The sequence below is a fragment of the Acinonyx jubatus genome, chromosome C2 (genome assembly GCF_027475565.1).
Source record: "Acinonyx jubatus isolate Ajub_Pintada_27869175 chromosome C2, VMU_Ajub_asm_v1.0, whole genome shotgun sequence".
In the NCBI taxonomy this organism is placed as follows: domain Eukaryota; kingdom Metazoa; phylum Chordata; class Mammalia; order Carnivora; family Felidae; genus Acinonyx; species Acinonyx jubatus.
In genome coordinates this window covers 74,139,223-74,283,401 of record NC_069384.1, presented here as the reverse complement: position 1 = coordinate 74,283,401, position 144,179 = coordinate 74,139,223, and the positions used below count along the sequence as shown (strand labels likewise).

Genomic DNA, 144,179 nt, shown 5'->3' with positions numbered 1-144,179 from the left:
CTCCATGTTGTTAAATCCAGTGCTCTTATCTGGATTGAAGTATCAGGACCAGTGACCCACTTAATCATTACCTCCTTCTTTAAACAACTCTTTCACTTGGCTTCTGGAATACCATTCACTTCCTACCTCATTGGACATTTCTGTTTAACATCCTTTATGGTTCCTCCTCATCTCAACCTCTATATATTGGACTCCTCTGGGGATTCCTCTTCTGCCCTCATTGCTCTCTTCTGTATTGATATTCACTTCCATGGTGATATCATTCAGTTTCAAGGCTTTAAGTGCCATCTATGTACTGGCAATCCCAAAATGTATATCTTCAGCAGAGCCTCCTACATGAACTCAGTATTCATGCAGTCAGCTGCCTGCTCAATGTCCACTCAGATGTTTAAAAATCACCTTAGGTTAACATGTCCCAAACCAAACTCAGATCTCATCACCCCCACTGACCTGCTTCTCCTTCAGTTTTCCCTTTCATAGTACATAGCATTGCTATCTTTCTAGTTGCTGAGGTCAAAACTCATCATTAAATCTCCCTTCTTTCTTACCTTCTCACATCTAGTCAACTAGTATATCTTGTTAGTTTCACCTTCAAAATAAATCCAAAAAATTGACAGCCTTCTCACCACTACCCTGTTTTCCTTCCAACACCATAGACATGTGAGGTTATGTCACATCTAGTCTTAAAATCTTTGGATGTTTTCCCTCTCAGAGTAAAAGCCGGAGTCCTTCCAGGGGTTCACAAAGCCCCAGGTCCCACAGGGCCTGACTGCTCCCTGCCTTGTTCATCTCTCCTAGAGCTCTTCCTCACCCTCTTAGGTAGAGCCATGCCAACCTTTTAGCTATTTCCTGGACACATAAAGCAAATGTCAGCGTGAGAGGCTCTGTATTTGCTGTTTTTCTGCCAGTAATGCTTTTTTTTTATTTTTTAATTTTTTAAACATTTATTTATGTTTGAGAGACAGAGATAGATAGAGCATGAGCAGGGGAGGAGGAGAGAGAGAGAGAGAGAGAGAGAGGGAGACACAGAATCCGAAGCAGGCTCCAGGCTCTGAGATGTTTGTTAGCACAGAGCCCGACGCAGGGCTCGAAATCACAAACTGCGAGACCATGACCTGAGCCGAAGTCGGATGCTCAACCAACTGAGCCACCCAGGCGCCCCATCTTCCAGTAATGCTTCTACCTCATGGCTCGTTCTCTCACATCCTTCAGAATTCAACTCAAATATCTGCTTCTGCACGAGGCTTTCTCTGTTTGTGTTATATAAAATAGTGCATGTATACATATTCACCCACCCCCAAACATTCCTCTGAACCCTGATTTATTTTTCCTATGGCAGTCACCACTGTCTGATGCACAATATGTTCCCCTATTCAGTTACCTTTTTTTGTCCTCTTTTGCTCACTGCTGTATCTCCATTATCTAAAATGGGGCCGAGAAACAGCCGCATTCAATAAACATTTAATGAACAAATGAATGAATGGAGCTAACGTGAGTGTTAAATTAATTCATGTATGTGTACAGGAATCAGTGTGCTGTCTTAGTGTTTCTCAGCTTTTTCTGGAACTGCCCTCGCCATCCTGTAGTTAACGCTGGGAAACAGCATGCTGTGTAGAGGGGTGCGACCCCCTGGCTACCACTGATAGGACAGGGATGGACACCCTGGGCCAACTGTTTCTTCCGGGGGAATTTGGTGCTGGGAATCAGGGAGCCGGGCCATTTACTGACACTGTAACCTATCTTTCCACAGCAGCTGCAGATCTTGTTTCCAGCCAAAAGGACCAGATGCAGAGGTATCTATCAAAAAGAGAGAATAAAATGATCAGAGAGAAGCAGAAGTGACAGATGGCAAGAGGATCCGTACAGGGCTCTAGGCCCCACCAGCAGTTGTTCCTCAAATCCAAACAGATCCCTGTCCTTTCTGCTCCATTAAGGAGAAACCCAGCTCTGTGTCTGCCATGATGATAGGTGGTTAATAAACATTAATTGAATATGAAACTTGAGAGGGTGGGGATCATATCTACATCTGTTTCATCTCAAGATCTTCACAATTAATCAAACCAAATGAAGTTACAAAAATAAACATTGTGTGAACATTTGGCATCTCACCTAGTTTGACAACGAGGAGATTCTGTTGTCTTGGAAGGTGGCACAATTATGCAATGACGACCGGCCTCACAACAGGAAACCTGAGTTCTGGTCCAGCTGTGAACCTGAGTTGGTTATCAACCCTCTCCCATCCCTGTTTTCTCATCTGTAAAACAAGAGGCAGGATTAGATGGCTTGTAGTCTACTTTCTAGGTCTCAATTTTAGAAGTTTTAGTCCTTAATGACATGGAAGCACATTCTTTTCTTGTTGATAAATACTTCAGACATTTTAAACATGTCTTTTTTTGTGACTGCAACATATTGGAGCCCTTCATCTGTGGGTGGAGTTTTCCACCTCATAAATCTTGGTGGGAGACATCGAAAACCCCAACTATGCAGTCTCCTATTTCTTTTGTGCCTAGCACTAGGTTACACGAGGGAAGCTAGAGCCATGAGACCCAGCCACCAACACTGAAATGGGAACCTGTCACTAGCTGGGTTCAAGTGCAGCCAAGAATCCATTCCAGAGACAGGCGGTGGTAGTAGCCGTGGCACTTCTGGTGTTTACCATTGTGACGTCCTCTGTCAAGGGTACAGAGGTGCCAGCTTGGCATCCAGTATTCATGGAGGGAGTGTGGAGTCCTCAGGGCATGTAGATTGGTAACATGATGGCTATGGTCTTGGTTTGACTTCAGGTTCTACTTCCCTTCTGGCTTCTTCAGGCTTCTTATGATTCTGTAAGATGCTATCTTTTCAATGAGATCTTTTTTTTTTAAGTTTATTTATTTATTTTGAGAGAGAGAGCATGAGAGGGGGAAGGGCAGAGAAAGAGAGAAAGAATCCCAAGTAGGCTCTGCACGGGTAGCACAGAGCCTGACATGGGGCTTGAAATCATGAACAGTGAGATCATGACCAGAGCCAAAATCAAGAGTCAGAGGTTTAACTGATGAGCCACCCAGGTGCCTCTTGATGAGCTGCTTTTTTTAACCAAAGTCACAGGTCACAGGTCGCACATAGTATTCTCCCGCCAGCCCCAACTTCTGCAAATAAGAACGATGATTGAAAAAACAAATTAAACAAAGGCAGAAGAGTCCTAAAACCACTTCCCCAGTACAGGTAAGGTAACTAAAGAAATGAGGTCAAAGGCTTCCTATGACTCCTGACTCCGTCACTTTCACAGGAAGAATGTATGAGCTTTACATGAATAACAGAACCAGAGAGGACCTGAGACATCATTTAATCTAAGTGTTTCAATTTTTCTGAAGGGGCCAATTACTTGTTCAGAATCACACAGTGAGGTCCAGAGGTGGGATTCACGTCTCTCTAATATCATTTTCAGGATTTTCCTTACTGTCCAAACTGCATCTGGTTGGGTCGCACATTATTTCTTTTTACATTTTTTTCCCATTTCCATCTTTTTTTTTTTTTAGATTTTAAATTTTATTTTTTATTTTTTAAAATTTACATCCAAATTAGCATATAGTGCGACAATGATTTCAGGAGTAGATTCCTTAGTGCCCCTTCCCCATTTAGCCCATCCCCCCTCCTGCAACTCCTCTAGTAACCCTCAGTTTGTTCTCCATATTTATGAGTCTCTTCTGTTTTGTCTCCCTCCCTGTTTTTGTATTATTTTTGCTTCCCTTCCCTTATGTTCATCTGTTTTGTCTCTTAAAGTCCTATGAGTGAAGTCATATGATTTTTGTCTTTCTCTGACTGACTAATTTCACTTAGCTTAATACCCTCCAGGTCCGTCCACATAGTTGCAAATTGCAAGATTTCATTCTTTTTGATTGAGTAATACTCCATTGTATATATACACCACATCTTCTTTATCCATTCATCCATCGATGGACATTTGGGCTCTTTCCATACTTTGGCTATTTTGATAGTACTGCTATAAACATTGGGGTGTATGTGTCCCTTCGAAACAGCACACCTGTATCCCGTGGATAAATGCCTAGTAGTGCAATTGCTGAGTCGTAGGGTAACTCTATTTTTAATTTTTTGAGGAACCTCCATACTGTTTTCCAGAGTGGCTGCACCAGCTTGCATTCCCACGAATCTCTTTTTGCATCTACAAATCTGGGTTCTTACTGATGCCCTACCCCACCCCCAATATTCTTACCGCTGTCAGTGGCATTTTCCTAGGTGAGGCATTTAGCGTTCCATTTTCAAGAGAAAACCAGTTCCTTTCAGTAAGCCTCCATATGGCAAGGAGGTGAGTGAAGTCTCATATTCTCTCCTACACTGAGGGCTCCTCCTTCCTCAGCGTTCATTGCTAGCTTGGCCTCAGTACTATCATTTTTTAAATGCAAAGAAGATCTGCAAACCAAGCCCTTCGAGGAAAAACACAAAATCATCAGAATTCTTTAAATGTGCCTAGAGTTATGCTCCTTGACTGCTTATTTCTCTCAGAAATGCCAACTCTGCCTATTCTTCTGAGGGAAAGGGAAAAAAAAACATCCTTAATGAAAGACAGCAAGTAAAATTATTACCTGAGAAGCCAGGAGAAGACAGACCTCGGAGTTAGATCTCAGCTTGTCCAGGCAGACAGAGTACAATGCCCTTCAGCTAGTTAGACCCTGCCCCTACTCTAGAAAGCTGTCTCTGACCAGTCCAGCCCAATTTACACTGTGTTCATTAACCAATCTGCAATTAAGTACCCAATTAGTATTGAACGCTGAGCTGCATCACATTAAAAATAATAAAAACATCAATACATTTATTCCTTTCAATGGGTAGTGTTTCAGAGTGGTTTCCCTCTCTGTTTTTCTTTCTGTGAAGCAGGCTGGGTGAGAATTATCCTCCTTTTAATGTTCATTCATTAACCCAACAAATAGTGTTGAGTACCTGCCACATTCTCTTCTTGGCACTAGGGTACAGAAGAAAACTGATAAGGTTCCTGCCCTCAAAAGCTTAAATGTCATTGAGATGGTAACTTTGATGTTATGCATATTTCACCACAATTAAAAAGATGTTTTATCTAATATTCATATACCCTTTAAAAAGTGTATATGCTATAGGGAGACAGTAAGCAAATAAACCAGTAACAAGAGATAATTACAGATTGTAATTGACTGTTAGGAAAGAAAACAAAAAAACAAGGCATATGCTAGACAGTAATTAGGAGCGACTTGGGCTGGAGTGGGGAATAAATTTACCTACTAAGGTCTAGGAAGGCTTCTCTTAGGAGGCAACTTGAAAGAGAAGAAGGGGCCAGTTATGTGAAAGATAAACTGTTTGAAACAGAGGAAAGTGCATGTTCGAGGCCACTAAAGCAAGAACGAGCTTGGTGCATTGAGGGAATGGGGACAGTATGCCTGGAGAATAATGAGTGAGGTGCTTGGAGGAAAAGAAATGAGGAAATAGAGGTACAAATATGTCAGAGGACTAGCCCAAGTTCACGTGCCTCGGGGATATGATCTATTTGTCTGTTGTTTGAAGGGTATTACTGGCTTGAGCTAGCTAGATGGGAGATCCCATGGCTGACTTTTCCTTTTGCTCCCTACAGTGGTGATTAGCTTAGAATAGACTGATTGACATAGCTCAGTGATTTGACTGATTAATTGGAGATATTAATTCAGAATTCATTGAACTTAAGATGACATCAGGAAAGTTGAATGACTTCTATGGACTCCTTTATTCCAGTCTTCAAAACCAACTCACCATCCATAGACTGGCCAGGATTACAAATTAACCAGGGTACTTCTTAATCTTGTACAGACTTTTCAGCTGCTGGGCAGGACTTGCTTAAGCAGTTTCCAATCTTATTCTCAGGCAAGGATTGATGTCAATACTTGCATACAGGCAATTGTAAAACATTAGAATCTATTTCACACCCTGCTGGGAAAATTTCTCAGAAATATTTTCCTATTATTATAGTCTGTCATTACTGTAACTAAAGAGGGAGTACCATTCAGGGGTTAAATTTCCATAGTAATGAGCAACATTCACTTAAATGTTACAGATGCAAAGGGATACTTGAGGACAACCGAAACTAGTTATTTCGTTGGAGAAGCAAAATTGAAACACTGCAAGTTCTATTCTGTTTTGGCACTTACCTGTGACATTCCTGATATTTGATTGATTTATTCCATAAATCTTCAACTTTTTCTGATATTTATATATTTAGGTATGTACATATGTATGTATTTATAACAACTTTATTGGGGTAAAATTGATATACAATAAACTGCACAAATCTAAATTGGATCATGTGACAAGTATGGACGTGTGTATGCCAGTGAAACTATCACCTTAAGCAAATGAACATTCCTCACCTCCCAAATTACCTTCATGCCCGTTTGTGATTCATTACTCTTGCCCCTCCCTGTTCCCCATACCTGTTCATAAGCAACTACTGATCTGCTTTCTGTCTACAGATTCTGTCTACAGGTTGCATTTTCTAGAATTTTATGTAAATGGAATCTTGTAATATGTACTCTTTTTGTCTGGCTTTTTTTCCAGAGCATATTTTGAGATTCATGCATGGTTTTGAACAATTCAATCTTTTTTTTTAAGTTTATGTATTTATTTTGAGGGAGAGAGGGAGAGAGAGAGAGAGGAGAGAGAAAATGAATGGGTGCACAATCAGGGGAGGGGCATAAACAGAGGGAGAGAGAGAATCCTAAGCAGGCTAACTGAGCCACCCAGGTGCCCCATGTTTTTAAATTGCTGACTAATAATCCATTGTATGGATAACTCAGCTTTGGTCTAATACAAATAGAGTTACTGGGAACAGTTGTATAGAAATCTTTGTATGAACATATGTTTTCATTTACTTGGGGTAAATATCTCAGAGTGAAGTGACCAGGTCAGATGTTTAGTATAGCTTTGTTTCCAAGTTTGTTATACCATTTTACATTCTTACAGCAGTGTGGAAGTTCAAGCTACCATATGCTTGCCAGTACTTGGTAGGTTCAATTGTTAAAATTTAGCTATTTTAATAGGTGCATAGTAATATTACTGTGGCTTTAATTTGCATTTTCCTAATAACTAGTGATGTTGAGCTTTTTTGTGTGCTCATTTGCCATTCATATATCTTCCTTGGTGAAATGTCTGTTTAATTTGCCCATTAAAAAAGTTAGGTGGTTTGCTTTTTTTTTTCCTTTTCCTTTTTTTTCTTTTTTCTTTTTGTAAGTTTTGAGAGTTCTTCAATCTGGATACAGCAATCTGATATCTGATACATAGGATATCGGCAATCTGATATGTGATTTGCAAGTATTTTTTTTATTTTATTTAAATCCAAGCTAGTTAACATACAGTGTAGTAATGGTTTCAGGAGTAGAATTTAGTGATTCACCACTTATATGTAACGACCAGTGATCATCCAAACAAGTGCCCTCCTTAATGCCATCACCCACCTAGCCCCTTGTCCCATCCGCCTCCCCTACATGAACCCTCAGTTTGTTCCTGTATTTAAGAGTCTCTTATGGTTTGCCTCCTGTCTGTTTTTATCTTATTTTTCATTCCCTTCCCTGAGGTTCATCTATTTTGTTCCTTCAATTTCACATATGAGTGAAATCATTTCATACTTACCTTTCTCTGACTAAATTATTTTGCTTAGCATAATACCCTCTAGTTCCATCCACATTGTTAATTTGCAAGTATTTTTATCCTTGTCTGTGGTTTGTCTCTTCATTTTCTTTTTAAAGGCACAATTTTTTAATTTTGATAAGTTGACTTTATAAAAAAATTTATAGATCCTGTATATCATACTGTATCAAATAAATGTTTGCCTCATGGGGCGCCTGGGTGGCTTAGTCAGTTGAGCCACTGACTTCGGCTCAGGTCATGATCTCACGGTTTGTGAGTTTGAAACCCGCGTGGGGCTCTATGCTGACAGCTTGGAGTCTGGAGCCTGCTTCAGATTCTCTGTCTCCCTCTCTCTCTGACCCTCCCCAGCTCATGCTCTGTCTCAGAAATAAATAAACATTAAAAAAAATAAAAATAAATGTTTGGCTCATTCAAGGCCACAGAAATTTTCTTCTATGTTTTTCTCTAGAAGTTTAATAGTTTTAAGTTTTACTCTTAGGTCTATGTTCCACTTTGACTTCATTTTTGTATATGTTGTGAGGTATGGATCAGAGTTCACTTTTTTTTTTTGTTTTGGCCTATCAGTATTCCATTTTCCTGGACTAGTTGTCAAAGAGACTATTCTTTCTTCTATGAAAAAATCAATGTGTGGGTCTATTAATTCATATATCAATTTAGGAAGAATTAACATCTTAGCAGTATTGAGACTTTCAGTCCATGAACATAGGTGAGAACACTATTTATTTATGTCTCCTTTTATTTCTCTTAGCTATATTTTGTATTTTTCAGGGTGTACATCTTGGACATCTTTTATTACATATGTCCTTAAGTATTTCATAAAAATTAATGCTATTGCATATGGTATTATTTGTTTAAATTTTAATTTCTTATCATTTATATCTAGCGTATTGAAATGTATTTTATTTTTGCCAGTTAGGGTGGCTAAAATTAACTCAGGAAACAACAGATGCTGGCGAGGATGTGGAGAAATGGGAATCCTCTTGCACTGTTGGTGGGAATGCAAACTGGTGCAGCCGCTTTGGAAAATAGTGTGGAGGTTCCTCAAAAAATTGAAAGTCGAACTACCCTACAACCCAGCAATAGCACTACTAGAAATTTATCCAAAGGACACAGAAGTATTGATTCATAGGGACACATGTACCCCAATGTTTATAGCAGCAATTTCAACAATAGCCAAATTATGGAAAGAGCCAAAATGTTCATCAACTGATGAATGGGTAAAGTAGATGTGGTTTATTTATACAATGGGATACTACTTGGAAATGAGAAAGAATGAAATCCTGCCATTTGCAGCAACATGGATGGAACTGGAGAGTATTATGCTGAGTGAAATAAGTCAGTCAGAAAAAGAGAGATATCATATGTTTTCACTCATATGTGGAACTTTAGAAACTTAACAGGAGACCATGGAGGAAGGGAAGGGGAAAAAATAGTTACAAACAGAGAGGGAGGGAGGCAAACCATAAGAGACTCTTAAATACAGACAACAAACAGGGTGGATGGAGGGAGTGGGGGAGAGGGGAAAATGGGTGATGGGCATTGAGGAGGGCACTTGTTGGGATGAGCACTGGGTGTTGTATGTAAGCGATGAACCACGGGAATCTACCCCCAAAACCAAGAGCACACTGTAAACCAAGCTTTTTGTTTTGATGAGGTCCCAATAGCTCACTTTTGCTTTTGTTTCCCTTGCCTCTGGAAATGTGTTGAGTAAGAAGTTGCTGCGGCCAAGGTCAAAGACATTTTTGCCTGCTTTCTCCTCTAGGAATTCTGATGGCTTCCTGTCTTTTGTTTAGGTTTTTCATCCATTTTGAGTTGATCTTTGTGTATGGTGTAAGAAAGTGGTCCAGGTTCATTTTTCTGCATTTTGTTCTCCAGTTTTCCCAGCACCATTTGCTGAAGAGACTATCTTTATTCCATTGGACATTCTTTCCTGCTTTGTCAAAGATTAGTTGGACATATGTTTATGGATCCATTTCTGGCCTCTCTATTCTGTTCCATTGATCTGAGTGTCTGTTTTTGTGCCAGTACCATACTGTCTTGATGATTACAGCTTTGTAATACATCTTGAAGTCTGGATTGTGATGCCTCCAGCTTTGGTTTTCTTTTTCAGGATTTCTTCAGCTATTTGGAGTCTTTTCTGGTTCCGTACAAATTTTAGGATTGCTTGTTCTAGCTCTGTGAAGAATGCTGGTGCTATTTTGATAGAGATTATATTGAATATGTAGACTGCTTTGGGTAGTATTGACATTTTAACAATATTTGTTCTTCCAATCCATGAGAATGGAATATTTTTCCATTTTTTGGTGACTTCTTCAATTTCTTTCATTAGCTTTCTATAGTTTTCAGTGTATAGATTTTTCACCTCTTTGGTTAGGTTTATTCCCAGGTATTTTATGGTTTTTGGTGCAATTGTAAATGGGATTGATTCCTTGATTTCTCTTTCTGTTGCTTCATTATTGGTGTATAGAAATGCCACCATTTTCTGTACATTTTCTGTACAATTGATTTTATATCCTGTGACTTTGCTGAATTCATGGATGAGTTCTAGCAGTTCTTTGGTGGAATCTTTTGGGTTTTCCATGCAAGTACCATGTCATCTGTGAAGAGTGGAAGTTTGGCTTCCTCCTTGCCGATTTGGATGCCTTTTATTTCTTTGTGTTGTCTGATTGCTGAGGCTAGGACTTCCAATACTATGTTGACTAACAGTGGTGACAGTGGACATCCCTGTCATGTTCCTGACCTTACTTAGGGTGAAAGCTCTCAGTTTTTCCCCATTGAGGATGATATTAGTGGTGTGTCTTTCATATATGGCTTTTATGATCTTGAGGTATGATCCTTTTATCCCTACATTCTTGAGGGTTTTTATCAAGAAAGGGTGCTATATTTTGTCAAATGCTTTCTCTGCATCTATTGAGAGGATCATGTGGTTCCTGTCCTTTCTTTTATTGATGTGATGTATTACATTGATTGTTTTGCAGATATTGAACCAGCCCTGCATCCATCCCAGGTATAAATCTCACTTGGTTGTGGTGAATAATTCTTTTAATGTATTGTTGGATCCGGTTGGCTAGTATCTTGTTGAGGATTTTTGCATCTATGTTCATCAGGGAAATTGGTCTGTAGTTCTCCTTTTTGGTGAGGTCTTTGTCTAATTTTGGAATCAAGGTAATGCTGGTTTCATAGAATGAGTTTGGAAATATTCCTTACACTTCTATTTTTTTGGAATAGCTTCATAAGAATGAGTGTTCTTCTTTAAATATTTGGTAGAATTCTCCTGGAAAGCCATCTGGCCCTGGACTCTTGTTTTGGGGAGATTTTTGATTACATTCAATTTCTTTACTGGTTATGGGTCTGTTCAAATTTTCTATTTCTTCTTGTTTCAGTTTTGGTAATTTATATGTTTCTAGGAATTTGTCAATTTCTTCTATATTGCCCATTTTATTGGCATATAATTGCTTATAATATTGTCTTATTATTGTTTGTATTTCTGCTGTGTTGGTTGTGATCTCTCGTCTTTCATTCTTGATTTTATTTATTTGGATCCTTTCCTTTTGCTTTTTGATTAAACTGGCTAGGGGGCATATCAATTTTGTTAATTCTTTCAAAGATGGTTCTTTGAAAACTTGTGTCTTAGATCTGTTCTACTGTTTCTTTTGTTTTTGTTTTTTTAATATTTATTTCATTTTTGAGAGAGAGAGATAGAGCTTGAGCAGAGGAAGGGCAGAAAGAGAGACAGACACAGAATCTGAAGTAGGTTCCAGGCTCCAAGCTGTCAGCACAGAGCCCAATGCAGGGCTCGAACCATGAACCATGAGATCATGACCTGAGCCAAAGTCATGATCTAGTGAGTGGCCAACTAACTAAGCCACCCACTAAGCCCCTGTTCTACTGTTGTTGTTGTTGTTGTTGTTGTTTTCAAGAACAATTTCTGTTCTAATCTTTATTATTTTCTGTCTTCTGCTGATTTGGGGTTTTATTTGCTGTTCTTTTTCCAGCTCTTTAAGGTGTAAGGTTAGGTTGTGTATCTGAGACCTTTCTTCCTTCTTTAGGAAGACCTGGATCACTACATACTTCCCTCTTATGACCACCTTTGCTGCATCCCAGAGGTTTTGGGCGATGTTATCATTTTCATTGGCTTCCATGTACTTTTTTAAAAAATGTTTTTATTTATGTTTGAGAGAGAGACAGAGACAGAGACAGAGACAGAGCATGAGCTGGGGAGGGGCAGACCCAGAATCAGAAGCAGGCTCCAGGCTGTAGCCAGCAGCACCGCGCCTGACATGGGGCTCAAACCCACGGACCCGTGAGATCATGACCTGAGCCGAAGTTGGACACTTGACCAACTGAGCCACCCAGGCACACCGCCCCCCCACCATGTACTTTTTAAGTTCCTCTTTAACTTCTTGGTTAGCCCATTCTTTCTTTAATAGAATGTTCTTTAGTCTCCAAGTGTTTGTTATCTTTCCACATTTTTTCTTGTGGTTGATTTTTTTTTAACGTTTATTTATTTTTGAGACAGAGAGAGACAGAGCATGAACGGGGGAGGGTCAGAGAGAGGGAGACACAGAATCTGAAACAGTCTCCAGGCTCTGAGCTGTCAGCACAGAGCCTGACGCGGGGCTCGAACTCACGGACTGCGAGATCATGAATTGAGCCGAAGTCGGCTGCTTAACCGACTGAGCCACCCAGGCGCCCCTCTTGTGGTTGATTTTGACATTCATAGTGTGGTCTGAAAATATGCACGGTATGATCTCGATATTTTTGTATTTGGTGAGGGTTGATTTGTGTCCCAGTATGTGATCTATTCTGGAGAATGTTCCATGTACAATGGAGAAGAATATGAATTCTGCTGCTTTAGGATGAAATGTTCTGAATGTATCTGTCAAGTTCAGCTGGTCTAGTGTAACATTCAAAGCCATTGTTTCCTTATTGATTTTCTGTTTAAATGACCTGTCCATTGTTGTAAGTGGGATGTTGATGTCCCCTTCTATTATAGTATTGTTATCAATGAGTTTCTGTATGTTTATGATTAATTGATTTATATATTTGGGTGGAATACATGGAAACGTTTGGACCATAAATGTTTACAATTGTTAGATCTTCTTGGTATATATACCCCTTAATTATGATATAATGCCCCTCTTCATCTCGTTACAGTCTTTATTTTAAAATTTAGATATAAGTATGGCTACTCTGTCTTTTCTCCTCTCAGAGAGTCCCCCTTAAAATTTCTTGCAGGACTGGTTTAGTGGTCACAAACTCCTTTAGTTTTTGTTTGGGAAGATTTTTTATCTTTGTCTATTTATTCTTGCAGTTCTTTTAGGTTTTTGAGTCTGGTATATGTGCATAAACATTTGGGATTGTTGTTTTGACTTGATAAATTGGTCCATTTACCATGGTGAAATGATCCTCTTTATCCTTGGTAATATTCGTTGCCCTGAAATCTTCCTGATCTGCTATTAATTAAGCCCACTCCAGCATTCCCCCACGCCCTCATTTAATGTTAGCACTGTACACTGTATGTTAACTATACTGGAATCAAAATAAATAACAATATACTTTTAACTTGTTTACATTTCTATATTTAAACTAGTTTCTTGTATCCATATGGTTGGGCCTTGCTTTTTTAATCCAATCTGACAATTTCTGTCTTTTAATTGTGGTGTTTTGATCATTTACATTTAATATGATTATCAATGTGATGGAGTTTAAATCTTCTATCCTGCTCTTTCAGTTCTCTTTGTCCTATCTTTTGTTTGTTACTTTTCTCTTCTTTTTCTCCGTTCTTTTGGAATATGTGATTATTTTTTAAAAGATTTTATTTCATTATATTTTTTTGTTGGCAAATTAGCTATAATTCTTTGCTGTTTTATTTTAATGGCTGCTTTTTGTTTTATTGTATTTGTATGGAACTTCCTCCTGTCTATCTCCAAGTGGCATTATACCACTGCACATCAAGTATTCAGATCTTACAAGAATGTAACTTCTTTCCTCTTGGACTCTGTGCTATTATTGTCATACGTTTAATTCCTACAGGTATTACAAACCTTACAGTTTATTGTTATTATTTTTGTTTTAGAACATCCATTCTCTTTACAGGGATTTAAACATTAATAAAAATGTTTTATATTTGCCACCATTGTTACTATTTCCCCTGTTCAGAGCCCTCCCTCCTCACCACCTCCTTCAAAGCAGTCTTAAGAGGAGTACAATTTAAAAAGTATAGCTAGCACTTTCTCTTCTTGCTGCTGCCAAAGTTGGTTTATCTTATCTTGTCAGTGAAACTGGGGAGCAGCTGGCTACTAAAAGCACATTGAAGGTCGTTAATAAATCAGTATTGTGGAAGCAATAAAAGACAACATCCTCTCTGAAAATATTGAGCTCTGCACAATTTGCTGAATCCCTTTGTATCTCCTCTATTTGCTGAAATACATGATGTTTGTAAATTACAATAATACAGTTCACCTGGAAAACTTTTCAGCTTCACTTTCAGCACTAGGGTGTTGGAACCTCAAAGAGGAGGTGACAAGATAATTTGGACACTCATCAACCCCTCAGCTCTTGGCATTGCCATCATACTCTAAGAGTGCCAAGATCTTGCAACCTCTGGTTTGGGCTGTTTGAGCCGCAGGTGCTGTGGACAGACAGCTCAACAGATGCCTATTATGAAACTGGCACCGACAGATCAGCTTTTGGAGAGAAGAGAACATACAGTCACTCCCTATTTTCAAGGTAGGCCTTGATGCAAAATGTGAAGCTGGCACAGAAAGCTGATCTAAGTGGGCCAGGTGCCTGGTACCATCTTTTCCACATTTGCCAGCTGTTTTTTCTTGGCTGATATCCCCAGAAAAGCTTGCCTTGATACCATAAGATACAAGGAAGTGTGCAGACATGGTAAAGCTCTGGCACAAGTAACATACATAGGCTGGCACAGTAACATGGGTGTAGGACAGGGTGCACTTTCCTGGTCCTTCCTGAACAGTGAAAGCCATCAGACTTCCTGCTGTCAATTCTAATACCATAGTTTCCAAAGAGGGCATCTACAGTCATATAGACACAAACTAATGAGGAATATAGTTCAGGCTGGAGCTGGGGAAGAAGCTATACCAAACCCAGTGAACATTTACTGATTGGCATAAAACATCGTGCTGGGGCTAAGAGTAGTCTAAAGAAGTATGATTCATGTCCTCATCTTCAAGGTATTCAATCTGGTTAGTGAGATAAGACATAAATAGCCAAAGATGATCAAGAGATAAATGATAATAATAAAAGTCATGACTTAATGAGACAACACATTCATTGCCAAATGAGAATGATAGATGGTGAATTTACAGAGATCACAGCAAATGCAGACTAGCTATACCTCAGTGATTTTTAGAAGACAGAAGTGTGCTGATTTTTAAATGGGACAAAGATTTCAGAAGTGGCCAGTTAGTGCAGAAACAGTGAACTAATTTCAAGGAGATAAATTGATGTACTTAGGAACAGAAAGTGTTTACGGCAGAAGGAGGCCAAGAAGGAAGCTTAGCATCACCACATTGGTTCCAGTCAATTGAGATATTACTGAGATACCACAGCTATTAAAAGCATATATAAAATCTATAAAGAACTCACCAAACTCCACACCCAAAAAACAAATAATCCAGTGAAAAATGAGCAGAAGACACGAATAGACACTTTTCCAAAGAAGACATCCAGATGGCCAACAGACACATGAAAAGATGCTCAATATCACTCCTCATCAGGGAAATACAAATCAAAACTACAATGAGATATCACTTCGTGCCAGTCAGAGTAGCTAAACTGAACAAATCAGGAGACTATAGATGCTGGAGAGGATGTGGAGAAACGGGAACCCTCTTGCACTGTTGGTGGGAATGCAAACTGATGCAGCCGCTCTGGAAAACAGTGTGGAGGTTCCTCAAAAAATTAAAAATAGAACTATCCTATGACCCAGCAACTGCCCTGCTAGGAATCTACACAAAGGATACAGGAGTGCAGATGCATAAGGGCACATGTACCCCAATGTTTATAGTAGCACTTTCAACAATAGCCAAATTGTGGAAAGAGCCAAAATGTCCATCAACTGATGAATGGATAAAGAATATGTGGTTTATATATACAATGGAATACTACTTGGCAATGAGAAAGAATGAAATCTGGCCATTTGCAGCAATGTGGATGGAACTGGAGGGTATTATGCTGAGTGAAATAAGCCAGGCAGAGAAAAACAGATACCATATGTTTTCATTCATATGTGGATCTTGAGAAACTTAACAGAAGACCATGGGGGAGGGGAAGGGGAAAAAAAAGTTACAGAGAGGGAGGGAGGCAAACCATAAGAGACTCTTAAGGACTGAGAACAAACTAAAGGTAGATGGGTGCTGGGGGAGAGGGGAAAGTGGGTGATGGGCAGGGAGGAGGGCACTTGTTGGGGTGAGCACTGGGTGTTGTATGGAAACCAATTTGACAATAAATTATATTTAAAAAAAAGAACATGGGTTCTGAAGCTCTGTCATTACTGGCTGATGTAACCTTGATTGAGTTATTTCACTCTTTAAATCTCAGTTTCTTCATCTGTAAAATAGGAAAAATAATATTACTAAATTTCTTCAAAGGGTTGTTAAAAGGATTACATGAGTGTATACATAGTAATTAAACACATAACAGTGTCTGACACAGAGTAAATATTTTATAAATATTAGCTAACAGAAGTGGTTGTATCAGTAGTAGGAAAATTTGTTGAGATCATATTTTAAAATCAAGTCTGTGAACTGCAAGGTATGGGTAGAATCTTCTCTTCCCACCTGAAGCTGAGAGATTATGCAACTAGCTAGTGACAGGGTCCGTGGGCAACTCAGTTGTTCTGCTTCCTGTCTTATGCCTTCCTACCCACCACACTGCATCGTAGCCTATAATTAAAAAGCCAGGAATGGTAGATGTGGCCAATTAAGGGAGGAATTGGACAGATTTGAACTCCTTTTCACCTTAATTTGTTATCACTCTTTTGATTCTGAGTAAACTGTGATATTTTGTTGGGGGTTCTTCATGCAATCGCCTGCCAGCATCTGATAACCAGCTGGAGGGGCAGCAGCGACAGTCTGGCATTTGACAGTGCAAACTGCCTAGGATATCCCACAAGGTTCTGGCAGTCAGCCCACACCTCGGCCTGGGCCAAGCACTCCCTGGCCAGGCTTCAGGTCAGCAGAAAGTGATTCATTTTTGTTATGCATTTGAAGAAAGCAGGGGAATCACAGGGCTTTAATGAGCATATTTAATTGGGGCTTTTTCTCAGGAGAAAAGAACATGTCCTCTTGATATCTGTCATATGAAGAGGCACGATGAGAACCCTAATGACCCAAGCACAGCAGGGCTCCATTTCAACCACAGAAGACAGGGCTGTGGGGAAGCGCCAGGCTGTCAGGAAGAGACATTTCCAGTAGGAAGGTTGCCTAAGAAAGAAAGGCTCTATCCTTACAAGGAGCTGGAGCAGGAAACATGGTCAGGAGAGCTTTTCTTGGAGCCACGGTGTATTACTTGTGTTGGAGGTTTTCCATGTGACCAAAAACATAACAGAGGTCTCTTTTTTGGTCAATATCAACTTGGTTTGATATTTCTGAATCAAGAGAAATTGCAGATCTAATGCATTCAAACCCACCAATATTCATTGGAGGGTTAGTACGCACAGGGCAAAGAAGATGTTTGAAAACACTGTATAAAGATGAAATTGCCATAGTCCCTATCTTCCACAGACTCACAATCTACTTGGGGAGATACAAATGGAATGTCATACACACCTCCTGGGGAAGCTTCTTTTCTCACAATGATTCCCTGTTTTCCAGATAGGGCCTATCATGCCTAGGGGAGGGAGGTCTCTAGCTGAGCTACACAATGGGTAACCTTCTAACTTACAATAGCAAATTGGTCCATGGGTAGACAGGACCTAAGCTGTACCCATCTATTCCCTCTCTGTCTGTCTCTCTGTCCAACTCTCTGTCTCTCTCTCTCACTTAAAACTAAGAACAAAAGACACAGAGACTGGGTGCCAGTGGAGTCACATTGTATTAATGGAAGTACTCTAGGCAGAAGGTCCATGAGCCCCAGAAGTTTCTTTCCTTTCCAAAGTCAAAACTTCCTAAAGTTCTGGAAGACACTTGGCAGTCTTTCCAAATAATTTCCCTTTGCCTTAATTAGTTCAAATTTGTTTTCTGTCACCTGCATTCAAAGAGGCCAGATTCATGCAAGTGATATAATTTAAGAGGGTGATCAGTAGAAAATTTGGAAATAACTAGGGTGGGGGGAAGGGAGGGAAAGGATAGCCAATATCTCCCTAAATTCCTCTAGCACATATGAAGAAAGGCTACACATCTACTTACAGAATAGAGCTCTGAAATGCCAAAGATATCATACATTGATGGATTTCTTGGTATCTACTAACAGTATGATAGAGTAAGAGGAATTCTATCTTGGGAATCAGAAGTCATTTTTCAGTTTTAGTTCTTTTACTAAGAACCTGGATGACCTTGGCCATATTGCTCCCTCCCCCTAGGCCTAACTTTCAATATATGTAAAACACAGAGGATGCCCTTAATCTCCAAGGCCCCTTCCAACATTATGACCACTGATGGTAGAAATGATAGATTCAGATATCCATAATATAAGTAATAGTAAAAATAGGTCCAATATCCCAAAGGATGTAGAAAAGTACCAGGGACTATGTTATGCACAAGAGATTAGGAGCTGACCAGGCCAGAGTTCTTGCTATCAGTTGGAAGTTTTCTATTGTTCTCTCTCAGCAGGTTATTTTGTATGTCTCCTTTCAAGTATATGTATCCGACGGTTTTTCAATTGAGGGGAGCATTGCTAGAAATAATTGTTAACAGTAATATTAATAACAACTAAATATTTTGAGTGCTTCCTGTCAGCCATTACCCGAAGTGCTTGCCTTGCATGATCTCATTTAATCTTTTCAACACTGTAAGGTTGAAGCTATTATTTTCCACATTGAGGAAACTAAGGCTTAGAGAATGATTTGCTGAAGGTTACACCTCACCTTAGGCCTTGCCTTCCTCCAACATCCATGATTTTAATATATAATACAATGAACCGCTTCAGTCTAATACCCATGTAGTACTTATTATTTATCAACTATTTACTATCTGTGAGGAGCAGGTGGGTGAAGAGTTTATAAGTTAGTAACATTTTGGAATCTGGGTAGGAAGATTGATTTTAGAGACAAGATTCTTTAAAAAAAAAATTCTTTTTAAATGTTTATTTCTGAGACAGAGAATGGGTAGGGGAGGGGCAGAGAGAGAGAGAGGGAGACACAGAATCTGAAGCAGGCTCCAGGCTCTGAGCTGTCAGCACAGAGCCCGATGTGGGGCTCAAACTCACAAACTGTGAGATCATGACCTGAGCTGAAGTTGATCGCTCAACCGACTGAGCCACCCAGGTGCCCCTAGAGTCATGATTCTTAAGCACTTTCTAACCATTGGAGCTATCTAAAAATCAAAGGGGTTTGTGTTGGTCTTGGGTTGACTGCCACTTAGATGTGTTCCCCTAAGTTGTATGATGTTTAGAGGAGAAGTTTCCAGAAAGTGTGAATCACTGTGCTGGGGAAAGAGAGTTGATGTGCACAACCAACAAGATCTCTCGCATCCCTGAGCTCTTGCAAAAACGCTGAGGTTGGCTGTTTAAGATACGGCCTAGGGGAAAAAATAACTCTTCGACCTATCACAAAACCTGTCAAGGAACATGGAATATTACCAGGGCTAGCCATGCAATCACATGACTTTTATCTCACACAGACTATAAATCAATAAAATTAATGTAATGAGTTTGAGCCCAGCTTCTCACTGAGAAGTAAGGGTGTAATTTATCACGTGTGTGAATTGTGCAACGGGTAGGACTCCTGCAGCTCAAGTCAAGGGCTGATTTCGGCTCCTTTGTAATGCAAACCCCAGTTCTATTACTCCTCTTGCAACATGATTTTCACCGAATGTCAGATAAAACCCAGTGCTTCAGTGCATTTCTTCAGCCAAGGAAAAGATCACGGCTTAAGACAGAAATAGTTGCTTGGCTACTGAATTTCTGCCACAGGTTTGGATGTTCCACCAGGAAGAGGAAATGTTGCTCCTACTTAGTTTTTTCTCAGCCCTTGGCTTTGTCTGAGGCAGTGAACATGTGACAAGCTATTTTCTTAGCCTAAAAGGATATGAATGGGACTTTCAACATTAGTATTCCTGGGTTTATACAATTTTAAATATTTAAATTTTTAAAATATTTATTCATTTTTGAGAGTGAGAGAGACAGAGCACGAGTGGGGGAGGGGCAGAGAGAGTGGAAGACACACAATCCGAAGCAGGTTCCAGGTTCTGACCTGTAAGCACAAAGCCCGACACGGGGCTCAAACTCACACACCGCGAGATCATGACCTGAGCTGAATTCAGACGCCCAATCCACTGAGCCACTCAGGAGCCCCAGGGTTCCTACAATTTTAAATGGCATCAAGCTTTGCATGAGTGAGCATGGGCTCTGTCCGAATGATCAAATGAGACTAAACAAGGACAAACAATAATGTTTACTATTAATATTAGATAAGCTGTATGTATTCTTAGTGTGTCAGTGTGATCTCCAGGTACAACCACCTTATGTACAGGTGGGCAAAGAAAAGGGGGAGGGAACTAAGGGAGGAAGCTACTCCCATTTCCAAGATGGTTGGAACGTAGCAGCAGGTCTGGGACTAGAGTGACGGACTGTGGAGTTCACATTTACCCTGGGCTCTTTTCAATGTTCTCACCCTCCTTCATCAGATCCCACTCCACTGTGTTGATGAGCTGTGGATCCGGGCAATGACTCGCCTATGTGAGCACTGAGATGGAACTGGGAAAGACGGGTTTGTCAGCCCCAAGGCTCAGAGCTGGATGAAGTGCATGGTTAATTTGGGATGACTTCTTAGGGGCTTTGAGGCTCCATGCTGTTTCTCTGGCCAATCAGTACAGGGTAAGGCAGGGCCTGAAGCAAAGAATCCCTGATGTAGGGAGAGTTCTTATTTAAGTACTTTGGGACCCCACTAAAGTGAAAGCAGGTTTTTGGAGCATGAATTTTCATGAGGGACTATTCTTTCTTCTGAAAGAGAATGAGGAAGAGGTTTACAAGGGACTCCAGGTGAAGCTGGAGGGACTGTTTCCCTAATGTTCTCCAGGAGACAATGAACATAAGCATCCCTCCTTTGGACCCATATGATGTGATATGGGGAAGTGAGATAGTTTCCTCAGCATGCAGGAGGATCCTACTCTCCCTTTGTACCTCTGGCAGCTTGGGGAGCCCTGAGAGAAAGGGCTTTGGAGCGTTAGTCAGAGACTGAGGCAGGTGTGGCAGTGCAAGGTACCACGTAACTTTCAAGAGGCTTTTTGGGCATTGATAGGGATGTTTAGGAATTCACCAAAGATACCCATTTGGGAATGGTGATGGGGGAGAAGGACTTTGTAGGGGAGTGGGCCCCTGCATATGCTGATGGGGCATAAAAGCCTGAGAAATATAGGTTATTTTTTTAATTGTTACTTAATGTTTATTTATTTATTTTTGAGAGACAGAGAGAAAGAGAGAGAGAGAGGGAGAGAGAGAGAGAGCAGAGGAAGGGCAGAGAGAGAGGGAGACGGAATCCCAAGCAGGTTCTGTACCATCAGCGCAGAGCCTGATGAGAGTCTCGAACCCACGAACTGAGATTATGACCTAAGCCAAAACCAAGAGTTAGATGCCTAACCAACCGAGCCACCCAGGTGCCCCAAGAAATATGAATTATCAAGGCTGAGAGATAGTGAAAACCATGCACTAACATAGGACAAGAGACACCTCCCTCTTTGCACCTTCCTCAACTGCCTAAGGCTGCTCTTTAGGAAATTCTCCTGTCCTTGATGTCCATCGATTTTTAAATATGTAATTAAATGGCTGTGAAGAAGAAAAGTACATGATATGATTTGCCATCAACTTCAAGCCTTTTGGTTTATGATCTTTTTGCTTTTAAACATTTTAAAACTGAATTTCCTTGCTATCTACAAACTGCAAGTCTCTATAATAGATGCTGCAAAGCACACAGCCATGAAGAAGATAAGGTGCCTGGGCTGCAGAGCTAACAACACTAGAGATGGGAGGGAAGACATATTCAGAGATGCTGCTATGGAAGGCTGTTTGTGGTAACTGGCTTGAGTGATACAAAGGAAGCATTTTAGGAGTTGAGGCAGGAGGAAGCATATCTTGCGGGTGACAGCAAGGCAGACTGGATGGATGAGCTGGTATTTCTCTAACACTTAAGTCTTAGGCAGTAAGATTTATTTTCATGGCAATAAAAATATTTTAATTCCATTAAGTGCACACAAATCTCCAATAATAACAATATTTATTTCTACAGTGACGTGTGTTCAATAAATGTTAAAAAAATATGCTGATTTTCTTCTGATTTGAATACTTCTCAGTCGACTGGTGTCAGCCAGTGTGCCCCACAAAGTCCCAAGTCATCCGTGCCAAATCCATTTGGATGAGAGGACTGTTCCCTGCCATTCCACTGGTCATTGGTCCGGTTGGAACAGGCCCCGTAAACCGGCCCTCTTGTCCACTCGAGTTCTGAACCAAGGGGCATGTAAGACTTTAGAGTAAGGCAGGTTGGAGGCCAACATGTTATTTTTTTTTTAATTTGCATTCATATACTTCTGTGAGTTTGCATTTTTTTATATGAAATTTATTGTCAAATTGGTTTCCACACAACACCCAGGGCTCATCTCAACAGGTGCCCTCCTCAATAACCAATATGTTATTTTTATTATTCATGAAGTTGACGTTAGAGAATGTAGTTTCTATTTATGGGCTAGCGAGTTAACTAATACTAAACTTCACAAGCAGAAAGACTACATGGGCCCTGCCCCAGTTAGGAACATCTCCCTTTTTAAAACTCAAGACACAGAGAAGCAGAGCCGAACGATGCATGCTTCCTACAGAAAAGACTTCAGAGGGGAAAAGGAAAGAAGGAGCAAAGATTACGTGGGTTCATTGCTTAGGCCTAACCAGCCAAACACACCACCTCTCCTCCACAGGGAGCAGTAAGAGGTGGTGAGAGGGTGGGCTGCCATGGCAGGAGGGATCCCTCCGCTTGAAAGAACCAGTGGCCTCAGACCGGATGAAACACAACCAGGGGGTAAAAACCAACCAACCAACCAACCAAACCGAAAGCAAAGCAAACCAAAAACAAAAACCAAAAACCAACAAAAAACCAAGAGGCAAAACCACAGAGACACACTCTTGTTCTTAGCTTCTGGTCTCTTCCTCTCTCTTGCATCACACTTTGCCACTCTCATGTCCATCCAATCTTGACGACAAAAAAAATTCTGCCTCGGTTCATGGTCTGCTTCATTATGCCTTGAAATTGACATCTAATGAGTAGTATCATGCTGAGGCATCATCTCTCAGGACATGGTGGGGAGGAAAGTGGGTCTTGGCCATCAGTTATTTCCTTAGGACATGTGGCTAGTTCATCAGTTTACCTCAAACTGTGGGGTCCTCTTTCTTCTTTGCCTGTGGGTGCATGCACACAGGTGTTCACAGGTTCCAATCAGTCCTTTGGTGGTTCATGGAGTTCTCCTCTCTGGCTTATTCCAAATTCCTTGGATCCATCCTTTCTTCCTTCCACAGCTTGAGAGAAATACACATCCACTCTTTCTATAGAAAATAACTGCCTGCATTTAATCCTCAAAATCCATACAGTATAGCCAGATATATACTTAACAAATGAAATTAAACTTGCACAAATGCTAACAAAACATACTAACTTGTTGCTACGCATGAATGTTTGTGTCCCTCTAACATTTTCATGTTGAAATCCTAAACCTCCAATGTGATGGTATCAGGAGGTGGTTAGTGCATGAGGGTGGAGCCCTTATAAGTGGGATTAGTGTCCTTATAAAAGAGAGGCCAGAGAGGTCTCTTAGTCTTCCTGCCATGGGAGGGATACAACAAGAAGTTGGCAGGCTGTGGAGCGCCTGGGTGGCTCAGTCAGTTAAGCGTCCGACTTCAGCTCAGGTCATGATCTCCCAATCCATGTCGGGCTCTGTGCTGACAGCTCAGAGCCTGGAACCTGTTTCAGATTCTGTGTCTCCCTCTCCCTCGGACCCTCCCCCGTTCATGCTCTGTCTCACTCTGTCTCAAAAATAAATTAAAATGTTAAAAAAAAAAGAAGAAGTTGGCAGGCTGCCATCCAGAAAAGAGTTCTCACCAGAAACTGACCATGCTGGCACCTTGATCTTGGACTTTTAGAATTGTGAGAAACAAATACTCTTTGCTTAGAAAGCTACCCAGTCTCTTGGTACTCTGTTATAGCAGCTCGAACCAACACACAGGTCAACATCTCTGAGACCTGGGTAGCCTCACCCACCAGGAAACCTGTGTTCAGTCTCAACTAGCTGTGCGATTTTACCAAGTTACTTCAACTTCTCTGGTCTTGCTTCTCTCTTCTGTAAAATAAAAGAGGAGGATTCCATTATTTTTGGGGTCAACAGGTAGGATGTACTGGTTTAAGCATTATTTAAAATATTAAAATTATACATTATATATTTTTCTTAGAAATATTCCAACATTACTTGAGTAGAATAAAGAATCCTAGTCCTACTTCCCACCCACTCTTCTTCTCCTTTCCAGATGTAATTTTATGGAGTCACATCTTTATTGCATTTGCATATATATGTATTTGTCTTCACATAATGCCACTTGTTCCCATAAATGTGATTATATTATATGTAATTCTATAACTTGACTTTTCCTTTTTACTTAAAAACATAGCTTGTGATCTTCTCATTTCATAACACTAGAACTCTCTGTTAGCTACTGACAGAGATTTCCTGTTATGGATGTACTGCATGGTTTATATAGCACTCTCTTTTTTTGTGAATACTTAGGTGGATCTCAATTTTTTGCTATCACAAACGATGCTACAATAAATATCTTAGTACATGTGTCTTTGTACACACATGTCAATATTTTCTGGAAGAAGAGATACCTGGAGCTTATGTTCCAGAAGTATCAATATTTAAACGTACAGAGAAAACCAAATGGGTGGGATTTTGATTTCAGCAATGGGGATTGGAACTCACTCCTGCTTTATGCTTCATTCCCATCAAAACTGCTGCTTGACATCTCCACTTAGATGTGTCACAGATATTTCAATGTCCAAAATATGGCTCCCATTTTCCTCCCCAAATCTTTTTCTCCCCCAGTCTTTCTCACCTCATTAGATGGTGCCACCATCATCTCAGCGTTCAAGTCCCCAAACCACAAGTGATTCTGTATTTCACATTTCTCTTATCCTTCAAGACAAATCCTTTTAGAAGAGCTGTTGATTCTATCTTCAAAATATAACTAGAACCCATTTATTTTCTTTGATGCCTACAATTACCATCTTAGTCCAGGCCACCATTCTCTCTTATCTGGCCTGTGGCAGTAACTTCTGAGCAGATCTTGCTGCTTCTAACTGCCCCCTCCCAACACCTCCACCCCATTAAAATGCTTTCTCTGTACTACTTTCTCTGGAGAAATGTTTTTTAAATATAAATTTGATCATAATATTCTTTTGCTTTAAGTTCTTCAGTGACTTCCTATCTCACTAAGAATGCAAATTCCCTTCCATGGCCTTGTAGATCCTACCTGACCCTATGTAATCCCACCTCTCTGGCCTCACTTGGAATCACTTCTATTCTGGCCATTCTTACTTCAATTCAATTGCCCGAGTTTACCAATTCCATTCCCACTGCAGAGCCTTCACATTTTCTCTTCCTGTGTCTGGGAGCTCTTTTCCTGTTCTTTGCACAGCAGGCTTCCTTGTATTCTTCAGTTCTCATTTTAACGTCGCCTCTTCAGAGATGCCTTCCCTGATGCCCTGTTGTGAGTGGCCCTGCTTCTTGGCCCCAGCTGCTCTCTATCATGTTGCTCTATTGATTTCCTTCATAGCTCCTAGTAGACTCTAAAATTATCTTGTTTAATTATTTGCTTACTTGTTTATTGTGTGTACCCCCCACTAACAGTTAAGCTCTGTCAAGGCAGGAGCCCTGTCTAGCTTTTCCTCTGCCCTGGGCAGATAGCCGATGCTCAACAAAGAGATCTGACTAAGTGAGGAAGCCTTTCCAGCAGAGGTAATACCTGCCATGGGAGAGGCACAGAGAATGGAGATCACTGGGTGAGACATATCAGAGAATTGAGGGTAATTGAGTGAGGAGAGTTGGACAAGAGATAACAAGAGAGCGGCTGGAAGGAAAGTCTCTGCCAGGCTGCAGAGGTCTCCAGTGATAGAGTGGGTCCTCTGGGTCCTCTGAGCCTTCTGGCTTGGCTCCCCACCACATCACATCACATCACATCACATCACATCACATCACATTGCTGCCAGCAGGAGACGCGTGCATGACGGGCTGCTCCATGCATTCTGGCATCTGAAACTTGGGGCAGGGTTTCATTTTTTGAAAGTAGCTCTTGGCACACCTGCTTTATATTTCACTTCCAAGAAGGCTCAGGATCTCTTTATATTCCCACCTTGTTTTCTAGATTTTGTTGTGATTTGGCTTTATTTGAGCACTTTGAGTTGGAGGAACTTGATAGTTTTCCAATAACCTAGTGGAAAACTATCTATTTTCTCTAAGTCATCAAAGGTACAGATTACCCCAACAATTAGAAAAAAAGTCCGTAGTGACTCTAGAACCATTAAGGTATGTGATAATCTCATTAAATTTCTTAGTATAATTAGCTACTCCTTTTTCCTTAGGGGATATTCATATTCCCTTTAATTAGAAGATATTTTTAGTTCTTCTAAAGTATGTAATTTCCTTTGTAAAAGAAAAGGTTCTATTGCCTTTTCGTTGTTCAACAAACCCCATTTATCCCTTAGAATAAGTTTATATGTATGTTTCATGTTTACTTGGGAGCATGAATTATGCCATTTGAAGACCAACAAATGATTTGACAGCACTCGTATCTCACAGAAGAGGTGCTGAGGGCTCTGAGTTTGAGCATCTTCCTATTTTCTAGAATATCAGTCATTGAGGGGGAAGAGCAGGGAATACATACCTTGAGCCCTGTTCAGAATGAGGCCTGAGCCTGCTGCCAGTCGTTGGGGGAGCTTCTGACCACCCCACTTCTCACCAACAAGAACTGTTAGAGCAAACGTTTTTGTTATTAACATGGAAGTCAGCGGACAGATGTGACTTGCTCTACAGATAATTTCTCAAGAGCATTTAGCTACAACAGAGGTACCTATCCTTATTAGATACATCAGGGGGGTTAGTATAGGAATTCTCTCGATAGAGGACCACTTTATTTTTTGTTATATGAGCAAATTTTAAGCAAACCATAAAATGTCAGTCTGTAATCAAGTGTGTAAATATATGCACATTCTGACCTCTAAATTTTAGCTGCATTTTCTTTCTCATCCCCAAAGTTTATTCTTTGCTGTTAATATGTCACCATTAGATTAAAGGAGCTAAAGGAGCTGTAACTGAGATGTTATTTGGTTCTTATTTTAGCCTGAAGTTAGCATATTAATAAAATAGCATGTGAGTATCCTGCTGTGTAAATTATAAACTAAATTTTCAGAATGGGCTTGTAGCCAGTAACTACTGAGACTTATTGGAACATCACTAACTTTTCTCTATCATTTAGGGCCTTTATTGTTTTTTTTCCCTCCTTTTAATTGCCTGGAATAATCTTAAAATGTATTCTGCAAGCTGTAATTTTGGAAAAGAGATTCGGAAGAGAGGAAAACAGAAGAAAAAAGTAAGAGAAAGGAAGGAAGGGGGAAAGGAAGACAGAAAGGTAAGAAAAAGAGAAACAAGGAGAGAGTGAAAGAATAAAAGGAAACCCAAGAAATTTTGTGTCACTCTTTTTGGGGTCCTAAACTGCCTTTCGAATCCTAGTAATATAATTGTGGGGTTTCTTTTGTAACAATCTATTTTATTTTATTAGTTATTTAAAAAATTACTTTGAAATATCTATAGATTCATTGGAAGTTCCAGTGCCTCCTTCCCTCAGTTTTCCCCATGGTTACATCTTATGTAATTGTAGCACAATCTCAAAATCAGGAAATTGCCACTGGCGTGATGGGAGTGTATCAACCTCTGCCTTTTTGTTGCATGTGGAGATTGATATAACCTCTGCAATCAAGTACATAATGAATCTATCACCACTATGATCTCTCTCTTTCTAACACCACCCCCTCCTCTCCACCCTTCCCATCCTTAACCCCTGGGAATCTTAAATCTGTTCTTTAGCTCTATAATTCTGTCATTTCAAGACTGTTATATAAATGGGATCATACAGTATGTAGTGGTTTGAGATTGGCTATGTCCACACAGCACAATTCCCTTGAGATGCATCCTTCTTATGTGTTCATCAGCAGTTGGATCCCTTTAATTCTGAGTAGTATTTCAAGAATTGAGTTTAAATAGTTTGATGAGTGCTAATGTATTCTCTATTCAATAAGACATTGTGTAGACAATTCTATGGTAATTCTGAGAACATTAGTGATGCTCTATGATATGGTTAATTCCTTTCATTTTGGCTTCTGGTCCTCTGCATGTGCCCCATCATCTAGAAGTTTTCTTCTCACCACGGCCCTGGGTCAGCTCTCACCTTCGCCAAATCCCTCACTGAACTTTGAATGGTCTGCTCAGTTCCTCTTTTCCAGGCCCTGTCAAAGGAGAAATGGCATGCCTGTCTTTCTCTATATGCTCACTGCATCTTGTTCTTAGCTTTATTAACTATATGTTGCCATGTTTTTCTTTTTCACAGGATTAGGTGCCGCTTTTTGTGTGTTTTTAAACAGAGAGCATTTATTTTATTAAGTTTATTTATTTATTTTGAGAGAGAGAGAGAGTGTGTGTGTGTGCAAGTGGAAGAGGGGAAGAGAGAGGGAGAAAGAGAGAGAATCCCAAGCAGGCTCCATGCTGTCAGCACAGAGCTGGATGCGGGGCTCGAACTCACAAACCATAAGATCATGACCTGAGCCGAAATCAACAGTTGTTTACTTAACCGACTGAGCCACCCAGGCGCCCCAAGACTAGGTGCCACTTGAGGGTTAGGAAGCAACCTCTTTGCAGTTCCTGACAAGAAACGGCCTGTTCTCAATAAATGCTGGTCACACTGCTTTTGAGTTTTACTGAATTACGTTAGGAGTTCTGACTTTGTTGGCACATGGAAGTCACCTGGGAAAATTAAAAAAAAAATCGGATCCCTGGGTCTCACCCTCAGAGCTTCTAACTTACCTGATCTGAGGTGCTGTTAGGGCATTTTCAAAGCTCCTCAGCAGGTTCTAATGTGCTACTATCTAGAAATACTACTCGGGCCAGGGCGCCTGGGTGGCCAGGTTGGTTAAGCATCAGAATTCAGCTGAGGTCATGATCTCACAGTTTGTGGGTTTGAACCCCGTGTCAGGCTCTGTACTGACAGCTCAGAGCCTGGAGCCTACTTTGGTTTCTGTTTCTCCCTCTCTCTCTCTGTCCTTCCCCTGCTTTCTCTCTCTCTCTCTTTCTCTCTTTCAAAAATAAATAAAAACACTAAAGAAATTATCTTTAAAAGCACTGCCTGGGCCAAGATAGGACTTAATCTATGAAGGAAACATTATATTAGGCTGCTCTTCTTTTACCCATCCGTAATATTTAATTTGGGAGCAAAAATAAGCATTAGGTTGCACTTTGATGTTTAGATACCTCCTATACATTAACAGAATGGTTTTGTATATGAATCAGAATATGATTTTGTGAGTTTTGCCGGTCATGTTGATTCTACGGCATACCCTCTGCAAATACGAAAAGTGTGTTCTCTACTGTCCATAAAATTTAAATCAATTCAAAACACATTTCTGAGGCTTCTAAAGTCGTCATTAACCAGCGCTTCTCAACCTTGGCTGCACATTAGAGTCAGCTGGGGAGTTTTAAAAATCCCAGTGCTTGGGCTGCCCCCTACACCAATTAAATGAGAGTGTCCGGGGATGAGACCCAGGCATCAGTGCTCTGGAAAGCTCCCTGGGTGATTCCAGCGGGCAGCCAAGGTTGAAGAACCATTGCCATAAACCAGTACAGTTCCTTTTGGGCATTTTCTGATTTGTCTTTGTAAACATGTGCCTTCATATGTTTCATTTACATGAATTAACTTTTATATTAATTGGGTGAAAAGTAGGAAGTATTTCTTCTACCCTCATGCTCAAAAAAAATATCATAGCTGTCATAAATGCATGCCTAGCGTTTTACCGGTGACAGAGTGCCTTTATATAACTTTCTTACAAAAAAGGAAAGCAAAATAAAAAAAAAAAATGGGATGAAAAAGAGCAATGATTATTAACTTTATATCCCAGTTTTACAGATGAGAAAACCGAGGCATAGAAAGATAAAGGGATGAACGGCCAAGCATGAGGCAAGCAAGGGTCCCAGGGCTTGAAATTTCAGGAGGCCCTGGCTCTCAGGGCACGTGAGTACGACTGGTGCCCGAGTGTGGGTGCCGCCTTGCCTTGTGCTCCCTGAGGGTCTCATCCCCCTCCGTCCCAGCTCTGAAGATAAATTACCCTGTTACCCAGCCAGGCAGAAGAGGAGGGATGTTGGGATCGGACTCTGGGGTGCCTATGCTTTCCTCAGCCTATCATCTTTATCGCTCAGAAAAGACACACTTTATAGTAGAAAATGCACGATTGCTTCTGCTTCTTCAACTTCTGGTAGTATGCTAATGCCTCCTCCCATCCCAAGTCCACCTCCTACTCCTAGAAACTTGTGAATATGTTATCTTAATTGGAAAAAGGGACTTTGCAGATGTGGTTAAGAATCCGGAGATGAGGAGTTTGGCCTGGATTATCCCATTGGGCCTCATGTAATCATAGGAGACTTTGTAAGACGGAGTTAGGAGAGACAGAGTCAGAGAAGGAGGCCATGAGCATGTAGATGGCCTCTAGATGCTGGGAGAATCCAGGGATGCTTAGAACCTCCAGAAGGGACGCAGCCCTACTGACAAAATCATAGCCCTGCTAAAATCAAGTTGACCCTGCAAGACTCAGACTTCTGACCGTCCAAAGCTATAAGATAATAAACTTGTGTTGCTTTAAATCACTAGATGTGTTGTAATTGTTACAGCAGCAGTGGAAAACTAATACACTTAGCTTAAAATTAGTATCTGTAAAATATTAGTAGTTTCCCAAATGAAGTAGCTGGCTCATGTTCAGGTGCTATGTTATAACAATACCAAAAAAAGTCATCTTGTTATGCCCAGAATTCGTGATCCCCAAAGACCACCAGGGAGCTGAGTCCGATGCAAAAGCAAAAGAGCCTTTATTCGAGCTATCTCCAGCTCAATCTCCTACCTGCACCGACGACGCAGCGGTGAGATCCCGGAGAGGGAGAGCGAGCGAGTTTCAAAAGCACAAAGGTTTTATAGGGGTCTAGGGGCAGTTGGTGAGGTAATGGTTGTGGCCTCAGCCGATTGGCTGGGAAAGGGTCGGAGTCCTGTTACGCAGGTCGCTGGACCTGTTTTGATCAGGAAGTTGAAATGGGTGAGCAGGAGGTTACTCAAGGGGAGGAGGCGTGGTCTGAGGTTTCTGAGATTTTCCTGGAAAGGGGGCATGTCGGGGACATAGTCACTCAAGGTGGAGGACACAGAACAAGATGGAGTCGGCCGGCGTAGGTCCGTTCTTTCAATCTTAAATACTTAAAACATGCCCAGTGTAATAAGTTGCCTATATGTAGGGACACCTTGGACCTGGTCCAACAGGGAAACTAGAATCCCCTCTTATCCTGGGGTGCACAGTCACTGGGGCAAAAGATGGATAGAATCACCAGCTTAATTTAGCATGGCATTGCTCTTTTTCTTTCTTGCTGTTCTATTTCTCTCTCTCTTTTCCTTTCTCTGATAAGCACACACAACCGAATTAGAAACAAATGATAACTTTAATCTCAAGTATGATGTCACTTCTTTGGAAAACTGAATTTCCTATAGGGACCACATGAACATAGCATTAATGATATGAGATATTAGGGTTATGGCTTGGGGGGAGGTGGAATTTAGAGAGGTAGGGGAGCTGGAGAGTTGATGCGATAGACTTATGCTGTTAGCCACTAAGACTTGGAACTAGGGCCAGAGGGGGACAGTCAGAGACACTGTGTGACAGAGTTATTCTGTGTAAGACCTTTCCAAGGGCCCAAGTATTTCAAAAAGAAAAGAAAAATTGTTTGGAGATAGTGATCTCCCCAGTACCCAAAATATTCAAGCAGAGATTGGGCAACAATAATGTGGGCAAGCGATTAGGGTATAATAGAAGATGTTAGGGGTTTTAGGGCCTTTAGCACTGAAAGTCTCCACTATGAAATTCATACTGTTTCATTTCATAAGATTCAGTTCTCTCTTTCCAGAGATAAGTGGCCACAAGTAAAAGGATGCTTGTAATTCTCTCACACCTTATTTTCTTGATGACATTTGATCTCCATAGAAATTTCAAAATGCAACAGCACAATGCTTTTTCTCATGGAAGATACACTATCTTGTTAAAGAAGTTTTTCCATAGTAGGAAATATAATACCAGACTTTTCTTTGCCAGCCCATCCAATGAAGTCTTGTGTGAATTCAACCACAATCCCTTGGTTTGTGAGGTCTAAATTCAAATACACGAGATGCTAAGGAAAGTGTTACAGCGAGGTTTTTGAAGCAGTCTCTATTTCTTTCCTTTAAAGGAGGTGCCACAACATTTTCCAGCCACTGGGTTTTGTGTTTAAGAGACCGTGAAGGAGAAACCTTCTCTAGAGCCCTTCTGGGGCTGGCTGCGGTCCATGTCTGCCAGGGTCCTGCCATGTGTAAATCACACACCCAAATGCATCCAGATAGAGCCTATCCATCACATGCTGGCTGTGACATGGGCTGCGTGGTCTGTAAATCTGGTGAAAATAATGTATTTGTGCTTTGAGATGACATCCCATAATGAGATTGTGATATCCTATAGCATGTGATTTGCTATTTGTGACAAAGATGAATCTCACAGTGAGCAGAGCTGCTGAGAGTCTACGGGGCCTGGTGGACACGTGGAAGGGAAAGGTCCCTCTCAGGTCATCCGGTCAGAACTCTTCTCTACTGGAAATCATTTCTCGGGACCACCAAGAACAAATTGCCAAATTGAATTTTCTCTAAAGAGTAGCTCAGTAGTTAGGCAAAGCAAAATATCTAGAGGAAAAAAAAGGTATAGGACATTCATCAATATTCTTTGATTGCATCTATGGTTTATGGTAACAGAATCCAACAGTCCACAACGGAAGTTGTGTGACAGACTCGTATGCTCTCAGTGTGTGCAATCAGTGCAAAGTAAAAACTGCCTTTATGTCCAAAATAGAATAGACACTCTAAGATATTCTGATTCTCACCCCCAATCATATATGGAATCATTCTAGACATTCATCACTTTCAAGGGTCCTAAGTAGTTTTGAGTGGCTGCCACATAAAGGATGGTCTCTAGACCAGCGGTATTGGCATCACCTGGGATTTTATTTAAAAAAAAAAAAAAAAGCAGCCAGACTCTTGGGTCCCTTCCCAGACCTACTGAATTAGAATCTGCATTTTAACAAGTTTTCCAGGTGGTTCTTATACACATTAAGTATGCTCATCAGCACTAGCAATGATGACAATAATACAACACAAATCATTCCAAATATGTGTGTATGATTTTTTATGAAACACTTTCACATTCATTGCCAAACTTGAGCTTTCCAATAACCTTGCAAAGTAGGCAGTGGCCATTATCCTCATCTTACAGTTCATTCGAGTTCATTGTGATCAATAGTTTTGCCCAAGATATATGCAAGGAAATAGGGACCCTAAATTCAAACCCAGGTCTTTTCCCTCCAAACCCAGGATCCCTTTCTCATCACTGGTAGAGTACATGCTCTGAGTCTGCTTTCTGTCTCCAGGAGTTCTGAGAAACTCTAAGAAGTCATTCATACACTTGTACATGCCTTCCCATCATGAACAAGAATAGGCATTTGTAAATGACCACCTGAACCAAGGGTAACCGAGGGTTACTGGGAGTGGCTGAGTCCATAACAGAACTTGGCTGGTTCCAATAGGATCAAAACCTGACCTCTCTCTTATTAGTTCTAGATTCTGATCGGTCCAGCATCGGCCACTCCATGTTATGACTTAATTTAGGATTGATCACACATTTGGTGACACCCAGACCTGTGACAACCTATTAACTCTACAATTCCTTTAAGGACCCTACAGCTCCAGAAAAAATTTCCCAGGCCAGCCACTGAAACAGACAAATGTTGCAAACATTCTGGATGATACACTGCTTTCAGCAAGAGATGCTCAGAAATGCTTTTGATGATGATGGGGTGGCTTATTAGCCACTAAAGTGTGGTGTATCATGTAACATTAATCTGGGGACTTTCATACATTGACCCTGACATTCATGGGACCTTGTGACAGGATGAAGCCAGGAGTCAGGGATGCTGAGACACAGGCTGAAAGAATTGTCCAGCCTCTCTTGGAACCTGGTGCTCCAAGGAGTCTGAGGCTATTCAGAACCTCCTGGGCTTGGACCTTCAGGGGCAGTGGAATGAGGAAGAAATGTTTCCGTGAGGTGTGGGGGAGGGGGGAGGTGCGTGCAAGGACAGGCTGAGCGTATCAGATACAGGTCTTTTGTTCTAGTAGGTAAGAGTTTGACAGGAAATTTTTAACCAGGAAGGGTTTGTGTCAAAGAGAACAAACTGATGTATATATTTGGGGTATTTTGAGCAGAAAAATAAGGTCATGGAGCTTCATTTGTCTTCTCATTTAATATTCTCAGTTAATGTTTTTGAAAATTAATCAACTTATCTGTATAATGGGCTAGGTAGGCCCCTAAGGAGATTTTAAAGTTCACAAAGGAGCTGTGGACAATGGTAAACGTGCTCCTGAACTGAATGAGTGGATGTTGCAGATTGCATGTGAACCGCAATGAAAGAAAAACAAACTAATGCTAACTGAGAACTTAACTTGTGTTCTTACAGATCAGTGATTAAGATTTTAGAAGATTCAGGGGCACCTGGTGGTTCAGTTGGTTGGGTGTCCGACTTTGACTCAGGTCATGATCTCACATTTGTGAGTTTGAGCCCCGCATCGGGCTCTGTGCTGACAGCTCTGAGCCTGGAGCCTGCTTCGGATTCTGTGTCTCCTTCTCTCTCTGCCCCTCCCCCACTTGTGCTCTGTCTCTCAAAAATAAATAAACGTAATTTAAAAAATTAAAAAAAGATTTTGGAAGATTCAGTTCCAACATGCATGATTCATGTAACGTATGTTTTAAATTGTGTACAGTCTATATAGGTTTTCCTGCCCCTAAAGAATTCCCTTGGGATATTGAACACGAATTCTTATGCTCTACTGGCTCACCATTTCTTTCCTGTAATTCTGAGGTGATAAAAATCAAATTCTGACTGCATTTCTATTGCCTCCCTTCTTCCTCCTCCTAATCAGGCAAAAACTCACAGACACAACCTCTCCGGTTTGTGAAATTACATTTGGTAATGATGTTATTTATGCCTACATCCTTGTTAAAATATTAATCTTGGTTACTGACTTCTGTCTCACCTGCAGCCACGCTGGGGGAAGGTCTGCCTTCTTATCTGGAAACGATTTTTTCTTTGGAAGCTGACTTGCTTTACAAATTCTCATTTATCTTTTTCCCCATTTCCTTCACCGAGAAGAGAAAGGGCACAATCTATAGCAAATCACAAAGAAAAGAAATGCTGTGGAAGCTTCTTCATAGTGATCTTCTTTGACCAGTCCCCTGTGCATTAGAGGAATGCCCCCCCCCCCGCCCCGCTCAATGAAGTGTTTTTCTGGTGCAGATTCTAAAACGCACTTGGTCCATTAACATTTCATCACATGGCATCTCAGAGAAAGAGGTCAGCTAAAGATATTATTCATATAAAAGTAGTAGTGGTTTTCATGATAGAAAATTGGAAAACATAGTATTTTCATGTGGAATAAAAATTATCCAAAATTACAGAGTAGGCTACAAGAGTTAAGATGTTAAGAGTTAAGAGTTAAGACATCTAGTTAAGATGTCACCATAGTCAGGTATTTTTATTAGTCCATCTGTAGAGATGAGGAAACTGAAGCTCAGGGAGGTAGGGTAACTTGCCCAAGGTCACACAACTAGCTAGTGGCAGAGCTGGGATTTAAATCTGGAACTGATGCTTTTTTTTTTTGAGTTTATTTATTTATCCTGAGAGAGAGAGAGAGAGAGAGCAGGGAAGGAGCAGAGAGAGAGAAAAGAGAGACAATCCCAAGCAGGTGCCACACCGCCAACACAGAGCCTGATATGGGGCTCGATACCACAAACTGGGAGATGATGACCTGAGCTGAACTCAAGAGTAGGATACTTAACCTACTGAGCCACACAGGCGCCCCTCCTTTTTTTGTTTTTCATTTAAAATGTCTTGAAGATATTCACATGCCAACATGCATGAAACTGCCTTGTTCTTTTGTCACCCAGAACTGCTTATTTATGAGTCTTCCCTTCCAGAAGTACTGTTTATCTCCGCATTTATCCAAGTCTTTATGAATTTTCATAAATCCTATAGTTTTCACATTTATAGCAATGTTATAATATGCTATTGTGATTGCAATTTTTATTTTATACTTTCTAATTGATTTTGTTAGTATTTAGGAAAGCTATTGATATAGGAATATTAAATATTAATAAAAGAAAAGATTAAATATATCTTAATAGTTATAATTTTTTAAATGGATTCTCATGGATTTTCCAGATAGATGATCATAATATCTACAAATAATGAGACTTTTTTTTTTTTGCTTTTTCCCCCATAGTTAATAGGTTTGTTTGTTCCTTTATTTTGTCTTATGTCATGGGGTAGGATCTCTAGTATAGTGTAGGGGGAGATAACAGCTGTAAATATGGTATGCACCTGTAACTTTTCATATTTAACTAGGAATGTTTCTAACGTTATTAATGACATTTGTTTTAGGTTCCCAGCATGTGGCATCTTTCTAGTTTGGTAAGATTTTTTACGGGTATTTTCTGATAGCTTTTATTCATGAGTAGCTATGTTATCAAGTGTTTTTTCCCCTGTACTAGTTTGTGACCTGTTGAGATTTTCTTTTTGTTTAACTTATTTTCTCTATTGATGTAGTGAATTTTATGGACATTGTCTCTGCTCATGCCATTTTGTACTCTTTTCATAAACTTATCAGTATTAGTCTTTTATTACATTACTCTTTTGCATGTCTGCCACATTCTTGTTTCCCAAAAGTGATTTGAAGTGTCCTTAAAAACCATATTACTTTTTTATTGTGGATTCTCAATTAATGTTGAATGCTGTATCTTCATAAAAATTCACATCCATTATGTCACCCGGAAAACACCATAGGCAATGTAGTTAGCTGTTATTCTTGCATTTTAAATATCTGTAAACTGAAGGTCAGACCCAGGACTTATGCCAATATTAGGACCAGAGCTAGGTCTCAAATTTAAGCTCTCTTACTCTATCTAGGGCAATGTCCTTTTTGCTGACCCATAGATGAAAATTGCCCTAGCTTGGGGATATTCATCATCAGAGGCAGTGTTCATTATTTTCTATATTTGTTGGAGGATCTAGGCAGTTCTGAAATGAAGTTTTCACTACCTTCATGGTGCTTCCAAACCAGAAGGGGAAGAAGTTGATCTGGTGGCAGAGTTTTGATGTTAGGCCTCATTATTGGCCAGGGGCCAGTCAACCAGTCAATTCAGGTGGTGATACAAATACACACACTGAACAAAACTGAGTTAAAAAGACCCTCCCTATTCCTTTCAGGAAGGAGCCTGATACTGAATCCCGGTCAACTACCAAAACTTGACGTCTGTCAGAATCGCAGAAGGTCAAAGCTGGCAGAGACCACAGAGACAATCTATGCCATCTTTTTTTTACATATAGGTAACATGAGATTCAGGGAAGTAACAACTTTCACAGGTCAACCTGTGTGTTAGCAAATGTCTCCTGTAGTCTAGAATGACCTTAATATGCTTTAATTATTAGTTTAATTATTAGTTTAATCTCACGGGCAAAATAAATACCTGGCTAGATAAATCTTTGCTTCTTATTCTGTGATAGTAGACCATTTCAATTGGATCTTGGGCAAAAATCAGACAGTTTTTTTAAAATAAATTTGGAAGTAAAAATGGTGGCAGTGGTTAATTATAAATTTTATGGGCTGCAGGAAAAATTTTATAGATCTGGATATTTTCCCAGTTCCTATCACAATGATCACAGAGATTGAATCATGCATGGGGTCCTAGGCTCTTTCCTAATGAAACCGAATCTGACATACTGTCAATTTTGGATTCATAGGCACAGATTATGCACCTCATGTCACTCCGTAAATAGTTCCTAAAATTAAAAAATATCTTCTTTCATTGTCTCCATGCTTGGAAAAATCAAACAATAAGCATCAACTGGACTGTCCTTCATACTCAACTTGGGTTTCATGACAACACCAGCATATGGTACTATCATCATGGTCAAGATGGGAAGCAAAACCAAGTCAAGGGAACAGTGGTTATCCAAGTAGAGAACTGGAAAGCAATTTTTAAAAAGATGGTTAAAGAGGGGCACCTGGGTGGCTCAGTTGGTTAAGCGTCCAACTTCAGCTCAGGCCATGGTCTCATGGTAATGAGTTCAAATCCTGCGTCGGGCTCTGTGCTGGCAGCTCAGAGCCTGGAACCTCTTCGGATTCTATGTCTCCATCTCTGTCTGCCCCTTCCCCACTCAAGCTCTGTCTCTCTCTCTCTCTCTCTCTCTCTCTCTCAAAAATTTAAAAAAATTTAAAATTTAAAAAATTTTAAAAAGATGGTTAAAGCTATTCCTAAGTTTGACATATATTCCATCTCTACATTATCAATAAAACTACTTGCCACAAAGCTATTTAGTTTTACTAGACACACTACAGAGGTATTTACAGAGATACAGTCCCTGTTCTCCAAAGCCTTTGTTTTGCAATATATCCAGATTAACTGTCTTATATCATTATAAGAAATAATGGGAAGTAATATATCTTAACAAAGTCTAAAGAAAACAATAGTCTAAGGAGATACATACATATACAAATGTAGAGCACTGAGTGGAATGGTGGTGTGCAGGGTATGTTGGGTCTGTTTGGGAGGTGTGTGCAGTGGAATAGGTTATAAAACATCACACATATTTTTCTGATTTGAAGTAACAGGCGAATACATTTCCTTCAAAAAGCCTTCTTACCACCTGTCTTACTCTGACCATTTCTGTATTTGTAGGGTCCCACTATTCAGCCAGTAGCACTTTGTTTGGTCACATTGATATATTATTTTGTAACTATTTTCAAACCCTTTCATGCTCCATCTTCCCACTAAGACTGGCTGTAAGATCCTGAAGGATATGACTGGCTTTGAAATTTTCTTCAGATCATCTCTGCAGCCAGAAGCGTTCAGTTAATGCACATGGGGGTGCTGATGTGGATTAACATGTAGAAGACAAGACAATCAGATAAAAGCAGTAATCAGATCCATAAAACCATAAGTCCCTGCTTCAAACAACAGGCAACAATGAAGGCATTTTAAGAAGACTCAAACAAATGTGGGGCCTTGAATGTCACATACACAGCAGGGGTGGGGCCAGGGAAAAAATGCATTCTCTTTAATTGAACTTTTAAGAAGACTTTGCTTCCTACAACTTTTCTCTGTATTAATCCTCCTATAGTCTAAATCAAAACAAAATAAGACAGAAGAATCAGGGTCTTCCCATGAGATTTTCAGAGTTGCTTGAAGAAGTCTCCAGAAAATACCTCCTAGATTTAAGAGAGAGGATGTGCCTAGCAAACCACATGCTGCCACCTTCTGGTAAAATAGTACAGAATATTTTCTGTCATTCCCACCAAATAAAATAGAAATACAGAATTAGTATAATAATAATAACATTTGTATTACGCTTTATAGCTAATAAACACCTTCATATGTGTTATCTCATTTAATGCTTTCAAGATCTTTATGAGGTAGATAATCATTATCCACATTAGACAAAGGAGAACATTGAGGTTTAGGGAGGGTATGTAACTTTCTGAAAGTCACATCAAGATTGGCAAATGCAAGACTGACACCTTACAAATAAAGGTGCATTATGCATAAACACAAGTGAAGAGTGAACCATTTTTCCATGCCTTGACAAATATTAAACCTGTCTGCCAAGCACTTGGAAAAAAATGTGTGGATTCTTTTGTCTGATGACCTCATTTCATTGCCTTGTGTGTGTGACTGACATGTAACTCCCATTTTTCTGGCTCTGCCAAGTACAGCAGCATCCTCCTGAACTGAATTCTGGGGGGTGGGGTAGAGAGCAAATTTTTCCCCTCTGCCACTCTTGAACCAGTTGCGATATATTTTCTTCTACTTTTTATCCCTTACAGTTTTCTCAGTGATCTTTAAACACAAATCAAATAAAAAACTCTTGGTGGCTCCCTAGTTACCCCAAACCCATTTGCGGTATGTATTTGTGGCTCCCAAACCCGGGTGCATCCCGCATCACACCCCCCAGGCACTGTACCTCCCTGGCCCCAAGGCATTCCTTTCAGATGTGAGGTATTCTTAGAGGCTTTCCATCTGCCTCTGCTTAGCAATACCCTCAATGTCCCTCAATGCCATCTCCTCTATTATTGATGCCCTGATCTCTTTAATGCTTAGTCAGTACTATGCCAGCTCCCGATAGGATTATTGCCTTCAATTTTCATGAGAGTTCATTGTTTTCCTATTAGTCTATTTCACTAGCTTGTCCACCTAGAGGGTAGACACTCATCCTTATTAATTTCTGTACCTTCCAACAAAATTTGTATGCATTAGTTGCTTAGTAAATACTGGACATTAATTGAATTATCTCACTCCCCCCAAATCCCAGGAAGCACCACCCTGATTATAAGAGCCAGGGTAAATCTTCTCATAATATGGGGGACATAGGAAGACAGGTATCTACAGCCACTGCTTATACAATTAAGGAAGAGACCACCGAAGGCAGTGAGCTCACCTACACTTCTGCATTTGCTTTTCTCTGTACAGGAGCAATAATTTTTAGAAAGATACTTTCTGTGGAGCATAATTTCTTTCCCATCCCTTTTGTGCACCAAATTGTCAAATTCCTACTAATGGAAAGCATTTATGGTAAAGTCTCTGATGGATGTAATCAGAACATTGATCTCCAAGAAGGCTTGTTTGGTCTTGTACCTAAATAATCATGGCTGCAGATAATACTAGTATAAATATTGTAGAATATTCTATCCTTGTTATGGGCTGTCTCTCTCTCTCTCTTCAACTTTTATTTTAAATCATTTTTAACTCAGAAAAGATGCCAAAATAGCACAAAGAATTCCCATAGTTGAGTCCCATTAATTTATATTACAGTCCTTTTGGAGAGCATTTTGCACCCTCCCCCCCCCAAAAAAGTTTACCAATGTCTAAGGATATTGGAGCATTATTTATTATAATAAAAACTGGGAATGGCCTAAATAATCAAAATAGGGGATTAATTACATAATTCTATCAAAATAATGAATTCGTGGACATTAAAAATCAAATTCTTTAAGAATATTTAACCAGGAATGCCCAGAGTATTTGTTTGCTAGGGCTGCTATAAGAAAACACACAGAAGCGTGGCTTAAACAATAGAAATTTATTTCTCACGTTTCTGGCCTTGACTTGTAGATGGCCACCTTTTCCCTGTGTCTTCACATAGCCACTATTTTCTGTGTGCACATGTCCCAGGTATCTTATCTTCTTATAAAAGACATGAGTCATATTGGATTAAGCTCCCACCCTTATGACCTCATTTAACCTTAATTATCTCTTATGGGGCCTATCTCCAAATAGAGTCACATTGTGGATTAGGGCCTCAACATACAATTTTTAGGGAAACACACTTCAGCCCACCATACTCAAGATTTCTTAAGTGAAAAAAAGTACATCATAAAACCATGCTTATAGACTTCCGTTTTAAACACTTTCACACACTCATATGGAGAGCAAAAATAGTGTGGAAATCCACATGTCAAAATTGTAACAGGTAATACTTCTGAATTGTGAGATCATGAGTTAATATTAAATCACTTCATGGTTTATTACATTTTGCAGTTTTCCATAATAAACTACCATTATTTTTATAATAGTAAAAAATATATTACAAGTCACACTGCAAAACTTTAAAGCTGGCAGATTCTTTTGTGTACATTAATGTATTTGATCTCTGTAACTCTGCTGTGAGGCAGGAAAGGGAATTATTTTTCCAATGTATAGGTGACAAAATTGGTGCTCAGGAGGGTTCAATCACATGGCCAAATACCCAACATGATAATAAGAATGGGTCTTCCTACTATTAATCTAATGTTCTCTTCACTGCACCACAATTCTCCAAAATACCTTCCTTTCATAATACCTTTATCTGGTAAAGAAAAGTCTAATAATACTCCATGATAATCCCTAATTTATTAATGATACTTAGGAAAGTAGAAGAAATAATGAAACCACAGCAGCATTATCAGAGCCAGTGTGTCATGGGGATCATCTGAGCTGACTTAGCCTCCCCTTGAAAGATTTGGGATACAAATAAATACAAATAAATAGTAACTTGGGTTGGAAATTGTCAATGGCCTGCTTTTCTGTTGACACCCTGTTTTTACGACTGTTGTACATTCATGAAAACAAAACGTAATTGTAGGAACAGAGACTTTGTCGGGTTATTTCAACAGATACTGTTACCTTTAAGAATGCACACACGCATAAATCCACTGGGTCAGACAAAGACTCCCAATCTGTGAGAAACTTGGAGAAGGTGGAGGGAGAATTTGGGAGACTAGGATTTATGACACAAATTCCAGAGATATGTAAGTATGTAAATGTTTTGCCACCCCATGAATACTAAAAGAATGAGCACCATTACGGTTGGAGGGGTTCTTGAGTATGAGGTGTCCTTTAACTGGAAAAGTTGTGAATTATTGCTCTGGGTCAATAATATTTAAAAATCCCATTTATAATGTATTCTTTCCCACTTAAGTCTTTATCCCTATGATGGAATCAACAATCCCAATAATCATCATGCAACTCGATAAATTTTCTGAGGTGAATTCTATGCTAGATCTCTGAGTGGGTTGAACTCAACCAGAACATTGTATGATTTCAATCTGCAAAACGTACCATTATTGTTCTCAGCATCACTCTGGGAAGTGGACATGGTGGAGAAGAAAGAACTCTATGGAAATGTGACAAAGAAGTGATCACACGTGGTGAAATCTTTTTACGTGTGGCCTGTGGACAGAGCTTTGGGGCTAGACAGCCATTGCCTGTTTCAGTGGTCAGTGCCTCCCTGTTCTGTGCCAACTAAACTTCACCGAGACATCATGGATCTCATTTGAGGAATGACAGACAACTAGAGTAAAGGGGATGACAAAATGTATGTCAAAACATTCAAAAAGGTGTTGATTGTCTTGGGAAAAGTGGCTGGGCATTCCCTTCCAAGAAGACTCTGGAACAGCTGTCAGGCCTAATCTGGGTGAGAGATGAAAGAGTGACCCAGGGGTTAAAGGCTCTACAGTTTGCTGCAAATCCCCTGAGTTATCTAATCTGTCTGGCAGTACAGGCTTTCGGCAAAGGAAGCGTCATTTTATAGCTGACCCTTTAACAAAGGGGAAATAGCAACTATTAGAAAATGCAGTAAGTAATGTCCTAAGATCATGCTGCCTGGGTAAATCCTGTAGAGAATTTCTTTTTAACTTTGAAAGGGCAGATAAACATCTGGGAAGCCCACACAGACTATGCACAAGAGGCATTGCATTAGAATGTGGAGTATTGCCTGGGTTTCTAAAGGGAAACGCGTGCGCGCGCGCGCGCACACACACACACACACACACACACACACACACGGAAAGATACCACAAGCCTCAAGTTCTGCATATTGGCCAGCCGCCTCCAACCAAGATTTTGCCTGGGAGAATCTGTGTCTTTACAGTACTTGTGGAAATTTGGGTAAGTCTTTCTCTGGGCTTCAGTGTTCTCATCTGTAAAACAAAACAAAGACCTAAAAATAAAAGAGGGGATTTGGACTAGATGGTACGTCCTTGGCATACCATCGTTTTTCATCCTTGAGTTCATAACAGACATAATTAAGTGGTCATGGCATTTCCCCCAAATGCCAGGCATTTGATGCAGGCATGGGATGCTCGGTTGGTCTGAGCCAGCACATGAGATGAAGCCCATTTGATCTACTTGTAACTTAGCGATGCCTGTGGCCCTTTCATCAGCAACCTCAGTGGACTTAGTGGCTGTGACTCACGGTGACACCTCTAGCAAGCATAGGATAATTGTCATCAGCAGGACGTAGTGAGAACAATAGCACCAACATTGTTTTTGGAGGAATTCTTGTGTTTCAGAGATGACACATGTGTCACTCCAGGGCGAGGGGTGCTCATCAGAAGCAGAGCCTGAGTAGAAGAGCAGAATCCCCCTGTAACTGAAATGGGGGTTTGTGGAGCCCCAGAGATTCCCCCCATATAGGAAGGGGTAGAGTTAGAGAAAAATTCTTTACATTATTAGTGATACTCTCCCCTCTCCTCGCTTTTAAAACCTAGGGTGGTATATCATGACAAAAAGATTATAGTTATATGAGTATTTGTATTATTACTAAGATGGGAGTCACAGAACAAAATTCTCAAATTGAATTTTGAGAGCCAAAGAAGACCAAAAGGCTCATCTAGTCCATGTGATCCCAGAGGCCTCGACCTGCACCAGACCCAGGCTGGCTTCATGAGATCACTTGGGTTTGTGAATGATAGGATTCCCGAGCCCAGGTCTCAAAGATTCTGATTCAGAAGGTTTGCTATGGTTCTAACAAGTTTCTTTGGTGGTTGCAATGATTACCCAGGTTTGAGAATCAATAATTTAGTCCAACGTCATCATTTTGAAGGTGAGAACATGGAAGTGAACTTAGAAGAAACGACTTGCCCAATGTCATCTATCAAGTAACAAATAGAATCTAAGTTTTCTGACTGCCAGTCCCATATCGAGGGCAAGGTAAGTCGTGTGGAGTTTCTTGAAACAAATGACCAGTCATGTCAGCATGCCCTGTGTTTCCATAATGCCAATAATGCTGGCATGGAACAGTCTGCCTTGGAAGGTAGTGAGCTCTTTGCCCATGGGGGGTGCTTAAGCACAGGCCAAATGCTACCTGGAAGGAAACCTGTAGATAAAGGCATCAGATGGGTGGTTGATTTCACCCTCTGGTTTTCTGTAAATCTGTTATTTGCTAATTCATTTGTTGGAAAATAGTGAGGAATGGAGACTATATGTCCTTTGACACAAAAGTTTAATCTCTGATTAAATTATGAAAGGGAGGCTGAGACAGGATGGGTGCCCCTGGTGATGAATTGCACCTTAGTCTAACTGCTTGCCACCCTCCCCCCATGCATTAGCTCCACCACCCCCCCCCCGATCCACATATCCCCACAGCACATCCCATCCCTGCTGCCAGAAGAATCTTCCTACTTCACTGACCTCATCACATCTTTCTGCTACAAAACCTCCAGTTGCTCCTCATGGGCAAAGGTCAATAGCTTTGGCAGTCAAAGCCATTTTATAGTGTGGCCCTTGCCCTATGTCTCCAACTTTTCTTCTGCTATGCCGAGCCTGAGCCCTACTTGGGTCTAAATAGTTTTTCCCGTTTCTCCTTTCATTCACATTGCAATATATTTTTAAATTGCTTATCCAAATTCCATCTAGCCTAAAATGTTCACCTCATATCACTTATTCATTAAGAAACATTTCTTGTGCTCCAACTATGTGCTAGGCACTGGAGACTTCTAGGTGACTAATTCAGATATGATTTGTACTCTACAATCTGGTGGAAAAGCTTGACATTAAAAACCAATTTCTAATGATGTGAAGAGTGTTCCAAGAAGGAGAACAGGTGCCAGGGAAGCATTTAACAGAAAGAAATGACTTAAGGCCACGAGGCTTTCCCTCAGGGCAAGTGTGACCTCACCAACCTTCTGAAATCTCTTTTGCCCTCGATGTCTACATACTTCTGTATATTGATACATGCTTACCTGTTATTTAGCTATTTCCTTTGTGTTTGTGTCGTTTTTCCAGTTCGATTAAAACCTCTTGTACAACAGTGTCACACCTTAAGTGTGTTTTGTACTCCGTTAAGTACTAATGCAGACTAAATCATGAGACAAACAGATGCTCCATAAAGCAGCATTTCATTATGCTTTACGACTTTCAGATGTTTTCACTTCCATTGTTTTATTTTATTCTTCCAATAAGCCTATGAACTAGATATTATGATCGCTGATTTACAGTGAGAATGCTTGAAGCTCAGGGAATTTGAGTGACTTGTCTGAGGCCAAACAACTAATAATTGACAGAGCCCGAAGAAGAACCTAGATTCTTCTATTCTTATTTAAAACCTTTTCCAGTGTAACACAGTACCACGTGAATAAATGAATGATTCCCTTACCATTCTTTTTCCTCTTTCCTTTTTCTCTGTCCTACTTACACGCCCATCTATCTGTTTCATATTCGCTTGGCCTCTTACTATGCCTCCAGCTTGTCTGTGACAACCCATCTCGCTTGTAGGCTGTGATCGGTTGTTTTTTAAGAAGTTCAGGGAAAGAGGGACTTGCTGGCATTCTGTGCGCAGTTATCTTAGGGCACGTTCCCCAGAAGGAGACCCTGAGACCAGGACTTCTGTGCAAGTTATTAAGAAAGTGCTCCCAGGAAAACCCAGGAAGGTAGTGAGGGAAAGAAGAGTTGGACAGGAAGCAGACAAGTAATTTCTGGCAAAGCTCCAGCTCCAGCTCCAGCCTGATTCCACAGGCACACCAGAGGGTAAAGCACACATTGGATTGTCTCCACTGGAGACAACGTTACTGGCTTTCACACTTCACCAGCCTGTTGTTGACCCAGGGCCACCCCAAGAGGATGTAAACTCCAGATATTCAGCTTGCAGAGTAAGCAACGAGCCTCTGAAAAGTCACAGGTGTGAGCCTTTAGAAGCAAAAGCCCTATGGAATTGGGGGAAGCATGTGCTTGAAATAGCAAAAGAAAACTAAGGGAATCTGGCCCAAGCAGCAACAGTGTGTGCTGTAGCAGGTCTAGGATCTATAACGTGAGGGTTTTTACATTTCAGGGGGCCGCGAATCTCTTTGAGGATCTGATGCATGCATTACACTCCCGCCTCAGAAAAATGTAAATGCTTACAGTGGCCAGCATTCATAGGTCCCAAAACCTACCAGGGCTGTGTTAAAAAATAACAAGTCTAGTACCTCTGAGAGGCTTCCGTGAGGCTGTTCTACCTAAAGACTAACTTCCAAGGTTCCCAGTCCTACGATTCTACTCTCCGAGGAAATGCCATATGCTGAGCTGCATAACCTTACATTATTTCATTACTCAAGTAGTTACAGAGCAGAAGGAGAAGGCATTTTTCCAGCCTGCCTGGTTCAAAGACGGAGCAGCGCTGCCATGTGACCTCAGGGAAACCTCGGTCCTATTAGCCAGAATGACATGAGGATAATGAATACGAGCCTGCGTTAGCTGAGAAGCATCCCTTGGGAGAGAAGGCACACAGGCTCGAGACCTGCAGAATATGGATAGCAGGTCTCCTTGGAAAGTAGGGTGTAAACACAGAAAATCAAAACCACGCCTGTGAGGCCTGCTGGTACATATGTAGCAGCTTTTCACCAGTTGCCTCTTTGCGGCTCACTTATGGGCTCCCTGGGCTCACATTGATTTAATTAACAAAAGAGGCAACTTCTTCCTTCCTCACTGTGGAGAACTCCATGGAGCCCTGTCTGGATGGGTCAGGCACAAAATGACAGATGGGGCTAAAGTGCCCTTCCCCCACACCATCAGAATCCCTCCATTGCCCTTCTTCCTGACCTTGGAGGACAGAGCCCTGTTACCAGGCTGCTGCATTCAGGAACCGTGGGGCTCCACCTGTTTGGAATCTCGATGGCAATAAAGGAAAAGATTATATACCTTGTCATTTGCATTTGAACCTCTAGAATTATTTGTATTTAAATTGATTATTTATCTTTTATTGTTTGAAGATTTTATGAACTTACATTGTTTTCGCTATCAGAAACCCTATTGATATTAAAAATAAAAAAGATATAAAACAGAATGCAGAATATGGTTCTGTTTATGGAGAAATAAGTGTAGGTATGCTTATATATGCATTGAAATCTGGAAGTATTCCAGCAGTCTGTTAAAAGTCTGCTAAATTTTAGCCCTTGGGGGGTGAGATTATATAGGGATTTTTACATTTTCTGCATGGTTTGGGTTTTTAGCAACAATAAGAAAAAGTACCATGATATATTCATTAGAAAAAGAGTTTATTATTAAATCAGCTTCACAAGGAATTATATCTTTATTCCTTTTGCTTAAACAACGATTTTCATTATTCCTTGGCCTGTTTTAAATCTTCCCATGTGTAACCATTGTAGTAATTATAGAGTGTATATAATAATTTTTATTTGGCTTTTCCACTTAATGTTATTTCATTTTTACTTTCTGGAGGACATAGCCTGCACATTTTTATTAATGGATGTTTAATTGCTCATTGATGTGATGTCTATGTTGATGGCAGAGTTCCCTTTGGAAATTGTACAGTACCCTTTTGCCAATAAAATGTGAAAAGGGTGGCTGATGGGAGAGAAAGTCTCAAATCTCTAGCAAAGCCCTTGAGTTGTTATCACCAGAAAAGAAGATGCTAGATCATTTGGAAAACTGCCCTTAGCTTTGAAAGCAGCAACCAAAGTTAACAGGACTAATATTGGCAGCTGCAGCTTTTTACCCAGACCTCTTTTCCTTTGTCTTTAAATTTCTCTGACTCTCCCTCTTCCAGGAGGTGGATATGAGGCTTGTATTCCTGTCTCCTAGTTTGGCTGCCTCTCGAATAAACCCTTTCCTTGCTATATGCTCGATGTCTCATTGATTGGCTTTGCCGTGCCCTGGATAGACGAACTTAAGTTTGGTTACGGTCTGTTTCCAGCACCTCTTTCCTGACTTCCAGTAGATATTTACTGGATTTACAGTAGATATTTACTGGATTCACCTGGACAGCAGGGATTTTTCCTTTCTCCACCCCCCTCACCACCCCCCTCTCTCTCTGCCTTTAAGTACTGCCCTTAAGATGAAGTACCAAGCACTACCAAGATGAAGTGCTTGGTACTTCATCTACATTTCTTGAATTGTAGAATCATGGAAATTTCACCTAGAAATATAATGGGTGGAGGTCATCTGAGTCCAGGCAGCCTACCAACAAGCCCCCAAAAGTAGCCTGAATTCAAAGACCAGACTCTGACCCTTTTACCATGCAAGTCAAAGGAAAGGCAAAAAGTACAGTTCCCCAGAGGGTGGGGACAAGATGGACATCAAGCATCATCCTCTCATGGTTATGGGCAGCTTCTTCCCAGAACGAGGATTTCTTTGGGCTTATAGAAGAGATTCCATTTTCTCTCAGTTCAACAAAGTCCACCTTACCCTTCCTCTGCAACAGTTGCTCAAGACTATATAACGGTTCTCTCTTTCCTCCCCTAGATTGCTTCTCCCTTTGGCAACCAATCCAATCCGAATACAGAGCCATAGATTGTAGCTTGTCCTACAGGCTATCCCCTTCAATTTATAGATAAGGAGATAGGGTCAAAGAGAGAATATAAATTGCTCACAGACACACATTTGCTACCCCTGTCTATGATGAGACTGGGGGAAGCTTCTTAATTGTATGGCTGGGTGGCTTATTTGCCTGTTAGGTATCCCTTCTTCTACATTCCTATGTCTGGCTATATCTGGTCTGTATTATAAAGATCCTCTGATCTTCCTAGCTGCAAGTTAATTTTCTACCAAACAAACCTCATCTGTACTTCTTTTGTCATACTTACCACTTTTTGCTGTTACAATTACTTTTTCATTTACATAATCTCTATTCCTAGATTCCAAGTTCCTTGAGGAAAGAATCCATGTCTTACATACACATTCCCCAGACAGCCTAATAAAACAACCTATTTAGTTAGTGTTGATTGAAGGAAAATGTATAGCTTTTCTTCTTGAAAGCCTCACTTTTTTTGTAGAACAAAATAATACAAAGGTTTAGCATTAGTTAAAGCTTTGAAGTCTTTGACTTCTGTATTGGGATGACAGTTACACATGTAGTTGCTATACGATGTCAGGCCAACTACTGAACTCTACGCCTTGATGACCTAATCTGAACATTGCAGGAAGTAACACCTGCCTCAAAGGGGTTATGACTGTTTTAGATGAAGTAATATATGTAAAAGAATCAGCATAGTTGTTTACATATAGTATTTACTTATTAAATTATACTTCTTACTATTAGGGAGTGGTAGTAGGAGTAATATGGTTTACTGACAAAGAGCATTAGGCTGAAATGATTAAAAACAGAGAAAAAAGAAAAGAAAGCAAATGGCTCCTGGTCTAACTTGCCCACTCCTCCCAGTACCAGCCAATCCATTTGATTCCCATCCACTCTAGAAATTAACACCTCAATGCTAACCATAGATACCAAAATAGTGCTAGAACCAAGAGCTGGATTGGCCACTTGATAGGAGAAGCAACTGTCTCTCCTCCCCTCCTCTCCCCTCCCCTCTCCTCTCCTCTCCTCTCCTCTCCTGTCCTCTCCTGTCCTCTCCTCTCTCTCCTCTCCTCTTTGTTCTAGCACCTAAAATGAGTGCAGCCTGGTATATGCTACCATGGACAGAGGTCCAAAACGCTGGAAAACTCTCAAAAGTCAAGTTGGACAGCAGGGATTTTTCCTTTCTCCACCCCCCTCACCACCCCCCTCTCTCTCTGCCTTTCAGTGTTGGAAAACAGACTGCCTGCTTAATGATAAATGAGTATGCCCTTCTTCACTCCAATGTGAGAGAAGCATACGTTTAATCCTAAAAATACAGGCAAAATTACCAAAGTGAAAATGTATTCCCTGGAGGAATAGAGATAACAATGCTGATGCTTACTGGAGAGCTGTTGCTTGTGGGTTTGTAAGGCTGATGGAATACTGATGTTTACATTAAGAACAGCTTGCAATTGGATCGGAAACAAATGCTTACCCTTGCATTACTGAAATGAAGACATATGCAGTAAAAATGTTCTGCATAGGAACATGCAGACACATAACAATTATTATCACTGTGAGAGTTTAACTGCATGATTATGGAATTTTAAGTTTTAATAGACAATGAGACTAGGAAGCATTGTCATTATTGAAATTGCAATAAGCAATAATAATAGATATTAAAACAAGAGAGTAAAAAGGTTCCAATTTAGCTAGCATAAATGCTACAAAATCTGTTATAAAACAATTTTTTTTCAAAACAATACCGATATTTTTATACAAAATTTAAAATCATCCTAACAAATTATAATGGAAGAAAGAAAATGGGCAGAAACCCAGGATCCTCAAACCCTAACCTCCTATTGCCCTCTCCCTCATGTTTTCCATTCTCTCTGAAGAAGTTCCTCAGGGATCTGTAGGCAGAAAACAAAGTCACATGGTTTATTACCAGGAGTGTTTTATTCCAAACCCCAGTGTAATTCTTCGTGATTTCATTTATCCACACTGGAAGTAGAATGTCTTTTTCATATTAGCCTCAGGAAGATTTTTATGAGTGTCAGGGCATATGTAGCATTCTATAAACATCTTTTAAATAAGGCAAATATGAAATAAAATATTTACAAGCTAATTATTACTGTTTCGTAGCCATATAATGGACAACATATTTTTCCATCTTTCACCAAAGTGCTAGTACATGGATACCCAGTTCTATGATAAATATGCCTTAAGCTGCCAGTCATGTTTCACATCTACTTGGTTTATGTTCTCAATTGTTTTTACAAAATAAAAATAGAAAATCTTTTTTTAATGTTTATTTTTGAGAGACAGAGTGCAAGTGGGGGAGGGGCAGAGAGAGAGGGAGACACAGAATCCGAAACAGGCTCAAGGCTCTGAGCTGTCAGCACAGAGCCTGATGTGGGGCTCCAACTCACAAACCGTGAGATCATGACCTGAGCCGAAGTCAGACGCTTAACCGACTGAGTCACCCAGGTGCTCCCCAAATAGTAAATCTTAATTTACAGTTATAGATCATCAGAAATGGGAGTGTTTGGTGACTGTCAGATAAATCTGGATATTAGGATCAGTGCAGAGGCTGGTAAGATGGAAAGAGAATTCATTGAAGGTTACTCTCAAATTTCTGTCATGTACTAGCTTGGGATATCCTGTCCCAAACTGGAAAGCTAAATGTTTTAATTTGGGAAACAGCAGGAAGTAGATTAATAATCCACTTTCAGGTGCTTTAATTCTTAATGCATTTATAGTCTGTTCTGGCATTTGGATGTGTTTTTTAAAAAATTCTCAATTATATATTATTGATTTGTTTTTCTGCTGGGAGAAAAAATATATTCAAATTTTGGGAAAGATCCAAATTCCGGATGACAAAGCTGACTTCACCATAATTTAGTCTTCTTAATAAATCTGATATATTTTTGTAAACATTAAAAATTATATTTTATCTCTAGGATAATAGAGTCAAGGTATTCAGCTATTGACTCGAATGTTGAAACATTCCATTTGAGCAAGTCACTTAAAATTATAGAGGTGGTCTTTGCTGATTTGAACAGTGCTGTGAAAAAATAGTTGTATTTCATACTTTATTCACTCAGTTGTAAGCACCTTTCCTCTTGAGAGTCGGCAAATTTACTAGTAGAAAGAGTCTTGTACTTGCTGCCTCTTTCTTTGAACAGCAGGCTGAAGAGACATATCCTCAGGGTTTACAATTTAATCACAGCCACCGAATCAAGATCTGGGTGTATATTGTTGATTACCACCTGTTGTCCTGGAATAAGCTGGTGGATGGGCTGGCATCCAGGAGCAGTGTCTTCTCTCCTTATGGTAAACCCCCCTTTGTGGCCCATGTATCTGGTGCATTTTCAGTTCTGACCCCAATGCACCATTTCCAGTCCACCTCGTGACTCGCAAAAACAGGTGTTAGCTATGAGAAATCTCTCTTCTGCATGTTTTAGGAGAACACAATAAGAAATTATTGGGTAATTTTCCTCATTTAAAGTACCTTTGCTGGGGCTCCTAGGCGGCTCAGTCAGTTGAGCGTCTGGCTTTGGCTCAGGTCATGATCTCGAGGTTTGTGAGTTTGAGCCCCGCGTCAGGCTCTGTGCTGAAAGCTTGGAGCCTGGAGCCTGCTTCAGATTCTGTGTCCCCCTCTCTCTCCGCCCCACCCCTGCTTGTGCTCTGTCTCTCTCTGTCTTTCAAAAATGAATAAACATAAAAAAAAAAGTAAAGTACCTTTGCCAAAAGCTGTTCTATACTCTGCTCAAAATAATGTTTCCATCTCACTGTAAAGTGCAGCATCTCTAAGCATGCCCATGGGATGCTGACTGCTCAATCACATCATATGCCACTGACAATATGTAATATCTAAAAAGTGCTATTTAATAAGTTTGCCAAGAACTCATTCTGTTTCTTCTCCAAATAAAATATTGGTTAATGACTTTGTCTCTGGTTTTACGTTCTTGAAATAGAGGGACATACCATTTTTTGTTATATGTAATGAAAATTACTCATTTTGATGCCTGAGTAATTTAAATACATGAGTAATATTATCTCATGTCTAACTTTCATGACAAGACTAATCAGTTTGCTATTCCAAAACATTATTTTGAGCTCATTCCAAGAAAATGTGATTGGTTTACCAAAGAGGTTGCTGTTCTGTTTCAGAATGATGTGAAAATCTTATGGCTTCATGCTACTAAATGACAGTTTCATAGACAACAAAACTGGGGACAGGGAGCAAATGGGTCACTTTTCCAGTAATAACTGATTTTCAGGTGTCCACTCTTTATTTCCTATGTAGACTTTCCTTTTCCAGATGCTTGTATAAAATTAGCACACTTTCAGATCATACCTCAAGATCATAAAAGCCATATGCAAAAAGACCCACCACTAATATCATCCTCAATGGGGAAACACTGAGAGCTTTCTTCCTAAGGTTAGGAACATGACAAGGATGTCCACTCTCGCAATCCTAGCGTCAGCAATCAGACAACACAAAGAAATAAAAGGCATACAAATTGGCAAGGAGGAAGTCAAACTTTCACTCTTCGCAGATGACATGATACTGTACATGGAAAATGCAAAAGATTCTACCAAAAAACTGCTAGAACTGATCCATGAATTCAACAAAGTTGCAGGATATAAAATCAACGCACAGAAATCGGTTGCATTTCTTTACACCGATAATAAAGCAACAGAAAGAGAAATCAAGGAATTGATCCCATTTACAACTGCACCAAAAACCATAAAGTACCTAGGAATAAACCTAAGCAAAGAGGTGAAAAATCTATACACTAAAAACTATATAAAGCTTATGAAAGAAATTGAAAAAGACACCAAAAAATGGAAAAACATTCCATGTTCATGGATTGGAAGATAAAATATTGTTGAAATTTTGATACTACCCAAAGAATCAACATATTCAATGCAATCCCTATCAAAATAACATCAGCATTCTTCACAGAGCTAGAACAAATAATCCTAAAATTTGTATGGAACCAGATAGCCAAAGCAATTTTGAAAAAGAAAACCAAAGCTGGAGGCATCACAATCCCAGACTTCAAGATGTATTACAAAGCTGTAATCATCAATTTGTGCCCCTATGGTACGGGCACAAAAACAGACACTTAGATCAATGGAACAGAATAGAGAACGCAGAAATGGACCCTCAAATGTATGGCCAACTAATCTTTGACAAGGCAGGAAAGAATATCCAGTGGAATAAAGACAGTCTCTTCAGCAAATGGTATAGGGAAAATTGGATAGCAACATGCAGAAGAATGGACCTGGGCCACTTTCTTACACCATACACAAAAATAAATTCAAGATGGATGAAAGACATAAACATAAGACAGAAGCCATCAAAATCCTAGAGGAGAAAGCAGGTAAAACTTCTTTTACCTCGGCCACAGCAACTTCTTACTCAACAGGTCTCCAGAGACAAGGGAAACAAAAGCAAAAATGAACTATTGGGACCTCATTAAAATAAAATCTTCTGCACAGTGAAGGAAACAATCAGCAAAACTAAAAGGCAACTGACAGAATAGGACAAGATATTTGCAAATGACATATCAGATAAAGGGTTAGATCCCAAATCTATAAAGAACTTATCAAACTCAACACCCAAAAAAACAAATAATCCAGTGAATAAATGGGCAAATAAACACTTCTCCAAAGAAGACATCCAGATGGGTAACAGACACATGAAAAAATGCTCAATATCACTCATTATCAGGGAAATACAAATTAAAACCACATTGAGATACCAACTCACACCTATCAGAATGGCTAACATTAACAACTCAGGCAACAACAGATGTTGGCGAGGATGTGGAGAAAGAGGAACCCTTTTGTCTGCTGGTGGGAATGCAGACTGGTACAGCCACTCTGAAAACAGTATGGAATTTCCTTAAAAAATTAAAAATGGAACTACCCTAGAACCCAGCAATTGCACTACTAGTTATTTGTCCAAAGGATACAGGTATGCTGTTGCAAAGGGGCACAGCACCCCAATGTTTATAGCAGCACTATAGACAATAGCCAAAGTATGGGAAGAGCCCAAATGTCCATCGATGGAAGAATGGATAAAGAAGGTGTGGTACATATATATACTCTGGAATATTTATTTCTCTGCAATCAAAAATAATGAAATCTTGCCGTTTGTAGCAACATGGATAGAACTAGAATGTATTATGCTAAGTGAAATAAGTCAGTCAGAGAAAGACAAATATCATATGACTTCACTCGTGTGGAATTTAAGATACAAAACAGGTGAACATAATGGAAGGGAAGCAAAAATAATGTAAAAACAGGGAGGGGGACAAATTATGAGTCTCTTAAATAGATAACAAACTGAGGGCTGCTGGAGGGGTTGTGGGTGGGAGGGATGGTCAAAATAGGCAAAGAGCATTAAGGAAGACACTTGTTGGGATGAGCACTGGGTGTTATACTTAGGGGATAAATCACTGGATTCTACCCCTGAAATCATTATTGCACTATATGCTAATTCAGATGTAAATTAAAAACAATAATAAATAATAATTTTTTTAAATTAAGCCACCTTCAGATTCATTAAAGTTGCATTTGCATTACCTTTTAAATGACTACCTTAATGCCTTAATGATGTATTTTGAGCCATTTTCAAAGGATGTAATGCAACATTTAAAAATAATTAAAACTGTTAACTTTATTAAAATAAGCAACATGCAAACAATGAAAAATATTCTTTCAACAAAGTGTACACTGTGGATTGAGATGAACAACCAACTTTGCCATTTTAGAGTATGTTGTGCGGAGGCTGGGAATGTAATTTGAAGGATGTTAACAGGATTTCTGGGAAAAATAATTGCCAACATATGAAAAGTGTATTGTTTTCTCTGTTTCTCTTTGAAACTGCCAACTTGATAGAGCTAAATAACTAAAGGCCACCAGTGGTCCCAGGGTCATATTTTTCGCTGCTTTAGGTCCACTCTGCTTCTTATTCCTCCATGAGGAGAAGAGGTGAGAAAAGCCAACCAAGGGAAGGAATTTCTAAGTTCCAGAGCAGGGCTGGCTGGAGGAATACCAGCCACTGGGCCAGGCACCAGTTAAGTCTGCTCCTTCCAGATCAGGAGGAACATTTGGTATAGACATTGCTTAGAGCTGCTAGGGCATGTGGTGATAATAAACAGATTTTAAGTTGTTATTATTGCTTTTAGATTCTCTACAGAATACTTTCACCTTTATTATCTGTATGTGTGGCAGGGCACTCTCACCTCCAGCATTTGGTAAAGCCACTTAGGCTGGCCTCAGAGAGGCACACCAGATGAAGTGGGATGCGGAGAACACTAAAATAGGAGTAATCCTAGGCCTGTGTAAATGCAGAAAGAGAGAGAGGGACTAACATGAGGAAGCACACACACAATACATACAGAATGACAGAAGGAGGTAAGGATAGAGAGTATGTTCTGGTTAACACAGGGCCTAATACATGACCTTGATTTTAACCCCCTCATTTTATTACCAGAGTCACGTTCTTGGGCTGACGACGATAGAAAAGAGTCCAGACCTGAAGAACAAAGTCACAGGAAAAGCTCTATAGACACTACAACTCAAGCGGAACAGAACACCAGCACTAGCAAATAGCACTTAAAGTACCCTCTGAGAGGAGAGAGAAGGTCCTGCATATATAAAGTTCCCTCATCCTGATTGGTTGGAAGGACCTCATCGTGATTGGTGGAAGGACTTCATCCTGATTGGTTGGAAGGCAACTCAGGTAGCTCATTGGTGTTTTTGGAGGAGGAGTCCTCCATTTTAAGTCGGGCTTGCAGACAGTGTGCCTTCTGGCAGGTTCTGCTTTGGAAGAGAAGTGGTTAACAATATTATCCGACAAAAAGACCCCTGGTGCACAGTGGTTTGTTTTTATTTTTGTTTTTGTTTTGTTTTGCGTAGGGCTTGTTCCCGTAGTCCCTGGCTCATTTCTGCACTATATCTCCTTTTTGGGGAGTGGGGTGGGGCCTCAGGGCCTGAGGGGTCCAGAAGAAGAAAGGAAGCAGAGAGGATCCTGGAGATTTTCTGCGAGACAGCTGGAGGAAATCCTGTGTACTCTGCATTCAACATGATTCCCAAACAAAGTGTAAGCACTGATTCATTTTTTTCACATGATTTTAGAGATGCAGTGCCAACTTTGCTTAGGTTTATGGTGGTGAGGATGTGCTTAGACAACAGAGTACATCAAAATCCTGAGCTTAGATGAAACGGCAAGTCAGAATGCGGGTGTTCAAAAGTAGGGGAGGCTGTGTGCCTAAGGAAGCAGCCATTTTAAACAGAGTCACACAGCTACACCCCATCTGCCTTATCGTGTTACCCCTTATGCCTAACACAATAGATCTGGTCAGCGCCATCAGTGGACTGTTCACAATGCACCACAAATCCAACTCGTGAAACTCCTATTTTTAAAAAGTCTTTTACATCCAGCCATTTCCATATTCGGTTTTCCTAAAGTGAGGCACATGCATACACTCCGGAGCATTCGCCAGTAAATGAAGCTGAAGAAGCCTGCATTTTTTGTATTTTCTCGAGGAAAACTGGTGACCTGAGAAATTGGTCAATGATTAATGGGCAGGTGCTCTGCCTGCTCCGTGGAAGGACTCCAACCCTATGGCGAGCAGACATTAAATCTGAGCTTTTGAATGCCAAACATCATCTCCCCACCAGCACTCTGTTTTAGTTAAGGAGATTCAACTAATTCTATAAATAATCACTGGGCGCCAAAGAGGAGCCAGACCCTTGGCCAGGAACTGGAGTTAGGGAAATGTATTTCACAGTCTTTGTGACAGATGTATCCAGCTCAGTCTATTACAAGACAAAAATCTACCAGTGCAAGGGGAAGGGAATAAACAAAAGCTGCTAATGGGAGGGCTGGTGGGAGGCGTTGGGACACTTTCTAGCTTGGGTCACTTCCTTGAGTGCCCTGTGAGGGTGCTTGGAAATTACAGGGTTGTAATGAATTACTTTTCCTCCCTCCTCCTTCCTTCCATACTATAAACATGATTTTTTAATGTTTATTTATTTTGAGAGAGAGAAAGAGAAAGCAGGGGAGGGGCAGAGAGAGTGAGAGAATCCCAAGAAGGATCTGTGCTATCAATGCAGAGAGCTAGCTGGACACAGGGCTCGATCTCACAAACTCTGAGATCATGACCTCAATCAAAACCAAGAGTCAGACACTTAACTGACTAAGCCACCCAGGTGCTCCCATACTATAAACATAATGTAGGCAGGGAGTGAGTCTTGTGGTCACTATGTTTTACATATCTTTTCTAGTGCTTTGCTTTAATTATGTGCAATAAATATAAACGTGGATGGGCTAGTTCACTGACTGTGCCTAGGGAAGGACCTAAAATCACACACACACACACACACACACACACACACACACACACACAAAAGCTGACCTAAGCACTGTTGGCAAAAGACAAACAATCAGGTACAAAGGCCCATTGGAGGCACTTAAGCAGATGGAAAAAGATGGATTCAACGAAAGTACAAGACAACTGTAAGTTATCATTGTGAGTTAATATTATCCACTCTTCCCCTTTTGGTGCTTGGCCAGCTAGTAGTAGTAAGAGCTCACTAACAATGTGTAATCAGAAATGACATTTTCCAGCAACTCTGCAGTTTGAAGCGTGCGTTCTGCCACATTGATCAGTGATAATCCCTACTTCTCTTCATCCCTGTCTCCTTCTCTTGAGGTTCGAAGTGAGTCTCAGTCATTTAAGTGAGATTTCCTAATGTCATCAGGTTATCCAAATAGAAGAATTTGCAAAAGCTGGAAAGGGAAAGTTTTAGCCCAATAATCATTGTTATTGTTTGTTTTTGTTGTTGTTGTTTTTATCTATAATATCAAATAGTAAATCTGGCCGATTTTACCTCCAGAATAAAAGTCATTGTAGGACCAGCATCTACAGACCAGATTTTTTCAGTGTTGGCTAAGTGACAAGGGTCTTCACTGACATAGTCTAAGAGGATATCTTTCCTCTTAGCAAATATTACAACCACCTTAAGCCCACGCCAGCCTGGATTATCCACAGCAATCCTTATGAAAAAATAGTCAAAGCAACTCCAAACAGAAAGGCAGGCTATGGTTAATCTCTTTCATTAGACTAGTATCCTAATTTTTTTTGAGGCCATTTAACTCTTCCAAGTTGCATTTTTACAAAGCTATACAACCTGATAAAAAAAATTCTTACTGACAAGACCAGGGCCTGGAATCTACCCCTTTTGGGGGCAGCATTCAGCATGCTTTTGGTCTGCAATCCTGTCCCAAACTTGGGTAGACTCTCTAACACCCTGGGTCAGTGGGTTAGAATCTTGCAGTAACACCCTTACTTCCTCCCCCACACACCTTTACTCCAGTTCTGACCTTGACAGTGCTCAGTTCTTGTGGCCAACCATTCAGCACTCCCCTTTCCCAGCTGCCTTGAATTATTTATGCATTTGTATTCCTGACCAGAATGTAAGTTCTTTGGAGGGCAGAGACCATGTCTCATTCACCTTTATATTCTCTAATTGCCCTCTACACAGAGATTTTGAAATATGATAAGCATTTGCTAAATAAATATTCAAAAAAGTAGGTCAAATCATTTACTGGGAGTGAGCATCAGATTCCCAATTATACAGCCAAGTGTTTGTTGTCAACTATTTTGCCATTTGAAAATTATTCCTACTTTAAATTGGTGTTATAGTTTAAAAAACATTCAGAATAGAAACTAATCCGAGATCATATATGTATATATTCAAGGTGCCTTCAAAGAAAAAAATATTTTGAAAAGAATTGGTATTTGCAATCTGTACTAACAACATAACGTTAAATTACTATAAGCAAATTTCATTAGGTAGAAGTAAATCCCTAATTAGTTTAAAACTGTAACATGTTAAACAAATTATAATATTTATATTGCCAGATAATACCATGCTGAAGAAAAATTACCCATGTTAACCAGATAAAAGTACAGCATATTTTATTCAATTTCAGATATTCAAGATATTACAGTTAAAATATACCTTGGCATTAAAGTAGCACAGGAATTGGAAACTCACACGCCTGCAGAGCATGTGAGGCTGGAGACCTCAGTGGGTCGGTGGAGGACAGAGAAGCAGGGCTTCCTTCTCTAAAGGGAAGAGCTGTTGGCAGCCCCATCTTATGGTTGGAGATAAGGGCTCAATATTGTCCTAAAAGATGAGAAGCTGCAACTCTTCACATTTGTGGGAAACATCTTGAGTTATCAATAGCTTCAGATTTGGAAGGAGAGCAGGGGTAGAAACCAAGTGTGGGTTAAAGAAAACCTACCTTGTAGGCCAGACTTCATTCTGTAGGTCGTCAATTCCTAGGTAAAACACCAATCTTTAAGGTACCCTCTGACTCAGATTTTGATCCTGTTGCCTAGCACATCATTTAATTAACAAGAACTCTATTCTGCTAGATGCTTCCTATCTTACTCTTACTAAAATTGTCAAGTCATTATGTAAATAACACATTGTAAGCTTTTATTTAAAAAGAAAAAAAAAAAAGATATTCCCAGAGAGCCACTGATAGACTTAACTATGGAAAAAACACCAAATCTCAAATACCTTCATGGAGTCGCTCACAGATTTTCCTCTCAGCATTGTGTATCCTTTCTGTGCTAGGTCAATTCATTGCAAATGTGAAATGACATTTGAAAAGAAAAAAAAAGCTGAAATGATATGCCTTATACTATTTAGAACTCACATTTTCTTTGGCTCTTTGTCAGAGATGTCACAACTATGGGAAGAATATACCCGAAGAAGCCTTGTGGCTTTCACCCAAGAATCATTAATTTGTTGGGACTCATTTCCTTCTCCACACTTATACTGATAACGCTCTATCTAGAAGCAAATGTCAAAGAGCAGTTGATGTCTTAAAAATGCAGTTGTAGTCTAAAGCCACATTAATATCTTGCCACTTTGGATAATTGTTACTGTTTAGTAGGCATATATGTAAAATAATAGCAAGTATTTTCCCTGATGTCTTGAGAAGTTCATATGCCAGAATCCAGGAAAGAAACTCTGAGGCTTGATCTGGGAGCATGAATTAGTTTGAGTGTTATGAATGATTTGACTAGTCGCGTTAGTTTGGAAAATAGCTAGATGTCAAAAATGTCTTCCCTCTTCCTTCAAATTATTCAAATCATGCTTCTTGACATCTCTCTTACAATACAGCAGCCTCTCATAGCATTCCTATGCTTCCCATACTTCCCACTGAATCAGTGTAACTCAGGAACTGTGTAATTAAGCATCCTTTCAGTCAGCCGTCTCTGGGTACCTACTGGCAGAAGGCTCTGCAGTGGGCACTTAGGAGAATGAGGTAGATACATTTGTCCTCCAGCATCTCAGAGCCTGGTGGGAGATCTCTGGAACGGAACACAAAACCCCTGACGACTTCACCCTTCATTCAAGATGCCTACCATGTGCCTGGCTGTGGTGGAAAAGACAGTGATGCCTTTGTCTTTATAGGGTGTAAACTATCTCATAAAATTAAACCAATAATAAATTCCAGTGTACGTGAAACTAAACAATTCTCAGAGTCCTTTTCAATTCTATAAAATAGGGCTATAAGGAAATGCCTCATCTCTTGTCAGAACACCCCCTTGTTTTATGTTCTGTCAAACTGGGACCGCATGTCAGTCTCTGGACACAACCCACTGTTTCATGCCTTGGTTTCTTTCCATGTGTTAGTCTCTCTCCTTGGACTCCCATGATCTGCCACTTGTCTGCTTGGCAACTCTTAATTCGTCTTCTCAAAGCCATCCAGGTCAGCATCTCTTAGGCCCTACTTTACAATCTGTCAGCCCACCAGTCTCTCGTGTCAGTTGCTGCAGTCGTACCCTGCAGGCTTTGACCAGCTCACACAGGTACAGTCTGATGGTGCCTTGCCTCTGCCCCCCACTTGTGCCTCTCACTTCCAAGCTCAGTGTCCACACATGCAGAACCCACAAGTGCCACATATGAGGAACAAAGGCTGGGTGATCCTGAAACAACCCCTTGAGGGATCTTCTAAGGAAAAAAGAAAGGAGATGAGGAAGGGAGGGAAGAATGGAGGAAGAAGAAAAAAGGGAGGAAGAGAAAGAGGTATACACACAAGTAGCAGTAAGGCAAGATGCCATAAGAAAGATACCAACACAGGATGTATACTGAGCACTGAGAAAAGAAATCAAGGAGCAATAATATGAACCCACTGTGATAACAGATGTTAACCAAACACCACAGTAAAACAAAAGTGACAATCAGTAATTAGTAAGTGTTATTGACTGACTACAAATTCTAGTTCTAAAAGAAAAGCCATCATCCTTTTGTGAGTGCATCCAGTCTAGTGGGGGTTGGTTCAGAGAACAGGGAAGGCTAGAAATGATCAGTTTGGGGGATTTGCACAACATGGAGAAATTCCTATTTCTACCTCCTTGGGAGCTGTTTCAGAGATGGCATTGTGGTAGAAAGTGTGAGTCAGTGATGAGGCGTGGAGATGAGTAGAGGTCACTTGGGACTTTATCTCAAGTGATATCACAGTGCTGTAAAGCAGGGCAAAAATTTCATAATGGCCAGCAATTCAATATGAATTCAAATGCTTTTACTGTCTTGGTAAAAAAAAAATTGCTTTTCTTTGTATTTTTCAGATTTTGATTTTTTTTGTACATTAAAAAATAACTTGACTGTTTTAGCTCTGAGCATCTACAGTGAAAGAAAAAGCTGTGAATTTTTTAAGTAATAAATGTCCAACATATGGAGGAGCCTCTGGCAGTGATTCTCAAACATTATTGACACAATAAATGCCAACGAGCTTGTGAAAATGACGATTTCTGAGCCCTAGACTATTCCTTCTGAATCAGAATTCCTGGGGTTACGAGCCAGGAATCTGTATTATTAATATTTACCGCATGTTGTAATGGTACACTCTGAATCCTTGACATTTTGAAAACCATTGGCTTAAATCAACAAGCAAAATTAGTGTTCATCTAAAGTATACCTGTGTGTATATGTGTGCATGTATTCGTCTGCTAAAAGTAAACGTGTAAAGACCAACAGCTAATAACTTTTACTATTCATCATAATTAGTCAAGGAATTACTTCTAGTTCCAAAGAAAAAAAATAATCTGCTTTGACTCTGACATTAAAGAACAGCTATTCATTTTAAAATATTAGTCTAATCAGGGGCGCCTGGGTGGCTCAGTCGGTTAAGCGTCCGACTTCGGCTCGGGTCATGACCTCACGGTTTGTGGGTTTGAGCCCCGTGTCAGGCTCTGTGCTGACAACTCAGAGCCTGGAGCCTGCTTGGGATTCTGTGTCTCCTTCTCTTTCTGCACCTTCCCCACTTATGCTCTGTCTCTCTCTCAAAAATAAATAAATGTAAAAAAAATTTTTTAATAAAATAAAATAAAATATTAGTCTAAACACATGTGATGTAAATCTAAAAAAAACTTTAATTTTAAAATAAATATTGACTGTGTTGCAAAAGAAAAAAGTCAAAGCAATAAAAACTCCCAAAAGTATTCGCCCCCCCGCAAATGAAAAGCATAGAGTAAGTTGTTTATTTTTACTCTGTAGTTTGCTGTTTTAACTGTGAAAGCTTTTGTATTGTGTTCTTTAAATGTTCCATAATTCTCCAGTCTGTGATGTCGCAAATCACAGACCCTATGAAGGGTCTCATATTACACGCATCTGTGAGAAGTCCGCACTTTAACACACATACTCTTCCCAGGGAAGCCCCCAGGGAGTGCATAGGTGTTCCCACTCCAAGAAGGTTATTGTCAGCCACTGCAGTCACCTGTCAGGTTCTTACTTTGGAGCATCTCTTCTTGCAGCCCTGTTGTTCAGGCCGTTGCTGGTCTAGTTCCACTTCAGCCAGACCACAAGAGCTGAGACCACACTGTAGCAATTAGGGACTTTACTAGAGTCTTGTCAATAATTGGAGGAAATTACATCACAGATAATTTATACATGGATACGCTGCTCTTAGAAAGAGACTACAGTTCCTAGACCCTCATCGCTGATCCCCTACTATGCAACTTCTTGTTTAGCTGCGTGTGATCTTGCTGTTTTTAAAGGTCAGCCAGGTTATTTAATTTCTGGGTGGCAGCTGTGATAAGAGGCAGCCTGCTTTCCCCAATGGGAGTCCCTGTAATCTTACTCCCTTCTCCAGAATCCTAGCCCCATCTCCTTGAATCCCAGAAAGAAAATAGTTTTCCCCCCTCCCTCAATCTAAATCCCATCTCCCAGTCATTCCTCCCTCCACTAGGATGACTGTCATTGGGAATGTAATTTCCCTGGAGAGGGAATCTCATCTTTAAACATACGTCCCATGCTCTTAGCCCTTTTGACCCCAAATACATCAGACCATAAGATATCTTGTAATTTCTGTAATTTTTATCAACATATGTCTCAAATACACGCATTCAGTCAGCATCAGTATAATTCTCAAGGTCTAGGTTATTTCATCTTGAATAACACCATCTGTCAGCCTTTAGTTCTTCAATTATGTTCAGCAACAATATACTTCCATTTCAAGACTACTCTCTAGTATGATGCTATGACCAGGCCAACAAAACCTTCTAAGCCTTTTGAGATTTTAACCTGATCTCCTATGAGCAACAATTTGAATAATAGCATACACATCTACCAAGACCAGCAATAAATATATAAGCATAAAACAAATTTACATAATTTGGAATGACAAATATCTATTGAAAAATAAATCCTATTTATGTTAGTAACGAGAAACTTAATTGCTTGATCTGAAGCATCAAGTATTTGGGCTACTAAACTACTCATGAAAAAACCCAATAATAATGCATGGATTCCTGTCCCATCTAGTAGTGGGACACTTCCTCCCCACAACCAAGAAGATCCCCTCCAGGGTAGTTCGAACCTCCATGCCTTAGAAAGCAGAAATACTCTGCATCTTAAAAATAACATTTTTCCAGTTCCACTTTGTCAAATGGTTGTAAAAAAAAAGTCTATATACCTTTTTAAAGATGATTATTTTGTTTATTTTGTTGGTTGGTTTGGTTTGTTAATTTGGTTTAGCTTTGGTCTAAGAAATGCACCAAGAGGTGGGATGATTATCTAGGCAAATTTCTTCCGTAAACTATTGTGCTAATTCTGCTCTCCAGAGTTAATCTCTCTTTGTCTCCATTTTCCCAATTGTTAAATGAGAACAAGATAATACTTGCCAAGTGCGGATTAATCCATGTAAAGCATTAGTCAAGTGCTAAGTAGTTTTGCTCTTGCTACTTATCTTCAATAAGAAATTATCTTAATGCTATGTTAGGTGACAGTAATTTGTTGAAGTCTGATGAGAAATATCATAGTAACACATGAGACTGACATGTAACAGTAATAAAACATCATGGTCCATTTCTTAGAGATTGCATATTTGGATTAGATACACATTTTGGAACTCTCTGATATGCTGAGAGTGGTTTGACATTTAAAATAATGAGATTATTAATTAGAAAAAATATGTTACCTTGAAAGTTTTGTAAATTTCCATTCTTGGGATAATGAGTTGAAATTTGAAATATTCCTTTTATGATTCAGTTCATATCTCTCTTTACATTTTATCTCTCTCTCTCTCTCTCTCTCTCTCTGTGTGTGTGTGTGTGTGTGTGTACAGCCCTGTTGTTGCAGAAACAGGAAAATACCAATGTACAAAAAAACCTCTAAACTTCAAAATCTGTGGTTTTGGTACTCACAGCTGATGTATTTCCAATTTTTTCTTTGCTTCATATGACTATATGAAGTGAGTATATCCTTTTTAAAAAATTTTTTTTAATGTTTATTTATTTTTAAGAGAGAGAGACAGAGTGACAGAGAGACAGAGCATGAGCAGTGGAGGGGCAGAGAGAGAGAGGGAGACACAGAATCAGAAGCTGGCTTCAGGCTCTGAGCTGTTAGCATAGAGCCCAGCGTGGGGCTTGAGCTCACAAACTGAGAGATCATGACCTGAGGTGAAGTCAGATGATTCACCAACTGAGCCACTCAAATGCCCCCAAGTGAGTGTATCCTTTGCCATGTTAGCCTAAATTTATTTTTTAACTCCCTTTTTCTATCTACATGACGTTCAGTAAAATAGAATTAAGAATAAATATATAGTCCGGACAAGTAAAATTTTACTGATCAAATAGTTCCCAAATGAAATTAAATTAAAGATTGGAAGTAAATTTAAAACGTGAATTAGAGGGGCACCTGGGTGGCTCAGTCGGTTGAGCATCTGACTTCGGCTCAGGTCATGATCTCACAGCTCATGAGTCTGAGTCGCATGTTGGGTTCTGTGCTAACAGCTCAGAACCTGGAGTCTACTTTGGGTTCTGTGTCTCCCTCTCTCTCTCTCTGCCCCCCTCCCCACTTATGCTCTCTTTCTCCCTCAAAAAATAAAATTAAATTTAAAAAAACATGAATGAGAAAGAATCAACACTATCTACATTCTGAATTCCTAGAGAACACAGAGAAGCCCTGCTCATTATATAATCTTATTCCCAGAAAGAATGTCTTTCTTGCATTTTTATATTCTTTCTCACCCATGCAATTCAGAAAACAGTGTACTAGTGTTTACAGATAAAAAAGGAGCAGCTTCTATTAGACTGAAATATATAGTTTTTCCCTGCTAAAAACAACTCTAAAAGCTGAATAAAATACACAACCACAGATGTTGCAAAGCACCAGGGAACAACAAAAGCAGCCATGATGTGAAGGGTCATGATGATGGAGAAAAACTTTGGAGGAGCCCAACACACAATTTTCCACTGAAGCATTTGATGATTGCCAAGTTGCACATGTGTGGGGAGACCAACCACAAAGCAGCTGCTCAAAATGCTAACCAGAGTGTCTGGTTATTGGATTGGAGAGCATTATGGACTTGATGTTTGTGAACCCCCAAAATTCGTATGTCAAAGCCCTAGGGCTTTGGGGAGGAAATTAGGGTTAGAATAGGTCACGAGGGTAGGGCCCTTGTGATGAGATTAGTGATCTCATCAAAAGAGAGAGAGAAATATTTCTTTCTGTTCTTATGATGCACGGAGGAAAGAGCATGTGAAGACAGGAAGATAGGTGTCTGGAAGCCAAGAAGAAAGCCCTCACCTCAGTCCAGCCATGCTAAACCATCCTAATCTCTGACATCCAGCCTTCAGAACCATAAGAAAATAAATCTCTATTGTTTAAAGCACCAAGTCCATGGTATTTTATGATAACAGCCTGAACTGACCAAGACAGAAAGAAAAAAAATGGGGGGTTAGGGTTTGTCGAAGAGAAGGAGAACTTGAATGTATCCAAGGCTTTTGGTTGGGATAATTGAAGAGTAATGTCCTAGATATCAAGACAAACTAAGAATAGAAAAGCTGTCAAAAAGCCTGAAACGCAACCTCAGAACATATCAAACCCAATTGGACCATGATGCTCTATTTGTTTATGCTATATCTGCCACCCAGAAGAAAATTAAACCTTCCCTGGAGAAAGAGAACATCATGCAGAGATGCAAAGATTTTGTATTTTCTTTATATATAATATTCGGCATTCACTTAAAGTAACAAGGATATAGCAGGCATACCAAGACAAAAAAAAAATCATAAAACCAAAAACTCAAAGTTGAGGATGGGGGTCAGGGGTGAACAGAGAAACAACAGACCCTTAGGCTATCTAGAAGTTGGAGTTAAGAGAAAAAGACTTCATTGTTTATTGTTATGTAGAATAAAATGGGGGGGGAGATAAATTACACAAAAAGATGAATAATTTCTTTGAAACACAGACAAAGTAAGAATGGAAAATAAAGAAAAGACTGTAAAAGAAATGTGAGTCACAGTCAGAAAGTAGTAGTTGCTTTCCCAAGGAAAAAGGAGAGAATGAGGCAAATAATATTTGAACAGACACTAGATGATGTCTAAAAATTTTTCAAATTGATGAAAGTTACTGACCCACAGATTGAAGATAGCCGAAAGATTCCGAGCAGGATTTTTAAAAAGTCTCCAGCCCCCACCTGGCATCTACACACATCATAGTAAAACTGCTGAGAACAAATAATATTTTTAAAAAAGATTTTAAAGGGAGGCATAGAAAAGAGAACGATCACTTAAAAGAGCAACAAATAGATTGGCAATTGACCTCTCAACAGAAATAGTGAAATCTGGAGAAGAGTGGTAGAACAACTTCAATATACCTAAAGAAAATACTTAGCAATCCATCATTCTATGCTCAGCAAAATTTTTCTTCAAAAGTAGAAGATAAATATATTTCAAGAGAAAAACAGAGACAAAATTTATCACCAGCAGTCTTCACTAACAGAAGTAATATGGAAGTACAGAAATACAGAAGGAAACAAGAATAATGGGAAGAGAAATTGTATGAGCAGATTCAAATGAATATTAACTTCACAAAAAGGGTAAAAAGAATTTTTTTTAAAATTTCTTTAATGTTTATTTTTGAGAGAGAGAGACAGAGGGTGAGCAGAGGAGGGGCAGAGAGAGATAGAGACACAAAATCTGCAGCAGGCTCCAGCCTGCTGAGCTGTTAGCACAGAGCGCAAAACAAACCCATGAGCTGGAAGATCATGACCTAAACCAAGTCAGATGCTTAACCAACTGAACGACCCAGGTGCCCCCTAAAGGGTAAAGTTTCATGAGGCCTAAAAATACATATGTAGGATTAAAATTCATGAAAAAAATAATGTAAAAGGCAAGAGGAGGAGAAATGAGGTTATGGTTCTAAGGTTCTAACAATTCTGGAGAAGTAGTAAAAAGTAGTAAATTGTTTTAGATTCTAGTAAGGAAATATGCAGTGATATCTAAAAGAATAAGAAAGATGTATATAACTAACCACTTACTGGGGAAAATTATGTTATAACAAAATGTTTGATTAATGAAAAAATGGCAAGAAGATGAAAAAGGAAACTGAAATGAGTCCAATATAAAATAGAGAATAATTGTGGATTTAAGCCCAAATACTTTAATATATTTAACTTTATCCTATACATTAATTACATTAAACATAAATAGACTAAATGCTTTAGTTAAAAGAAAATATTGTTAGAGTAGATTCAAAAAACCATGGTAATATACTATTTATAAGATGAATATTTGAAATACAAATACACAGGTTCAAAGTGAAAGAATGGGAAAAGATACACCATATAGACACTAACCAAAAAATCCAGTGAAACTGTACTAATGTCCAATAAAAGGAGATTTTATAGACAAAAACATTGCTAGAGACAGATGACAAGACATTACATAATGGTCAAAAGTCAATTCACCAATAAGTTATAACAATTCAAACTTTCATCTATCTGATATTATAGCTTAAATATATAAAGCAAAAGTGGAAAGAACTAAAATAAGAACTAGACAAATTTATAATCATAAAGGGAAATTTTAACACATTTCTCTCATCTGATAGAACAAGCAGGCAAGGATAAAATAAGTAAGGGTGTCGAAGATTTAAAAATAATTACAAACTTGGCACAAAAACAGACACTCAGATCAATGGAACAGAATAGAGAACCCAGAAATGGACCCACAAATGTATGGCTAATCTTTGACAAAGCAGGAAAGAATATCCAATGGAATAAAGACTGTCTCTTCAGCAAGTGGTGCTGGGATACACTATACACAAAAATAAACTCAAAATGGATGGAAGACCTAAATGTAAGACAGCAAGCCATCAAAATCCTCAAGGAGAAAGCAGGAAAAAAACCTCTTTGATCTTGGCCGCAGCAACTTCTTACTCAACATGTCTCCAGAGGCAAGGGAAACAAAAACAAAAATGAACTATTGGGACCTCATCAAAATAAAAAGCGTCTGCACAGCAAAGGAAACAGTCAGCAAAACTGAAAGGCAACCGGCAGAATGGGAGAGGATATGTGCAAATGACATATCAGATAAAGGGTTAGTATCCAAAATCTATAAAGAACTTATCAAACTCAACACCCAAAAAACAAATAATCCAGTGAAGAAATGGGCAAAAGACATGAATAGACACTTCTCCAAAGAAGACATCCAGACGGCAAACCGACACATGAAAAAATGCTCCACATCACTCATCATCAGGGAAATACAAATCAAAACCACAATGAGATACCGCCTTACACCTGTCAGACTGGCTAACATCAACAACTCAGGCAACAACAGATGTTGGTGAGGATGTGGAGAAAGAGGATCTCTTTTGCATTGCTGGTGGGAATGCAAGCTGGTGCAGCCACTCTGGAAAACAGTATGGAGGTTCCCCCAAAAATTAAAAATAGAACTACCCTACAATCCAGTAAATGCACTGGTAGGTATTTATCCAAGGGATACAGGTGTGCTGTTTTGGAGGGACACATGCACCCCCATGTTTATGGCAGCACTATCAACAAGAGCCTTGCCAAAGTATGGAAAGAGTCCAAATGTCCATTGATGGATGAATGGATAAAGAAGATGTGATATACATACACAATGGAGTATTACTCGGCAATCAAAAAGAATGAAATCTTGCCATTTGCAACTATGTGGATATAACTAGAGGGTATTATGCTAAGTGAAATTAGTCAGTCAGAGAAAGACAAATATCATATGACTTCACTCATATGAGGACTTTAAGAGACAAAACAGATGAACATAAAGGAAGGGAAACAAAAATAATATAAAAATAAGGAGGGGGACAAAACATAAGCGACTCTTAAATATGGAGAACAAACAGAGGGTTACTGGAAGGAATCTACTCCTGAAATCATTGTTGCACTATATGCTAATTTGGATGTGAATTTAAAAAATAAAATTAAAAAGAATCATTACAAACTTGACATAATAAAGAGAACACTGCACACTATAGTGACACAATGCACACTCAAGTGTAGTTGGCACATTCACCAGAAGTGATCATATTCTAGGTCATAAGGTAAACTTTGAGAAATTTCAAAGTTTTGAAATCATTCAGAATAGTTCCTCTGACCACAGTTGCACTAATCTATAATTCAGTCCCAGAAAGAGAGCTAGAATTGTCAGCTGCTTGGAAATTGCATAGCACACTTTAAAATACTATGTAAAAATGAATTAAGAACACATATTTTTAACTAAAAAATAATAAAGGCATGCCATATAAAAACTTACACGCAGTGCTAATTGGGATGCTTATAGGGTTAACTACATATATTAAAGGCTGAAGATCTGTGTTCCAAGCTTCTATCTTAAGAAACTTGAAAATGAAACAGTAAATTTAACCCAAAGGAAGAAGGAAAAAAGTAATAAAGATAAGATAAAGATAAGATAAAAAAGTAATAAACAATTAAGTAGAAAATATATGTATAATAGAGAAAATAAGTGTATCCAAAATTTGATTACTTGCAAAGATTAATATCATTAATAACTCATTAATGAAATTGATCAAGAAAAAATGAGAGAACACAAAATTATTAATAAAAGAAGTATAAAAGAGGACATCACTTTAGATGCTACAGATATATAAACAGCATTATGGATATTATAATGGATGCTACAGATATTTAAACATTAAGGATATTATAAACAGCATTATGTCACTGTTTCACAATTCAGATGAGATAGCCAAATTTCTTGATAAATACATCTTGTCCAATATGATCCAGAAAAAATAATATACCTAAAAACTCTTTATCTATTAAATAAATTGAACCTATTTTTAAAATCCTACCATAAAAGAAAACTTCCAGGTCAGATGGCTTTATTGGTGAATTTTTCCAAGTGTTTGGAGAAGAAAAAGCAATCTTACAAAACTCAGAGACGCAAAAATTGATGCATTCTTTCCTATTCTTTATGTGCCAGCATAATGTTGATTCAAGAGCTGGACAAGAACATTACCAGATTGGAAAAATAAAGACCATATGCAAAAATCCTGAGGACAAAAATACAGAATATAGATATATCTTAAAGAACATGTTAACAATTGAAATCAACTCCTATATGAAAAGGTATACATCATAATCAAGTAGAGTTTATTGTAGGTATTAAGGATAATGTGACATTAAAAGTCAATTAACATAATTTAGCACACTAATAGAAAAAAACACAAAATTTATATGATCTTATTATATACAGAAAATTATTTGATAAAACTTATCTTCCATGTATGATAAAAAAAAACTATCAGCAAACTAGACATAGAAGGGAACTTCCTTAACCGACAAAGAATATGTTATAAAATGCTTGTAGCAAATATTAAATTTAATGATGAAATATTAAAAACATTCCCCTTGAGATATAAAACAGCACAAGGATGCTGCTATCACTTCCACTTAACATGGTACCAAAAGTTTTATCCAGGGAAAGACAAGAAAAACATAAAAATTTATATATACCTAATAACATAACTTCAAAATATAGAAAGGAAACTTGATACTATTAGAAGGAAAAATGGAAAAATGCACAATTATAGTTGGTGCTTTTAATACACTTTTCTTAGCAACTAATGGAACAAGCAGATTTAAAAAAATAATAGAATAGAAGCGATTTGAACAACATGATTATTTAATCTGACAAAACTGACATTTGTAGAAATTGCATCCATCAACTGAAGATACACATTATTTTTCCATGTGCATGTGACATTCTTACCAGAAAGAGACCATATGTTATGCCCTAAAGCAGGTCTTAACAAATTACAAAGGTTTAAAATTAGGTAGAGTATATTTTTAGACAACAGTAGAGTTATAATGAAAATATGATATATAAAAATTTGTGTGACAAAGTTAGAAAAATATTTAGAGAGAAATTCATGGTTCTTGATGCATATATTAGAAAAAGATTAAAAATAGGTTTTTAGCTTGATAAATTAGGAAAAGAATAGCAAACAAAATAGGGGCACCTGGGTGGTTCAGTCAGTGGAGTGTCCGACTCTTGATTTCAGCTCAGATCATAATCTCATGGTTCGTGATATGGAGCCCTGAGTGGGGGCTCAGTGCTGATAGCTTGGAGCCTGTTTGAGATTCTCTCTCCCTCTCTCTCTCTGCCCCTCCCTCACTTGTGTTCCCTCTCTCTCTCTCTCTCTCTCTCAAAATAAATAAACTTAAAAAAATACCTAAACAAAATAGAAGGAAGGAAATAATAAAGATGACAGCAGTAATTGATGAAATAGAAAATACATGCACAATAGGAAAAAAAAGCCAGTAAGTTATTAAAAAAAATAATGCAACTGATAAACTTCTAACAAGACTGATCAAGAAAAAGGGAGAAAATTCAGGTTACTGATATTAGGAATAAAACATGAGGGCATGGTTATAAATCCTACAGATAGTAAAAAATAGTAAAAATATTATGAACAACTTTATGCCAGTTTGACTATTTCATTGAAATACACAAATTCCTTGAAAAATATAACTTGTCAAAACTAACCCAAGAAAAATGAGAACATCTGAATTCTCATATCTGTCAAGAAAATTAAATTCATTTTCAAAAGGTTTCCCACGAAGAAAACTACTAACCCTGATGATTTCTCTGATAAATCTTCCAAACATTTATGAAAGAAATAACAATCCAACTCAGCATCTTCCAGAGAACTGAAAAAGAGGGGATATTTCCTATCTCATTTTAGTGCAAGGATATTACAAAGAAATGTACAGCTAATCTCTCTTATAAATATAGAAACAAAAATCTTAAGTAAATCATTAGCAAGTTGAGAGAAAAAAGATAATCATAACCTAGTAGGATTTATTTCAGGAATGCAAGGGTAGCTTAACAATAGAAAATCAATCGATGCAATTTACTACATTAATACAATCACAGAAGGAGATTTTAATACATTTTAAGAAATCAATGACTCAGAAAAAAAAATAGTAGCACTGTAGTAATATGAATAATGCATTTAATTAGCTTGATCCAGTACCTATATAGAACTTAGCATCAAATAGAGGACCTGAATTATTTTCAAGTATACACAAAATATATTTTCCCAAATAATAGCACAATGGGACTCCCAAAAGATTCCAAAGAATTGATATCATGCATTGTGCATTCAATTACCAAAAACAAATAAGAAATTAATTGAAAAGTTTTAAAAAAGAAATTTATTCATGGAGAGCACTTGGGTGGCTCAGTCGGTTGAGCATCCAACTTTAGCTCAGGTCATGATCTCACAGTTCATGAGTTCAAGCCCCACGTTGGACTCTGTGCTGACAGCTCAGAGCCTGGAGCCTGCTTCAGATTCTGTGTGTATGTATCTCTCTCTCTACCTCTTCCTCACTTGTGCTCTGTCTTTCTCTCTCACTCTCTCTCTTTCTCAAAAACAAATAAACGTTAAAAAAATTAAAAAAAATAAATTTATTCAAAAGCAAGGCGAAACTTAACAACTGATAAGTTAAAGAAGTAACCATAATTGAAAACACAAAATATTTTGTTTTGAATAAAACAGAGGAATTGCATATAAAATTGTGTGATGCTGTATTTAAACAGAATAATGAAAATAAATGGGATAAGGTTTCAAGTCACAGAGGTGAAAAGAAAAAATTGGGGCAAACAGAGAGAATATAGGAAAAGGATACAAATTAGTGAAATTAGTGAAATAAAGAATAAAAGAGAAATTACCAAAAGTAAAAATCTGATTATTTTGAATAATAAAACAAACAACTCTGAAAAAAATAATTGAGAAGAGAAAGAAAATCACAAATAAATAGTGAAAGAAATATGAAAGGGAAAACATCACAAATAGAATTGAATTTTTAAGATTCATCAAGAGAATACCATGAGCAATTTTTGCCAATAAACTAAAAAATTTGAATGAGGTGAAAACTATAAGTAAAAAACAAAACAAAACAAAAACAAGACATTTAAAAAGTAATAGAATGGAAACCTAAAAATTGGATTAATAGTAAAAAATTATGACAACATAAGGCAGTTATATAGGAGAAATAAATCATCTCTTTCATATGCAAACTGTTTCAGAGAATAGAAAAAAAGAGGTAAGTTACTGAACTCATTTTTAAGGCTATAATGATAGTCTGATATTGTTAATGAACACAAATACACAAATTATAGATGATATCATATAAACAATTTAACCCAATACTATGCACGCATATATATTTTAACAAATAAAATTTATTCTAAGGGACAAAAATTCAACATAAAGATTTTATTAACGTACTTTATAAGGTAACAGGTTTAATGGGACTGTAGGGAGATGTGGGTAAAAAGGGAAATTCAGTTTTAAAAATAATGTTTAATTTATTTTATTTTTTTTAGAGATCTGAAGCAACTAAGGCAAAATGTTATTCCATCTAGGTGATGAGTGTAATGCCTTTATTATGTTATCCTCTGCACTTTTCTGATTTTGGAATTTTTCACGTAATTCTCTAGTAGATTACAGCCAAGTTTTCTATGTTAGCAATAGATAAAGCTATTTCTTACTGAAAAAAGCCCATAAAAATCAACCTCCTACTCCTTTGATTTATTCAATTACAGTGGGGCTTTTGCCTTTGCTTATAAAAAAACAAAAGCCATCTGTGTTGCTGTGAAGAAGAAAATCAGATAAACCTCAAAGGTCATGATTGACGTTCTCTAAGGTTTCTTTGTTCTTAACTCTGTTCAGGGATCTGAACTGATGCCTTTCTGGGGGAAGAGCCTATTTTCCATCTGGGAAAGTGCCTCTTTGTGTGGTGTGAGGAAACAGCAGTCCATAGTACCTCAGGCAGCTTGTGAGGTAAGGTGCCCCGGCTTCACGGCGTGTAACTCCTGATGCTTTCTCTTTTAATGTAAGTATTTGATTCCATTCGAGGCCACTGGCCTCATATAAAGCTGCCTCTGAGCCAGTGTCAGAGAGATTCATCTCCCCATGATCTTCTTTCTCCTGACACACCATCTGTCTCTCTCCTTAGAGAGACACAGAGGAGAAACAGAGGTGGAATTTAATCACCGAGGTCTCTAGGCTACTGAACTCCCGACTTCTAAGCCCTAGCTCAGCTCTTGAATCCCTCTGCTGTGGAAAAGAAGAAAAGAATCATTTTTACACTTAACTAAAACTGTACTTTTTAAAGACGATCGATTCTTCTTTCCATCCTTGTCATCCTCAAATTAAACCAAAATGATGCCGTTGATGATACTTTCAGCAAACACAAGAGTGCTAGACTCTTTCCTGTCTCCAGACTCCCCAGCTTTATTTACATGACTTGGGTTTCTGCCCTTGACAGGAATCGGCCTGAGGGGGTAGAATAAGGTAGAAGCCTTAGCACAGTGCCTGATTCAGAGTAGGTGTTCAGTATATGGCCTCTAGCCTAGCCCCATTCAAATCCTCTTTGATTACGAGGAAACCACAAAAGGCAGGATAGAGGATTTGTTCCAGGGTCACTGAGGGATTTTGGAGGAGGAGAGTAGACTTTGAATTGTCTCCATGGTAGTTTTAGAAGGATCCGGGTAATGTTGCCCTTAGATCAAAGAGAGAAGAAATCCTGCCTTGAGCCTTAGAGTAGGCATAGGCAAAGCTTTTTTTGTAAAGGGCAAAATAGTAAATATTTTAGGATTTGTGGGCCACGTAGAGTCTCTATCACATACTCTTTCTTTGTAATTTTTACAAGTTTTTAAAACCACGAAACTATCCTTAGCTTAAAGCCATACAAAAACAAGTTGTGGGCTGTATTTGACCCACAGGCCATAGTTCACTCATCCTGGCCACCAACCTGTGTGAGATTCTCTAGGGCTAGGGAGGGGTCAGAGGATGTTGTCTAAGGGGAGAGAGGTGAGGGCACAGCTTGGTGTGATGGCCGATGTCCACATAAATGTTTGTGAAGCTGTGTGTGGTTAAAGGTCCACAATGCATGGGAAGAGATGAGGCGGGCTGTGGGGGAGGGTCTTGCAGCCAGTTCTCCACATGCTATCTTGCTCTGATATAGAACTCCAGAGTATCTGAGAATTTTACATTTAAAACTAGACTTCATGTGGGGTACCTGGGTGGCTCAGTCAGTTAAGCATCTGACTTTGGCTCAGGTCATGATCTCATGGTTCATGAGTTGGAGCGCCACATGGGGCTCTGTGCTAACAGCTCATGAAAACACAAAAACAAACACAAAACAAAACAGAAAACCACCAGTTCCTAAGTATGTCCCTAATAAACCTGTTACTGATAGGCAGTCCCAGCAGATTTTCCTTTGCATAAGTCACATCCAACCAGAAAGGCTAAGAACTGAGCCAGCATCCAGGCTTTACACCTCTGTCTCACAAGTCCCACCTTGATACAGACAATCTACAGAGTCAGCACTGCCCGGTCCCCTAGCTCAGTGCACAAACTCAAATGCCTGCGAGGGTCTGGGTAATTAAAAGAAAGAGGCAGATCAGGTGCCAGAAAAGAGTACACACTAAAAGAAGGAAAGGCCCTTCTAGACAGGACAGCCACCAATCACCTCTGGTGACCGCTGTCATGGAAGAATGCTGACCCAGTGTTGCCAAAGTTCTAATTAAAAACAAAAGGGTGGGGGGCAGGAAATCTGAGTTTCCATATAAAATCTCAAACTTTTAAACATTTGGGAACTAATTTAAAATCTTTAAAAAAATCCATGTTGGTCAAGAAAACGTGTCTGTGGGGCTGCATTTAGTCCATGGAAGGACAGTTTGCCACTTGTGCCCTAATTCTTTCTAACTGAATATGAGGTGTCCTCAGAGTGGAAGCCCCTTTCCTGTTTGTATTTATCCAGAGTGTAACCTCCACGTACATGCTCTGGGCACTATGGAAATAATGCAAAGAGCACGTGATCGTGAGTCAGGAGACCTGGCCTTTGCGTCCTGAATTGCCTTCCCTATTCTGTGAGATTTGAAGCAAGCTGATTATCATAGTCCTTTGTTCCCTCAGCTGGGAGAATTAGCTAGATAATATTTTAGTTCCCTTCCAACTTGCATATTTTAGGTTTTTTAACATTGTAATCAGAGATGTGACCTAAGTAAACTTGGTATAACATTGTATCACCACAAAAGTTATTATAAACCTGTAATCTGTTTCTATTTTTTCAGATCTACACATGGCAATAGGAACTTATTAAAAATGTGAGTTTTCAAGGCATTTGCAACACAATATTATTTTTATCAAGTGTCAATAGGAAATACTACCTTTATGTTCTCATTTCACACATATGAAATATCCTTTAATATAAGCAGTCTTTAATGCCCAGAAAACATTATCATTATCCTATTTTTTTTTTCTGTCTGATGAGGAAAATGCCCTAAGGATACACAACAGGTAAATTATGACAGTTCATATTTTGTTTCTTGTATTTTGTCCTTGAAAGTAACCCATGCACAACACCTCCTGATTTCTCTGCTTCTAGAATAAATTGTTGAGTTTCAAGTGATCCTGGAAGTGTAATGGGGTTGATTATATTTACGAAAATGTGGTAATGCATCACAGGGGATGCTGCCACACTTTTCCCAACAAAGGAGGAGGCACAAGGTACATTTTTAAAATTCTGAGCTAAGTGCCAGGAGATGCCAGAGAACAGCTTGTGAGGTAAGAGATTTTAGCAGACACACATGAGGCCAGTTTCTATCAGTTATGAGTGATGTCACGAGCTAGTTTTTTTCCAAGGAATATTTTTCTAAAAGCAAGTTATTGAGATATAATTTATACCTCATAAAAGTATCCCATTTTTAAATGTACACTTTAATAAATTTTAGTATATTTACAGAGCTGTCTAACCATCACCAAAATCAAATTTTACAACATTTCCAGCAACCAAAAGAGAAACCTCATGCCCGTTCACAGTTACTCCCCATTCCAGCTGCAGTCCTAGGCCAACCACAAATCTACTTTCTGTCTCTCTCTATATGCTTTTTCTTGACATGCTATATAAATGACATCATATATGTTCTTTTGTGTTTGGCTTCTTTCACTTAGCATAATATTTTTGAGGTTCAGCCATTTGAACTACTCTGTTACTTTTTAATCCTGAATAGTGTTCATGGATATAGTACCATGTGTTGTTCATCCACTCATCAGTCAAGGGACATTTAGGTTGTTTCCACTTGTTGGCTCTTGAGAATCATGTTGTGAACGTACATGTCCAAATCTTTGTGTGAGAGAAGTCATTCTTGACTTGATAAAAACCTAAGGTTTGCAGCCACACTGCCTTTTTTGGCCATGATGTAATAAATTTGAGGGAAATCAACAGACATCCATGTCACATCGCTCTCACCCACTTGCATCCTGTTTTGCAAAACTGAATTCCCAGAAATCACACAGGGAATTTAGAGGAGACTTGCGGGTGGTCATGGGAGTTTGCCGGGCACATGAACATCCTTTGTCAAGTGTGTTGTAGAAGGAAAAGGCTCTAGTCTATCACTAACTCTGCTACACCCGTTTTCTTTCTTTCTTTCTTTCTTTCTTTCTTTCTTTCTTTCTTTCTTTCTTTCTTCTTTCTTTCTTTCTTTCTCCTTCTCTTTCTTTCTTTCTTCTCTTTCTTTCTTTCTATATGAAATTTATTGTCAAATTGGTTTCCATACAACACCCAGTGCTTATCCCAACAGGTGTCCTCCTCAATACCCATCACCCACCCTCCCCTCCCTCCCACCCCCCATCAGCCCTCAGATTGTTCTTAGTTTTCAAGAGTCTCTTATGGTTTGGCTCCCTCCCTCTCTAACTTTTTTTTTTCTCCTTCCCCTCCCCCATGGTCTTCTGTTAAGTTTCTCAGGATCCACATAAGAGTGAAGACATATGGTATCTGTCTTTCTCTGCATGACATATTTCACTTAGCATAACACTCTCCATTTCCATCCACATTGCTAAAAAAGGCCATGTTTCATTCTTTCTCATTGCCAAGTAGTATTCCATTGTGTATATAAACCACAATTTCTTTATCCTTTCATCAATTAATTGACATTTAGGCTCTTTCCATAATTTGGCTATTGTTGAAGGTGCTGCTATAAACATTGGGGTATACAAGTGCCCCTGTGCATCATCAGCACTCCTGTGTCTCTTGGGTAAATTCCTAGCAGTGCTATTGCTGAGTCATAGGGTAGATCTATTTTTAATTTTTTGAGGAACCTCCACACTGTTTTCCAGAGCGGCTGCACCAGTTTGCACTCCCACCAACAGTGCAAGAGGGTTTCCATTTCTCCACATCCTCTCCAGCATCTATAGTATCCTGATTTGTTCATTTTAGCCACTCTGACTGGTGTGAGGCATTATCTGAGTGTGGTTTTGATTTGTATTTCCCTGATAAGGAGTGACGTTGAGCATCTTTTCATGTGCCTGTGGGCATCTGGATGTCTTCTTTAGAAAAGTGTCTATTCGTGTCTTCTGCCCATTTCTCACTGGATTATTTGTTTATCGGGTGTGGAGTTTGGTGAGTTCTTTATAGATTTTGGACACTAGCCCTTTATCCGATATGTCATTTGCAAATATCTTTTCCCATTCAATCAGTTGCCTTTTAGGTTTGTTGATTGCTTCCTTTGCAGTGCGGAAGCTTTTTATCTTCATGAGGTCCCAATAGTTCATTTTTGCTTTTAATTCCCTTGCCTTTGGAGATGTGTCAAGTAAGAAATAGCTGCAGCTGAGGTCAGAGAGGTTTTTTTCCTGCTTTCTCCTCTAGGGTTTTGATGGTTTCCTGTCTCACATTCAGGTCCTTCATCCATTTTGAGTTTATCTTTGTGAATGGTATAAGAAAGTGGTCTAGTTTCAACCTTCTGCATGTTGCTGTCCAGTTCTCCCAGCACCATTTGTTAATGAGACTGTCTTTTTTCCACTGGATATTCTTCCCTGCTTTGTCAAAGATTAGTTGGCCATGCATTTGTGCTGCACCCATTTCTGCAGGGTTTGTTTCTGAAGGGACAAGGGGATGTTTCAGTGGACCCTACAAGGGAAAGGCCTTGGGCCCCCAAGTTTCTTTGTTTCATTCAAAGCCAGCTCTTTCTACTACCTGTATTTTCTCTTTCTGTATGCTCAAGGGAGCTAGCATTCTGGTCTCTTCTTTCCACAGATAATACCTAGAGATTCCTCTGTCAACCTTCCAGGCCCACCCACGCCCAGAGACAGTGGTGGAACAGTACCGGCTTTACTCCCTCTACCCATAACTTAAGGGCTTTATTACTAACCCCTAGGAGTGAACAGAATGAAAACAAAGCATCATGGGGCAGTGGCAAAACTTCCTCAGACCTCAGAGTTATTCCCTGATCTACAGTGAAATAGAGGGAATCCACTTCCTGTGCTATTTTGAAGTATCCTTGGAGCTCAGGCAATCAGTCTTTCCTGAGGTGGTGTCTGGCCAGTGTCCTCATTCTTACTCCCTTTTCCTGGAAGTGGAATATCCCCCTCTCCTCCCATTGTTCTTTCAGCCTTTTACTTCCTAATAATTCCTCTCTTTGAGCACTTAAGACTGAAGAAGATAGAAGTAAGGCAGATGTGGGAATCAGTCTGAGACTTCTCACCTCGAATGGATTTTTAGGATCCTAAACCCCACTCCTCTGGCTTTATTGTTCCCCCTGCCCATCTCTGCTACCTCTCTGGTGAAATGTAGGAAAAATCAAATAAGGTCATTCTCTGACTGCAATACAAACATCTTTGCCCATCTGGTTAGCAGCCTATATTGTGAATGTTGCTCGAGGTTACAGTGATTTTTTTTTTTACAGTGATTTGAAAAGCTCAGACTGCCCCCTCCAAAGTCCTTTATTAGGAAGGCTTTGAGCAAATACTGAGTACAGCCCTGATGATATGCGGTGTCTGGGGTCACTGCCCGTTGTTTCTACCCTGTGCTCCAAGTCATTCTAGGCACAACACACAAATCAGAGATTTCTCTTTGCCTCGAAGAACATCAACCTGCAAACTTTCCAGATATTAATGGTCATAGTGACATCTTTAATAGGGCAGAGAAGCCAGTTAACTAAGTATATTTGACATGGCAGATTGGATTTCTTTTAAATCTAAACCCAGACCGTAGGAAGAGATTTTACAGTACTATTATCTCATTACGATACAATGGCATCAGCAGAGAGGTTTTATGGTTCCTCCTCTCTTTTTTCTTATTCATTTAATTGTAGTTCTTTGGTTCTTTTTTCAGCCTGATCTGAGTTTGAACCTTGGCTCTACTTAGCTGCTGCATAACCCCTCTAAGATTCACTAATAAATAGGGTAGCCAGCTGTTGTCCCATTTGCTAAGGACTGAGGGGTTTACTGGAACATGGGACTTTTTGTACTAAAAGTGGGAATAACCGGGATGAATTGGTCACACTATTTTAAGGGTCACCAGGTAGGCTTAAATAATACCTACCTGAAGGTTGCTGTGAAGATTCTGAGTGAGAAGAAGGCCTAATCAAAATAAAATTTAAATAAATGAAAAATATTTGTATTCAGTTCATTTCAACAGTATTCTTAATTGGTTTTGTCTCCACTTGATATCTGCTTCATTTGTTGAATCAGACCTTCCAGAAAACCAGAATCAAATAGGTACGGATTGGTGCTCTACCTCCTCCCCTTCCTCCTCACCCTCCTCCTCCTCCTCCTCCTCCTCCTCCTCCTCCTCCTTCTTTAGTGAAGTGTTTTTTTAATATGGAAAAATATACATAACATGAAATTTATCATCTTAACCTTTTAAACTTTATAGGTCAGTAAGTTAAGTACATTCACATCATTGTGTAACCAATTTCCAGAACTTTTTCCATTTGAGTTGAAATTTTGTAAACCACAGCTCTTTATTCCCTCTTCCCACTGGCCTCTGGAGGCTACCATCCTACTCTTTGTCTCTGTGATTTGACTCTAGGTCACACAGTATTTGCCCTTTTGTGATGGCTTATTCTACTTAATGTAGTGTCCTCAGGTTTCATCCATGTTGTAGAATGTGTCAGAATCTCCTTTTCAAGACTGAATAATATTCCATTTTAAATGTATGTACCACATTTTGTTTATCCATCCCTCCATTAGTGGATGCGTGTTCCCACTTTCCAGCTATTGTGAATAAAGCTGCAATGGACATGGGTCTGCAAATATCTACCCACAAGTAGAATTCTTGGGTGAGTTAGTACTTCTTAAGCTTTAAAGCACATACAAATAACTTTGGAATATTGTTGAGCTGCAGATTCTTATTCAGGAGTTCTGAAGAAAGACCTGAGTTTTCAGAGCTGCCAGGTAATGTCAATGCTGCTGGTGGGCATACCACTTTGAAGTACAAGAGCATAGAGAAAAGTGAACTAACTTAGGTGTGAGGTCTGACCATTGGTAAGTTACCTAATTCTCTGGGTCTGATAGGCCATTTTCAAAAAGGGGGTTGGACTATATGACTTCTAAGGTCATTTCCTTCTCTGATATTCTGTGTTGTCATGTCTACTTAGGAGAAGTTTATTTCCTCCTACACTGCTTGTGATGGAATATATGGAAACCAGTAACTCCTGTGTTGCAGAACTGGAAGGATTGCCTGCAGGTTTGGAGAGCCATGAAAATTAGACCAATAAATCTAAGAGATCAATAGATCTAGAAATTATCAGAACATTGATCAAATGAGGGTAAATAGACTTGCATAGAAAGTGAAGCCTTCTCCTCAACTCATAAGTAGGCCCCTATTTATGAAAGTATTCATCAACTCTTATGGCAGCAATAGTACTAGTCTTTTATATTTCTATTTAAAAGAAGAGGAATCAGAGAAATTTCATAGTAAACAATAGGAAAAAAACCTGTTGAAATGATATTAAAAGGAGAGTGCTTTTAGTTACACAGAATTTGACTCAAGGACAAGGAACGTGGAAGGGAAATGAACAGAAGGCCAGAGTAGCAGTGTGCTGGTAACAGTTCACGGTCAGCTGGGGAGGGACACCCTGATTTGTAGTATTGGCCAATGTGTACATGCTCCTATGTGACCACTCAGTCTACTAATGTGATACTAACTGGCTAGGAAACTTTCTGAAATTTCGACAGTTTTCTTGAGTTGGTACAAGCCAACTATAGCACACCACAGAAGAGTTAAGTTTCCTATAATTGAGTTCTTGGGATTAGATAAAAGAAACTGTTCCAATAATCTCTTCTTTCCCTCTATTGCAGTGGGTTTCAGCTCTAGCTGCATATTAAAATCATCATGGCAACATTTTCACAAACACCAATGGTCAGGCCTCCCAACTCAATTAAGTCAGAAATTCTTGGGATGGCGGCACAGGCACTGCAAAGGTTTTAATGGGGAGCTAGGGACGAAAGCAGCAACATCCTGCTATCGATGCCATGCCAGCAAATGATCTCATTAAATTCAGTATCTCGGGCTCTTCCTCCTGCCAGGAGAGTATTAACAGAGCCAAAGAGTAAAATCTGTAGAGGTGAATGATGCTTTCCCAATCTATCAGCTCAATTTTGTGTAGTCTACAGGGATTTCAAACCCACTGAAGGATGTAATATCTGGACTAAGCCATGGCTGATCAAATGTGCTTGGCCAGGCTGTCAACATTATTTTCAGGCTGAGCAACCAATAGGAACCTGCAGGTCAAAAAAGGTAAGACCCGAAGAGGCTGGTGGCAGTTTTATGTCCATTGAATGTCTACTGGGATTGTCAAGTGAGAGGGGAGGACGAAAGGAGGCTGTGATTAAAGAGGTGGAATTCACAATGACAAATTCTAGAAATCTGTTGCATTCAGGAAATGATTTGGAACTGAGTGGGGGGTGCTAGGGAATAGAGTGAGGGATCACTGGAGTAATAGGGTCATCCAAGGCCAGAGAAGTCGATGGAACAAATGATGTATGAGTGGTGGGCATGGCAGGGGATTGGGTGGAGGAAGGAAGAGGGTGAGAAAGAGAATGATGATACAGTTTGCAGTAAGCATCTACCAGGTGCCAGGTACATCAGGAGGCACTTTGTATTTTCTCATTCAATTCTCGAATCAATCTTATGAAGTAGTGACTTCTGTTTTATAATCGAGAGACTGAGGTTTAGGAGGTTGAGTATCTTACCCAAACGTGATTATATGTTAAAACTGTAAGTTCTTTCCAAAATCAAGTCTCCTGACTCCAGAATCCACTCTTTGAAACCTCCCGCACCACTGCCATTTGTTGAACATCGATCATGTACTTGCCATTGTGCTAGGTGGATTATGTCATTGAAATCCTACAAAAATTCCAAAATTTTGTTGTCCTCATTTATCAGAAAGGGAACTGAGGCAGCAGTTAAGTGACTTCCCATGGTTAAAATAAATAGAAATAGTGCTGATATTCAAAGTTAATCATGGCTTTAAAGACGATGTTGAATCCAAAAGTCCTGGTGACAGTTTTTGAGGGTTTAAGAGAATGCCACAAAGGTCAGTAGATGATTGTGTTAAAATGGGAAATCTGTGTTTAAAAAATGGATAGTATTGCTTTCAAACAGGGGGAGCTGTCATGGAAATTATTTGTCTGTTGACCCTACACTTTTACTCACCTGAAGACTCTGAAGATCTGAAAACCTCTAAGTTATTTCTCTGAAGTTCTCTGTTCTCTAGTACTCTGCTTTTTGCACCCTAGCAACCTTAGCCTTCCTAGAATCCCAGCCCAGAAAGTTCATGAGACTCTACCTGGATTCACCCACCAGTGCTGCAGTCTGGAAACTCTTTCTGGGTTGTAAGATGGGGCCATCACAGGGCTCATCTAATTTTTTTTTCCCATTCTCAGGAATCACTGTCCTTGGTTGCCTGATGTCTAATTACTTGAAAACCATTGCTTCACTTCTTGTACATAGTTTTTCCTTTTGCCCCCTTTTTTCCTTTAAAAAACCTTTAAAACTTTTTATTTATTTATTTTAAGAGGCAGAGAGGGGCAGAGAGAGGGGGAGAGAGAGAGAATCCCAAGCAGGCTCCCTACTGTCAGTGCAGAGCCCCATACATGGCTCAAATCCCTAAACTGTGAAATCACGACCTGAGTCAAAATCAACAGTTGGTCGCTTAACCCACTGAGCCACCCAGGTGCCCCTTTCTTTCTTTTTTTTTTTCTAGGAAAAAGAATAAACTGGTTTCTATTATTTCATCTTGGATGTTAGCAAAGGTCCTCTCAATATGTGCTGGATCAGAATTTGATCTTCTCTAACTTTCCAGCTAAGACTCAGTTAAGCAACCAAATGACAGCGTTTTCATCCCTGGGGCTTCTCACAATCTTACAGTTTGGTTGAAAGTAATTTTGTTACACAAGCCCCCTGTTCTAAGGTGAGTATGTGTCTGTGAAGGCTCTTCGTTCTGACTGCTCACATGTTGCTTGTAAGTGGTTATGCTTTCTGCCTTGTGTCTGGTACAGCAACAGGGTCTACTCAGCATCAGACTGTGAGTACATGGTCACTGCCTAGTGACTGTTTTCTGTCCTAGTTTCTAGTTCTAGTTCCAGTCCTGCCTTTAATAAACAGCCTGATCTTCGACATTTTCCTTCGCCTCTCTCAGCCTCAGATTTCTCATTTATAAAATGGCTTGGGATTGGGTGGAGTAATGGACTTGAATTTCCTTCCAAGGATAAGATACCTTATTTCTAATGTGTGTCGTGTCTCAATCATTTTGATGTAGGTTCTGAAAAAATGAGGACCCCAGTCATCTCAATACTCTTATCTGCCATGAGCCCAGGCTGACAGTTTTTGAAGGACGCTGGGTGATTCAATCCATCCTTGTTTCCTGTACTCTCTTCTGCTGTCTGCAAGGAATTGTGGTTTATGGCAGCTTTTATCACCATGGTCCTCTGGGGACAGAAACAGGAGAGGCCAGAGTTAGCAGGAAGGATCTCTTTTGTGGCCTGCTTCATTGAGAGTGACGGGCTCTCCATTTGTCTTTGTTGAAAGAACCAATCAGCAGGCTTAGGACCCTGGGTTTGTTCACATTCTTCCTTGGCTGATTGGTGATTCATAGAGTCCATTAAAATGCCTAGATGACCGAGAGCTCAATTTTCCCAGATGAAGCCTGTTTGGCAGCGAAGAGGCTATTTCTCCCCTTTAGCAACCACTGAAGAGTCAGCATTTGTAGCCTTGGGGGAAGTACATCTCAGCACACTATATTAACCTCTCTGGCACTGCCTAGTGGCCCAAGTCCAGCGTAGCCAGCCAGCATTAGGGTTTATGATTGCTCAGGCATTGGTAAGTGACCATGCTGACAGTGCAACAGTGCTTATGAAGGAAGCTTATTACTTCTAGGCTCTCTAGGAGAACACGTGAGAGCTATTTGTTGTGGGTCTTTTTCCCACAGGTTGGAAATCTGGGCAACTATATGCTTTCTTTTTCTAATATATGGTTAGAAGTATAGTGAGGTGATTTCTAAAACATGAAGGTTACAAATTTATAGATCAGTGGGGTTTTCTGGTTTTTCCATTTTCTAAACAGTGAGACTGTGGGCATAATATGGTCTTGATGATGGGTCTACCTCACCCCAAATTCACGGTTGTGAATGTGCTATGAACCTGTAAAGTCCTCATGTGAGTGATCAGTATTACTGCTGACTTCCCTACTTTGCTATATTCCCTAGTTTCTGATTCTGCTAACAAAGAATTTTCATTTTATTACTTACCATGCCTGGTGCCATATTCAACTCCATTTCTTGATGTTGATTTGATTTCCCCCCTTCTCTGACATTTCCACCCCTGTCACCTCAGGGCTTCAGCTTTAACCTCTCCTTTCTGCCTTTTCTCTGCCTCATGTAGACAACTCCATCCATCTGTAGAGAGATGGCTTCTGAGAGCTCCCCACTCCATTGTTCTCTCGTGCTCAACTGTCACTTGCACAAGAACACCAGTTTCTGGTCTGTCACTGCTGACTTGTTAACAGCTCAATTCTAGCCACATACTGACAACAGCAATAGCTGTTGTTACCTGAGCCCCAACCATGGATCAGATCCATGTGTACCTTCCCTCTAAACCTTACAAACAACACTGTGGAATAGGTACTCTGAGTATAGTCATTGCATAAACCAGAAAACAAAAGCTCGGAAAAGTTAAGTAGCTTTCCTTAGGACACAGAGTTAGTAAACAGCAGAGCCAGAATTCAAGCCAGAATCCATTAGCTTCCAGAGCTTACTGTACTTCCAAAGTGTTTCTGGAGGTGGACATTTTGTATCTCACAGATTAGTAACCAATTATCTACACCATGGTAAATAAGAGTGGGCCAGGGAGAAGGAATTGTAACTAAGAAATATCTTCATAGGGGCGCCTAAGTGGCTCAGTTGGTTGATCGGTTGATCAACCGACTCTTGGTTTAGGATCGGGTCATGATCTCATGGTTTCTTGAGTTCGAGCCCTGCTTTCCTGCTTGGGATTCTCTGTCTCCCTCTCTCGCTGCCCCTCCCCGACTCATGCTGTCTCTGTCTCTCACAAAATAAATAAACTTAAAAAAATAAAATAAATATTAAAAAAGAAAGAAGTATCTTCGTAATAAAGGTAAAACTATTTTCTGAACAAAGATAGCAGGCCTAAGGAGAATGTTCTGTATAGTGAAGACAAACTGGGATTTACTTCACTTATTTTCGGCATAGTTCTCACCTATTTAAACATAAAGTAAATCCTAACAGAATGTCACTGGCTTCTGTGAGCAAGGCCAACAGTGTGGAGCCTGCTAGGGATTCTCTCTTTCCCCCTCTCTCTCTCTGCCCCTCCCCTGTTTGTACTCTCTCTCTCTGAAAAGAAATAAATAGATGTTAAAAAAATATATGTACATAATCAGATGAAAATAGTGCTGTATATGGGACACACAATATCATTCAACAAAGGATACTAATTCAATCATGTTTCAGCAGAAGGTACAGAAAATTTTGGGTGAAAATCCACAAATACAGGAAAGATTTCATCATTTAAATAACAATCACTAAGTAACTTGGTCAAGACACTGAAACCCTGTGACTTTGATGACATGTTTTCTGTTCAATAATTCAAGTAGACTTTAACCTCTATTCTAAATTTTGTATATACATGAAGTGTCTCAGAAATACGCTATTAATAGAGCAAGGGCAATGATAATGAAATCTACATAACTATATTTTTATGGCACCTTTCACAAAGGCATTTTTGTTTTCTTAGAGGAGTGATTATTCAGGCTATTTTGGAATAGGTCAAACTCTCTTCACAAAAGGGCTTCCAGAGGTGAACTCCTCAGTGGAAAAGTTCTGATAAAACTGTGAGTTTCTTTTTGACATAAATTTGACATTATGTTATAACCTTGATTCCTAATGCCACAGGACAAAATTTGCTGAAGAAGGTAAAATGTTTAATGACTAACATAAAGATGTTTACTTATTTGAAGGGTGCATAGTATCTAATAACAAAGTATTTGCTTTTTCTGTTACTATTATCCAATGGACATTTCCAGAAAGTCATCAATAACATTCAAAGAGCTCTTTTCTACTATTCTCTGTGGATATAAAATAAATGTTTTGGGTTTTGCTACCCTATGCATTGCTTTGCCCTGGATATAGAGCCTAAACAAAGACATTTTTCTTTAACCTTAACCTAGCAACTGTTTAATTAATCAAGTACAATGGTAATATCCAGATAAGATTTTTGAAAAACTTTGATCACTCTATAATCTCTGCCATCTTTCTCAAAGCCATTCTAGAATTAAAATTCTAGGAAAAGTAGTGCGTCTGCTATACAAATTCAACAAGACCAAGATTGAAAAGTCATTTTGTTATGATATAAATTCTGGAACTGCTAGCAGTCAATCATCTCAGATGTATTTATGCTTTTGCAAAGATTATTAACATTAACTTAGTAATAATGTAGTCTTCATTTACAATCAATATGTCTATAGAGACATAGCAGCAAGAGCAGTCTGTAATTCAAAACCAAAATATCCAATGTAATAAGACAGAAGTCCTAAATCATCATCACATATACTTTACTCTGGCATTCAAAGCTCTCCACAGCTGACCTCAATCTGGTTTCTAACAACATCACCCATGTTACCACACATCCCACACCCTAGTCATAATAGATTAACTCAGCACTCCAAAAACAGAGCTTATGCCTCCTGACCTCTCAGCTTTCACCATTTCTGTTCTTTCCACCTTTAATATCAGTACCTGTTGAACTCTTGCCAGTTCTCAGGCTCAGTTCCAAATCTACATAAAGTAGCACCCAACCCTCTTCCTCTCTGTGTTCCCTCCCCTAACTTTAGTCTGTTGAAATTAAATGCCTCCTTCCTTGGAGTTTTATTCTTTGCTTGTAACTTATTAATTTCCTTGGGAAAGAAATTAATATGATTTATTTCAGAGTATTTCTACCTCTATCACTAGATAGTAAGTTCATTGAGGGCAAGGAGACTGTCGTGAGAAATCTCTTTATCTCCATCCCCACCCCAGGCCTGAAATCAGCTGGTTAAACTGTGTTGAATTAATATAACTTCCAGTGGAAACAAATTCCTTAAGAAGCACTCACAGATAATAGCACAGAAGTATAAGAGCTTGGCAGATTACCATTGGTGTGTTAGATGCTTTTTTTTAAAATGTAAACCACAAAATCTGTAAAGTCAGTTTCCTTCCTTTGAAAATTCCATAGTAAATATGATAATCAGATAACTCAAATTGGCCTGTCATCAAAAAGGTCACTTCAAGAAAGGAAACCTTTATCATAATTAACTTTAATGAGGCTTTATTGCCTTCTTCTGATTTGCTCTTTCTTTAATTTGTAATATTATTTAACTCTTAAAAATACAGTTTTAGCTCTGCTGGTCTTTTATAGATGAAAGCCTCTTATTGGCAATACTACTCTTTAACCTAGTTAGAGCTAAAAGGGACTTTAATTCTTATTCTTCTAAGTGGAGCTGTGGTTTGTTGGAGGTTAAGTACCCCATTGTCAGGAATGTTTATTTTGCACTCTCCTTTTAAGATTTAATCATTTTTCTCAGATTCTTCCTTGATTCTCTTGGATCTTTCCTCCAGTTCAGGGGTTCCCAACTGGGAGTGATTTTGCCTGGGTTTTACTATCTCTGGGATTTGTTGCAGCCTCTCCTTTCTTCCTCTTCCATGCCTCCATTTTGTCAACTCCATCCATCTACTCACTAGATGGGTGGTTTCCATCTGAATGTTCTCGGCAACATTTGGAGACCATTTTGATGGTCATGTTGAAGTAATGTTACTATTGGCATCTCATGCATAAAGACCACAGCCAGCATCCTACAATGTACAGGAAAGCCCTCCGCAACAAAGAATTATCCAGTCCCAAATGTCAATAATCTTGCTCTAATTGGACCTTCTATGATGACAGGAACCATTCAATCATTATCTGTAAACTTTCTTTACAGTAACTATTTTATGGTGACTATTAGTGTCTGTCTTTCTGTCTGTCCATCTGTTTAATATTCTTAACAGAATTTCTAATAGGATGACAGCTTCTTATAATTCCTACCTAAAAGTTATGGCTTTGGTCCTATTCTTAATATTTATAACTTTTTTTGTTACAAGTGTTGAGGCTTCTTCCTAATGGGTTCCTTAAAGGTAAAAGTAGCAATCCCATCACATGTCACTTAAACAAGTATACTTCCTACCTAAAAGCAATTTGTTATAGAAATAATACCATATGCTGATAGGTTCTTACTGTTGTCCTTTAGACTCACTATACTTCCAAAGAAATCCCTCTTTTGTTGCCTCTGGGAGCCTATGGCCAGTCTTGCTGTAAGTAATCCCAGTGATGCAATAGCAAATATGTAGCAGGGCAAGAATTTCCTAATGTGTTAGTGGGTATACTGAATGCTGGTACTGCCCTTCCTCACTCTAAGCAGAAGAAAAGTGTCCTCATGCATTGTTGGGCAGGCTCAGGTGCTGAGGTGATTCTCCCTCAGCCCAAAGGGAGAGAGCCAGGTCTCTGAGCAAATCTTGTCCAGCAGATTTCATGTTCTGCATTGGCTGCATTGATCACTGAAGTTGCATAAAAACTAGAGCAGCAATGGGAAGCCATGTCCACTTACTTGAATTCACATTTGATCTTTATCCATCACTTGGCTTGTTGTTGGTTCCTGGTACACTGAGACAAATACAATCTCAAACCAAGTCTAGGCCCTCATTTGTTAGATTCTGGGTCCCAGGCCAGGTTTTGCATTCTGTCCTAGACCAGCTGCTCTGCATAGACCACTTGGAATGTACATCTAATCTCCAGAGCACAGCCAAAAAGGACATTCATATTTCTAGCACTTTTATTTAGCGATCCCAACTCCTTCATTTGTATGAGCCAATTTTATAAATTTTGCAGAACTAGTAGTTGGCACTCTACAGGGTCCTGGAGTATTTTCTTAATGCCATCTGTTTAATACCAGAAACAAGATTCATTTCCCTCATTATTAAGTCTCAACTAATAGCATGAAGGCCGTGGTGGAGATGCCTGTCGGGATTCATGAAGGGAAATTCCACCCTTGCATGTGTTATGTGTGCTGGTGTGGATGCTTTTGGAGAAGGATTTGAAATAATGTGACTTCTTTTCTCAGGATTACAATAAACAGCTTTAAATCCACCCCCCCCCCCTCCACACACGCGCCATATCCTTAAATTAGAGTTTCTTACCCACCTGTGCTTTGTTCATAATACTCAGCTACCAGAGAACTACAACAGGATATCCGCAGTGTTCTCCTTGAATCCAACTATTTTTTATTATTCTTGTGTGGAGTAGACTCTTTATGAATAAGTTCTAACCTCTGAGTCCAAGGGTAAATCCTATATGATTGAAACTCGATTTCCCTAAAGACTAGTTACTTGTTCAATAATCTTATTTGCTAATTTTGTTTTCATATTAAAGCATGCCTGTGATTGAACTAAAGAATTTTACTTTCATTTGAGAAAGAAGCAATGACTCATTGGCACTCAAAAGAAAGAGGAATAACCAAGAATTTTATAACTTTACCCCAGCCCTTAATTTCTGCCTCACACGGCTTCCCTGCTCAAGTTCTCAGACACACAGAGACATTATGCATACTTTTAATTCTATATACCAATCTTGTTTTAACTTTCCGTAAACAGAATCATGTAGTATGTATTTATTTGTGCCTGACTTCTCTGACTGAGTCAAATAAAAGAGCTATTCATGTTGTTGCGTGTAGCTGTAGTTCGTTTATTTTCATTGGGTGTAATATTCCAAGAAATAATTTATCCCAATGTATTTGTTTGCTCTATTGTAAGTGGACCTTTGCTTTGTTTCCAGTTTTTGTTTCCAGGTATTATGAATAAAGCTGCTATGGTAACAAAGTGGATAATAACAAAGTGGAAGACAGTTATGAAAAGTGCAATAAGTCAGTCATAGAAGGACAAATACTGCCTGATTCCTCTTCTATGAGGCATCCAAAATATGCAGAGTTACAGAGATAAACAATAGAATAGTGGTTACCAGGGGGTGTGGAGGAGGGGGACATAGGGATTAAGACCCACCACTGCTGATGTTAACTTGGATCACTTGGTTAAGGTAGTGTTTTCCTGGTGTCTTCAGAGTTCCATGTCTTTCTAGCTTCCGTTGTCTCCACTGAGAAGTCAAATGCTAGTCTTTTTGTAGCTCCTTTGAATGTGATGCTTCCTTTTTCCTTTATTTTGAGGGGTTTCCCTTTGGTTTTCAGTTTTACTTTAATGTATATATGTCTAATCTACAATATATTTAACTTGATTGGGTTTCTTAGTGCTTCTTAATCTATGATTTGATTTTTTATCAATTTCAAAAGTTCTCATTCACTATCTCATAGTTTCTTTGCCTCATTCTCACTCCCTTTCTTCTGGGATTCTTCCCCCCTACTCCTGACATTTGATAAAACCTTTTTTTTCTAGCTTTGCTGAGAAATAGTTTACATGAATCACTGTATAAATTTAAGGTGTACAGAATGATGTTTTGATTTACACATATTGTGAAGTGATTACCTCAATAGGTTTAATTAACAGCCATCATCTCATATTGACACAAGAAAAAGAAAAGAAAAATTTCTTCCTGTGATGAGAACTATTAGGATCTACTCTCGTAACAACTTTCCTGTATATCATGCAGCAGTGTTAGCTATAGTCACATCTCTACTGCTTAGTTATCTTGTAACTACAAGTTTATACCTTTGGACCACCTCCCTCCAGTCTCCCCTCTCCATAACCCATACCTCTAGTAACCACAAACTCATCTCTTTTTTTATGAGTTTGGTGGATTTGTTTTTGTTTTTGTTTCTTTAGATTTCACATAAGTGAGATCATACATCATACCGTATTTGTGTTTCTCTGTCTAGCTTATTTCCTTCAGCATAATGCTTTCAAGCTTCATCCATGTTGTTTCAAATGGTAGGATTTCCTCATTTTTAATATTCCTGAGTAATATTTCATTACTTTATTCATTCATCGACTACTGGACACGCTTTTTCCATGTCTTGGCTATTGTTAATAACTCTGCTTTGAATATGGGGGTGCAGATATCTTTTTGAATTAGTGTTTTCATTTCCTTTGGATATAGTCCCAGAGTGGGAACCCTAGGTCATATGTTAGTTCTATTTTTAATTTCTTTAGAAACTTCCATGCTGTTTTCCATAGTGGTTGTACCAATTGACAGTCTTACTAATAGTATACAAGGATCCCTTTGTTCCAATGCTTGTTATCTTTTTGATTACAAATAGGAGACATTTTCCTCTCACAGCTCCAAACAGATCAGCTTCCTTGGATTGGTGCAAGAAGATATTTTATTTCTCATTTCATTGAGAAATAAGTCACCTATGGTGCTATCTTGATCTCAGTTGCAGCTCCCCATCTTCTGCCAGTTTGTTTATAATGAGCATTAAAAACCTATTCCCAAGAAATTACAACTTAAATCAAGATCCAACTTGGAGTTACAGCTCACAAGCTTACTTTTGACAATATTGAACTTCACCAGAGCCTTGTGCTTGTGAAAAATAGGTAATTAGTAAAGAAATCCCCTCCCATTTGTTTCCTGAGAAATGGCTAATCCACAGAGGATGCCCAGCTCTCCCTCATTTCAAGATTAGACCTAGTCTAAAAGGTGGAGACTGTTTCTCAGTAACTCAGATAAGCCCCATCTTCATCCTTTCTTATCATTCTCATAAGACCCTGGATGACTCCTTTGTTAATCTGTATCTTCCCAAGCCCTCTTTATTTTCTTTGAGGTGATTCTCAGTAGTGAACATTCCAACAATTACAATAGCCTGATTAAGAGCATCTCCTTAACTGCCAGGTGCATTTTATCTTTGAGAGTTTGGTACTGTGACTCAGATGAGATTGATCCTCACCTTTAGATCCCTGCTTACTCCATCCCTGTAAATGGGTCTTCTCAGAGACCTTGGCATTCTGTTCCTGACTGGTGGTCTGGGCTCTCCTGGTGTCTCTGATATCATAGTAAGGATTTGATTTTTATTTAGAGTACTCACTTGATTTCATGGTTGGACCACTTGGTGATTTCTGTAAATGGATTGATGGTTCATAGAGATCTTGTTTCTTTTATGTGAAAGACAATAAAAAATCTAATTTGTTAATCTCTTTTGTTTGCTTGTCCATTTGTCTATTTTGACCTCTAGTCAATTAAAAATTCATATCCACTAGGAAAAGAAGAGTTTGTTTATATAAAATCATGAACTTTGTCTATGTTTGTTCTTGATCCAGGACTGAAATTTTGTAATGAAAGCATATGGACTTCACCTGTGTATGTCTGTATGTCTATATATGAAATTCAGTCATGTCTTTACCTTTCATTGTGTGATTGTGTAATATTTTTCTATCACTGGATGGTATTAATAAATGAATTAAATCTCTTTACAGAGTTTTATTCTGATAGACTTAAAGACAAATAAATTGTATAAATTGAATACGCCCAAAATTACCATAAGTTAAGAAAATCGAACTTCCAACACATTTAATGTGCTAAAAAATTCTTATAGAAATCAACGCAAATGTTTTAAGAAATCAAGATTACATAACTTTGGAAAATATTTCCTAATAAACTACTTTAATGATTTGGTTTAATAAAAAAACTACTGATTTATCAGTATATATTATACATCTATTTTTTATTCTACTTGGGTATGTTTTCCCTAAACTTTTACAAGTTTACTGGTCAGATAAGGTAACATAACTTCTTTTTAGTGCTTAAGATGATGCAACATGTGTATTTGTGCTTAATCAAATGGAATCATTATTCTGACAAATTTTATTTCCTTTTGTAATTTTTTTAATTTAAATTTCAGTTAGTTAACATACAATGCAATATTGGTTTCAGGTGTAGAATTCAGTGATTCATCACTTATGTACAATACCTAGTGCTCCTCACAAGTGCCCTCCTTAACACACAACACCCATCTAGCCCATCTCCCACACACCTCCGTCAACCCATAGTTTGTTCTCCATTATTTTCCTTTCCCTCCATTATGACCTTTTCCCTGGAGTGTTGGTCTATTCTTACTGAAAGGTTATAAAAGATTATATTCTTATTTTCTATAAAATCTGCCTAAAAAGCAAAGATTCTGTGTCTGACTAGGATCACTTCTATGGTCTGTATTGATTTTTTTATGTTCTTGATTATTTAAGAAAGCAAAAATTTTCCATGGTGAAAAAACTAAAATTCTTTATAATCATATTACCTACTGGGTTTACTTTTAAAATATTTGATTGTCACTTAATTTAATAGGTAGCTAAGTATTGTTTCTCAATCATACAGGGTTCTTTTTTTTTTTTACTTTAATTTTTTAAATTTTATTATGAGAAGACCCATGATCCTATCTTCATCAAGCTCAAATAAGCTGACAATCTTAATATTTTGCCTTTACAAAATTGATTCTAACCAATGTCTTTTGGACCTAAAACTGTCTCTGATAGCTTCCAGAAGCTTCCAGAACCACAAAGGATTTGTGCTTCCACCTTATATAGAGAGAGATGCTAGAAATAATTAGGCTTATTTGGTAAGTTATTATTGATGAGTTTCATGGGAAAAGTTGCCAAATCAGAAGAGATGTTTAGCCCTCCCAAGGTCAAATTTATATGGGAAAAAATGTTGTTAGTATGAATATTTCAGAAATTGTATGCTGTGTGGTAATTTCCTAGATATTTGTCCATCAGTGATGTGCCATCACTGTGCATGATGTTTCCCTTCATCAGAGCCCTGGTGCTGTGTTCTCTGATAACAGACAACAACAATGTAATGAGTCATCATTTTAGTTGTCTTTTAAGATGTTAACTTGATTTCAATTTATTTCATTAATTTGAATATAGCATCTTCCAGGCTAGTGGTTTTGAACTGGAGTTCACAAACTTATTTAATATACAGATGTTTAGGATTCAGTCTAGACTTAGAGAATCTCTTCACTTGACATCCTTGGTATATTCACTTGATATATTCCTTGTGTATTATTTCTCAGGATTATTATATGTTATCTCTGAGCCTGTTTTTCTCTATAAAAGATTATATTCATCCATTTTAATAAATTAGATGCAATATTCACTCTTCTGTAGAAATAAGGTTAATCATTATGCGTTGATATATTTTGTCCAAACTTTTTATTGATTTTATTATCTTATTTTGCATGCCACAGAAACAACCAATTTTCCTTGCCAGATGCATTATTCTTGAAACAACACTCATCAGATCTTTTACTTTTGAAAATTGTCAGTAATAAGCACAGCTGTTTTACATCTTTTGTCATCTATGGGCAGTCTTTTGTTTTATTCTGATGCTTCCCTGAAAGCACTTGCAATCAGCTACAGGCCAGAGGGCTTTGTCTTCAACAAAGACTTGCTTAGAGCTAAATGGAAAACGACTATGCCAGAAGATACTTCTGAGTCCAGGATTCTGGTGATATCCTATCACTTAAACAACTTTGGGACCATACCAGTGGACTGAGTCAGGATTTCCAGAACTTTAGTCAAGAAGCAAGTGGGTTCACAAGACTGCTAACCCAAGAATAAGCAGAACAAGAATCAATTCATGTCCGTGAAGTGATAAAGGATGACTATGGGTTTTGTTCAGAATATTGTTGATGTTTTAATGTTTTATTTTCTGGATATATAAGTAATCCTTTAATCTTTTCTCTTTATGTATAATTTATAACAATTCAGTAGACTAAACTTCTATAAACTGAAAGAAATACTTGTAAATGTTATCTTTTTCTCCCTCATTGATAGCTCCAGGATTTGGAAGTTTTCATTCAGTATTTTTTTTTCATGGCCAATATACTTATTTGCATAAGTTCTGCAGAAGTCTGATCTCCTTGTTAGCAGGTATTGGAAATATTGGTTTTGCCACCAACGACTTGCTTGAAATATCATAGTTAAGAACCATGCTCATTTAATTAGATATGACCAGTTACTTAGGAACTGAAGTTGACACTATGGAGTCAGTACTTATAAAGCCCCCCTTGGAAAAACTAGACTGGTACCTGACTCACAAAATTTCCTGAGTTATGGATGAATAAGGAAGGCCATTTCCTCAAAAGCTCAGGAATCTTAGGACATGTGGGGGACTTGAAGAAGAGAGGTATATACCCCAATTTATAGGTACCAATGGTGAAATCTGATGATTAAGTTCATGACTTGACTTCATAATCTCAAAAGGCATTTAAAATTCCAATTTGAAATTCCTTTATGAACATTTCCAGCAAAACCAGCTTAAGACAGTCTATATGCTGCACCTATGTAAATAGTGAAGCCAAACAAAATGAAACTAGTCTCATTTTGTGACCAAGAATAATCTTTCTTTGACATTATTTTTGATCAAAGGAGGGGAAGCTATGAAGAGAAATTTTGTATTTCAACAGAAAGTTTTCATTAACAGCATTATTTATAGCACAATCTTTCAAGTTGTCAAATTCTAACTGTTCACTCTGAGTATTTTTTGCAACCTTTTTGAAATTATGGTAACTAATGGATGGATGTGTACATTCTGTCATCTTGTCCAATAAAAATTTATGCCACTTTCCCCACCATGGGAAAACAAATTTTGGCATCTATGTGTAAATTAGACTACATGCACATTGCTCAAATTGTTAATCCTTACCAAATTTTCAATTCTTCCCGTTTCCTTCAATAGCTGATCACAGTCCTCCAAGATAACATGTCTAATTTCTTTTCCTCCTGCTTGACCCTATGTCATGGAGGACAAAGACTAAAACATGACTCAGATCCTTCTTGAGACTCTAGATTATCTTGAACCTTGCCCTTTTCCCCAGGATCTGAAGAGTCCCTATGAACTGATGCCTGAGAATGGATTATAAACTTCACTCTCACAGCAGGCCTTACATGGGCTGGATGTCCCTTTGAGCAAGCAACTGGCTTAGCCACAAAGGAAGTCCAGTAAAATGCTTGGGGCTTGCAAGCCCTCATGTAAGAGGTAGCCAACATTGTGGACATGGTCAGTGAGAACATGGACTTTTAGCTCAAGAGAGTCAAGAAACTCTGTGATATATATCACATAAATGAAAGATTTTTCTCCACTGACTTCTTGGAATCCGCTGTACCAGTTACTCTCAGGGTTAAACTCCTAGCTCTTACTTTGAAACAACCTTTTATGATAATATTTCTCCTTTCCATTGTGGACATCCTTCTTTTAAGATGCCTGATCAGCAGGACTCTAAAACAACTGACCTTTGCCACAACCTCTAAACAGCTAATTCAACTGATTTGCAGGCACAATGCCAACAGCTAGAGACTATTTGTTAGACCCTACTTCCCGCAATCAGAAGGTTTCTGATTACATCTGAGTTGTTTGGAAAGGGAGTGCTGACAAGGTTGAAATTTGCCCAGCTCTGAGCTTCCAGAAAATAATTACAGTTAAGAAATCCTCCCAAGAAATCTCTCTGTTCTGAGAGAAAAGTCAACCCTAACCAGCTAACCACAAAAGACTGGCAGCAGGTTCTGGCATATTTCAAGATAAAACCCACCTCCACCTTTCATCAATGATTCAGATTAGAGCAGATTCCACCTTCTCATGACCCCCATAAGACAGGAATAACTCTTTGTTTATGAGCTCTATAAATCCTCGATGTCTTTCCTTTCCTTTCCTTTCCTTTCCTTTCCTTTCCTTTCCTTTCCCTTCCTTTTTTTTTCCCAAGATCCTTCCCATAAATGAACCTTATTCCTATCACAATAGCCTGAATAAAATTCTCTTCTTAATTGTCTGATACATTTTGTTTTAGATACCCATCTTATTTTGAGTTTTGTCTTTGTTTCTGAATGTTGGAAAGTACACTTTCTTTTTATCAAGTTCAGGTAGATATTAAAAATGTTATAAATTTATATAACATTTTTATATGCTTTTAGCGGGAAAGAGGCCCTCAATAACCCAGTCTTTCTTGTGATAGGAAACTGATGCCACCTCTATTCTCTTTTCAGTCTTTTGTTGGTGGATATATTTTGTGCCCAGTTCCATTAGAGCTTTGCCTTTTGATTCACAAAAACTTATCTTTCCCTTTAAAATATAAAGAACCAAGCTTTGGCTTTCATAATTATTGTCTCTGAAGTAGGCATCAAGAACCTCTCTTGGAACTCAAAATCTGAGTACCAACTCTCTTTGCATTTCTGTTACAATTATATCAATTTCCCCCCAAAGTAATGGATGCCTCTGGTGAATAAGGGAAGATTTTGTATGAGGGAATGTAAAGGAAAAACACCTTGATTCATTTCAAGAAGTTATCTCAATGTAGTTTCAATCATTCATACCTACCATCCAGCAGAATATGCTCCCTAAAAATGTGGTATTTGGCTTCCCATTGTGTGCATGTAGCCACAGATCAGGGCTCCCTTTCATACACACTTTTCCACAAGTCCTGAATCTCTTGAACTGACCCACACTTCAGGCTGTGTCTCCTAAGAGTTGGTTAACTTTGCTATTTCTGTAGTCTTTGCCTTGTTTGATTCACTGTGTTGCCCCTGTGTTACAATTTTGATTTCTCTCTTACGTTATCCGTCTTTAGACAATACAAATAAGATCAGTCTTTGTTGGCCCACCCCTAGCACAAACAAATCCAAATATTTCCACCGAATTCACCTAATAGTATACCTGGATTAAATAAACAAAAATGTTTAATAGATCCTTTCCAGGGAAAAGATTTTGAATGGCAGAAGGGAAGTGAGATCTAAGGTTAAGAAAGTTGTCTAAATGCACATGTGTCCAGTCTCTCCAGCTCTGGAAACTTTATATATGTATGTATATGTCTGTGTATACACACATATACAAAATTTTCCAGGCCAAGTGGCAAAAAAAAAAAAAAAAAGAAAAAAAATTGGCGTTTAGCTTTTCTTTAAAAAGACAAATTTTAAGTACACTAACATTTTGCTTACAGGAAATAGACACTGATGAGTCATTTAACATTTCACATAATTTTTTTTTGAATCTTACAGCAATCATATAAAGTAAGCAAAAAAACCATAATCAGGGCTAGTTTAAAATCTTTCGGATCACTACGCTCTCCATGATTCAGGTACTTATCAGTACCTCATCCTCATGTAGCCTTCGATGTGAAAGCATTTCTAAATATAGGCTAGGTATAAGAGAGTCTAACAAGTTCTGAATTGTCTTGTAAGTGTGACAATTTTCTTGATAAAATCAAATATTTAAATTTTCATCTCTCTCTCTCTTTGGCGTTTGGTAGCCTGTGAAGGCATCTTTCCTTTGCTGTTATCTCAAGTACACGCGGTATTTGAGACTGTGCGTGGCACAGAGCCGGCAGTGGGCATAATTACTGCCATTTTAGAGACTATCAGAGACCGTGAGAGACCCAAGCCCTAAGCAGACTTGCCCACCTGGCAAGAGGTAAAGTGGAAGCAGATGGGGCTTCCACTTTTCCTGCCCAGGGCCACTCAAAGCCTGTTCTGCAAATGACAGTAGACAGAGTAGTTGTTCCTGGTCCAGGGTATGTAAGTGTAGAAGTTGAGAGGAAGTGCTCAGAAATGTTTATACCAGTTTGACTTTGCTCTGATACCCAAGCATATGGGTACGTCTCAATAAAGAGGATATTGATCAGCTGTCCTACTCAGTGGGGAGTCACACAGGTGCAAGCTATTTCTGGCCGTGCACAGTCATTTCATTTCTTCAGGTATTGTTCCATGATGGACTGGGGGTTCCATGATGGACTGGGGGGAGGAAGGGGTTTGTCCCATAAAATTCAGGATGCCCAGTTAAATTTGCATGGCAGACTACAATGAATAACATTTTAATATCATTCTATGTCCCAAGAATTTTTAGAGCCATATTTCTCCTAAAAATTATCTCAAGTTTATCTAAAATTCAAGTTTATTTGAGTGTCCTTCATTTTTATTTGCTAAATCTGGAAACCCTTAATGGGGGTATTTGACAACTGTCCTCCATCACAGCTAATGTGAGAAGCATTGCTCTGCTCTCCTCAGGAGCTCGGGGCCCAGAATGACTCCACCTCATCGTGGGTGTAGGCTGAGACTAGATCCTTGGTATCTTCCTCTGCTGCACTCACTTGTTCTATCACCCTGTGGATTAAACCCATCCGTGCTCTCTTTTGCTAATCCCCTTAGCTGTTTTTCAAATCTAGATATTCACAGTGATACTCTCTTTTTCTTGGCTTTCAGTCGCTTTAGGAAAGTAGATGTTTCTGAGTAAAATTTTTGGACTGTTTTGAGGATTAATAAGTTAATGCCTGACAGCACTTTAAGAGATGCAAAAGTGCTTTCTACACAGTTCACTAAACAATAAAATTGTTTCTGGTGTGCCTTATTGTTATTGTCACCAAAGCTGTTTTGCTGTGTTTTCCATCATTATTCAAATCCACCTTGGAAATTCTCTACTTAAAGATTTATGAAAAAATACCCACTGTACCTTGTCCAGCAATTTGTGTACAGGCAAAATGAGCATGTTTTGCTTAAAAAGGATATTTAAGCAGCTCAAAAGGACGAGTTACCTCAATTTCCTCATTTACAGTATTGGGTTGTTCAGCGAGGTGGTCCCTGGGGTTCTTTGGCCGCTTGAATGTTCTGATTTAAAAAGCCACCAGAGAAAACCAAACCTGTGTAGAAAGGAAGGGCAGTGGATTGCCTACTTCCTTACTGAAGGGAGAAGATGCACAGGCTGATAAATACCCATGAACATCAGCTAGCAGAGATGCTTCCCTCTCTACTTCGTCTCTAAATCAGCTTCTCAATATAAAGCTCTCCCAGGTTATGGACTGCATCAAGCTGCATTACTGGAAGTATTGGACTGGGAATCAGGAGGACAGAATTTGAACCTTGGCTTTGCCACTTACCAACCATATGATGAGGGAGCAATTCCTACATCAAATGATCCCAAGTACTTCTGCCCTCTACAAGAATGGCACAATCCACATCAAGATGGATAAATTCTATTGAGGAAAACATCTTGAAGATCTCAATAGGCCTTTTTGGTTATAAAAGGAGGGGGTGGCTGGTGCTAGTTTGAGGGTTGCCTCAAAAAGAATTACATGCTCTTCAAGATGGAAGACAGGAATGCTAGATTTGTTTGCCAGAGAAAGAAGGAAACGAGAGCAAAATTTATAAGCGTTCCTGGAGCCCATGCTGGTACAGAGCTGAGTCAGCTGATGTGTGAGGGGTGATGGCTCTACAGGAGCAAGTCCTGGTGTGGCCACCACTCAGCTGCAGCCAGTCATCACCATGCTTAGGTGGGACATCAGCAACCTCAGGTCTCCCAGTCTTCCAGGGAAAGTCAGAAATCTGAAAAAAACCTCCTCCTTTTAAAATGTTGGAAACTAATTAAAATTTTATGTTATTTCTGTCATGGCCAAACAAAACGTGCCCATGGACTGACTGCATTCAGGCCATGAATTGCCTGTCATTTTCGAATATCTTGCCTTGGGAGAGAAAGGGTCTCAATAGAAGAATAAAAAATAATTTTGGTTAAGTCAATCCTTTCCTAAGTGTTTGTCATAAAGATCTTAGGTTGCTTCCAACTTTCAGTAGAATTCGATACATACAATAGCTTGAATTTGTGATCTTTTTAGAGAATGAAGGAAGAAAGGTGTTGCTTACATGGGACAAAGTGGTATAAAAGGGAACAGCGATTGCAGGAGTGATGTAAGATTAATAATTGAGACTTCAAGGGAAGAAATTCAAAGACATGAAGAAGAGAAAGCCTCCCAAGGACACGGACAGAAATGTAAACCCCTCCTGAGAAGAAGAATATTGGCGTGATGTCCTAGGCTTTCAGAATAAATGGAATGCTGGTCGGGGTACTTGTAGTTTAATGTGAAAAGAAAGAGTGATACCAGAAAGCTGGAGAACTTGTACATATCCAGCAGCAGACCCTTCATTTACCAAAGGAATAAAATGATATAAAACCTCTCAAAGAGTAATGTCATGCACACAAATATATCTGCTGATGGAATGTTCTGAGGGTGTGGGAGACTAGAAACTAAAGGCCATAAGGTTTGCTTCTGAGAAGCACTGGGGCAGGTAGAAGGAGCTTTGGTGGCACTCCCGCTCCAAAGTTGGCTGCCTGAGAGAAAAGAGAGAAGCAGTGTGACTAACAAGGCTGCAGGGCAGTTCCAGAACCGCATGTCCACAGAAGCTCAGAACAGCTAGGGAAAACCTATAGTGATCAGGGCAGAGGCTTGAAGAACCTGGACAGGAGAAATGAGGAAGAGTTAACAGAGACGGGTGAAAAGTCAGGATCTCCAGGGTTTCAAGGCAAATCATTGTCTTTTTGACTGAGAGGTATGTATGCAGAGTTAATCATTTATTCATGACATTCTGGAGAGGTGAGGCTGTGACCTGAATGACTGTAATGAGAATTCATTTCCCTTTCCTTGGGGATTGTTTCAGGTATTCTGCGACTCAGCAGCTGGTTCCTCTCTTTGTTCTCTTTCCTTTTGTGTAGAACCTGGGGCATAACATTATTGACACTCCCAAAGCCAACACGGATTTTTCTTTCTCGTGTGATATGCATTTCAGCCTAATCAAGCCAGAGTATGTTCATGGCTAACAAATTCAGAGAAAGCAGCATTCCTGTTCCCTGTGCAAGTGTCAGGGGTCGAGATGGTTTATGGAAGTGCTGTGTTGCTCAGCACATTTGTACAGAAGGAGATAAATTTTTCTGCTGCAGTGCCTCACTGCCAGAGAAGAGACTATTGGCCATATCATCTTGCTGGTCATCATGTAATTAGCATGCCCTGAATGGAGGCTGTGTGCTCTGCACCATTCTAGGAAGCTGGAAGAGTGCTCTGCCTGGTCAGGGCCATTTAACTGGACAGACACCAGGAAGAACAAGGGATTGGGATCATTGGAAAGCTAGTACTTTATTGCTAAGATTTATGGAGCACCACACTGAGCGCTTGACATGAATTATCTTATTTTTAATTCCCCATATCTCAGTGAGATAGAAATGGTTGCCATTTGTCATTTTATGGATGAGGAAACTAAGGTTTGTAGAGATTAGGTAAAAATGCCCAAGGCCACACAGCTAGTCAGTGACAGAGCTAGGACTTGAATGCAGGTCTTTCTGACCCAAAGCCCAGGTGCTTAAGTCCCTGGAAATGCCATGGGGGTGACCACTGACCTGTACATGGCTAAGGTTATCGGATTCAAGTCTCTGTGGAAGCAGAGATGCCAAACCCACAAGGCACCACTCTGAGGACAAAGGCTGCTCTCTTAATTGATCAATAGGCCATTAAAATCAACTTCATGAAGCTAGAGCTGGGCCATGACCAAATGACCCAAACCCCCGTGGGTCATTTCTTCATAACTCCTTGCAACCACATGCAGAGTGTTAGGATTGGTGTCCACACTGCCTGGACAGCCAGTCTTGGACTTCTACATGAGCACTGAGATGAACTAGAGCTAGATTATGCCCTCTTCCTAATTTCTGTGTTCCCCACACTGTCTGTGTTACCACCTCTATCTACCCTCTAACCTCTCCGGCCCACATGCTGGGCTGGACTAAGCATACTATGTTAAGAAAAAGGACCTAGAGACATAGGCATTTGGAGAAAAATTCATCTGGTGTAGGTGCCAGTCAGAATTTCCTCCTAAATATTCATCTCTTCTGTTTTTTGTATTTTTAAATTACTATTATTAAATTTTGTTTTTACCAAAGAAATCCATGCATCCATTTGAAACAAAAATGAAATAATACTGACATAATCTTGATGGAGAATGCTATCTTCTACCCCATAGCTGCATACTCCCAAAAGGCACCATCTTACTCTTTTTAGTGATTTTTTCCTAGTTGTCATCTTTATTTTTGTAAATATGCTGACATTGCATATCTCTTAATTTCTCTATTTTAAACATTAACTCCTGACTTTCTGTTAGCATAGATGAGTTTGGTACCCTCTACCTCCTCCCAACCCTATCTTCTTAAGGTAGTTTTATCACTGATTATGGTTAAAAAGTAATCATTATTGGGCACCTGGGTGGCTCGGTTGGCAAAGTGTCTTTCTTCAGCTCAAGTCATGATCTTGTGGCCCATGGGTTCAAGCCCCACATCAGACTCTGTGCTGACAGCTCAGAACCTGGAGCCTGCTTCAGATTCTGTGTCTCCTCTCTCTGTCCCTCCCCCATTAGTGCTCTCTTTCTCTCTCTCAAAAGTAAATAAACATTTAAAACAATAATAATCATTATGACTATTTAAATTTTGATCCATACATTAAAAAAAAAAGCTTTCAAAAATTGTGCTGATCTGACAGTATTCCATTCTAATGAGCCCCAACTCCCTTATTTCCTGCAGACCATCTTCCAGAGCTCTCCTTCCTCCCCCAGCATGGAGCTGCTGGTGCACAAGGCTCGCTACACCACTGTTATCCTTGGACTTTCCTCTGTTCATCTCCTGATTCTTAAGTCTCGCTTATCCTTCTTTCTCAGTGTTCACCCTTGTTGGTGGTAGACCATCATGCAGTTTATTAATGCCATCTCAAGAGGAGCATGTAGTCAGACTTTCAAATTTAAGCAAAATACCTCCAGTGACAGGGAACTCACTCACTCTCTGTCACAGAGACATTCTGTTTATTCCACCTAAACACTAAAATGTTATTCATTCATTCATAATATCAAGGCAGTTTAAATCACCAATTGCCCAGAAATCTGTTCCTATGTGTCCTCAAGTTTTCTAGCTTTCATTGTCAACTTTACACATAATATCCAAATGAAAAGGCTGCAGTTCCCATCTGGCATACTGTGGCGAGCCCCTTATGGTCCTTGGCTGCCAATATCCTCGAAGTTAGACTCTGTCTCAGCCTTACGCTATCTCAGCTCTGGATAATGAAACTCGGCTCCTCACAGGCTATTCTGATTCCTCACCTGGAGCCAACTGGGGGTCAATATGTTGGTGTGCCAATAACCTTCCCCCTGTGGATTGGTGGAGTTGCAATTAATCTCAACACATGAAGTTCAGTAGCTCTCTAAAGTGGAAATCTCCCCACTGCTGAAAAATTCCCATGCCTCCTTCTGTTCTAGTCTCTTGGGAATGTGGGTTTTCTTCATTCCCTCCAAAGCACTGGGGCCTAAAATGAAGGACTATCCTCTACCCAGATCAGTTGTTGTGCATCTCTACTTTCACCTTACTCCTAAACCCCAATTCCTATCATCTCCCCTCATGCTTAGATGGAGTCTTTGAGTAAACCAATTTCACCCCATATTCCTGAATGTACATCTTTTATCCCTATCCTCTTCCCATAGGCTAACCTCCTCTTAGTTCTTGCCTCATGCCTTTGAACCAAACAGGATTCATGAACCAATTCTCTTTGAACATGATGTCTGCTCCCTCCTTTAAGATTTGTTCCAGTGCCTACCAATTCTTCCTTGTCCTTGGCCAGGGCCAACTGGTGGAATGCTTTAAGCTCCCTCCTAAAAATCAGCTGTGAATTTAATTCTCTTTCCAGAAACTCCTGAGGATGGAATCAGAAAGTCTCTCATGTTAAATCTTATAGTCTTTCAGCAAAACTTATTTCAATATGGACAAAGTGTATAGTACTAGTTGGTGTGTATAATTTTAGGGGCTCTGGAAGAGCCTTGCCCAAAGGAATGTTAATCATTCAGTATTCACAGTGCTCCAAAACCCAAACAGTTTTTAATCAGACAGTGGTTCCCAACCTGGCTGAAATTCTGAATCTCCTAGAGAGGTTTTAAGCAATGCTAGTAACCAATTCCATACCATGAGATTTAGATGTAATGAAACACAATGGGGCCTGTACATCAGTAGAATGATATCTGGTGATTCTAATGCATACTGAGGGCTGTGAACCACCTAACTAAAGGATAAGAGTAAGGCTTAAAATGTCAATCTCTTTTCAATAAAAAAATACCCTGCCAGTGATGCTAAAGTACAAGTAACTGATGTCTCTTCTGACTGAGGGCTACAAAGGAAAAAAAATGGGAAATATCATGAAGAATAAACTTGGCAAAGGGTGAGTCCTAGTCTCCACCTAGAAATTACACATATTTTCTTAACCATTTTAACTTATATGGCTTCAGGGTACTAGCTTGGGAGGGCTCCTGTTATGAGGCCAAGGAAGAGGAGAATGAGTTGGAACTGAGTGAGGGGTAAGCGTTGCCTTAGGACTGTCCTTGGGGAGGAGAGGGTCTGGCCAGGAGCTTGAATATAACCTCTGGAGCATGACAACTTGTGTAGAATCTTGACTTGCTTTGTTAACCAATCTGTAGGTGATAAACTATGTTCATCAAGCAGGGCGGCGGGGTCTTGATTTATGATTCTAAGCAATAGAACATTTTTGAAGTAGGATCCTGGCATTGATCATAGATTCTCAGAGCTCCAGCAAGTGGACTGGAGTTTAAAGATGGTGCCAGTCCCAACATGGAAGTGGAGTGCAAATGGAGCAGAGCATCCCATTGTTATGGATGGGGCAAACCCAGGAAGAGGAAGAGTTACTCTGGGTATAGGATGGTTTGGGGAAGAGGAATAATAGGATGTGGGATGGCAAGACAAACCAGAGTAATACTCTCATAAGCTTCCCCTTACTTTAAAATGTCCATGTGTATAGAATGGGTCTCTCCACAGTTTAAAGTTATAGTAGGTCTAGTGGTTTTTTCTGCACTATGTCTCAATTTCCCTCAGCATAAAGTGATGACATATTCAGATAATCTCTAAGACTCTTTCAAATATAGCAGTCTCTGAATCTGAGTGTTAGCAAAACAGAATGGCAAATGCATGGAGAAGGTTATAGTCATGATCAGTCCTGGCTGTTCACAGACTTCTCCCATTCAGCTGTAATTCCTTATTATCTATGCTTATAGCTTCTTGCCGGTCCCTTTTTAAACCACATAATGCAATAAAAATACCCATAGTATATATAAATTTTGTTGGAGAGGTATCAAGGACTTTGGCTTCCTAATTCAGGAGAGAAAGCTAAGCAATCAAAAGACCAATGAATCATAATTAATTGCAAAAAAAGAGAGGAATTCTAAGTTGTAAAGGTGATCTCGCCCTCTTCTGGACAAGAGCCACGGGAGTGCTGGGAAGCAGGTTAGGCCAGAAAGAGGAAGGAACCCAATTTCAGAGGAAAGATTTTGCAAGTGAATGTGTGGGGGCAATTAGCTGAGAATAATGAAAGATAATCAGGACAGGTCATTCTTTAACATGCACAAATTAGAGACAACTACGGGACCATATCTGTGTTTTCTCTCTGATGCTTCTGAGGATCACAAAATCTGAATGGCAACAAATAATATTCTTAAAGGGATGAGGCAAGACACAAATTATACTTTCCTGCTTTACCTGCAACACTTTGGGTACAGATGGAACCATTCAGAGGGATCTGTGACCTCTGGCCTGCGATAGCCCTAATATCCCAGGCTATGTGATACTGCCATGCCCACACCTCACCCAGCCCATAGCACAGCAGATATTCCATAAATGAATGAATGAATGAATGAATGAATGAATGAAAAACTAATCCCATGAAGTTTGCCTTAGGGAGGGTGAAGAAAGGGGAAAGTTTGACTATAATTATATTATGGGTAATATATGAATGAGCTAGATTTTAGAATATGCTGGAGGCACTTTTTCAATCTTAGCCACATGGGTGGATTACCATCCATCAATCTGCTGTGTGGGGTGGGAGCCCAAGGTAGGAGAAGTTGGAGCAAAGCATGTGACTTGATGACTGTGACACTTCCTCATCCCCTAGTCTTTGGTGTTCACTGGCTACTTTCCCAAAGCAATCTGTCAAGCATATTAGACTTCAGGAGAAATTCAATAATGCTAAATATTCAATAGTAACTTCAAGAGAATATTTGTCTTAAGGCTAACCCAAAGGCTTTCAAAGATTTAGAGTCTCCTTCCAGATGGGCCCAAATAGTTGTAGGACTTCCCATAATGGGGAGCTCTTGGGTGCCCCAGGGAACTCATCTACTATACTCATGGGAGTATAATAGTCATCTGCTGCAGTAGTTTCTTCCTTTGTGTGTTTATTTCCAGTTCCACCTTCAGTAGAGACAGAAATAACCCTAGACTAGGACCCTGAAGACTGGAATCTTGCTGCCATATATCCTTAGGTAAATCTCCAAACATCTTCAAGTTTGATGATTTGCAAAACAAAGATAACATCCACCTCACAGGTTATTGTGGGAAATAAAATTTCTTAAAATCCTTCCAAGTCATCTCATAGCAATTAAAATATAATCCGAGCACAGTAGCCTAAAAGGCCCCTTTTGATCTAGCCCTTGCTAGATCAATTGCATCTTCCATATCTCTCTTCCCACTCATTCAGTTCATGTTATATGGGCTTTCTGTCTATTGCTTACATATCAATATGTCTCTTACATCAGGGCTGGAGTGATCTTCTCTTTGACATCCCTCGCTTCCAAGTCTCAGCTCATATGACATGTTAAAAAAAAAAAAAGCTTTATCCACCTTATCAAATATTTCGTTACCCCCCCCCCCCATACACTCCATTTCTACCACCAACTGGTCATGGCCTTTCACTTTATTCTATTTAATTTTCTTGATAGCAATGATCATTATTTGAATTTATTTTATTGATTTGTTTGCTTCATTAGTTGCCTCCCTCCAACCAATAATCTGAACACTAATAGAGCAGGGACCTTATACCACTTGCACTGGGAATAATGTCTGGCAGGCACATAGTAGATGGCAATAAATATTTGAATTGAAGTAGAGAACTCAATAAAGGTTTGAGGTCAAATATTTTAGTGAAAGGAATTTGTAACTGAAGTGCTGTGCACATATAAGGTGGTATTTACTTCCATTGAGAGGGTACTAGAGGGGAAAGAGCAGAAGGTAAGGGGTCAAAGAATACTAGATTTACATTTCTCCCTTACTGCTTTTTGGTTGTGTAGAGTACAGCTAGTCACTGTTGGGCCTCTTAGTCTGTGGGAGAGGTAGAGCTCCTCCCTAAGGAATGTGGTGGAGGCCTTCTCAGAACAAAGGAATTCAATGTGGTCCAATCACCTCCTATACACATATGCATAGCTCTGACAGGACTCTGTAACTTGGACTGTGTCCAATCAGACTGTATGTCTGTATGTTACCATGTATGGGAGACAAAGTAGTAGAAATTGTATAAAAGGCTACACCCTGCTGTACTCAGGGCTCAGCCTTTTGGGTCTTAGCCCACTGAGCCTGTGCTAGCACGAATAAAGCTCCTCCCTGGAAAGAAAGACCTGTGTCTCGTCCCTCTGTGCAAGAATCCTGCTGCAAGTCCATTGGTTTCCTTATCTGTAAAAGGAGGAAGGTGGCATTTACCTCCTGGGTTGTTCTGAGACCCAGATCTAATGTGGAGAAAATCACTGTGCATACTGAAGATGTTCATGTAACTTTTTAAATCATTCTCCAGGGTAGGATCCTAAACTAGAGGAATGAATAGTTCTTACCCTTTTTTTTTTAATTTCAAAAAAGCAAGAGTTTGGGGAGGCATTGGTGAGAAATTGTAGAGGGAGTTTATTTTACCCAAACCCTTCCCCAAAGCATCAAAAATCTGTGATCCATGGCTTCATTTGCATAAGTATATTTGCATGTCCTAATTAGAACCTTTGGCAAAAATCCGAGGGAAAGAATTTAGGCTTTTGCCCTCAAGGAAGAAGAAAATTCTTTCCAAAGCAGCCTCCACATTTTCATTCTACAGAAGATAGGTGGCAAATGCATTAATGTAGCTTACAGAAATTAGACTGAGCAGTCGGATTAACATCAATTTACAAATGAAGCAGGATAAGCCCATTCAAACAAAGCCCATTATATTTTATTTAGCAACAACTCCTTGCCTCTTCTAGCTCTGTGTAATGGCTGTTCTAATGCTTTCACAAAGAAGCCTGTCTGAACAGAAGGAAGGAAAGAGGATGAATAAACCCATACTTGATCTGAGTATGCACACTGCACTTCTCTGCCAAGGTCCAGAGGCTCTTCAGAGATAGCAAACCCAACAAAAACCTTCAGGTCCACCCTTGACTTGGGAGTAGGGGGTGAAATGAAGGGCTTGATTGACTCACAACCTTCCAAGCGCAGGGCGTGGAATCAAAAAGTCTGGGCTTGGGTAGTGAGGCTGCCATTTATTATCTATGTGGGACCTTGGGGCTGACCATTTTACATTCTCTTAGCCTTTAATCCTTCTGCTGCAAAAGGGAGATAAAATTGACATCTGCCTCATGGAGCTGTTACAGGGATTAAATAAGATCCTACGTGGAGCAAACCCTTTGTAAAGGGCAAAGTGCTATATAAATGTCCCACATTCTAAATCCTGTCCTTCTTCATCCCTGAACCTTCTGCCACAAGGAATTATTATGTTGTTTCTCTTGGTTGATAAGTTTGAAATATACACAGCCCTGAGTGCTCATCAGAAAGGTATACAAATGGCACAGGTACAGCCTTTCTCCTTCCTGTACCTGCAGCTAGCTTTGCTAATGAAGCACAACTTTTCCTACTGAGTCTGGGCCCAATCTCAAAATCCCCACCGTGACTTCCCAGCAGCTACCATCAACTGTTGGGTTTGGGTATGTGACATAGAGCTGATTGTCCATCCCTCCGAAGCCTGTAAGGCCTGTGGCCAAAGCATCCCACACTCTTCTATTGTCCAGATTGAGTAAACACAGAATGCAACACAAGTTCATAGAGATGACATCCCGCAGGGACAGACCCCATTCTTAGTACACACATACACAAAGCATCACCGGCTCAAACATTCGTTTCTTATGTCTGAGTTAATTTCATAGTGGAAAAGAAAAACAAATGTTCGGGGAAATGTTGGCAACAGTACAATTTATGATAAATCAAATCGCCTGAAGAGATGAGTAAAAGGATTTTGGAGAGAACAAAGACTCTGGGACTGAACAGCCAATGTCAAGTTAGTTATATAACTGTGTAACTGGATCAATCCCTTAATTGCTCTATGTTTTCCTATCAAATAGGATAATTAGACATTTTGATTCTCAGTTGAATCAATTCTTTCCTTAGGCTTTGAGAAGAAGTGTGTCTTACAGAGACTCCAGGTGTTAATATTGAAATCTCTTCCTTCTGAGATCCTGAAGGAAAGGTGTAGTTTCATTCTGTGGATGTGATCACAGGTCTGTCCTTGGCGATCCAGATGTCAGGTGGCAGTCCTAAATGAACCGAAGTGGACCAGAACATATCAAGCTCCCCACTTGCAGACAGAAAACTATTTTTAAAATTCAGTCCCAGGGGCGCCTGGGTGGCGCAGTCGGTTAAGCGTCCGACTTCAGCCAGGTCACGATCTCGCGGTGCGTGAGTTCGAGCCCTGCGTCAGGCTCTGGGCTGATGGCTCAGAGCCTGGAGCCTGTTTCCAATTCTGTGTCTCCCTCTCTCTCTGCCCCTCCCCCGTTCATGCTCTGTCTCTCTCTGTCCCAAAAATAAATAAACGTTGAAAAAAAATTTTTTTAATTCAGTCCCAGCATGAGTTTGCTGGATATGAACTGACCTGCTCTATTATTTTACCAAGGTCAAGCAGTCTCTCATTCCGTGGGAAGCAGCACTGGTCCATCGCCCAAGCTCTCTGCTTTGTGTCATCAGGGCTTTGGCCAAAGAAAGACATATATAGACATATTTTCTTAATTAAAATAAGAAAATGAGTTTTGCATGCAGAAATACAACCAAAGTCTTACACCTTCAGCTGCCTAATTTTCAAAAAGGCAATTACGATGCTAACCAATATTTCTTTAAGTCCTAGAAGTAAAAAAAAGTTCATAATAAATCATACTAAGAACAAAAGTGGCAAAATCCTGGTTTTCCTGAGCCTACAGACTGTTGCTTCCATTTGCTTTAAGGGTTTGGCATCAGGGTCCAATTCAAGAAATATATCTTAATGGATCTTTGTTTTAGACAAGGGAGAAGATGATAGCTCCTTTTCTTACTTGCTGACCTTCTTATTAGCCATCTTTCATTTCAGTTTTGAATGGCTAACTTTACCCTTGTAGTTTATATTCTTCTTTTTTGGGGGGCATTTTTTGTGTCTTATTTGATCCTCGTATAATAGTTTTAACAATATCAACACCAATTTTCTGAGGAAATACAGAGACTCAACTGGGTTAAGCCACCTAGCCAAGGGCACATAGCTGAAAAATATAAAAATTGGGATTTGAATCCAGATAAGCTGACTCTGGAATGATGTTCTTTACTGCCACATGCATATCTCAAGAATGATTTAGGACAGGGATTATGTTTTCCATGAAGCTAGAACAAGGGATTTTTAATTTATTTTAACCTAATAGAAACTCCTGGGACTGAGACAGTAAACCAAGATGAGGTCAACATGAGAAATCTAAGAACTAAATATTAGAAAGAATAAATCCAAAGGAGCCAAAGATGCAAATTTGGGGTTGGGTGAAGGTGACCTGAGAACAAAAGCAGTTGAGAATAAGCAAGACATCAATCTGCATATCAGCTGATATTTGGAAACCAGAAGCTTTGTGATACCTGTGTTAGTTGTTGATTTCACAGGCCAGAAGCAAAAAGGGCAACTTATAGTCTGCCCATGCTGGTGGAGAAGAAATACCTGAAACCCTTATAGGCTGGACTTCTACTGGTTCTGTGGTTTTCTTACAATGGGCTGGATGACATATATAAGAAACTGAACAGGTCAAGGGCTGCTGCTGAAGCAGAATGAAAGATGACACATTAGTTTGTTGTTTCCAATAATACACTACATATCATCACACTTAAATTCTAGTTGGCGAAGAAATGGGAACTGGCCATCAGGACTGATCATGTTTAAGAATGAAGGGAAAATGTGTACCAGTAGCAGAGGAAAGTAAAATAGTAAAGGAAGCCACTGCCAGGACATGAAACAAAGGGAACAACATATACCTGCAGCTGACTCATGAAGAAAGACAGCCAGAGACTAGCCCAGTAGAAAATGCTCAGGTCCATCATAACAGTAATTACTATAATTTAGTGTAAACTTACTATGTGTCATGTACATATATAGTGATTTCTAAGTATTCTTTTATTAATTTTCAAAATACCAGGAACTGGTTACTGTTAAGGACATTTTTGCAAATGAGAAAGCAGTGATTCAGAGGGAGTTAGTGGCTTGTTCAAGGTCGGAGAGTAGAAAAGCCTATACCCTTAGCCACTATGCTGAACATCCCTACACCTAGTGGTTGGACAGTAAGTTGATTATGGTGAACTGCATTTAATCATTTTGCTCCAAGTCGTTTTTAGTTATGTCAACTAGATACATTGGACTTTGCCAAGTGTTTTATGTTTATATATTGCCCTTCTGGGTTTTAGCTCCATTGGCAACAATTGCAAAGCTCCTGTCCTTCCACCCTGAGTTTTAAGGACCTTCACTTAGTAGCTGACAACTCCCTGGGTACCAGTATCTAGCTAGTTTATATAATCTTAGGATATTTTATTGACCTCCTAGTGCTCAATGAGCATCATGAGAACAAGCAGTTCAATGTCTCAAGCATGGATCTAAGGCGAGATCTTTTGTAAAGATTTACATAGGCTATTGTCCATACTAAGACATCTTTAATACTCCTTTCCAACTCATTCCCCTCCCTCCACCACAACTTTCTACATCTCATGAGGGCCCAGACAAAGGGGAAAAAAAAGCCTGAAATTTCAGCTGTAATTGATGACTGGTTGGAAGATAGCTATCTTTGGGGGTCTCATTTTGATCTGTGTATCTTTCTGTGGCTATTTGGCATCACATCCTAAAAAACCTTTAGATGACTCTGCCTGCTTTCCTTACACTGAGGCCAAAGATATACTGCTTCACTAATGTCTAGTAAACCCTAGGATAATAAAAATGTTAAGGCATTCCTAACTACTACCCCCTTCCCGCTAAAAGGAGGCTGTAATATATTCTAGTAGAATGGGAATTTGGAGATCATCATCATTTGCAGGATTTTACAATGAAGAGCACAGGGAAGGGCACTACAGGCTGATATGTCCTGTGTCCACTAGGCTCAGTTTCTAATATAGCTCACTGTAATTCTTTTTGATAAACTCCATCCTACCCCAATAGTAATGTATTTGTGGTTGGAAGGGTTGTCATTAGAGTGTAAGCAGTATTTTAGCATTAGTCAGTGTTTTCAGTTTTAAGTAAGAAAAACTGAATCTGATTTTGAATCTAATTCATAAAAGAAGAAAAATTGGGGGAATTAACAGGAAGTCTGGAGAAGCTGACCCAGAACAAAATGTAGTCTGGTGAGGATACTGCTGCTATGCGGGCCACAGATGGTGCTAGAATTCCTCTTCACTATGGTCACTGGATCCCGGTTGCAGCCTCTGGCCAGCCTGCCACTGCCACCTGTGAAATGGATCCTCCCCAGGTTTTACTCTTTGCATCCCTGGTTCCTGATCTGAATTCTCACGTGGGTGAACGTGACTGGCCAGCCTACATTATATGTTCATAGTCTAGCTGCAAAGGAGTCTGGGAAAATTACTCTCTGGTCTTATTGGCTTATATAGAGAAAGGCTAGCTCTGCTTTCCTTCAAAATTCATAAAATAAGAAATCCCCCCAGTCATGGACTTGGAGATGCTATCTAGCCAAAATTGGGACACACTTTGTCTATGCTATCTGCATATTTTCCAAATGACATTATCTTCTTCAAACTCTGACATAGCCTTGCATTTAAATATCATTACTTGTTTCTTTAATTTTTTTTTCAGGTATTTAAAAAAAGTTTCTAAGATTCAAGATTATTCTTATACCATTCTTAAAATCCATTTAAAGACTTTTTCTGGGTAATCAGCATACTCTTTTTTTTCTTTTTAATATATGAAATTCATTGTCAAATTGGTTTCCATACAACACCCAGTGCTCATCCCAAAAGGTGCCCTCCTCAATACCCATCACCCACCCTCCTCTCCCTCCCACCCCCCACCAACCCTCAGTTTGTTCCCAGTTTTTAACAGTCTCTTATGTTTTGGCTCTCTCCCACTCTAACCTCTTTTTTTTTTTTCCTTACCTTCCCCCATGGGTTTCTGTTAAGTTTCTTAGGATCCACATAAGAGTGAAACCATATGGTATCTGTCTTTCTCTGTATGGCTTATTTCACTTAGCATCACGCTCTCCAGTTCCATCCACGTTGCTACAAAAGGCCATGTTTCATTCTTTCTCATTGCCACGTAGTATTCCATTGTGTATATAAACCACAATTTCTTTATCCATTCATCAGTTGATGGACATTTAGGCTCTTTCCATAATTTGGCTATTGTTGAGAGTGCTGCTAGAAACATTGGGGTACAAGTGCCCCTATGCATCAGTACTCCTGTATCCCTTGGATAAATTCCTAGCAGTGCTATTGCTGGGTCATAGGGTAGGTCTATTTTTAATTTTCTGAGGAACCTCCACACTGCTTTCCAGAGCGGCTGCACCAATTTGCATTCCCACCAACAGTGCAAGAGGGTTCCCGTTTCTCCACATCTTCTCCAGCATCTATAGTCTCCTGATTTGTTCATTTTAGCCACTCTGACTGATGTGAGGTGTTATCTGAGTGTGGTTTTGATTTGTATTTCCCTGATGAGGAGCGACGTTGAACATCATTTCATGTGCCTGTTGGCCATCCGGATGTCTTCTTTAGAGAAGTGTCTTTTCATGTTTTCTGCCCATTTCTTCACTGGGTTATTTGTTTTTCGGGTGTGGAGTTTGGTGAGCTCTTTATAGATTTTGGATACTAGCCCTTTATCCGATATGTCATTTGCAAATATCTTTTCCCATTCCGTTGGTTGCCTTTTAGTTTTGTTGGTTGTTTCCTTTGCTGTGCAGAAGCTTTTTATCTTCATAAGGTCCCAGTAATTCACTTTTGCTTTTAATTCCCTTGCCTTTGGGGATGTATCGAGTAAGAGATTGCTACGGCTGAGGTCAGAGAGGTCTTTTCCTGCTTTCTCTTCTAAGGTTTTGATGGTTTCCTGTCTCACATTCAGGTCCTTTATCCATTTTGAGTTTATTTTTGTGAATGGTGTGAGAAAGTGGTCTAGTTTCAACCTTCTGCATGTTGCTGTCCAGTTCTCCCAGCACCATTTGTTAAAGAGACTGTCTTTTTTCCATTGGATGTTCTTTCCTGCTTTGTCAAAGATTAGTCGGCCATACGTTTGTGGGTCTAGTTCTGGGGTTTCTATTCTATTCCATTGGTCTATGTGTCTGTTTTTGTGCCAATACCATGCTGTCTTGATGATGACAGCTTTGTAGTAGAGGCTAAAGTCTGGGATTGTGATGCCTCCTGCTTTGGTCTTCTTCTTCAAAATTACTTTGGCTATTCGGGGCCTTTTGTGGTTCCATATGAATTTTAGGATTGCTTGTTCTAGTTTTGAGAAGAATGCTGGTGCAATTTTGATTGGGATTGCATTGAATATGTAGATAGCTTTGGGTAGTATTGACATTTTGACAATATTTATTCTTCCAATCCATGAGCAGGGAATGTCTTTCCATTTCTTTAAATCTTCTCCAATTACCTTCATAAGCTTTCTATAGTTTTCAGCATACAGATCCTTTACATCTTTGGTTAGATTTATTCCTAGGTATTTTATGCTTCTTGGTGCAATTGTGAATGGGATCAGTTTCTTTATTTGTCTTTCTGTTGCTTCATTGTTAGTGTATAAGAATGCAACTGATTTCTGTACGTTGATTTTGTATCCTGCAACTTTGCTGAATTCATGTATCAGTTCTAGCAGACTTTTGGTGGAGTCTATCGGATTTTCCATGTATAATATCATGTCATCTGCAAAAAGCAAAAGCTTGACTTCATCTTTGCCAATTTTGATGCCTTTGATTTCCTTTTGTTGTCTGATTGCTGATGCTAGAACTTCCAGCACTATGATAAACAACAGCGGTGAGAGTGGGCATCCCTGTCGTGTTCCTGATCTCAGGGGAAAAGCTCTCAGTTTTTCCCCATTGAGGATGATGTTAGCTGTGGGCTTTTCATAAATGGCTTTTATGATCTTTAAGTATGTTCCTTCTATCCCGACTTTCTCAAGGGCTTTTATTAAGAAAGGGTGCTGGATTTTGTCAAAGGCCTTTTCTGCATCGATTGACAGGATCATATGGTTCTTCTCTTTTTTTTGTTAATGTGATGTATCACGTTGATTGATTTGCGAATGTTGAACCAGCCCTGCATCCCAGGAATGAATCCCACTTGATCATGTTGAATAATTCTTTTTATATGCCGTTGAATTCAATTTGCTAGTATCTTATTGAGAATTTTTGCATCCATATTCATCAGGGATATTGGCCTGTAGTTCTCTTTTTTTACTGGGTCTCTGTCTGGTTTAGGAATCAAAGTAATTCTGGCTTCATAGAATGAGTCTGGAAGTTTTCCTTCCCTTTCTATTTCTTGGAATAGCTTGAGAAGGATAGGTATTATCTCTGCTTTAAACATCTGGTAGAACTCCCCTGGGAAGCCATCTGGTCCTGGACTCTTATTTGTTGGGAGATTTTTGATAACCGATTCAATTTCTTTGCTGGTTATGGGTCTGTTCAAGCTTTCTATTTCCTCCTGATTGAGTTTTGGAAGAGTGTGGGTGTTTAGGAATTTGTCCATTTCTTCCAGGTTGTCCAATTTGTTGGCATATAATTTTTCATAGTATTCCCTGATAATTGCTTGTATCTCTGAGGGATTGGTTGTAATAATTCCATTTTCATTCATGATTTTATCTATTTGGGTCATCTCCCTTTTCTTTTTGAGAAGCCTGGCTAGAGGTTTGTCAATTTTGTTTATTTTTTCAAAAAACCAACTCTTGGTTTCGTTGATCTGCTCTGCAGTTTTTTTAGATTCTATATTGTTTATTTCTGCTCTGATCTTTATTATTTCTCTTCTTCTGGTGGGTTTAGGCTGCCTTTGCTGTTCTGCTTCTATTTCCTTTAGGTGTGCTGTTAGATTTTGTATTTGGGATTTTTCTTGTTTCTTGAGATAGGCCTGGATTGCAATGTATTTTCCTCTCAGGACTGCCTTCGCTGCATCCCAAAGCATTTGGATTGTTGTATTTTCATTTTCGTTTGTTTCCATATATTTTTTAATTTCTTCTCTAATTGCCTGGTTGACCCACTCATTCGTTAGTAGGGTGTTCTTTAACCTCCATGCTTTTGGAGGTTTTCCAGACTTTTTCCTGTGGTTGATTTCAAGCTTCATAGCACTGTGGTCTGAAAGTATGCATGGTATAATTTCAATTCTTGTAAACTTACGAGGGCTGTTTTGTGACCCAGTATGTGATCTATCTTGGAGAATGTTCCATGTGCACTCGAGAAGAAAGTATATTCTGTTGCTTTGGGATACAGAGTTCTAAATATATCTGTCAAGTCCATCTGATCCAATGTATCATTCAGGGCCCTTGTTTCTTTATTGACCGTGTGTCTAGATGATCTATCCATTTCTGTAAGTGGGGTGTTAAAGTCCCCTGCAATTACCACAGTCTTATCAATAAGGTTGCTTATGTTTATGAGTAATTGTTTTATATATTTGGGGGCTCTGGTATTCGGTGCATAGACATTTATAATTGTTAGCTCTTCCTGATGGATAGACCCTGTAATTATTACATAATGCCCTTCTTCATCTCTTGTTACAGCCTTTAATTTAAAGTCTAGTTTGTTGGATATAAGTATGGCTACTCCAGGTTTCTTTTGGCTTCCAGTAGCATGATAAATAGTTCTCCATCCCCTCACTCTCAATCTAAAGGTGTCCTCAGGTCTAAAATGAGTCTCTTGTGGACAGCAAATAGATGGGTCTTGTTTTTTTATCCATTCTGATACCCTATGTCTTTTGGTTGGTGCATTTAATCCATTTACATTCAGTGTTATTATAGAAAGATATGGGTTTAGAGTCATTGTGATGTCTGTATGTTTTATGCTTGTAGTGATGTCTCTTGTACTTTGTCTCACAGGATCCCCCTTAGGATCTCTTGTAGGGCTGGTTTAGTGGTGACACATTCCTTCAGTTTTTGTTTGTTTGGGAAGACCTTTATCTCTCCTTCTATTCTAAATGACAGACTTGCTGGATAAAGGATTCTCGGCTGCATATTTTTCCTGTTTAGCACACTGAAAATATCGTGCCAATTCTTTCTGGCCTGCCAAGTTTCAAAAGACAGATCAGCCACGAGTCTTATAGGTCTCCCTTTATATGTGAGGGCACGTTTATCCCTTGCTGCTTTCATAATTTTCTCTTTATCCTTGTATTTTGCCAGTTTCACTATGATATGTCGTGCAGAAGATCGATTCAAGTTATGTCTGAAGGGAGTTCTCTGTGCCTCTTGGATTTCAATGCCTTTTTCCTTCCCCAGTTCAGGGAAGTTCTCAGCTATAATTTCTTCAAGTACCCCTTCAGCACCTTTCCCTCTCTCTTCCTCCTCTGGGATACCAATTAAGCGTATATTATTTCTTTTCAGTGTATCACTTAGTTCTCTAATTTTCCCCTCATACTCCTGGATTTTTTTATCTCTTTCTCTCAGCTTCCTCTTTTTCCATAACATTATCTTCTAGTTCACCTATTCTCTCCTCTGCCTCTTCAATCCGAGCTGTCGTCGTTTCCATTTTGTTTTGCATTTCGTTTAAAGCGCTTTTCAGCTCCTCGTGACTGTTCCTTAGTCCCTTGATCTCTGTAGCAAGAGATTCTCTGCTGTCCTCTATACTGTTTTCAAGCCCAGCGATTAATTTTATGACTATTATTCTAAATTCACTTTCTGTTATATTATTTAAATCCTTTTTGATCAGTTCATTAGCTGTTGTTATTTCCTGGAGATTCTTCTGAGGGGAATTCTTCCGTTTGGTCATTTTGGATAGTCCCTGGAGTGGTGAGGCCCTGCAGGGCACTTCCCCTGTGCTGTGGTGTATAACTGGAGTTGGTGGGTGGGGCCGCAGTCAGTCCTGATGTCTGCCCCCAGCCCACCAGCCCACCGCTGGGGCCACAGTCAGACTGGTGTGTGCCTTCTCTTCCCCTCTCCTAGGGGCGGGATTCACTGTGGGGTGGCGTGGCCCGTCTGGGCTACTTGCACACTGCCAGGCTTGTGGTGCTGGGGATCTGGCGTATTAGCTGGGGTGGGTAGGCAAGGTGCACGGGGGCAGGAGGGGCAGGCTTAGCTTGCTTCTCCTTAGGTGATCCACTTCAGGAGGGGCCCTGTGGCAGTGGGAGGGAGTCAGATCCGCTGCCGGAGGTTTGGCTCCGCAGAAGCACAGAGTTGGGTGTTTGCGCTGGCAGGAACTGGTTCCCTTTGGGATTTTGGCTGGGGGATGGGCGGGGGAGATGGCGCTGGTGAGCGCCTTTGTTCCCCACCAAACTGAGCTCTGTCGTCCGGGGCTCAGCAGCTCTCCCTCCCTTTGTCCTCCAGTCTTCCCGCTCTCTGAGCAGAGCTGTTAACTTATGACCTCCCAGACGCTAAGTCGCGCTTGCTGTCGGAACATACTCCGTCCGTCCGTCCAGCCCCTCCGTTTTTGCCAGCCAGACTCGGGGGCTCTGCTTGGCGGGTGAGCCGCCCCTCCGCCCCGCCTCCCTCCCGCCAGTCCGTGGAGCGCGCACCTCCTCGCCGCCCTTCCTACGCTCTTCCGTGGGCCTCTCGTCTGCGCTTGGCTCCGGAGACTCCGTTCTGCTAATCCTCTGGCGGTTTTCTGGGTTATTTAGGCAGGTGTAGGTGGAATCTAAGTGATCAGCAGGACGCGCGGTGAGCCCAGCGTCCTCCTACGCCGCCATCTTCCGAGTCGGTAATCAGCATACTCTTAAAGCTAGGTAAGTCAAACTCCCACCCAATTAACTTTATTTTTGTTTTGGGGTCATTTCTCTTTTAGCTCAAGCAGTCAGAAAAGTCCACACTTGCTAAAAATAAATAAATAAAAAATAAAAAGAGCAAGCAAGCAGATACAACTGACAAGATACCAACTACTTAAATATCTACTACACAGCTATCCCTTTGTTTTGAATTGCAGCTGTCTTGCAATAAATAGTACAAATATAAACAAATCCAATAGAAATTCCAGAAAGAAATTGCTTAGGATAGCAGACACTGTGCTCTTAAACAATCCCCAAAAGTATCATTCAGAGTATGCTACTTTTTGTTCAACCCCATGGAATCTGTTTAGAATTGAGCTTCTGATTAAACTCCGGATAGAGATGCTGATTCCTCTGCCTAACTGTCTACACTTTGGTGTAGAAAGAATTCTGTTTCTCCCAAGGAGTTAAAATTAACATACACGTGTGTATGTGTACAAATAAATTTTTTCATGTGAAAATACAGGAAGGGAAAGTAGTGGAGAGCAATGGGGCACAGGTGGTGGGCAAGAAGAGTTGTTTTATATAGCGTATCATGAAAGGATCGAGTCACCTGCATGTACATGTTATTAAAACCAGGAAGTAAATAAGACTACATAAGGAGAGGGAGGTTAGAGAAGAGAAGAGATATGGTGGGGGGGGGGGCTGTTTTAAATAGTTAAAAAAAATTTTTTTAATGTTTTATTTATTTTTGGGAGAGATAGAGACAGAGTGAGAGCAGAGAGGGTCAGAGAGAGGGAGACACAGAATCTAAAGCAGGATCCAGGCTCTGAACTGTCAGCACAGAGCCCGATTCAGGGCTTGAAGTCACAAAACTGTGAGATCATGACCTGAGGCGAAAATCGGATGCTTAACCAACTGAGCCACTCGGGCGCCCCGAGAACTAAATAGTTAGGTGAAACATTTAGACAAAGCAAATAAACAAAACAAAAACATTTAGACAAATAGCTACATGTTTTTAATAGTTAAAATATTTAGAGGTTGAAATGAGAGGTAAAAGAGATGGAGAAGGAGACATTGCATCCAGAAAAAGAAAAGGAAGCTCTAAAGAAAAGAATATACAGAGCATAAAAGTTCTGGTAAAAAGGACTTTTGAAAATTAAAAATTGATAGCAGAAATAAAAAATTCAGTAGAGAAGTGGGAGATAAAGCCAGAGACTGTCAGAGAGAAAAACAAAAAGAAAGAAATGGGAAAATGTGATAGAAAAAATCAGGAATGTAGACAATCAGATCAGTGGCACCAATGTCCATGTGATATAAGTTGCAGAAAAAGAAAGCATAAGACAGACAATAAATAAATAGAAGGAGGAGGAAAATAAAGCGAAGATACAATGAAATGTCCCAGAAGGCAAGACACAGTTTGCAGACTAAAGGGATCCCGGTGGGCTCCCAGCACACTTAATATGTATATCTGGTTGGGAAGGATCTCATCAAAGTAGCAGGGATCAAATGACAGTAATTATCTCAACAACAAACTGGGGAGAAAAGAAAATGGAGTAGTGCCTTCAAAATTCTGAAGGAAACTGAAATGTGAGCTAACCCACCTGTCAAATGTGGGGAGAAGAATAAAGACAATTGTAGCACAGGAAAATTCTTCCTTTCTTCCTTTCTGGCTTCTTTGGCTAGTCTACCCATTAAATTGACATAAGACAGGATCAACAGGGGTAAAAAACCAATTCGACTTTGTATGTATAAGAGCTCGTAAAAATACGAGGTGCAAAGAAGTGACCAAAGCAGGCAGCTTCTCTATCTTTTAGACAAAGAAACAAGGCATTTATTAAGAATTGACAAGATAAAGTAGCTTGGGCTTGGGGTAGCAACTTAATGAAGTCACAAGGCTTGTTCCTATAGCCATCTTGGCCTTGAATTCCCTATCTCTGGTGATGAGGATGCCTTTTGTCCTCCAGGTGTGGAGAGGGTAACCCTTCACATAGGGAATTTATTACTTGCTTTCAGGGAGAGAAGGGACAGTCAGCGCATCCTTCTTGTATCAGCTATCTCTCATGTAACCTTAATTCCAAATAATATGCCAAAGTGGCACAGTTTGGGGAGGCCTTCCCTGAACCCCATCAATATCATCAGACATGAAAGACCTCAAAAATATTACCTTTTTCACAACACTACTGGCAGATTTGTTCCAACAAAATTGGAACATAAACCATGAAAGTGGAAGACATTGGACTCAGGAAACAGGGACCCATATATAAGAGAATCAAAAGACAATTTCAAAATGATAGTGAAGGGACATTTTGCATACCAGGTGTGAGCAGGTCTAGCAGGCAACATGCGGAGATTAGAGAGAGAGGTCAAAGGGCTCCAAAATAATGTATCTAAAGGGAAAAAATATGTAATAGAATACCTGATATATAAAACAGATATTAACAATTCTGTCAGAGTTTGGGGATAAGTTAATAATAAGTAAATAAAAAGTAAATTTTCAAAAGAAGGAAAAATTTTAAATTATATAAGAGAATGTAATCTAGAATAATATCAGACTCCACCATGGATAATATTTACTTAGTCTCAAAAATAAAACACTGAATATTGATTGTATGTGACCCAGTTTATACGGCTCTAGATTTGTTCCTCATCTCCTCCCACCCCCATACCCTGGCTCCTTGCTCAGTGGAGAGCACTGGCCACTGGCCACCAGGTTGTCACCTCATCTCAGCCCGCCCCAGGGGGAGAGCTGGGCATCACATACCTCTGTCACATCCCTCCAGGAAGGCCTGAGTAATACAACCTGGCAGCATGGAGTAGTGAAGACCCATCTGCGGAAGCCTCGATGACCCATGAAAAACAGGAGATGGGAAAGAGCTAACAAACTCTTTACCCTTCCTTCTCTAGAACAGACAGTTCTGAGGTTAAGGGGTTCTCATCTACCATTCTGGAGGGTTTGTATAGGGTCAAGCAATTGGTTAGTGTTCTTGCAAGGCTTAGCTGCTCAGTAATGCACCAGCCCTTATGTTTGCTTCCCTTGTTTGTAACCCTGCCTCCCCACTCTTGCATCTCAGGGTTGTACCTCCAGTAAAGTATTAGCCTATCAACTTTGCTTTAGGTACTGTTTTCTGGGAAATACAGACTGAGACATTTTTTGAACCAAAAGCAAGGTCCTATAACTAACCATATCAGGGGAGAGAGAGAGAGGGAGAAAGAGAGGAGAACAAAGAATAAAATTCTTGTCTTACAGGAAATCAACATATGTTAAAACAGAAATATCAAGAAATAGCACCCTAATCTCATGATTTAGAAAAATGGAGATATGATCTAAAATAAATATCTAAAAAATTAAAAAAATTGTTCTCTCTGGAGAGTGAGATCAGTGTGTGGGGAGGTATTCAAGAAACCGATTTTATATATGTGTGTGTGTGTGTGTGTGTGTGTGTGTGTATGAAGGAGGTACATATATACTATTAATTAACTATACATTATTAACTATATGTGTTTATAACTATATATTATACTAATGATATATGATATATATTATATATAAGCTGAGAAAATAAATGGGCAAAGATTATGTTAAAAGTGAGACATAAGCTTGTCAAGCTGAAGAACTATCAATGAAATAGAATGATGGATGAAGGGAGTAATGGAATCCTTCACGTCTGTGATTGGTGCCCAGACATGTTTGGTCAAACATTATTCTGGGTGTGTCAGTGAGGGGGCTTCTGGTTGAGATTAACATTTGAAGTGGTAGGCTGAGTCAAGCTGGTTGCCCTCCTTTTTGTGGGTGGGCCTCAACCAATCAGTTGAAGGCCTAAATGGAACAAGAAGGCTGATCCTCCCAAGAATAAGGGGGAACTTCTCTTGTCTGATTGTTGAACTGGGACATTAATCATTTCTTGCCTTTGGACTTGGAGTGGAAAGATCAGCTTTTCTAGGGTCAGTTCTCTGGGTCTCCAGCTTGCTGCCTGCAGATCTGAGGGCTTCTCAGCCTCCATAATCATGTAAATCAGTTCCTTGTAATAAATCTCTTCCTTTTTCTTTCTCTCTATACATTCTTTTGCTTCTAGTTCTCTGGAGAAGCCGGACTAATTTAATGTCTAATGTCTATTGAGTTAAGTCAATATGTATCATTTTCTTTGTGACCCATGGCCACTCATGTGTTCTGGTATACAACCTACTTGTCATTATTATTCTGTCTTTATAGATTGTTCTAAACAAAAAAAAACAAACTCTAACTTCCTGTATTTTCAAGGGTAACACTATAAAAATACTTCCTGTATTTTCAAGGGTAATATTCACAACTGTGTGAATAAATGTCTCTGACAAACAGATATTATCCTTACCCAAGCTGTCTGGAGAGCAATTTGGACATTGGCAGGATAAATAGCTTTAGTTTATCCATTCAATGCATAATCAGACATTTAGCAAGCACCTACTATGTGCAAAGCATTATGCTAGGTTTTTCGGGGAGTTCTGAGATGAATCATCTCCTATGTGTGCCTGCAGGCCACTAAGGCTGAGAATATAGAATTCGATATTATGATGTTATGCTGCACTTATTTTTTTGACATGCCATCTTTATAATTTCTTTTCCAATGCATATGGCTGAGGCATGATTCATAAATGTCTTTCTTCTCCAGAAAAAAAAATACAGCCTTTTTGTGAAAGGACAAAGAACTATGAGCATCAGTTTCAAAGTTAAAAATGTAGATATCATGGGCTTGTGACTGCAATCAATTTTTATGTGCTGAAAAATGTCCTAGTTTCTCCAATAGGCTTATCATAGTTATGAGTAATCAAGGAAAAAAATTTCCCTTAGTTACAATATTTCCCTACACACACAAAAATGAGAACCTTGATTTTGCAATTTAGTAAGTTAGTATCCATCACATAAAATATTGGAAAGTTTACAGTTGTAAATGCAGCCAACCAACCCCCACCCCCACATACAGGTCATGGGCTCATTCTCCATGCCATAATGTATTTTGGAATTTCTTAGGTTCCCAGTCAGAGTAAACAAAGTGATTGTGTGATGGCTAATGTTGGCACCACTTGATATTTTTCTCAGTACCTGAATATTTGGTTAAAATATATACACACTAAAGAAATTTGAGTAAGTCTAATTAAAATAAAAAGCAAACAAAACCAAGAAACATAGATAAAGGAAAATATAACAAAACAAGCTGAATTCTGTTTTTTATTACGTTTTATTTGGCTTCTGGTGACTTACAGTTGGAGTTCAGTATCTCTTTAACCCAAGGGTATAAAATTGGTACAACCAGAGCACCAAATTCAGGCACTGTTGACCAGTCAGCTGCTCCAGCCTGGTAACAGAATACAAAGAGAAAACTGAATTAGGGTGGGGAAGTCCCATTTCTATTAGTCACGCTATGTGTATATCCATCTTACTTTCTCAACCAAGCTGTAGGCCTTTACCTCCCAAATGTAGGCATGACAACAAATATTTATTTCTTTTGTTGATTTTTAATTTTAATATGCATTTTATGCACAGGAGGGCAATCAACACAATGAGACATCCCTGGTAATAGTTTTCTAGACATATTGAAAAATGGATAGAGCTATTTTCTACTTTTTTAGCAAAAGGAATTTTTTCTTTAGTAAATAATATGGGGATAATTCTTGGGCAGTGCGTGGCTCTCACTGAATCAATCCTACTAGCATTAATATTGTTGTAAACCACACTCCATGCACAAGGCATCTTAATTATCAGTAGATTTGAACATGAGCATCATTCACTTATATATAATTCTGCATGCAGGTGTTCTGCCTACCTTAAAATAAAATTAAACTTTTACATACACACACACACACACACACACACACACACACATATATGTATGATACGTGAATATATGTGTAATTTATATAAGATATATGTATATGTGTATATATACATGTGTATATATGAGAGAGAGAATAAATTGATACAGATTTCCAAAGCCTTAAAGTTTTTATTAATATCCTTAAGAGGGATAAAGAGTGTTAGCAGGAAGAATTAATGACAGGATTCTTTCCATCTCATGTTGTCGTTCTTGAAAGAAGATTTATGCTACAGTATTGGTTATTTCTTTTGATGCCCTCTAATGTCACACATACAAAGGAATCTCTTCCTTTTCAAATTGTTCATGTCTTATTATTAGTCTGTGTATAATGCCAAGTATGCTAGATTTGCAATCAGAATACTGTGTGACTCTGGAAGAGATCCTTAGCACTTCTATTTCTCTTTCTTTATTTAGGAGCTGGGGATAATAACTCCTAACTTTCAGAGTTGTTATGGGACTTGACTGAGTCCATGAGAGTGCTTTGTACATCTCAAGCAGGTTCTAATATAGTTAGAGATATTACCATGAATTGTCACGGTGGTAAGTCATCTTGATCTATTTATGACCAATAATAGCATTGTGTAGGTTAGCATCTTATGGGCTAGCTATTACCCCAACAAGCATGGAAAATAGCCTTTTGGATATTTGCATCTCTTCACTGTTTGGGGCAGAAGAAAATACAGACAAGCAGTGAAAGGGACTGATTCAGAATCAGAAAATTCTAGGGACCTGAGAGGCTATTGTGTCTTTGGTTCTAGAGTAACAGGCAGATGATTTTGAGAGTGACTACTTATAAGGCTGTGACTTCAATTCAGATGGAAAGTTTCTAGTCATTGTTATAATATGGGTAAAGAGCCATTTTAAAATATGATTATAATTTTTTCTTCTCTCTTTTTTTTTTAGATGAAAAAATGTTCTAAGCAAATAGCCTCAAGATGCCTTCGTTTCCACTTTCTCATACCACCTCTGTCATTTTCCTACCCCATCTCACCCCTCTGTATAGGATGTGTTGTATGTTTCTTTACCACTGAAAGAACACTAACATTGATTCAAATCATAAGTAGCTGGTTGCTGGATCTCATACTTTTCATAAACTTTTCAAGATTATTCTATAATAATGGGTAACTTTTATTTGGAATGAACTGGATGAGTAAAATTAGTTTCTAAGTAATGAAATAATGAAGTTTAAACAAAAGTTACAATTTCAAAAATATTTCACAATATAGCTATAGAATTGTACTATAGAAATATTAAAGACCGTGTTGTATCCATCATGAAAAATACAAGAGTGTAGGGAAGCTTTGAGCACCTGGGTTCAAATTATGCCTCTACCAATTCCTAGCTTTGTGACTGTGGTCTCAAGTCTCCTAACCAGTGCCAGTGATAGTTAGTCTTAGAGTCTAACAATATACAGGACCTAACTGACAAAGCCATTGTGAGGACTGACTGGATTAATACAAGCACTAAGAAAATTATCATAATAATTCGTGGCTATTTACCCTAATCCCCTCCACCTCTTCCTTTTTAGAAAGAAAATTCTTTTTAAATCCCCAAAATATAGGGGTGCCTGGGTGGCTCAGTCGGTTAAGTGGCCGACTTTGGCCCAGGTCATGATCTTGCGGTCCGTGAGTTCGAGCCCCGCATCAGGCTCTGTGCTGACAGCTCAGAGCCTGGAGCCTGTTTCAGATTCTGTGTCTCCCTCTCTCTGACCCTCCCCTGTTCATGCTCTGTCTCTCCCTGTCTCAAAAATAAATAAAACATTAAAAAAGATTTTAAAAAAATAAAAATAAATCCCCAAAATATAGACTAATCGTCTTATTGAACTTTTGGCCAGCCTTTTTTTTTTTCCTCCACAAATTGGTTGAGTTTCAACCAAATAACCTTTTATATAAATAAGAAGCCATTTCAGGGGCACCTGGGTAGCTCAGTCCGTTAAGCATTCTCTTGATTTCAGCTCATGTTATGATCTCACGGTTTGTGAGTTTGAGCCCACATCAGACTCTGCACGGACAGTGAGGAATCTGCTTGGGATTCTGCCTCACTCTCTCTCTGCCCCTCCCCAATTCATTCTCTCTTTCTCTCAAAAACATATAAACATTAAAAAAAAAAGAGGAAACCAGTTCAATGACAGGAACACACCTACTGATCAGTTGCACTATGTCCCAGCACACTGAGAAAACAGAGTAATGGTCCTGGTTCATTAATCTAGGCAATGTTTACAAACTCAAAAGCAATATACTGACTTGTCTTCAACTAACAAAAACATTTATGTAAAGGACTCAGACCAGGAATAGGGCCTAGCAAATAAAAACTGGAATACCAGGCAGTCTGAGAAGTAAAAACGTAAGCAGATACCTTGTACTGTAGGGAAGTCAACAATAGCAACTGTAAAGAGGATAGAGTATTGAACATGAGAAGTACATGGATACCAGGGCTCATTCTGGGGGCCCAGAATTTTGGGTCCATCCATGAGGTGCTAGGAGTTTGGGTACACTACCTCAAGTCTGATGGGTCACTAAACAGCCTTACACTTTCCCTCCAGACCTGTCATTCTGTGCTCCTGTATTCTTCTGTGCTGGAGAGGTAGTCAGCATTGCACTAGATGTGGCTAGATATGGCTCTACATCAAATACAGACCTTAGGCTAAATGTTAAAGGCAATATAATAATCCAAAGCTGAGGCTGCATCACCATCATTAGGGTGACCAACTCATTCCAGAGGGCCCTGGACTTTCCTGATGTTAGCACACAAATCCCCCGCCCGGGAACACCCTCATTTGCAGGAAAACCAGCGTATGCTTGTCAACCTAATCATCACAGAATGGATATCATAGAATAATATGTTACAATCAAATCTTATAAAATTTGTAATGGTTCAAACTTTCAGGAGTCAACCGTTAAGGGTGTGGGACCTAGTGTGGGAAAAGCAATTTCTCAGCACAGATGTGTGGTCCCTAAACTGCACATCTGGGCTGTGAGCAGATGTTTATTTTCAGCCGAAGTGAGTAGAGGAACAAAGATGTTGGTGGCTAACTCTGCCAGTTTAGGCAACAATTCTAGGTGGCATGACAAGGTGTCCAACTTTATCTATTTTCTTACAGTGATGACAGAAGTGAAGCTTTCCTTCCTCTTCAGCTCCTGCACTTAATAATTTAGTCAAGGATGATGAAGCAATCTCAGTAAGTTAATCCCATGAACTAAATACTTAACTATTTGAAAAACCCTTATTTTATGTGTAAAATGAACATGTTGTTCACAGTCACCATTCATTATTGCAGCAGCATCCTCTGAACTCATAAATAAATATTTATACTTCAACTGAATCACAAAGAATCTCAGAAACCAAAACACACAAGGAAATTTTAATCGCACTTACATCTAAAATGCTTTACTTATATGTGAAAGTGAATATTCTGACAATCACAAGCCATCTAAATGACATGCCCCTGTTTATGCAACTGATGTTGATTCATGGATTAGACCCAAGGGTAACTTACCCAATCTCACGGTCACTGATCACACACACATTGTTTCAGAGACACCAGGAATGACACTACAGTTAGGCATTCAGTTATTTGGCCTTCCAAAGGCTGAGGCTGAAGTCAAAGCAAAGAGCAGATATTAGCTAAATTTGGAGATCAAAGTCTAATGTTGCACCTTGCCTATTTGGAGACCACCGAACACAGGCTTAAGGAGGTACTGAGGCCGAGTGCAATGAGCTTGCATTGGCCCTGGCCACTCTTGATTGCTTCTAGTGTTGCTTCTCCCATTGACTTGTCCACTCACACATCATACCTGAGGGCATTCAATAGGGCATGTCCTTGTCCTCAAGGACAAGGCTAAATGAGCGAAGGCTGTACTAGGTGCAAATTCCCGGGGCTATTAGGATTGCACAATTAGGTAGGAACAGTATGCATGTAATGTCTGTGTGTGTGTGTGTGTCTGTGTATGTGTGGTAAGCATGTTAGCAGGCATTTGAACAGATCAGATAGGGTGCTCTACTCAATACAATAACTTTAGATTATTTGTGGAGCCCTTGCACCTATGGCTGGTAGTTTGAGCCAATATTTATAAGGAACTGAACCCTGTTAACTTACCTCTGTCTTCTTTTGCCCGTCACAACTCGATTCAACAACAGCTTCTGTCTACACTCTCAGGGATGATCTTTTTTCCTTTAGGGGATGGGGTGGATATTAACATCTCTGCAGTCACTCCTCCCACACCCCACCAGTCCCAAGTCACTTTTTTTTCTTTCTTCACTCTTTTTTTTCAATGTGCTACAATTTGCATAATATAAAATTTATCAGTTTAACCATTTGCAAGTGTATGGGTCAGTGGCTTTCAGTACAGTCACAGTGCTGCATAATCGTCACCACCATGTATCTCCACGAATTTTTAATCTGCTCTCACTGAAACTCTGTACCCATTAAACAATAACTTTCTTTTTTGTTTTAAGTTTATTTATTTACTTTGAGAAAGAGAGAAAGAGCAAGTAGGGGAGGAGCAGAGAGAGAGAAAGAGAGAATCCCAAGAAGACTCTGTGTGGTCACCACAGGGCCGGAGGCCGGGCTCAAACTCATGAACCATGAGATCATGACCTGAGAAGACGATAGCCGCTTAACCAACTGAGCCACCCAGGTGACCCTAAACAATAACTTTCTTTTTTTTTTTGATTTTTTATTTTTGAGAGAGAGAGAGAGAGGTGGAGACAGAGCATGAACTGCAGAGGAGCAGAGAGGGAGGGAGGCACAGAATCCGAAGCAGTCTCCAGGTTCTGAGCTTTCAGGACAGAGCCCAATGTGGGGCTCAAACTCACGAACCATGAGATCATGACCTGAGCTGAAGATGAACGCTTAACTGACTGAGCCACCCAGGCGCCCCTAAACAATAACTTTCTATTCCCCCTCCTCGCAGCCCCTGGCAACAACTCTTCTACTTTCTGTCCCTCTGAATGTGACTATTCTAGGTACCTTATGTAAGTGGAATCATTTGGCATGTGTCCTTTCATAACTGGTTTAGCTCACTTAAAATAATATGTTCAAAGTTCATCCATCTTGTAGAACACGTCGAAATTTCCTTCCTATTTAAGACTGAATAATGTTCCATTGTATGTATTCGGCACCTTTTGTTTATCCATTCATTTGTTGATGGATACTAGGTTGCTTCCACCTTTTGTGAATAATACTGCTATGCTATGAACATGGGTCTAGAAACACCTATTTGAGTCCCTGCTTTTCATTTTTGGGGGAGCGTATACCCAGTGGAATTGCTGGATCCTATGGTTCAACTTACCATTGATGAAACTTAGAATTGTCAGGTTCCTTTACGCCAGGATGTAGGATCCCAGACAGGATTAGTGGGATCTTGCTCTGCTTTGTCTCTTTTATAGAAGAATCTGCCACGTTCAGGAAGAATTCAGGGGTATCCTTGTGTACCCCAAATTTAACTTTTTTTCCCTTCTCTGTGATCTCTCTCCTTGAATCCCATCCACAGGACCAGCCTTCTTACCAGATCAAGTTTTCACTCCACAGACCTGCCTTTCTCTCAAGGAACCCCTCCAGAGTGGAGCCCCACCCTTCCCAGCTTGGGTTGATTCGTTGCGTGATTCTGCAGGTGGATTAGCAGGAATAATGGACTTAATAGCCACCACCTATGTGCAAGGGTCTTTGGGACTGCATTGGACTGATTGAAGTGCCTACCTCAATCGGCAAATGCAAATTGCAATCAAGAAAAGAATCCAGAACTCAGGGCAAGAGATGCAGAGACAAACATCAGAACAGAGACATGAGGCAAAACCAGGTATAAGAAATCATTCAAGAAAGAAAAGAGAAATCATTCCGTGTCAGAAGCCAATATCATCAGAAGCAGGTGAGTCAGACGAGTGAGTGATGAGTTGAGACAAAGAACTGAAAGGCCTAACAAAGTCAAGTTTTGGGGGGTCTGGTTTTATTGGGTGCTGCCCCCGTGTCTCAGCTCAGGCTGCTCCTTTGAGCTTTGTGCTTGCTGACATGTCCCATTTCTGTTGTTGGGGGGGGGGGGGATCTTACTACCGTGAATGCAGGGAACTCTCTAGTGACAACTGCTCCCTGCGTGATTCCATTCCACAGCTTCAACCACTGCCTGACACTACTGTTTCTGTAGTCAAAGAGTATCATTAACATAACTCAGTGACTAGAAGCATCTATCTTAGGCCTGCTTCTGACTGGAAAGAAGTCTGCCCTAAGCATTAGTAACCAGTGATGTGGACCTTACCTGGTTCAAATGTATGCCACCTCTGTAGTCTGGACACTTTCAACTAAAAACTTAGATTAAAACATTAGTCCGGGCCTATAATCACCCTTTGCAGAAACAAATGTAAAATCTCAACCTGGACTACTCAAGATTCCTCACTGCCAGCAGGTGACGTTCAGTGAGACAGTGGCCTGAGAGATTTCAGGATCTGAAGAAAGCATTTCAGATTCACAAAGAACGATATTTTCCACTGCATTGCTAAATGTGCCACATAAGATTCCCACAAACAAATATAATCACAAGGGGAAAGTCACCACAGACAAGCTTAGAGATCTTTTGTGTCCCCCACCCCAAACAACAATGGTTATATTGTCTTTTTGTTTTAGCTACCAATGATTTAAGCCAAACTCTTTGCTCAATTACAGTTATTAACTCCTATCAGGTAATGGTAACATCTATTAATCCTGCTCTTTTCTTCTTAGCTCATATATACTGTGTCGTTTTTCCCAAGGAAGGAACCATGAAGGAAGGGGAATGTCTGCTTGGGATTGGAGCTCTTGATATTCCTGTCCCTTCTCATGTTTAAGGTCCTGGGACTAAGATCTGAGACTGCAGTCCAGGCCTCAGGAAACCTCTCAAGATGCGGATGCAGTCCCCACCATGTGTCCTAATTGTCTTGCTCTGGTGACCCTCGTTACCTCTCTGCCTCTTCACTTAGATTCTTCAGGTCAGTTGTCCAGCTGGACTTTCTATGTGGCTTTGTGCATAATAAACATGGTCTGTGTCATATAGTTTTGGGATCTCTGATTTAGTATATCCTGCTTCAGCCCCAAAACGCCAATATCTAGGTGTTTATCAAAGAGGAGAGTTAAAGTTATAAAAAAGAAATGACAAAATGAATAGAGGATTGATTACCTTCTTGTTACGTCCTTAAAATGGTTGAATGCATTTGCAGAGTCACACTTGCAGTTATCATGATCAGCGGCAGTTAAAATGGTGTAATGAACCCACAACTTTATGACTGTAGCTCCAGATGAACACGATAGATCACCCTACTGTACAAGAAACAGCACCCAATTCAGCTGTGGTTTCCACTTACAGAAATCTTCCTCAGAAAAGGAGCGGAGTCACTGCAGGGAAATGCCATTAATGCTCACCCAAGTGAGAAGAATCTATATCATGGGGAGGGAAATAGCCACAGAACACCAGATGTTTGCTAATTATTTTCAAATGAAATTGACTAGACTAAGTTTTAAACAAAGATAATCTGAGAGGGTAAAATAATGTTATTCTTCCCTTGACTTTTATAAGTAGGGGTAATTAATCTAGCTGCAGTATTGCCTCTGTCCAGTCCTATCTCCAGTAATTAAATCCTTGCTTTTGACACAGGAGTTATATTCAGTGTCTGTATGGCTGGGTACTGGTTAGCTCGGGAGTTTCTGCAAAGCTTCCCTTTCCTACCTCCCCTCTGTTCTCCCTATGTATAAACTGTTCCCCATCTTACCTCCTTCTTCTTGGCCTGCTATGTTTGAATTCAATGTAAAGTGGCTTAGAACTTCCCACCTCAAGACTGACTGAAGGGCACATCAGATGATGTCTCCAGGAATCTCCAAATTATTTGAGCCTGCAGGCCTCTAAAGGTTTGGGCAAGAACCCAGCAGTTTTGACAGGTGCATCTCTACTCTTCTTGGGTTATAAGCTAATTCTGGAAAGCATAGACCTTCATTCACGAGGAACAATAAGTGAAAACACTGAAGCAGAGCAAAATTAAAGCTGTGTTTCAAAGGAAATGGAGCTCACAGGAGAGTTAAGATGGCTCTCCCCCTAAAACACACAAACCGCGAGAAACAGACACATGTAGAAACTATTTTGTTCATGTTCTAAACACAACTCAGAGGGGTGCTCTACTTCTAAATCTAAAACAGACAGGAGTAAAAAGGGAACCACCTGATATAGGTATGGAAGTATAAATATGATTTCCAAATTAAAAACTGTGTTGCAGACAATAATATGAAATGGATCCTGCTAAACATTGCATTTCTAAAGTATGAAGACAAATACAAGAATATATTCTCTTGATCTCAAGTATGGCTTGGTGTGGCATAGAGTTTGAGGGATATAATATTTTCCCTTATCAACTCTGTTGACATTGTCCCAAAAAGTTAATATCTTTTCTATATAAAACATTCATGGAAAACAATGAAAACAATGACAAAACCAAAAAGGTACATCCAAAGAACGGTTTACAGTTGCCTTAGCCTCTTAAAACAGAGGCAGGAATGGGAATTTTGTGTCCCCAAATAATTTATTTGGGGGAGAGGGGATGAACGCAGAAAAGAGAAGTGAGGAGCTGAGCAGATTAAACTGGGGGAGGAGGAAAAGCTAATACAATGATGTGTGGTTGACTTGGCCACCACCTTGGGCAACTGAGGCTGGATCCCACTGGGATATTCTTAGGAGTACAGAGAACATGCAGAATCACCCACCCAAGGATGGCTGGGGAAAAGCACCCGCTCACCGTCTCCCATAGCCCATTGGTTGAAAGTTGTCCTGGGGCTGCTAAATGCCCCACACTTCTGAGCTGGGCAGGCTCAGAGAAGAGAAGAGAAGAATCCCACCAACACACTGAGAGGACTGCTGGGAACAGGACCACAGCGGGTACTGAGTGCCAGGTGAATTAGTCCCTTGCTTACAACTCCCACATCTGAAGTCAGAGTGAGGCTGAGAGGCATCTGGTACGATACAAGATGAAAATTCTGTGAGAAAAATACACCAGAAAAGTGTTTACCTTCACTACTCATCAAAGGAATGCAAATCACAACAGCAAATCTCTTCCTCAGATGAATTTAAAGTGATTTTTAAAATGATCACTCTTTTTTTACTCAATTTTTTTAATGTTCATTTTTTTTTTTTGAGAAAGAGAGACAGAGTGTGAGCAAGGAAGGGGCAGAGAGAGGGAGACACAGAACTTGAAGCAGGCTTCAGGCTCTGAGCTGTCAGCACAGAGCCTGTGTAGGGCTCAAACTCACGAACCGTGAGATCATGACCTGAGCTGATGTAGGATGCTTAACTGAGCCACCCAGGCACCCCTAAAATTGTCATTCTTAATGTTTTAAAGATGTAGTGAGAGAGGAAAATTTTCTCCCCCACAGCTAATAGAAATACATTTTATAAACTTTCTCGGACCAACTTATTGTTATAGATTGTTATGGGCTGAATTGTGTCCCCCCAAAATTCGTATGTCCTTAACCCCCAGTACCTGAAAATGTGACTATATTTGGACACAGGCCTTTATTTTATTTATTTATTTTTAATGTTCATTTATTTATTTTGAGAGAGAGAGAACGTGAGCAGGGGAGGGGGAGAGAGAGAGAGAGAGAGAGAGAGAGAGAGAGAGAGAGAGAAAGAATCCCAAGTAGACTGTGCACTGACAGTGCAGGGCTCAACCTCACAAACCTTGAGATCATGACCTGAGCCAAAATCAAGAGATGGACACTTATTGAACTGAGCCACCCAGGTGCCCCTGGACAGAGGCCTTTAAAGGGATGATTAATTTAGGAAGGCTGGGTGGCTCAGTTGGTTAAGTGACCGACTACAGTCAGGTCATGATCTCACAGTTTGTGGGTTCGAGCCCCACATCAGGTTCTGTGCTGAGAGCTCAGAGCCTGGAGCCTGTTTCAGATTCTGTGTCTCCCTCTCTCTGACCCTCCCCCGATGCTCTGTCTCTCTCTGTCTCAAAAATAAATAAACCTTGGGGCGCCTGGGTGGCTCAGTCGGTTAAGCGTCCGACTTCACCCAGGTCACGATCTCGCGGTCCGTGAGTTCGAGCCCCGCGTCAGGCTCTGGGCTGATGGCTCAGAGCCTGGAGCCTGCTTCCGATTCTGTGTCTCCCTCTTTCCCTGCCCTTCCACCATTCATGCTCTGTCTCTCTCTGTCTCTCTCTGTCTCAAAAATAAATAAACGTTAAAAAAAATAAATAAAAATAAATAAACCTTAAAAAAAATAAAATAAAATAAAAAATAAAATAAAATATAAAATAAACATTAAAAAATAAAAGAAAGATGATTAATTTCAGAATCAGGGTGGCTCTAATCCAATGTGACTCGTGTCCTTATGAGAAGAGGAGACTTGGAGACACAAAGAGACACCAGGGATTGGCACACATGGAAGAAAGACCATGTGAGGACACAGAGAGAAGGCGGCCATCTGTCAAGGAAGGAGACCTCAGAAGAAACCAAACATACTGACACCTTAATCTCTGATTTCCAGCCTCCAGAACTGTGAGAGAATAAATGTCTGTTGTTTAAGCCTCCCAGTCTGTGGTATTTTCTTATGGCAGCCCTAGGGAACTAACGCATAGATCATAAATTAAAAAAATATCTTCATACATGGTGGCTGCTTCAGTTAGTTCCTTTCAATATGCATTTCCTGCTCCTGACTTTTTTATTTGTTTGGTTTTTTTTGGTGTTGTTTTTTTTGGCGCGTAAAGCATTCTACACAGCACTTGGACCATGATTGGTCTAAGCCAATTCTGAAAATCCTGTTCTTTGTTTTCCCAGCATCCCCTGAAAGTAGGGTTGAGCACATGACCAAGTTCTGGCCGGTGAGACCAAAAGAAAATCTGCAATTGGGCGTCTGAAAAAGCTTTTGCTTTCATGGTAAAAAAAAAAAAAAGACAGGTACGTCCTCACCCCTTCTCCTACGCCTCAGATACAGATGTGATGTTGTATCCACGTTTGCAAATCTCCAGCCTTACATTCTGCTAGCTTGGCAATTCCAGTGCATCAAAGGGGCCTCTCCACAAATGGTTTTGGGCATGTGCCCTTGGAATCAGTCTCACTGGCCTTGTTTAGGTCACATGCAAATAACTAAACCAATCATGAGGACCAGAGGCATGAATTGCTCTGATGGATGGGATCTGAACTATGCTCTGAACCCTGGAGTGTGGAATTGACATCAGCCCTGTCCATACCACATGGTTGGAAAGTGTGGGGGTGGGGGGAGGTAGTTGCCCAAAGGGAAATCAGGGAGCTGTACCCAAAAATGTAGGAACAGGTGCTGATCAACAAAATGACAACCAACGTCCCCTCCACCTAACTCCTGCTTGTCCTTCACGTGTCAGCTATGCAATTACTTTTCCTGCGAGGCTTTCCTGGCCATGCCCATGCCAGCAACTCTAGACAAGTTGCCCCTATTCTTCATTCCCAGACCATCTGAACTTTCTCTATCACAGGACTTTACATTGTATTGCAATCACCTATGTGCTTCTCTTTATTTCTCATTAGACAACAAATGCCATGAAGACAGGGAACCTGATTCTTTTTTTTTTAATTAATTTATTTTGAGAGAGGGAGAGGGAGACAGAGCACATGAGCAAGGGAGGGGCAGAGAAAGAGGGAGAGGGAGGGAATCCCAAGCAGGCTCCGTACTTCCAGTGCAGAGCCTGACATGGGGCTCAGACCCACAAACCATGAGATAATGACCTGAGCTGAAACCAAGAATCGGACCCTTAACTGCCTGAGATACCCAGATGATGCCCCAACATGAAACTTTATTCTTATCCATTATTGCATCCCAGTGTCCACCAGAGTGCCCGGCACATAAACATACTTGATAAATATTTCCTGAGTGAATGAATGAATGAATGAATGAATGAAGGGATGAATGAAAACACACATCATGGAAGACAAGTATAATTGAAAATGCTTTCAAGCACATGAATGTGATAAGTACTGTAGAAGTAGTAGGCACCTTAGTCTCCTCCTACCACACCCATATCCTTGTTAACCTCTCTCTTTTGAGGGAAAAAGAGTTGAGACATTGGTTAGAGGCTAGAATGTTCATTCGGCTGCATTTATCTATATTCCTTAAATATTAGCAACTCTGCTGCACTCTATTTTCCTTTGGTGGATATAAAGGGGCTCTGCATCTTTGATATAGCCCTAACTAGGTTTCTTTCCTCTTTTCCATCCCTTGGAAATCAGTACCTGAATAGTAAGTATGTCAGGGCTTACCTTGCAGATCTCTCCCAGTAAAGTATAAAATTCATCTCAGGGTTTAGAGTGAGGGTAAAGAATTAGAAGCCCCATCCTTATCTGAAAATCAAGATGTCCTCCAGAATAGCTTAGGAGAGGGCCCTGACCTTGGAGACACTGAGCTCTCACATATCTGTAAAGAAAGCAATATTTTGTTTTTGATCTGATAATGTTCTTTGTATATACTTTTCTCTTTGGGAAAGCCTGTCAGTAGAAGTAATCATGAAAGAATAGAATTTGGACCGTTCTTTATTTGGGGGTGTAATGAGCATTACAAATACCACCCTCACCTCACACTGATTCCTAAGAGGTACCAGCTCACACAGAATTTTTCGTTTCCTCACACAGTCCCAACCAGCACGAACGAAACTCTTCACTGAGCAGTATAGACTAGATGAGTCTGGCCTGAAACAGAGATTATCCTATTTATAGGGCACTGGTTTTCCTTAGTTTATACTGTTGGTGCCCAATACAGTGTTTTTCATAAGAACCGTGACACTACTCCCATTAACTACCGAGAACAATGTGAGAATCACTTAGCCTTCACAGAGATAACAGATACGATTTTTATTTGAAAAATAATTATTTATTTATTTTGACAGAGAAAGAGAGAGAGAGAGAGAGAGAGAGAGAGCATGAATGGAGGAGGGGCAGAGAGAGGAGAGAGAGAATCCCAAGCAGGCCCTGTGCTATCAGTGCAGAGCCTGGTGTGGGGCTCAAACCCATGAACCATGAGATCATGACCTGAGCTGAAACCAAGAGTCAGACACTCAACCAACTGAGCCATCCTGGTGTCTCTATTTGAATTTTTAATATTTCAACATGGCTTTTGGTATAGCTTTAGTGAAACTTCATTAAGTAACTCCTGTGTAGAGACTCGTGGCATTAAAATTGTGTAGGAGCCTAATAGCTGTCAATTGGTTTATTCAACAAATATTCACTGAGAACTTACAATATACCAGGTCTAAGCTAAAAAACTAATAAGATATGTCGCTCTAATGTTGCAAAATGGGTAAACCATGATCCCAGTTCTAGAGGTGCTAATATTCAGATGGAGGAGAAAGACACTTAAAAAAACCATTAACCATACAACGTGACTCTGGGAAACACACTCAAATTTGCCTCCACCGGGATTGCCTTGCCTTAAAAAATCCTGCAAATCCTCTAAATCCAGCTCAAATCCTACTTCCTTCAAGAATCCTTAATCCTTACTCTGTTCGGCCAAAATAGGTCTCTCTTCCATCTCTCTTCTCCTCCAGTTTATGTAGTAACTAATATTTATGTGTGTATCTCTTTTCTCCATTTGATTTCATCTTCTTGAAGGACAGACGCTGTATCTTATCCATCTCTCTATTCTCCAGTCTGGCTAGGACAGTCATTTTCATGTAGGAAGCACTGAATATGTATTGAATTGAAATAAACTTTACGACATTAATTAGATTAGTTCTCACTGAGTTTCCAAATACAAGTTTCTTCTCTTACAGAACAGGAAGAATAACAGATGCAATAGACTTCTAGTTAATAGTCTTAATTTTGGTGAGATATTATTTGCCTGGACTCTGAGAAAAGACGATATGGAGGTTTTAATTGTAATATTATAGTAAGGGTATCTTATTTCCACTGAAAATAAGGAAAATGTAAAGATTTTTAGACAGAATTCATTGTCACTTGAAACTTAGAGCATGGATTATTCCACACTACCTATAAATAGAGTTCAAGCAATACTATAATGTTAACAGAGTATTTTAATTATTTTTTAAGTTTATTTAGTTATTTTGAGAGAGAGAGAGAGAGAGAGAGAGAGAGAGAGAGAGAGAGAAAGCACAAGGAGGGTAGGGGCAAAGAGAGAGGGAGAAAGAATCCCAAGCAGGCTCTGCACTGTCAAAGCAGAGCCCGACACGGGGCTCAATCTCACCAACTGTGAGATTGTGACCTGAGCCAAGATCAAGAATTAGATGTTTAACCTGAGCCACCGAGATGCCCATCTACAAACTATTTATTACTGGCTGTGTCTGGGGAAGTGTGGGTGGGGTTACAGTATAGAAAAGCAGGAATGTCAGGGATAGGAGTTGAGATCATGGGAAGTAAAGATGGAGTAGGAGAGCCGTGAATGGGAGGAAGATTTGGCACTGGATGCAACATAGAACAGGAGCCAGTGCAACTGGTCATTGAAAGGTCTAACTGTCTGTGGTTACAGCTCTTTCATGTCCCCTTCGTGGGCCATAGTTTGAAGTGAGGTTAGGCTTGGGACAGTGCCGTGAAGACTCTACACCGAAATTAATCATTTTCAAAAATAAAATGGTAAAAATATGTTCTGGGAAAACAAATAAGCTAACCAATGGATTAAAAGGAAGAGAGCTTGGGACAAGAAACACAGTTAGGAGCAGCTCTTTCTGTTCCAGTAAGGCGGGGGGGGGGGGGGTGGCAAGGGGGTGAAAGTAGATAGTAGGACAGAAGAAAGGAGAAGGGACGAGAAGTTCAAGCCCCAGACAGCTGAAACTGCTCCATTGGCTGAGAGGTCAAGTGCCCTCTGCAAGCCTTTTCATTTACCAATGACTCTGTTCAGTGCTCCTTTGGATGGTAAGCATGCTTTGATGGGGAGGGTGCTATTCAGAGTACTGAGGTATGAAAGATTTCTTCAGTACTTTGCAAGAGTTTCCACACAATGACCGGAAAACGTGTTCCCATGTGTCCAAGCCAAAGGCTTTTAATCTTTGGCCCAGAAAAGCAAACGAGGGATATCAAATAGTACCTGAAGAACTGGCTCTTCCCTTCTAATGAGGGAGAAGCAATAGAGACCTAAATGTTCTCACCACGTTTTGTAAATTT

The 144,179-nt window shown here is 39.6% G+C and overlaps 1 long non-coding RNA gene across 2 annotated transcripts; it reads left to right on the top strand.

Moving 5' to 3' along the window:
• The first annotated feature begins 57,103 nt into the window (after positions 1-57,103).
• Positions 57,104-137,104, top strand: LOC113599758 (uncharacterized). Of its 2 annotated transcripts, none has more exons than XR_003420653.2 (4): positions 57,104-57,432; positions 75,888-75,998; positions 134,578-134,952; positions 135,903-137,104. It is a non-coding gene; the product is annotated as an uncharacterized LOC113599758 (long non-coding RNA). The 2 variants fall into 2 exon arrangements; XR_008297743.1 differs by having other exon boundaries at positions 135,798-137,104.
• Positions 137,105-144,179: the final 7,075 nt, after the last annotated feature.